General features: G+C 47.0%; 5 protein-coding genes across 8 annotated transcripts; 2 read left to right on the plus strand and 3 right to left on the minus strand.

Annotated features, from left to right (window-relative positions):
* Window positions 1-5,185: 5,185 nt before the first annotated feature.
* SRM (spermidine synthase) lies at window positions 5,186-10,815 on the minus strand. Its single transcript, XM_027882530.1, has 8 exons — window positions 10,552-10,815; window positions 10,252-10,372; window positions 9,941-10,033; window positions 8,595-8,748; window positions 7,810-7,893; window positions 7,357-7,502; window positions 6,401-6,523; window positions 5,186-5,853 (listed from the first exon to the last, which is right to left on the minus strand). The coding sequence occupies exons 1-8, from the start codon at window positions 10,695-10,697 to the stop codon at window positions 5,836-5,838; spliced, it is 885 nt and encodes a 294-aa protein (XP_027738331.1). The 5' UTR covers window positions 10,698-10,815; the 3' UTR covers window positions 5,186-5,835.
* A 1,506-nt stretch (window positions 10,816-12,321) lies between these two features.
* On the minus strand, window positions 12,322-27,481 carry EXOSC10 (exosome component 10). Of its 2 annotated transcripts, none has more exons than XM_027882528.1 (25): window positions 27,353-27,481; window positions 26,298-26,434; window positions 25,786-25,909; window positions 25,193-25,297; window positions 24,623-24,788; window positions 23,960-24,071; window positions 23,594-23,669; window positions 23,347-23,457; window positions 22,740-22,883; window positions 22,232-22,422; window positions 21,387-21,543; window positions 20,602-20,750; window positions 20,235-20,285; window positions 19,366-19,477; window positions 18,658-18,708; window positions 18,036-18,114; window positions 17,751-17,872; window positions 17,348-17,443; window positions 16,625-16,699; window positions 16,121-16,208; window positions 15,832-15,905; window positions 15,123-15,291; window positions 14,590-14,651; window positions 13,418-13,491; window positions 12,322-12,874 (listed from the first exon to the last, which is right to left on the minus strand). In XM_027882528.1, exons 1-25 carry the CDS (start codon window positions 27,479-27,481, stop codon window positions 12,844-12,846), a joined length of 2,685 nt encoding a protein of 894 aa, XP_027738329.1. In that variant the 3' UTR covers window positions 12,322-12,843. The 2 variants fall into 2 exon arrangements, with proteins under 2 accessions (XP_027738329.1, XP_027738330.1); XM_027882529.1 differs by having other exon boundaries at window positions 15,123-15,288; window positions 27,353-27,472.
* A 611-nt stretch (window positions 27,482-28,092) lies between these two features.
* MTOR (mechanistic target of rapamycin kinase) lies at window positions 28,093-88,436 on the minus strand. 2 transcript variants are annotated; one of them, XM_027882532.1, is made up of 59 exons: window positions 88,391-88,436; window positions 87,186-87,348; window positions 86,698-86,806; window positions 85,174-85,406; window positions 84,633-84,833; window positions 83,789-83,923; window positions 83,069-83,344; window positions 82,644-82,752; window positions 81,782-81,968; window positions 81,459-81,587; window positions 80,607-80,851; window positions 80,232-80,447; window positions 79,410-79,615; window positions 78,794-78,916; window positions 78,375-78,464; window positions 78,197-78,289; window positions 77,806-77,940; window positions 77,432-77,561; window positions 77,016-77,266; window positions 76,116-76,157; window positions 74,916-75,002; window positions 74,193-74,360; window positions 73,277-73,389; window positions 72,545-72,707; window positions 72,203-72,295; window positions 71,393-71,539; window positions 70,435-70,577; window positions 69,656-69,818; window positions 69,416-69,561; window positions 54,066-54,141; window positions 52,085-52,224; window positions 49,602-49,702; window positions 48,629-48,744; window positions 47,209-47,286; window positions 46,752-46,859; window positions 44,760-44,885; window positions 43,990-44,121; window positions 41,172-41,287; window positions 40,260-40,377; window positions 39,285-39,491; window positions 38,624-38,724; window positions 38,260-38,356; window positions 37,533-37,631; window positions 37,212-37,334; window positions 36,447-36,629; window positions 35,732-35,866; window positions 35,269-35,443; window positions 34,912-35,047; window positions 34,191-34,338; window positions 33,361-33,483; window positions 33,079-33,161; window positions 32,038-32,110; window positions 31,453-31,527; window positions 31,065-31,200; window positions 30,683-30,748; window positions 30,467-30,547; window positions 30,116-30,196; window positions 29,589-29,694; window positions 28,093-29,093 (listed from the first exon to the last, which is right to left on the minus strand). In XM_027882532.1, exons 2-59 carry the CDS (start codon window positions 87,303-87,305, stop codon window positions 29,078-29,080), a joined length of 7,608 nt encoding a protein of 2,535 aa, XP_027738333.1. In that variant the 5' UTR covers window positions 87,306-87,348; window positions 88,391-88,436; the 3' UTR covers window positions 28,093-29,077. The 2 variants fall into 2 exon arrangements, with proteins under 2 accessions (XP_027738333.1, XP_027738334.1); XM_027882533.1 differs by lacking the exons at window positions 76,116-76,157; window positions 88,391-88,436 and having other exon boundaries at window positions 87,186-87,305.
* ANGPTL7 (angiopoietin like 7) lies at window positions 62,631-68,475 on the plus strand. Of its 2 annotated transcripts, none has more exons than XM_027882534.1 (5): window positions 62,631-63,083; window positions 64,698-64,801; window positions 65,154-65,348; window positions 66,141-66,339; window positions 67,026-68,475. In XM_027882534.1, exons 1-5 carry the CDS (start codon window positions 62,705-62,707, stop codon window positions 67,193-67,195), a joined length of 1,047 nt encoding a protein of 348 aa, XP_027738335.1. In that variant the 5' UTR covers window positions 62,631-62,704; the 3' UTR covers window positions 67,196-68,475. The 2 variants fall into 2 exon arrangements, with proteins under 2 accessions (XP_027738335.1, XP_027738336.1); XM_027882535.1 differs by having other exon boundaries at window positions 64,701-64,801.
* A 1,168-nt stretch (window positions 88,437-89,604) lies between the features above and the next one.
* Window positions 89,605-94,663, plus strand: UBIAD1 (UbiA prenyltransferase domain containing 1). The gene is made up of 2 exons (XM_027882569.1): window positions 89,605-90,263; window positions 90,988-94,663. Exons 1-2 carry the CDS (start codon window positions 89,741-89,743, stop codon window positions 91,473-91,475), a joined length of 1,011 nt encoding a protein of 336 aa, XP_027738370.1. The 5' UTR covers window positions 89,605-89,740; the 3' UTR covers window positions 91,476-94,663.
* The last annotated feature ends 46,025 nt before the right edge of the window (window positions 94,664-140,688 follow it).

A 140,688-nucleotide genomic window follows, 5' to 3' on the forward strand; every position in this document is an offset into this window, starting at 1 on the left:
GAGACAGCTCCTGCCCAGATACACCAGCACCAAACCTGAGGTCCTGCTGACAAGCACAGCCCAGCCAAACCTGTGTCTAGCCTGGGCAAGGCTGGGTGTCTGTTCCCAGCTGGCAGGGAGGGAACAGGGACACATCAAAGCACTTACACTCCAGTGCCCACAGTAGGACTGGATCTCTGAATCCAAGCTAGCTTCCTCTGGGCTCTGCTACAGCATCTCTCAGTAGCAGACACCTCTTTTCCAGGTTCCTCCATCTTCCCTAGTGCCCTTCCCTTTCCCCACATTCCCTCTGCTGCTTCCCCTAGTTAGTCTGTCCTCTGGCCCCTTTGCAGACCCTGCTGACCACCTCCTCCCCACAGGCTATAGCACCATCTCCTTCTCCTAAGGAAGCAAAATAACTCTTTGGTGGTAAAATTTGTTCTTTTTAGTAATTGGATAGAGTTCAACATACAGCACCAGGATTGTTTGTACTTCCTACTGTTCCTATCCCATGTGCATGGCTGTCTGACCTTTAAGAAGGCCCCAATTATTATTTTTTTTTTTTGCCAACCCTTAAATGCTTATCACCCTGTAGAGGAAAGGGTAAAGGACTTCCCTTGGAACAATAAACATTTCTGACAATTTTTTCCTCTCACCACTTTCTCCCTGTTATCTGACTCACCCCTTTGGAAGTCGTGTTCCTTGATGCTCGAGTGGGTCTGTGCCACTTCACAGTGAGAGGAGATCTGCCTGAAATCAGAATGCCTTTGAACACATCCCTGGGAGCCTGGTGGGGTGGGGATGCTCCAGAAGGAATTCCTGCATACAGTAACTTGAAAAGGCCTGGCTCTCCCAGGATTTTGTGCCACAGTTCGCGTGGCTCCAGCAGGGATGAACAGTGGGTCCAGGAGCACAGCAGAATATGTTTCCACAAGCACACGAGACAACCTCCATCTGCTTGTGATTAAGGCTGCACAAACAAAATGCACTGGGAGAGGTTTTATCATCCAAGAAAGAGGTCCCTGCCCTCTCCTCAGCGAGTCTGTGCAGCAGCAGGGACTGGGCACTGCTGGAACGCAGAATCTACGACTGTGTCTGGCCCCAAATGCCACACTAAGGAATGAGATTATTTCTCAGTTGCTCTCCTATATGGCCTGGGTATTTGCTGCCTTCTGCCCCTTTGCTGCCTGCTCTGGGCTCAGGTCACCATGCCTTGAAGCACGTAGCAGAACCACGTCAGGCTTCCTGAAAGGTTCCCAAAGGTGAGGCCCTCAGCTGCAGCTGAAGGAAGGGTTCCAGTACCTTCCTGTCATTGCAATCCTTGCTCTCTGCCCTCGAGAGTCTCTCCTTGCAAAGGCCAGTGCAATAAATAAAGCAATAGTCAGCTGACAGTCGTGAGCCTTCCTGGAAGGGGAAACCAATTTGCTCATGGGCCTGAAATCACAGCTCATTTCTCAGGCAGCATTCCCTGGCACTGTGCTCCCCAGGGCCCTGGAGGAGCGTGCAGGTGGCTGTTCCAGCCTCGGCTTTCCATTGGCACTCATCTACCAAACCCAGGGAAGAGGCTGTGGGAGTGTGGGCTGGAGCCTCGTCCCTGCTCAGAGCTCAGAGCAGGTGCAGGAGGAGGAGGGGAGGGCCCCAGGGATGCTGCTCTCACAGCACACACGACTGCAGGGCTGCTCCAGCTCTCTGGGGAGGGGGAGCTGTGCTGCATCCTCTGTCTGCCGACCCCAGAGGGACCCAGGAGGGTGAGGGGAGGGCGAGCAAAATGTCTCAGTGGTGCTCAAAGCCTTTTGTAGAAACTGAAAGAAGAGAAATTTAGGTTAGATATTTATTAGGAAGAAATTTTTTACTGTGAGGGTGGTGAGACACTGGAGCAGGCTGCCCAGGGAGGCTGTGGATGCCACAACCCTGGCAGTGTTCAAAGCCATGTTGGATAAGGCCTTGAGCAATCTGGTCTAGTGTGAGGTGCCCCTGCCCATGGCAGGGGGGATTGGGACTGGTTCATCCTTCAGATCCATTCCAACCCCTTAATATTCTATGGTTCCATGATTTAACTGCATGTGAAGTTAAGCATTCCAGTTATTCCACCAAAGTCTTCCTTAGAAAATAACTGATCTCTGTAAAACTCTATTTCAAAGTACCTGTTTCCCAGTGTAAATATGTTGTCTAGCTCCAGCCTGGAGTCATTTCAGGCTGGGGTTACTGCTACTGCCACGGACTGATCTCTGTTACACCAGCTGTGCCTCTGCTGGCAGGATTGAGAGCCCACCAGGGATGCTGACCCCCAGACCTGTGACACTGTCAGCACCACAGAAGGGACCACTGGGCTGGGAGAGCCTTGAGCAGGAATTGCAGACAGGCTGGGGTTCTGTTAACTGCTCTCCCACAGCTGAAGGGGGTGAAACACCCACAGGGTCATCACATCCCCCATCCTGCCTTAGCCCTGGCACACAGAAGTAGCTTTGTTAAGTAAATCCTTGCTGGACATGCCCAGCCCTTCAGTACCAAGGAGAGGGCAGCCCCTGCTGCAGGGCACCTGTGGGGTCCCTGTCCCAGCACCCTCAGCTCTTCAAGCCCCATTAGCCAGGAGCTGGTGCCCTTGAAAGGCCTGCACTGAGATGCCCAACATTTGCAATAACCCACCCATCTTTATTGCCTCACACCTCGCTGTGCTGCAGCTGTGACTCCCTGGCTGCAGTTCCCCAGCTTTTGCACATTTGAAAAGCACTTAACTCCATCCTAACATGACTAGGAAACAGCATCCCCTCAGACTTCTCAGTATTTAACTTGGTTAAATGCCTCACCTTATTTTTTAACAGCCTTTTGTCTGACTCTTTTGCTAGGCCCGAGCTGCTGCTTCATGTTGTCCACACTTTTCCCTCTTCTTGCCCCACTGTGTTATCAAGGGAACTTTCCTCTCCCCAAACTTGCTGGCACTTGTTAATACTTTTTTGACTGCCTGCTTACTGAGGCTGCTGTTCTGATGAAAGATGAATGTCATTCCTCTCTCAGCAGTCTCTTGCTCCAGCTCTCAGCCCCATCAATAATTCAGCCAGGCCTCGATAACATTAGCTCTGGGTGAACACCACACTCATGCCAATTAACTGACTGAAGCTCTTTCCTGAACTTCCAAAAATTGAGTTAGTTCAATGAGCAAAAGCAGAGCAGAGAGTCTGACACAGTTCAAGAGGTGCCAAGAGGCTCCAACAATGGATGTGCTGAAGCCCATCAGGCTCTGCTCCCTCGCTTGTCTCCACCTGCTCTCACTGACACAACACTGCACGTTCCTGGGACAGAGCCTATCCCTGTCCATGTGCTCCTGGCTCAGTGAGATGCTGGAACACGACTGCAGCATGTCTAGACAAACATCATCCCTGTGGCTCTTTGCTCATGAACAGCCTTGCCTGTGGAGAGCAGTGCCTTGGAATGGCTCGGAAACTGCGTACGGGACCCTGAGGATGGAGTGTGTGTGACTTGGATGGGAAACAGCCTTGTCTTCCTGCTCTCACCACTGGCTACTTGCTGAACCTACACATTTGGAGAGAGCTCAAAGAACCAGAAGGAATAATTAGCTGTGTGGAGGCCAGGTTTTGAGGAAGCTCTTTCCCTCCTGGGCATTGTTGTACTCACCAGGGGTGGGTGAAAGGCTTGAACTTGTTACTAGTTGGCTGCTGCTCTAAGGCCTTCCTGGACTACAGTCCTGGTCTTGATTCCTGTTCCAGGGGAAAGTGCCAGAGCTAGTTTTCCATCAGGGATGAGGGGCTGAAGGGGGTAAGGCCCACAGGGATTTAAACAGGAGGAGTTACAACCATTGCTGATCTGATCTTTATAAAAATACTAGCGCTGAGCAATGAAAATGCCTCGTTAGCCCAAAGGACTCGGTGGCTGTGAGAGAAAGGAGACAGTTACACAGACAATGGGAGAGACAAAACGGTGTAAAATTCCCAGCACAAGAACACAGAGGAGATCCAGACTCAGCTCTGCACTCAGCAGTGCTTTGCAAACCCTTAGGAGCTCCAAGATGCTGTACTGATACTGGGGGTAGAAGGGGGCCCTGGGAAAGAATTGACAAGTCTCATCAAAAAGGGGAGACAGCAGCAGGGCTGGTACTGACCCCACAAGTCCCTTGCTGTGGGCACACAGTGGCTGCACCACCAATGCTGTTTGTAGGGTCACAATTATGGTAAAGCTCAACCCCAACCTTTGCTGAAATCTGCTCCTTCCTTTTCTCTCTCAACAAGCCCCAAAGGCCTCTCTCAGAAGCAGCTTTTTGCCTTCTCCTGATGCCACCTAGTGCCTGTCCCCAGCCTGCTCAGCCAGAGCTCAGCCTTGGTTCGGCCGTCAGAGCCACGGCAGTTCCTGCAGAGGGAAGGAGGGAGCGGGGCCAGGGCTGACAGGAACTGCCTGATGGCAGCAGGGAGAGGGACAGCTGGAAAACAGCTTGGAAAACTGTACACAGGCTGCATTTGGACTGGAGCATAGCTCGGGTAACAGGTACTGACACTGCAGCTGGAGCTATTGGGCTACGACACAAAACAAGCAATGGGACCGCTCCTCAGAGCTTGCTTTGGGTGATCACTTGTCATCCCTAGAGATGAGGGAGAGGGGAAGGCAGAGCAACTGCAGAGAGCCCCTGGAAGCACAGCAGGCCCTCAGCATCTCTGTTTCTCTTTCCACTCTCCCCAGAGAACACCGACCCACACCGATATCACCTTGACCAGAGCCGAGTGTTTGAAGGAGTGCCAGGGGCACAGTGAGTGGGTTGGCAGGGGGTCCCACTGCACCGGGCACGGAGCCTTCAGAGCAGAAGTGAAGGAGTGGAGGCAGATCCACCTCACAGAGAACAACAGAAAACAACTTGTGCATCTGGGGGCAGCATCAGAAATAATGGTGCCTCCTAAGGACTTGCAAATATCCAGGCCTGAGGCATCTCAGCACGACTGAGATGAGAGATTTGTCAGCACAACTGATATTCCCCCACATCAGCACTGAACAGCAGGCAATGGAGCTAAGGTTTGTTTTTTTTATATATATATATTTATATTTATATATATAAAGCGCCTATCACCATATTGATAAACATTCTTTGGAACCACTCTGAGGGCAGACGTAAGAACAGGGGTTAGCCTGTGGGTACCTCAGCACTTCTGTTTCCAAACAATTTAAAAACCAAAAATTTAAAAAAAAAAAAAAAAAGCCACAAGACTTTGCTGCCAGCCTGCCTGGCTGGTGTTTAATACTGCTACTCCATCAGGGTTGGAGGGAGACCTATTGTGAATGGCAACAGTTTGCACTGTGACTTCTCCAGCCGTGCTGCAGAGCAGTGCGGGTGTCACAGGAGGGCAGTGGGACACGGAGGCTCAGACCCGTCACCAGTCAAATGTCTCAGCAGCAGGAGCTCCCACGAGGAGAGCGAGCTCACTGTGCACAGAGCTCTCACCCTCTGTGCTTAAGGCCGAGTCAGGGACCCTTTGGACTCTTCCCAGATCACCAGACAGAAATGTGTGTCAGTTATAAATACATCATGTCAGTTGGGGGTGGAGGTGGGACGGGGGGTGCAGGGATGGGGGGATATAGGGTGGGTGCAGGGAGGAGAGAGAGGATGAAGACACCTTACGTTTCCAGCACTGGAAAGAACAGTTCTGACCTCACGCAATAAGTCACTGGACCTTTTCAATAGTCTTATCTGGCTCATGCCCCATCATCTGTTACACATCAAAGGGAATGTTGGCTGGCAAAGGGTTAAACGATCCCACACAGTGGAGAGCAAATCTGCAGTCTGCTGGGAAGGTCCCAACCACATCACTGACGATCTCAGGGTCCACCTTGAAGGAAGGAAGCAGCTTCTCAGTCTCACACATCGCTCAGCGCCTGCAGAGATACAGAGTGTCAGGAGGGACCTGCCACAGCTCTACCAGTCCTCAGCAGAAACACAAATCACCATCTCTGAAACACAACTGTGGCATTTGCCTTCATCCCTAGGACGCTCTCAGGAGGTTTTTTTCCCGAACCTGCACTTTCAACCCAGTTAGGAGATGATGGAATAATGCAGAAATCCTTCAAAAAGGCAGACTGAACTCTGCTGGAGCATCCTTTCTTTACCCTCTGGTTTCTGCTAGAAACAATTACCACATTTATCTAAGACTTTTGGAGCTTTTCAATGGGAAACACCAGTTCTGCAGGCTCTGGGGCTCGGTTTTGGTTGGTGAAATAGGAGTGATCTGCCATCAAGGCACGGTACGTGAACCCAAGGAGGTTTCAAACTGAACTCCAGCCTTCCCTGACTGACTCATGCTCTGCTCTGTCACACCAAACGCCGTCCTGCTCCGACTTGCCCAGAGCAGCCTTTGAGGCTGCAGGAAATCCTCAGTCCTGCCCAATCCCACTCCCACCAGGTGCTGGACGGAGCCCGGCTCACCTTCCGTGCAAACTCGGGCAGGATGAAGGCTGCCCGGTGGATGTCAGAGTTGTAGTACTTCAGACTCCTCTCCTCCACTTGCTGCTGCGAGAGCCGCTGCACGGGCTCCCGGAAATTCGTGTTCTGCAAGAACAAAGCCAGGTGGCTCTGAGTGCTCGGGTGAGGAGCCAGGGGCTGGGTGACAGGCACCCTGACTTGTGGCAGAGAACCCAGAGGACTCGCAGGAAAACAGATGAGTTTCTGTTCTAGCACGAAGTCAAGGGTTCTGCACAGCTCCAGCCCCAAGGGCTGGGGTTCATGCTCTGTAACTCGTGTGAGCAGCCCTGATGCACAGATGTCAGTGCATGAGGTCAGACTGGGCGAGCCCTGTGCCAGATGAAGCTGTCAGAGTGCCTGAGCATCCAAGAAAGCCAGGCTTTGCTGGTCAGAGCAGAATCCATGCCTGTGTTAAGCTGGGCACAGTGCCTGCTGCCAGCACCCCAGATAAATCACGTACAGCAGCAGCACTGCTGGCCCCAAAAACCCACCCGACAGCTGCATTGCAGCAGACAGAGAGGAGAACTCAGTGGTCTCACAGAGCAACCAGCCCACATCCCAACACCAACTCTCCCTTGGAGGCCTCTGTGCAAGCAGATCACAGGCTGATTCTCATCAAGCACGTGCCCACCTTGTAACAGCCAACATCAATAAGACAAAGCCTTAATGGGCTCTGGGAATTGGTAGCAACTTCCTCCCTCCCAAGGTTGTTGCACTAGACAGAAACCCACGTCCTTTTCTAAGTCAGCCAGTCAGTTCTGCAGTTCATTCTGCAGCTCTAGCACCCTGGGCTGGGTCTGGAGGCCCCAGAGCTGGGAGAGCTCAGTGCCACAGCTCCAGCTCTGGGGGCACAGCCTGAGGCAGACCCTGCAGGCGCTTCCAAGGAGCGGCAAAGGGCACTGGAGGTGCCGCAGACTCACCGGGTTCTTGCTGCAGAGCATGAAGCCAATCTGCCCGCTGGGATACGTGGGGATGGTGCAATAGGCGTATTCCACCACCGGGAACAGAGACTTGCAGAACTGACGCATCTCCTTAATGAGATCCAGGTGCAGCCACTGGCACTCACCTGCAGGGAGAGGGGAAGGCGGGATGCAAGGTGAGAGCTGCCCCTCTTCCCTGTGCCAGGTTAGCAGTGGTTCCAAGTCCCAACCTGCTCTGCTCTGCGCAGCTCATGCGGTTTCAAAGGCAAGACCAGACCCTTAGGCCAGCTTGGCTAAGCTCAGTCCAGCAGTTAACGAGCAGATGGAGACAGACCAAAACCACTGCTGTACCTGGGAGCCAAAATGTCTCCCCCAGAAGAGTCCCCCTCCCTGTGCCTCACCCTTGGCATGCAATGCTCTGGCGTGAGCTGTGCCCAGGGACAGCACCCTCACCTTGGCAGCAGAGAATCCCATCCTCTCGCAGGGCTGTCTTCATCAGCTGGTAGTAAGATTCTTTGAATAAGCTTTCTGCAGGACCTGGGAGAAAAGAGAGTGAAGGAAAGTTTTGACCTGGGGTGAACCTCAGCCTGCACCCAGCACAGCAAAACCATCAGGATTTCAGCTTTGCTCAATTGCAAGCCCAGGACCTTTACCAAAGGAAGTCACAGCAGCTGCCTTTTGCTCCAGGGAGCATTTTTTAAACAGAACTCCTGCTCCAAAACTGCATTTTAGAGATGCCTCTCCTGTGTTGACTTCAACAAGAGTGAAGGGGCTCAAGCAGTCATCGTCAGGTCCCTAAAATGAGGTCCCACATCTACATTTGGTCCCTCTTTGCCTCAGTTTTTCTCTTCAGAAATACAGCAGCCCCATCACAGCCATCTCTAGGGTGGGTGCTACACCAACAGTGTGTGAGCCACTGCTTCGCTGGCAGGCACATGGGCAAAGCTGTCCTTCCAGCATGGAGCTGTATCCATGGGATTGCTGGACTCGGGGATCGACTCTGCCAGAAGCAATAGCTGCTGGAGTTGAATTTTGAGGAGAGAAAGGCGCCAGCTCGCCTGAAGCCTTGCTAATACAATTTTCTGGTTCTCATCCTTCCCTTTCCCTACCAAAAGAAGCAAGTCAGCAACAGTCTTTCACTTGAAAGGAGCCTGGGCAGGCTGGCATAACTTCCAAGAGGTAAGCAGAGAAGGAGGGGGAGTGTGGAAAGCAGCGCCCTTTTATGGCAGAATTCTTACCCATGGGGTCAGACGAGTCTGTGATAATCACATCAAAGGCTTCTTGATTTTGTTTCATGAACTCGAAACCATCTCCCACATGCAGGGTCAGCTTAGCGCTGGAATATCCCACTGCCATCCCTGGGAGGTATTTTTTGGATACCTGGATCACATCCTGCAGCAACACAGAGAGCACAAGTGGGTCAGCAGGGGCTACAAGGAGCTGCTTCTCAGGCTGCCGTGCAGTTGCAGCTGAAAGAACAGCACAGTGAGTCATTTCCTTCCATGCCTTCAGCACAAATCCGACTCAGCCAGCGAGATCCTCAAGAGCTGTCAGCATCTTCAGCCAACAAGCTACACTCAGCCCTTTCCTACGGCCTCAGGGTTCAGTGACACTGTCGGTCTGTCCTTGCCAAACTCAACAAGAAGCTGGAGCTTCAAAAGCTCCCTGAGGAACTGAGTGAACAGGATCACAGATCAGACTGCTCTGAGCCCTTTTTCCCTCTGGACTCCACCTGCAGAGGGGATCTCCCTTTCTTCCCTCCTAAATGAAACCATGCCAGCAGGTTTCTAGATACAAGATGAGAAAGTTCTGCATCTCTGCTCCACAGCTATTAAATCAGTCCCCCAATAAGATACAGTTTTCTCTCTAAAATGGTTACACAGGCACTGCCCTGGGCCCAGCAACTGCACTGAACACTACCAGCTTCTCACAGCTGGCAGAGATGAAAAAAATATGCTGGTGTCAGGCAGTGCTTGTTCAAAACCAGGCACGTTTGCCTACTTAGCTTGGCAGACAGAGCACACATCTCACACAGCAGTGTTTCCCATTCCTAATACAGCCCTGCTCTGAGTAAAACTTCCTAAGAAAGTAAAATATCAGAACAAACTGGCTGAGAAGGGGAGGACTGGCCCATTTATCTGGAAACAAATCCCCCCTTCTTATTTCCTGCTTTCAGTGGCAGGGGGCTGCTCAACACAGCGACCATCCTCCTCGGGCAGGAGCAGCAGCCAGTTCAGCAGCGAGGCAGAGGGAAAAGCAGCACCTCCACAAAGCCAGGGCGCTCCTCCAGATCCCGTGCTTGGCCCACGCCGGCCTGGAAGGGCCTCAACCGCATGTGTGTGAAAGAAATCACATGGAAGAGGCAGCCAGCTGCCACGTAGATGACTTGTAAGGCAAAGAGGTGGCGCTGTCAGTGTCACGCCAGCAGAACCGGCAGCAAAGGCGCCCGGTGCTGACAAGGGGCAGCAGGTGAAGCCGCAGCTCCCGTGGATGCTGTGAGGCCGGGCTGTTTCTGCCGGGCAGCTCGCCCGCCTGCCCGCCCGCAGCCCCGGGGCTCCCGCACGCAGCCGGCAGCCCAACGCACCTCATCGATCTCGCACTGCACCACGGACTCCACGGTGGGGTGTTTGACCACCTCTCGCAGCACTCCCCCGTCGCCGCCGCCGATGATCAGCACCTGGCAGGGGAGGGCAGAGCACCGGCCGTCAGCGGGGCGGCTCGGGGGGATTTGGGGCTGCACGGCCTAACGGGAGCGGTGAGAATCCCCGCGGGCCCGTCCTGCCCGGCATGGGCTGCGGGGCCCACGCGGCTGCGGCCACGCTCGCCCGCAGGGCCCGGGGCGGGTCTGCGAGCCCCGGCCGGGGGCACCCCAAGGAGGGGCCGGGGACGGCTCACCTTGCGGGGGTCGGGGTGGCTGCAGAGGGGCAGGTTGGCGATCATTTCCTGGTAGGAGAACTCGTCCCGCTCCGTGCACTGGATCACCCCGTCCAGGACCAGGACGTTGCCGTAGGTGGTGCTGGGCAGAGCGGGGGGGAAGGGGTGTTGGAGCCGGGCCCGGGGCCGCGCTCCCCCGCGCCCTCCCCGCGCCAAACAGGCCCCACCGCGTGGCGCCGGCCGCCCCCCCCCCCCCCCCCCCCCCCCCCCCCCCCCCCCCCCCCCCCCCCCCCCCCCCCGCCCGCCGCCCTCCCCCCGCACCTGCGGAACACGAGGATCTCCTGGTAGCGGGAGCGCTGGTGGTGCAGCAGCTCCTCCACCTGCAGCGACATGGCCTGGCCGGGCCAGAGCCGGCAGGTCTCTCGGAACCAGCCCTCGCGGATCAGCGCGGCCGCGCCGCGCTCCATCGCGGCCGGGGCGCGGGGCGGAGCCGCTGCGGGGGCAGCGCTGCGGGGACACCGCGCTCGGTCCCGCCGCCACCGCTGCCGCCGCCTGACCCCGCGGGCGCGGGAGCCGCGCGCAGGGCCCCGCGCCGCCCGGCCCCGCCCCGCCCGCCGCCATTGGCCCCGCGCGGCCGTGACGGGCGGGAACGGGGGGCCGGCGCGGGGGAAAGGGCGCGCCCGCCCCGCACACGGCCCCGCCCCGCACACGGCCCCGCCCCGCACACGGCCCCGCCCGCGACACCGCCGGGAGAGCAGGGTCCGGCTGAGGGGATGCAAGGGCTGCGTGGAACGGGGAGGGGCGATGCGGGATTTAACGAGGGTGACTGGGGGGCTGGAGCGTCTCTCAAGAGGAGAGGCTGAGGGAGCTGGGCCTGTTCAGCCTCCAGAGGAGACGCTGAGGAGGGACCCTCGCAGTGTCTGTCAGTGGCTGCAGGGAGGGGGCAGAGCAAGGACCAGGCTCTGCTTGGGACGAGGGGGGCCAGAAATAGCACAAGAGGATAGGGCAGAAACTGGTGCCCAGGAAGTTCCACCTGAACATGAGGAAGAACTTCTTCCCTGTGCAGTGACCCAACACTGAACAGGGAGGGTGTGGAGTCCCCCTCACCGGGGATATTCCTGACCCCTTTGGACACAGTCCTGTGCCATGTGCTCTGGGATGACCCTGCTGGAGCAGGGAGGTGGGACCAGATGACCCACTGTGGTCCCTTCCAGCCTGACCCATCCTGGGATTGTGTGGATGTCACAAAAGCAGATTTGGTTCTGGAAAACCTGAAAAATCCTGAAATTAAGATTACCCTTGAAATGTCATCTCGCATAGAACTTAGAGGACTTTTAAACTAGAGATTTTAATATCCCTGGGGGCAATGTGGTTTTTAGTAAGACTTCTTGTTCTTCAAGTTACAGAAATAACCAGATCTGGTAAAGCTGGGAAGGGAATTGGCAGCCCCTGCAAATGCACTTAGAGACAATTGCTATTTAACTGCCTCTTTACAAAAACATTCTCCAATATTCAGCCATGCAAGCAGACTTTATGAGCAGAAAGAGACTCTGTTCCACCATTACAGTGCTGCTCAGTTGGCACTGTTCACACTAAGATACCTAAGAAGGAAAACCCCTCCTCTGTTCCTTCCACTCCCTACTCCCCCAAAACAGTGGAAGAGATTGAAAAAAAACTCAACCCCAAACCTCCTCACAGTCTTTGTAAAATAAAGCCCTGTTAAAATGTCATGTTCCTTACCTCTGCACAGCAGCAGTATCAGACAGCAGTGGTCAGCACTAGAATAAGCTCAGTCATCCATCCACCAAACACTGATACTGTTTCTGATACTCTCTCTAGTAAGACTTCAGGGTAACTCACTGTGGGTATTTAAAACTTGGAGATGTTAGTTTAGCTGTAAAGATTCAGCTGCAGCACAGAACCCGCTGCCTTTCCCCAACCCAACACTGCAGTCTGGTTTTACCTCCTAGCTAATGCTATTGCTTTCATTCTATAACTTTATGGTAAAACCACTGACCTCTGATCCCAAAAGTATCCTAACTCTTTTTTTTTCCCCTTAGGATCAAGTCTTTGTTTAAAAATACACAAACATTGCCAGGTAAACACTCTCATTTTTCATATTACCTTGTCCTGTAAGAGTTGAGCTGTGCGGTTCAATTTGTAAGTGAGGTCTGACACAAAAGACAGTCTGGCTTCATTTCCTCCTCTGCACTGGTGGGGTTTGAGTCATATCTACTCAATCTATTATTTTTGTGCTGCCTTTGGAGGTGTCAAGAGGTTCCTCTCTTACTCCACTGATATGCTGGTTCTGGACTTCAGGCAACTCCAACAAGTGAAAAGTTCAGCCTAATTGTGTTTGAGGACACAGGACAAACTTTCAAAATTATAAACAAAGCAACATTATGAGTATAATTAGAAAAAAACCAATGTGAATGTAATAAAAGTGGCATCAATTAAAACGTTTTTCCTTTTGGAAAAAAAAAGATTTTAATGGTTTTAAAAATGTTTTCTGTACAAAAACTGCTCAACGACCGGCCTTTGCCTCCTCGTGGTGACAACACTTCTAACTATTGTTTCCTTCAGCAGCAACTCCCACAGGTGCTGTAACAAGGATTATCTCTTTGGCCAGTGGTGTGTCGAACCCCTGCAAAAGAGTTACACAAACACTTTAACTCCTGCTCTAAATTCACTCAAGACCCAAAGCTGACGATGTTACAATGATTCTATCAAGGGTCCTGATGCAGAACCCTTACCTAGTGTTGCTTTTTTATGACTAAGTAACACACAAGGATCAACTCTTGTAAGCTAAACATTAAGTATCCATTCAGAACAAGAATGTTCATGCCTGGCAGTACTGTTATTTGTCTTCCCCCCAAGCCAGGCAGATGTTCTCCCCACCTCCACCTACCTCTGTGGTCAAAGAAAGCAACTCCCACAGCCATTAACGCAAACTTTTTACCTCAGCGTTTCAAACCTTCCACCCAGACTTGTCTTTGATTGCATTAATCCTGACTAAGTTTCTTTTTTTTTTCCTTTAAACTGACGTCAAGCTGTGACGCAACCTCTTCCCATTAAACGTGTGCCTGAGCTCCCCCAGCAGCAGAGCACAATAGCTGTGCTCTGCCCATGGCTCCAGGGCACGGGTGTGCAAACACCCCAGCTGGATCAGGGCGGGCTGACAACTCACCTTTCAGCTTTCCCTGCCAGGTAGGACATGCTCCGGTTTCCAGACTGTTGAAGTTTGTTCGCTCCAGCAAATTTCTGCACAGAGAGGAGACAAAACACCAGCACGGTGAGGTTACTGCCAATTCCAGTGTATGCCACGAGGTTCATGTGCTGCCAGGTCCCTCCAACCACGGCCCACACCATGAGCCTTTGTGTCTTAGGGTTGCACTGAGTGCACCAGAGGAAACGCTGTTCTACTGCTCTGACCTGGACTGTGAGGCACAATACCCCACTGACAACAAACCTTACCCATCTAGGCAGAAAGAGCTGTACAGGTTGTCCCAAATTCACCACGTGGTTTCATTTTTTCTCCCGAAACAAGTTTCAACTGACAGGGCAAAGGGACTGCACAGGAAACTGTTTCCTACTCTATCAGGCATAAACTGGTTCAGCTTCTAAAATATGATTTTTTGGAATGTCTCAGATGCTCCCTGGTAACATTTTCCCTCCAGTTAAAGATGTAGGAAGGCAACATGCACAGGGGAGGCTAAATGCTAGAAATGAGCTTCAGAACTTAAAATTACTGCTCCATCACCCAATGAGTTCACACATGGGCTTCCTATTACTTCATGCCTGAAAGCCCATGGGATGCGACCCATCAGCACCCAAACTCCACATGTGAGCACTATGCAGGTATAGATGGGGGGTTTAGGTACCCAGGTATGCAGGAGTGACAGCACAGGAACTGCCTTAAGTTTGTGTTTGATTGTTCTTATTTTCTTTCTTCTCTTCAATCTCAATTAGCAGTAAGTGAAAAATCTCTAAGCTCAGACTGTTCTGGGGAGAACATGAGCAACTTGAAATGACCTGGAACCACTGGAATGACTGAGATTCTTGGGAGTGCCTTGAATTTGGGAATTTGTAGCGGTGTGCTGTGCTGCAAATGTCATGCCTGTGATGGGTGGAGGTGCAGGTGTGAACAGTGTATGAAGAAGTGGGAAACAACAAAGAGTCTGAGGGGCCCCAAGGAAGCTCCTCCTAAATGGGAAGAATGAACTCGTGGTTGGAAGCTCCACTCAGTACCAAGTGCTGTTAGAGAATGTTCTGCACATCCAGAAAAAGTCATCTGCCCCCCCTGGTTGGGTACATTCTGTCACCCACGTTTCTGTTCCTCTATTCATGACAAGCCCATACCTTGCCTGAGTAAGCTTGCTTGGCAGGATCAAATTGTGGCGACTGCTTCGATTTGCTGCTTCCTAAAGGAGAGAGGAGAAGCTGTCACTAAAATTTTCCATAAAGAACAATGCATTCCACAGAGTTCCTCTGATGATACGGAGGTTTTGTTGCAGTCTCCCACGCAGTACAACCCAGAATAGTCTCCTAAGGACAGGAGATGCTTTTGAATAGGTGCTTCTTACAAAGGAGTCCAATCTCCTTTGCCTCCTCGTTCCCGAGTCCAATTAAACAGATGACTTTCTCTATAGGGAAAAGAAACAAAATCCAAACCCACAACCCACTTGGCCAATAGTTTCAGCATTTGTTTCCAAACCAGAAGGGATGCTGAAGTGTGTACTTGAGCCAACTTCTTTAAGTGTTTCCCCACTGTACATAAGCGCATTGTAACAGTCTGTACTGCCTTGCCACCCACATTCCCACAAACCTTCCCCAGGCTCAGCTGGCAATGTTTTCCACAGCCTGCAGCGCCCTAGCAGGGGATCAGATCTTACCTGCAAACACTTTGAAGTTGGACTTGCTGTAATCAAAGGGGGTAAATTGCTTCGGTGCTTCCAGCTCCTCTGGTTGCTGGGGGGGTTTTGGCCGTTTCTTCTCCTGCGTTGGCAACTCCTCTCCCGTTTCACTCGTGTCTCTTTCCCTCTTCCTATTAGCTTGTTCCTGCTGGGAAAGCAACCCACAGAAGGGAAAGAAGGACAAGTTGAGGAGAGAAGAATGAAACACCTCTGCACAAGCACCAGCAGGCAGATGATCTGCCCAGCAGAGCCAGGTTCCAGGGACAGCTCCTGCCTGTGGCAGTAACAGTGTGGGGAGAAAGCTCCTCCTGGGGCCTAAACTGCTTTGGTTTTTTGCCTCCTCACAATGCAGGGACTTCTGAGATAAAAAGCCAAGCTGTCAATTCACAGGATATCAGAGGCTGAGACCTGCTGTGGCCACACTGGCAGATTTGGGGGAGCCTATGGGGAACGTTAGTGAGGAGCAGAGGTGCAGCAGTGGAAAGAATTCCCTACTGAGCCCATGGGGGGATGTGACAATGTGCACAGCACGGTTAGCAGGGCCTGTTGTTACACCCGGGGCAGCACCACTGCCAAAACACTGTCATTCAGGTGTTCCAGAGTGACAGGGCTCAGGGTTTCATTCACTCTGAACTGCTGTAACAGTCAGGATGGGCAAAGGCTGGAAGGAGGGAATTCCATGACATACCATGGCTTGCTGACGAACAGACACAACGTTCTGTGCTGCGTTTTTGTGCAACTTCTGTGCCTGGGCACGGGCAGCTATGGAGACAAACAAGCATTACTGTCAAAAGCAGCAGTAAGTTAGCCAGGAGCTTGGAAAAAGCAAGCAAAGCAGCAAGTCTCAAACTAAACACAGTATAAACATTACCAAAGTACAGCATTTATCAGGAAATCCATCACCTACAGGAAACAACCTATGTGCACTGGGAAAAGCATGCTGGCACACACCCTGAGGAAGGGAGGAATGGCTGTACCTGACTCCTGGGCTGCTTTCTTACTGATTTCATTCTTGGGCTTCTTCTGTACCGATGCCTGACTCATCAGCTTCCATCGACTGCTGATCTGCAATGAGAAAATGTTACCTGGAACCACTTCCTTTGAAGTTTTAGCGAATTGCTTCCACATGCTGGTCTTCATTCAGAGTACAAAAGATCAAACTGGATGGTAAAAGAGAACAAGATCTGCTGCACCAGGTGAAGTAAAACCAAGTGCTTTAAAAGTTCTCAGCTACAAACAGGCCATGAGAACAAAGGTAGATACTTCAGGAGTTGTATCTTTGACAGACAGGGACTATATAGAGGAATATCTCCAATCCTGGTTCTCCAAAGAATACAAATGCCTCAGAAACACGTCAAGTTTCTCAATAAGTATCCAAGAAGAAAAAGAAAATATTATTTTGCTGAGGTTCCCAATGCAAACCAAACTACTTATTTGTTTCTTTTGTACCACTTTGCAGGAATTTTTAGCACGAGCCTTACCTCATAAATTTTTGATGATGGGTCAAACTTTGCAGACTGTGAGACATAGGCAGAGTTCTCCTCTGGAGGTAGGTACTGCAGAGAGGAAAAAAACCATTTTGCTTTAAACACAGCACATGACATTTATCTCACTGCTAAAACGCTGCTTGTTGTAGATCACTGAGTTCATATTTAAGAAGCATTCTGCACATGGAACACCTTGTGGAAGAACAGAAGTTACAGCAGCTACGCCCAAGACAAATAATTAAGAAAAACCAACTGAAAAAAGCCCCACAAAACCAAAAAAACCCCAACAAACCAACCCTCAACCGCACCCCAGAAAATGTTGATTTGATATTATTTCCTAGTAATTTGCCACTACAAATCTGTAGCAGTACTCTATTGTTCATCTGATTCATTACAGGAGCAAAATCGGCTCATTAACTCCAGCCATAAAGCAGAGATGAAAATGTGATGCAAATTTCAAAAACCTCTAACTTGATTAAAAAAACCAGAGAAAGGTCTGTTTACTATGTAGACTTATATCCAAGAGGCATTTAAATGTGTTTTGAAAACAAGTCCACACGTGCCTTTGCACGAAAGACAACCCCTTGATTCCAGTAAGAGAGCAGCAGCTGATGCTCGATCAAGCTCTTTAAGATACACCTGAAAAACCATCTCAGGGCATTGTCTGCACTGGGTATTTTGTGAGTCCCACTACAAATATGTACTGAGAGCTTTTACCATTTTAAATGGATTTTCGAAGGACTCCATTATTAGCTGAGCTTTCCGCTGGGCAGTGGTTAAAGGCCTCTTATTTCCTTCATCTCCATCACTTTCCTTAAAAGAAGAAAAAAAAAAAAAGAAATATTAACACCAATATTCTCTTGGTTTGGCTACTGCTGTTTCCAGCAGGGCTGTTTGTCACTCTGAACCCCCACTGAGAGCAGTGACCCTCCAGAGACATTTAACTTGCTGACCTTCTAACACAGCTGTCTGGCTTGTGCCACACACCTGACAGGAGTCAGTGCCATTGCCAGGCACGTCCCTCCTTACTGTTCCTTTCAACACTTCCCCACAGTTTTATCGGATTATGAAGTCTATTTTCTACTACTTGAATACTGCCACTCACAAACATGCTGCTTACACTGAATATGCTGACAGTGGCAGTAGCAACAAGACATGCTGGCTCTGGCTGACTGTCTTGAATATTCGTTGTCCTCTCACTGTCTGAGAAGAGACAAGAACCTTCCAAAACTGGTGCAGGCTCTGCATGAAAAGGAGATAAAAATTTTATTAGATACTTGTGTATTTTACTGCTCTTCTGTGTAATGAGATTCCTCTGGAAGTTTTTTCAGGGACATTTATTTCCTCCATGTCAAAGCCCCACCACTGCATTATTAGCACAGCTTTCAGGTTAACTCTAAATTACCCAAGGCAGAGTTGTTCTGGAAATCTTCCATAGGAATCCGTGAACTGTCGTGTGGTCCAAAGAGGGCATTCTCCAGCTTCTGCAGGGAGATTCAAATTACAAACACCATTAATACACTATGAATCCACGGTTTCACACACTGCAGACACTTAGACAGAAATTCAAATGACAGGGTGAGATTCAGAGGTGGAATATTCTTACTGTAGCTCACCAGCCAGAGCACATTGCACCTGGCATCAAAAGGCTCCCTATGCAAACTCCATTAATACTGGTTAATGGAGACACTTTACTTCATACACCAGGAGAAGGAACGAGTCAGCCCCATAAACTCATCTGAAACCTCTCTTCTTACAGCTCAGTCAATATATTTTAACACATATGAAACTGTCCAGCAGCCAGAGTGTTTGCTGATACAGCCCTAAGTGCTGCTTTATAGTGGTTTGTAAAACACCAATTTACAGCTGGTGATGTTATGAGTCTAGCACAGGAAACAAACATTAAGCTAAAGCAGAGACCTGTAAAAGGGATGAGATAAGCAACTTACTAGAGAGTAGAATTCTGCTAAATTAGTTTTCAAGTTTAAGGCTGAAGACATTAGGTAAAAATATCACGTAAATAATACCTCAGGGGTGGGTAGAGATGCTCTCTTCTTGACAGTCGAAGTAATCTCTGACTAGAAAGGGAGAGAAAAGTAAATTACTTAAATGTACCTGCCCTGTTTCTTCTAGGCTGGCCTCCTTATCAACGTTTCCAACACATTTATTACAAGCTAGCAGGTTAATAAAATCACTTTCTTCTCCTGCAGTGTTTGCACTCGGCTATATATTTAAACACCTTGCACGGAAAGAACATGCTCTTGCTCACAAGTGTTTTTGTTTCACTACAGGAGGAAAGCTGTATTAGTATCACCATGCTGATGTTGCATTTGGACTAATGAATCTCTTGCAGCCAGGGCTGTTTTTGCTTGCCTCACCACAGCCGTAAAAGATTTACAAGTCTGTTTACACGGCCACCAAATTCCACAAGGTGCAGTTCCTCCTCATGCAGGCAAACGTGATGTGCAGTGTAGGACAGACAACTGCCCCCTGTTCAAGCAGTGTCTGCTCGTTTGCTGCTCCAGTTCTGCAGGGAACCACACTGCCTGGAAGCCACCAAACAGCAGACAGGCAAGGAGCTGCAGCGGATCTTTCTGCTCTACTGCAGAGCATCACATTCAGCGTCCAAACAGCAAACTTCAGCACACACATCATCTCAGGTCAGCACTCAGCCCCAGTCCCTGGCTGAGGGAAAGCCAGTGATGAGTCTCCTGTGTGGTACCAGCTACTCCTACCTTGACAAGAGGCATCTCCCGGGCCTGCTGAATGAGCAGATGCAATTCATTAATCTGCTGGCGAACGAGGGGTGGGACGGGATTACAGCAGGCAATGATGCCCTGGGGTTCTCTAAAGAGAGAGGAGGAAAACTCAGTGTGCTGTATTTACGGCCAATATGTCAGGTATTTGCATTCCAAGGATGTGCAATGGGATATAACCACGGTCCTGATGGTGACAGAGCAAGACAAGTCAGATTTATCTGTCAAAGTTTATTCTCTGTGATAAAATTCTTCTGTATCAGTTTGTGCAGACAAGGAGAAGCCATTAAGTCAGCTCTCCTCTCATTTAACTTTTCTGTGGCCTGACTCTCCTCACCATCATTTCATTCAGTATTCACCTATGAAAGCTGAGCCCAGCAGTGGGTCTGCCTTTAGAGATGCATTTTTATTAGTCTAAAGTATGGCTGTTAGATGATGAGTGCCAAGTGGCTGAGGAAAATGTTGTGTAAATTGGGTATTTTAAGGGATCTGCCCCTTGCTCTTCCAACCCTCTAGGAAATGCAAAAAACCCCCAAATAAATGCTATGAGGGAACTCATCCCTCTCATGCTCTGTAATAGTATGGGAATCTCAGGGGGAATTTGTGACACAGAGCAATGCAAAGAAATGTGGTTTATTAGTGGAATAAAATCAGAGATGTATCCCAGAAGTCTGGAGCCTTCCAAAGGAGTATTGCTATTTATTCCTCTTCCAAACCAAACAACTATAGAGAAAAGCAGTACTGACATCTGGAAGGAAGGGACCAACTGAAGAAGTCATTACACATTAGGAAGCAACTTGCTGGATATTAAAATCAAGTAAGACTCCTTCAGGGTGAACAGAACTTACTTGGGCAGCTCCTCTGAGATCTTCAGCAGCATATGATTTGGGAGCACATACCTACAACACAAAGAGGCGGTGTGAACGTAACAGAATGTTAAAAACACTCAAAAATACCTCCAGAGTGCACAACTCTGCCCCAATTACAAGGTCTGAGAAGATGAAATGAGTTAAAAAGAAAAGAAATTAAGTAGGACTGATCTAGATATCTGTAAGAATTTAACAGGCTGCTAATGTAACAGGACTTCTGAGTAACAAGCAGCCTGAGGCAGTACAGCGATTTCTATGAAGTGGTTCCACCTCAGGGGTGGAAGGGGCACAATCCAAGAGATTTACTGAAGTATTAAGTCAGTGTCCATAACAACAGACTTCCTACCCCGTGCTCTCGTCCTCCTGACGTGCTATCTTGTCCCTCCATGCAAACAGCAACCTAAAAGCTGCCAGCTGCTGGGTGTCTAGGTGTTTCTTCTGCCTCCTGTAGAGCTCAAGGTAGGATTCATCAGTGAAGAGGGGCTTGATGTATTTCTGAACAGGAAAAAGAGAAACACTCATGGTAAGTATTGGATTTGGGCTTTCCAGTTTGCCTTGCTCCACTGAGACAGAGAATCTCATGTGGGTATCAGGGGACTGAATGAACTCTGGTATAATGTGCCTTGAGCTTTTATCCTAAATGATTGCTACAAGCCTATTCCTGAAAAACATATATCTCATCCATTTTTAGGGGAAAATCACCCTCATGAACTCCAGGAGGAGCTTCAGTATCTTTAAGCTTCACTATATTACAAAAGGCCTATTTTCACAGACAGTATTTTCCAGGCACAATGTAATTGTCTCATAAGGCAAATCCAGCGAGGCTTTGAACTTCTAGGAACACCCAGCAGAAGTGGAAATGTAACATCTATCTTGGAAAAGACACACCTGAATGCATCGTGAGGCCAAGGAGTACTAACACTCAAAAAACAGCAGGAAGGCACCTGAATCCAAGGCTTTTAGCTAGTGAAACAAGTGACTGGGTACGACTGAGAAGAGTTTATACAGCTGATTTCAGACACACAAAGAGGAAAAACAACCTGTGTTTATGTAACAGAGCAGAGTAGGCAAAGGACTTTCTGTCCTAAGCCCATGCTCTGATGCAGGTAATCCAGCCAGGTGAAGCTTTACCTTCAGGCAGATGTTCCTGCTGCGCTGCCACACAACCTGCAGCTGCGTGGGCTGCTCGTTCCCTCTCTCCCACAGCGACTCCCTCATTTTATCATAGATGTAGAGCAGGTAGTGAGTGTCATCCCGGGCATACTGCATCATTTCTTCTGGCAAAGGGCTAGAAAAAGAGCCACAATTGCATCAACACGTTTCAGCTGTCCCACCAAAGTGTCACTTTCCTCTTGCAAGGCATATTAGTGCAAAGTGGACACGAGACATGCCAAGAACTAACACGGAAATTCTTCTGTTTCCTTGCTGAGGGATGTGTTGGGCCACAGCAATAACGTGCTGTGCCCTCTCCAAGTCATCTTGTTCACAGTCCTGCCAGAGAGCAGGAGTGCCCTGCAGCCCAGTCAGATGGCAGAAGTGCTTGCTGTGGCATTTGAAATAACTCTGCTCTCTCTGCAGAGCCTCCATAAAGTAGATTTTAGGATCTCTGTGGTGTGCAGGGTGCACCTGCACAGCCCAAGCTCCCTGCTCCAACAGCACCTTGTACAGGTGACAGCGTTTTTGTGGGGGCTCTGGGGGAAGCAAATACAGACTTGTCTCCATCACACTGCAGCAGTTAAGCACTGGTCCTAAGAAGTGAGCTCTCAGAAGATTTTCTTCCCAAAATAACTCATTTTCCAAAAATCATGGGAAAATGTTAATACCCAGAAACTTAAGGCACAGCCAAGGTAAATGCTGTGCTCACTCACTTTGAGACTAACCTATAACTACGGGTCTTGCAACTAGAAGCTCTAGCAATGCAAACAAGGAGAAAGAGCTACCTGGCAGCTCCAGCCCATTTAGGGGTCAGTTTTTACCGTATCCTCCAGTCAGCCAGCTGGTACTTCTTGTCAGCATCTACACTGCAATACAGCTTTAGCAGGTGTTCCAAAGAATGCCTGCCAAGATTGAGGAGGCGAGCAGCTTGGTGAGTGTCAAACACATTCACCAAGTACAGACCAAAGTCTCTTTGCAGCCATTCCACGTCTGAATCAGCACCGTGAAGGACCTTGAAAAGAAAAGCAAGTTGGGAGTGATACAAAGCACATTTCTGCGCCAGGCTGGTGGTGCTGTGTTTTCACACTCATGTGTCTAGGACCAGATTTCTTTTCTCTGTCCTTTACTGTTAAATATAGAACTACTAAATGAGTGCAACTGGCAAGCAATTCACCGCTTACACCAAGGAAAGAGGTCCATGAACAAATTACAGCGAGCGCAGAGCCCAGTGACCAGGACAGCACACAGTGTGATTTTAAGTATAATAAAGCTTAAACTGAACCCATAACAATAATAAAAAAAAGAATTGTGGTGAGTTTGGCAGCTGACCTTCACAATGGCAGGGTCTGTGAAGGTCTCATTGAGGATGTTCAGGTCACTGCGCAGCTCCAGGGCATCGATAATGAAATCTTCTGTTCGGGTGGAAATCTGCATCAGGCATGTCAAGCCCAGGAAGCTCCTGTAGGAATGGTGCTGAAAACGGGGACGAGAGGTGTAAACTAGGATTCGTTACAGAAGTAATGCTATAAAACAAACAGCAACCCCAAATGAAGGAAAAGGACTGCTTTAAGAAAAAAGACAATTGCATAACCAAACGTTCTCTTTGCAGTCATTAAGATGACATAAAAAAACCATGGGATGGATTGAAAGAAGATCAAATTCAGCTAGAACTGGGCAGCCAGTCCTACCATTGGAAAACTTGTAATATTGACACAGTTTAATTCAGCTTTATAGATTATGTCTGATAGATCAGGGTCATGAACTGTTTTTTCATGTCAGAAACTACAAAAAAAAAAAAAAAAAAAAAAAAAAAAAAAAAAAAAAAAAAAAAAAAAAAAAAAAGAGAAAACCACAAAACAGACTAGAAGAATATAATGGTCTCTTAGGTCCTCAAAGTACATGTGTAACTTTTAAGCAGAAAAGGCAATTTGATTACCTCTAAGTCCAGAGCAAATTCTTTACAGTTCATAAGCTTTTCATTTAGTTCTACCAGCTCATCCAGTGTGGTGATAAAATGACAGGGTGTTTCCTCCATGGGCCTGTACATCTGGCAGAGCACATGGATTAGGCATGGTATGTTCTCTGTTAACTCCCACCCCGACCTCCACCCTCAGATCTGAAATTTGTCAAGTATGGCTGTGAATGCACTGCATCTGCAGCTGAAAATTAACGTGGGCACCAACCTGGAGTTCTGGTTTCTTGAGAACTCCATCTGGTGGAGAGAAATGCTCCAGTTCATACTGGTAAGGGTGGGCAAACCTGTGGAAATCAGGAAGATAAGCACAGGCTAACTCCCAGCCACCTTTCTGAGGCCAGAGCACAGAGACTTTGACACCTATGGCAGTTTCCCTATCCAGCAGAAACGCTGCCTCTTATTAAGCACAGGTTTAACGTGACTGCAGAGGCCTAAAGCAAATCACACACAAGGTAGTGTGGGCACAAACACATGCAGAGCTGCCACACGTGACGAGCACCAGCGCAGTGGGAGCACACGGGTGCAGGCCCACCCGTGGGGCTCCCAGCACCTCGCTGCCAGGTTCATTTCTTACATGTCTTGCTCAGTTTGCTGCGTCCTCTGCTGATGGATGAAGTCTGCCAAGGCAGCTGGCACATCCAAGTCCTCGGGGCGCTCCTTTCGCTGCCGTCCACTTTTTGTGAGGGCTGAACAACCAATATGGAATAACTGGACTGGGTCCCCCACATCACACTTTCTCAGCCTGCTACTCTCTCCCCTCCGCCCACCACAACATCCTATTACAACCACGAAGTATCAGAAACCTTAACAATTTAAATTCACCTTGAATGACAACTCAGTTACCAGGCTGCTGTTAAGCAAGACAACAAAGCGGTTCTGCTCAAAAGCTCTGAAGGAGATTGAAAAATCTTCAGTTACTAAAAGCACAATGGCATCAGTGGAGATTATGGATGAACCATCAGCAGCAGAATGGTACCAGAACAGGGTGTTACACAGTGGCTCTGGTAAATCACCCAAAGCTAAGGTAGGTCTCCCTACACACTTCACTCATCTGAAAGAACATCTGTGAAGCCAACAAGACTGGTCAAGACTTCTGAGGCAAAAGCGACTCTCATGTATGTTCAATGGTGGTAAAGACCTACTTGTTTTTAGAGTCAATGATTTCTCCTCTAAACTGTGAGGACAGGTTTGTGTCACATACTCTCAACAGGTCACCCAAGCAAAATAAACTCCTTACCTTCAGGCAGAGGTTTCAAAGCATTTGGCTTGATAAAAAGTTTAGGGACAAAGGGAGTGTTGGAGTTGTCAATCTTTTCCCGAAACTTAAGCTGTGGTCGAGTGATGTTCTTGGCGTGAAGCAGCCGGAAAGTTTCAGACTGAGTTCTCTTGTGGAATTCTCCTGCCTTTTTAAAAAACCACAGGTAAAACTCATATGACTTAACAGACACTCAGCATTTTTCCTACTCAGCCTGACCCAACATTCAGAGAAATAAAGTTATACCCCACACTCAAAACTGAGTTACTTTTTCTCAGCAAGTCCAGAGTTCTCTGAATCAGGATCCTGAATCCATAGGAATAAACACAAGAAAGGCTGTTGTGTACACGACACTGAAATGGCAATTGAAAGCACAGAGAATCCAGAATCAAGTCTGAATGAACAGGAAAAGGGAAAAAAAGAGGGAGGGACTTAGAATGTGTGAAAAAACATGAGAGAATATTTAACTACTACACTCCACTGGAGAATCAGCAGTGCCAAGGCTGGGAGAACAGCTGAGCTAACACAGCAAACTGAGCAGAGGGGCCTCACCTTACGGTTCCAGCTGGAAACGATCATCTGTGGGGGCTGTAACCCAGCTGGCAGCACTGGCTGCTGGTTTCTGTTCACTCCAGATGCTTCATCCAATAAAATACTCTAAAACCCAGAAAAGCAATGTGAAACACCAGTTAAATTACCACATTCAACCACTTAACTCACTGAGCAAAGACATTCACACAGGTAGGTACCTCCACAGCCATTTCCCCCAAATTTTGTGTAACACAAGACAGACAAATGTGGGAGGAGCATGCTGGACATCAAGGGTGGGAAGAGTTTCCTCACAGAAGCAGCTCTAAAATGTACAGACCTGTTCTCAGGTTGTGAGGGTTTCATGCCAAACTGTATTTAGTTTCCTCACAAGTCACACATTGCAGTCCCCCCCTCTGGCCCATAACCCACCTGCCCCAGCTGCTGGGAGCTCTGGCCCAGCACATGGAGGGGGCTTTAAAATGAAGGAAAACACCAGACTGAGGAAACACCAACTGCAACTGTGAAAGCACCACCACTGAAATTCTTGCAATGAAAAAAGAAGTTATGGGAACCGAACAGTTTATAAGAACCACATGCAGAAATGATTTGCTTACCACTCTTTCAAGAATGACATCGTTGGAGTCAACCAGCAGATCAAATTTGTCTTCCAGCCCTGTCACTTTGCTGGAATCTTTCAGGAGGCTCCGGCAGCCGTGGTACTGCATCACCTGGCTCATGCTTGCAAGAGAACAGCACAACTGTCAGCAATCTGTGAGCAGGCAATCCCAACCCTAGAAAATCCAGCTTTCTTCAACTTCCTACACTTGAAAGCTTGATAATAAATCAAATGGTAGACACCATCGCGTGAGCAGTGAATAGGAGAAGCACCTATACAGTATGAAGTGCCACAATTAATTTCTCACAAACCACATGACGACTTTTTAAAAAGGACAGACTCGTGTGTTTGGTGTCAGCTGCTCCTTCTTGCCCCAGCTCTCCATGAGCTTTTAGAAAAGCAGCTAAAATCAGGTGTGAAATAAACCACTGTTTAACCTACAGCCAAGCATGGAGGTCCCAGAGGAGGGGGCTGCCTGCTGTGGGGTGGGGAGGGGCATCAGGCCCTTACCAGCGGAGCAGGCGGTCTCCCTGCGTGTCGCAGTAGGCGCGGAAGCCGGGGAAGCTGCGGTAGAAATCGTACTCGTCGCCAGGCTGGGGGAGCCCGTTGGACGCCTTTGTTGCAGCCACCACCGTGCCCAGGGCGTACTGTGCAAGAACACCACGTTATCAGCACTTTGTTCCCGTCTGCCCAGCACACCCCGTGAGAGAAGTGCATTCTGCCTGGCTGGTTTGAGCTGTGTGGTTCTGTTGGGTGGTATTGCGGGGCTTTTCACCAAGAGTAAGTTCACGTGGTCTGTTTAGAAAACTTAAAATGATTAAAGTCTATGAACAGGATCTGTAACTCAGTCTAGTATTACAGATCTGGCCTGAAGTTGTGTCAGGGCAGGGTCAGGTTGGATCTCAGGAAAAGGTTCTTTCCCCAGAGGGTGGCTGGCACTGAACAGGCTCCCCAGGGCAGTGGGTTAGGGCACAGCACCAAGGCTGACAGAGCTCCAGGAGGGTTTGAACAACTCTGTGAGGGACAGGGTGGGATTGTTGGGGTGTCTGTGGAGGGCCAGGAGTCGGACTGGATGATCCTTGTGGGTTCCTTCCAGCTCAGGATATTCTGTGATTCTAAATCAGCAGGAACGTCGATAATGACTTTATTATTTTAACAAAAAACCCCTAAACGCTGCAACGCTTCCTTCTAGGGAACTGGTGGCCGTCCCCTCTCTGGAAGCAGCACACGTGAAACACACCAGCACTGACGCTGCCATCTGGAACGCCAGGGGAAGCAATGCCCGTGGCCACAGGCCCTCCCGAGGGTCCCCAGGAACTCCGGGTGGGTGACAGGACCAGGGCCCTGTAACAGGGCGGTAACAGGCCCCGACACATCGCTCGGCCCCTGCACCCGCCGGCCCGGCCCGCAGCCCCCCTCTCCCGCGCAGGGGGACTCCCCGCAGGTGTCCCCGCTCGGGTGGGGGTCCCCCCGCAGCCCCTGCGGGGCCGGACTACAGCTCCCGGCATGGCCCGAGCGCACGCGCACGCCCCGCTCCCCTCCCCCCCCGGGCTCTCCCAGCGCACCTTGACGAAGGCGTCGGGGCTGTCGAAGCCGGGCAGGGCCGGCATGGCGCTGGCTGCCCCGCTGTCCGCGGCCGTCCCGGCGCCGCCAGCCGGCCCCGCCGGGCTCCCCTCACGCACGGCGGCCGCCATGCTGATGCGCGAAGCTGTCGCGAGATCCGGGCGCTCTCGCGAGAGCGCGGCTTCGGGAAGGGGCGGGGGGAGAGCGGCGGGGAGGGGCCGGTGGCGCCCCCCAGCGGCGGGAGGGGACACGGAGGGGGGGGGACACGGAGAGGGGGACACGGACGGGGGGGACAGGGAGAGGCGCCCCCAGGGCTACAATGGGGGAGTCACCACCCCTGCCTCCCCTCCAAAGCACTACCAGGGGCCCACAGAATCACAGGTTACTGAGTTGGGAGGGATTGATTCCAACTCTTGGCCCCACACAGACACCCCAGTAATCCCACCCTGCCCCTCAAAAGTGTTGTCCAAATGCTCCTGGAGCTCTGGCAGCCTTGGGGCTGTACCAAATTTAGGGGTCTTACGGTCAAGTTTCTGGTACACAGGTGACAGATTTCATTTCAGTCTTGGTAATTTTGCCTCCAGATGCCATCAGAAGTGAAATAAAGCCTGAACCGATGCACAAAAAGACAAGTCAATGGCAATAGGAACCTTAAAAGAAAAAAAAAAAGAATCTTAATCTGCTTCCCTGTCTCTGCCTAAGAAATACTTAAGAATAAAGAGGAACACAGCCAACCAAGGTCTTTACATTTCGGTGTAATTTATTGGCACAAAAATATTCAAATACAACATGGCATCTAAACGTGGCTACTCTGTTGTATTTTGTGCATTGTTTTTAATATGTTTAATTCATAAATCATACCTTTATCTTCACCCTCACATTTAATAACCATTATTTTCTGTTTCAAGTTATGACCAGTTCTCCCCCTCCCCCTTCTGCCTCCTATGCCAAGCCCTAACTTTCCCTAGTTATTTCCCAACACTGCTTTTTAACCCAGACACTGCAGGAAGCTCCCAAGTGGTATTTCTTTGTACCCTGCACTCAGTTTGCCACGGCTCACTCTGCACAGAGGCACCGACTTCGCCCAGCTCAAGGTCTTCAAACCTTGACACCCTGCTCTAATCTGAAACACGACTCCTGCACGAATGTGATGAGCAGATCGACAACTTCCAATTTTGGGGCAAGAATCAAGTTTGGAAACAAGGTACAGGATGAAACAATGATAAAATTCTGGTTCTCCTTCCAGTTATCCGGCTCACCCCCAAACGTAAATGAAACCTCCTGCACAAGCGCATTGAGCTCATTGCAGCCACATCAACAGGAATGACCAGGGCAATAATTCATCTGCAAGTGACTTAGTTACATTGCAAAGTAAGACAAAACCCGTATATAGTTATTTTCAATGGATCACCAGTTCCCCAAAGACCAAGTGGAACCATAGACACCTGTGGTACAATCAGTCTTCACTGTCCTGGAAACCCAAATCAAGTGTTGTGTTTCAGACAGCTTGTTTGTTTTTTTTTTGTTTTGTTTTGTTTTTTTCCAACAGCAGCTATACATTGGCTTAAACCAACTTTTAATATACAATAACTCTTTTTCATTTACATTTAAAAATATTTGACAAAGGCTGTATTTCAGTCCAAGGTTCAGTTTGTGTTTGTAGAAGAGCAAGTTTGGAGCGCAAAAGCCTCCAGAATAAAAGGCTGTGGATACTTTGGAATCCTCCGTTACCAGAAAGGACACCTAAAGAAAATAAAGATATTGTAATAATACTGACTTGCATGGAGTTTCACAAAGGCAACACTGAGAAGGACTGAGATTCTATACTAACTAGGCACTAATTCAGCTTAGGGAAAGTTGCCAGGTGATCCCCCCCCCCAATGCTTCTTTCCTGATGAAGTTTAAAAACAACAGAGATCTATTTTTTCCACCATAGTTCAAAGTTAGCTAACCCTCAACATGACAGTAAAAATAAGCAGTATAAATAACACTTGACTTCTTCACTGTAACTGAAAACAGCGATCAGCACATTTCTTATTTCAAACACTTAAAATTATCTAAAATCCCTGTTACTACTTATAAAAGAGCTTTCCTAGAGGACTGTCTGTGGTATCGCTGTCAGGACTGCAAAATCTACCAGAGCAGATGCAGGATGTGCTAAGGCTCCTACAGATAACTAACCACACAATTAGATCATTCCAGAAGAGTTTTGCCAGCTCAGCTGAGTGACAAACTCACCATCCAATGTAGCACTGGCACAGGTTCTCGTGAGAAGTCGCTTGTTTAATGAGCAATTCCACTTGTGTGGGGACATCCAGAGTTTCGTCATGAGAGAAGTCCCGACCTGCGAAATTAAAGGGTGAAAAAAACACATCAGTGTAATCACAAATCCTGGTTCTAATCCCTTCAGATAGATTATATGGCAGGTGAGGGGTAGTTTCTTATTAAGTATAAGAATGTAAAATTTTGCAACTAAATGCAGCAAAATCTAAAGCCAGGACAGTGGAAATTCAACTTCCACTAAACGCTAAGACATGCAAGTCTGTGCAGTTACAAACTAATCTCTACTTTTCAAATCAGGCTCATTTCAATCTCAATGCAGGCACCAGTCCTTGGGTGTTAGACAAGAACAGGAAAATGGCCTCATCCATCTAATCAGAATATGTTAAATTCAAGGATTAACACAAAATATAAACACTAAGGGTAGTGCTGATCCCTCTCATCAGGTTTTATGTTTATTTTATATAACATAAAAACATGCTCACCAGTGAGCTTATCTCGAACCCTGTTGATGATCTGAATAGCCTTCTTATTTAGAGCTTCTGGTTTCACCAGACCATCTCCTACTGAAAGACAGAAACAGGAAAGGGAATCAGGACTTCACCTGAGCAATAAAAGCATTTGTACTACTGTTAGATGTGCCCTGCCCAAATGCCACTTTGACAGCAAACCTAGATACATTTTCTATCACCTTTTTGTTGGGAGTTGAGAACCCAGGTAATTATAATCCTCATTTATGCTGACAAGGAACTGCATCTGCCCCAACTCACGTAATGGCATTTGGATCGTGATGAAATTTTCTGTCTCATAACAATTTATGAAACAATGAAACTTACTGAAGGAATGGATGGATTCAGGCACTGTGGTCCCAGTTTTTTTATGGGATGTCTCACCCAGTTCCACGCTGTCCAACATTTCTACGGAAAAAAAACCACAAAAACATAAACGCGACGTTGAAAAGCAGCTAAAATGCTCCTCCAGAAACATTAACAAAACTGTTAATCAGCTCATTTAAAAGCATAATTGTGACATCCACCATCTTTCCTACTCACCCACTGACTGACTGGCTGAGTAGGAGTCTGTCCTTGTTCGTGAGCGCTTATTGCCCTTTGTGTTTGCTGCAAGAAAATAAGGAGTTGGAAGGCATGAATTGGAGTTTCAGTGTTTCAGAGCAAATCTGTCAACACACAATACAGATTTGGCTGCCTTTCTCCTTCTCCAGATCTGATGCCACATGAAAATAATTTCAATTTCCCGATCTCTGTTGCAATTTCATATTAAAATCCTTAAAGCTGCACCGAGAAACAACACATGGAAATGAACCATTTCATCAGAATTTTTTTCAGACAGACATTGAATTTCAAGCTTCTGGATTTCTTGTATGAATCAGATGGATCCCTCTCTCGCAGCCAGTGTTTTCTCAGAGCCACTTACTGTCCATCAGCCTCCAGTTCAATAAGGGATCATACACAAAGGCTTCCAGCACGGCCATGACACTGTCCTTGTGTTCCCGCAGCACTTCCATCACCGTGTGACACGTGATCCTGTAGTTGCCATCGAGGCCTGTCACCTTGGGAAGAGAAAGAAGTGAATCCCCCACTGCTTCGTTCACTGTGCAACTCCAACCCCCACATTCAGGGAGCAGGAAGTGGCTTTGAGCTGGAATTCACTGTGCTTACAGAAAATGCAGCTGAAATATCAACACCTCTGGTTCTTAAGGTGAGGAGAAGTTTAGCCCCAACAGAAAATAGAGGGAAAACTGAGATTTGGGTGCCATTTTCCCCAGGAACAATCCCCTCCATGTTAAAGGGGAGATGCTTACCTCCATAGCATTTGTCAGCATCCTTGTTAACCTAAATGGAATCTTCTCAGGGAACTTTTCTCTTGTCATTGCAACCTAAACAGATGATGATGGAGAATCAGTCAATTAATAGCTAATTCAGTCTTTAAAAGTTATTAAGCATAGGGATCTTTCTGGCAAAATCTTGAAGATTTTATTCCAAATAGGAAAAAAAGTCACAGCTTTATGTTCCTCGGTTTCCACAAATTTCTGGGAGAAGCTAGATAAGTAACTTGATAGGGAAAACTCAGCACATGCCCAGCTGCTCCTGTCAGGTAACACAGACTGCCTGTCAGCAGCTTAAATTGCTCCAAGAAATTTCATGGAAGTAGATGCCAGCACTTCTTTGCCTGTTCCAGTGGTCAGCTGGTCCCCAAGACCCTCCTCTGACATAAAATACTGATTATTTTCATCTTGCCTGTAGGTAAAGCAAAGCTCAAAAGAGCCAAAGGGCTTGCCCAGGATCAGACTCCAAGGTCAGTTTGTCCTGGCTTATAGATTAATTTCTGTTCTATCAGAAAATGTGAAATGTTATAGAAAATTTAATGTCCAGCTACAAAGATTTACCTCAAAGCAGTCCCCGAAGTCGATATGCAGGATCTTTCCACTCAGTCTGTCTAACATCAGATTGGAGGGGTGTCTTTGATGAAGGAGTGGGAGAGAAAAACAGGGTGACAGACCATTCTAAAAACCCAAAGTAAATCACAGCAGTTCCAGACTGAAATTATATTTATCTTGATGAGCAAGAACAGCCAGTGACAGCTTTCTTGTCTGAGATCTTCAATCTCAGGATGAACAGAAAAGCTTCCTGACAGTGCATCTATCACATTATTTTTGTAATTACCTCTCAGGAGTTACAGATCTTCTCACCTTGGAAGATAAACAATCTCTTGGACCAAAACAATCAGTACACTTCTTGGACAGGAACATTTATTTTTCAGTTAGGATAAATTTCTCCACTTGTTTTATACTTTTTCACTTTTTTCAGTACAGAAAAACGAAATGCACTATGCTACAGGTGAAGTAACACAAATTGGTTTACAATCAGAAGAGAGAAAAATCAATCTAGACTAGGAAAACCACAGGGCCTGTATTCATGCTGTCTTCTTCCAATTTGGTTTTAATTCAAATTTCAAAGGTTTATAATTTCATTTTAAAGACCTCTAAGTTGCAGGAGTAAGAGCTTTTGTTATGAAAACATGTGAGAGTTTAGCTGTTTTTGCATTACAGCCTTTAAATCTAAAACACACTGTCTTCTAAACTATTTTTTAAGCCATAGAATGGATGGAGAAAGACTTCCCATTCTGTGAGTGAAAGGATTTACTGGGACTTTCAATATTAGGACTTGTGGTCCTTGATGTATTTCTGTGGCCATTCATCTCCAAAAGGAAGAAAATCTTATTAGAACTCAAGATACACAAGCCCTGCCTCTCACGTCTGCAGTGCTGGAAATAACAGCAGCAAAATCAGGACCTGAAAGATGGTATCACTGCAACTCAGCAGTAGCCACAATGGAAGATGTTATCACAAGAACAGATCCCAGGAATGAATTGATAAGCCTTCACAGCCTGTGCTTTTAAATAAAAGAAACCTTCACACTTCACTTACCTGTCCCCAAGGCCCAAAATGTACCCAACCATTGACATCACAGCAAGTGAGCGAGTGTAATTTGTCCTTCTGTCAAACCACACCTACACGTGGACACAAAACAGAAGCCAGGCTGGCATGTTACGTGTTTCAGGTTATGTTTTAAATTATATACAATTTAAATTAACGACTTGCATTTTGCACAAAACAGAGCTGTGACATGCTTATGTTCAGTACACCCCATAAGCCTGAGGGGTTCAAACACCCTGTGCCCTTGAATTAAGTGTCATGTGCTGAACTCACCTCTGAGCTTGGACTTTTCAACCACAGCAGTTTGGCAAGGTCATCCCCGGCTGTGTTGTTGACAGCGTGTTCAAATACTTCTACTTTCTGCATCAGAGTCAGGTGGTCATAATCTGGAGCCATCTATAATTGAGGAGTGACATTCAACAACTTAAAAAACCCACCTCCAGTAGCCTCTGGTTGTACTATAAGAAACACAGTGATCACAAGTAATTTCATATTAAGTTTAAATTATTTGTAGACTGATCAGTAAGTTCTCAGACACAGTGAGATGGTCACCCAGCAGTGAAGAATTCATTTTAAATGGGATAGCAAATGATTTAATATCCACAAAGTAAGTACTCCACAGTCTTATTTAACTGAAGTACTGCCAAGGTAAGTATGTTTCAAAAACCATTATCCAAATAAGTCTTCTGGGCTGGCACACACTTTCCTTTTTGGCAGGGAATTCCACATTTTCTAGCTCCTAGTGTTCAGTTTCTCTTATCTAATTTTGGCCCTGCTGCCTAGACACAATGTTTGCAATGCCAGCACCAGGCAGCTTGTGTGAGGCACATCCTACTCATGCAAAACCCCAAACACATTTCAAGTCACCAGATGGCAACAACTTGTGGTCACTGCTAAAACTGGAAAGGAGAAGCAAACACACACATGGCAAACTTTACCTCTCAGAGGTGTTTTATATCTCCTACCTGATATTTATGTATTTATTATTGATATTGATAACAATCAGGGAGGAGGCAGAGGAAGGAGCTGTGAATCATTTCCCTTCACTAAGACACTGGAGTACTAAAAGCACGTGCCAGGAGCTGTGGCAGCTCTGCCCTCACCCTCAGCATGATGCGATGCTCGATGTTGAGCAGGATCTTCTTCTTCTCCCGGTAGTCTCGGATCAGGGCGTGCAGAGTGTCACAGTGGGGCACCCAGCCAATCAAGCCTGAATTTGTAGACAGTGGAATAACAGCATATCTCTGGATGCTACAGGAAAAAAAACGGAGAATCAGGGCTCAGATTGTTGTATGTTGTCCATTGTTACATTTTGAGATGCTTAAAACAACTACTACTAAATCCGATTCTGATCCAAATTGTCTCTTCTTTAGTTGCTCTGTTTGTCTTCTTTTCAGACAGACCTCAAACATCCATTTGCACAGACTGCTGCCAGGTGATCTACATCTGAGTACTCATTGAGTACTCATCAAGCTATTTAGCAACTACAACAAAAAATCCTTGACAAAAACTCATTCCCAGTCTCCTAAAGCAGCGCTCAAGGTGCCTTGAAACAGAGGTTACCTCAAAGACCATAACAATCTACAATTACAATTTTCAATTACTCCAATTAAATAAAACAAATTACCCCCTTGGATACATTTCCTCTGTGTTTGAATCCTATGAATGCTGTTTTTCTTTCTCCCTTTTTTTTTTTTAAACTACCTTAGTTCCAAGATTTGCCATTTCCTCACAAACCCGCTCCTTGTGCCAAGGTTTGCTTGGGAACTGCACCCACGTAGGGTGTCACTTGTGCACAATTCAGTGATCACCCCCAGCCCATACCTGAGGTTTTTACGAAGAGAAGTTGGGTCATTTGCTAGCAGGGTGTTGACCAACCCAAAAAGCTGCATCACTCTTTCATCTTGGCGCAGGTCTTCGTGACCCTTCAGAAGGAACACGAACTCGTGCCCGTTGCTTCCTGCAAAAAGAATTAATGCAGAGAAGTTTGCTCTTGTTGAACAAACAGCCAAGAGTCAAAACACCCAAGAACTGGAGAGTGTGGCAGCCAGACTGACCAGCCCACCAAGAAAGGCCTCAGCTGAAAGGAAACGCTGGAGAGGTTTTATGAAGTAAATATGCAGCTTGAGCTAAGAGCTGTTTAAACACTGGAATAACTAAGTGAAAAGTGCTCTCTCTCACCCATTAATGTCAACTTCCTGGGCCGCTGCTTGGAGGTGATGACCTGCAGGGAGGGTGCGATGGACTGGATCCGGATGATGGGCTGGTTGGGATCGTACGTTCCTGGCACTGCCAATTCCAGGTCCCGGCACATGAGGAGTTTTGGTGACACGTACTGGAGTTCCAAAGAAGTGAGCTACCAAAGAAAGCCAAAAGAAAGGCAACCCCTTGGAATTTCAGTTGAATCTCCCACATCTGAGGAGCTCGTGTTGTGGAGTGACCTAAAACAGCTCAGTCAGTGACCGACACTTCAGGTGCTTGCAGGAAGTGCTGCATAAACACCAAATTTGCAGCAAAATCCTGTGCAGGTATTTCCACAGTACTGAACTTGAATGGTTTGAATAACCAGAAGAACATGAAACAAAGACTGCTATTGACAACTTGCACTGACAGACCCACCACAGAAGTGAATCTGTCCCCTCACCTGAGGCAGCTGCTTTGAGATACGCCGGAACACGTGGTAATAGAGATCCCAAGCCTGAGTTAGGTCTTTGACATTTCCTGACTTCATGTACTTCCTGCACCACTCCTGAGCTTCCATGAGGTCTCTGCCATAGGCCTGGGGAGGAAGTGAAAAGCAACAGAAGAAAAACATTTCAACAGACTGTAGTGGAACAGGTGGAGACCACTTAACATCTACAAAGAGCATTACAGTCTCTTTTCAAATTGCATTAAAAATACTTGACCTCTAATTTTTTACAGAATATCAGAATTAAAGATGCAGAAATTCCTGGATCCAAGATCTGCTTTGAGTTTATTTGCTTACAAACAGCCTCCATTATAGGAGGTAACAGAAAGAATAGAGTCACCCTTTAACAGTGGGCTCACAAGTTCAAATCAATTCCTTTTGCTGGCTTGGGAGAGATCATCTCTGCTACCTGTGCTTGTGCCTACTGTGAAGCAAAACAGAATAATTAACTGTAGAGCAGTTGTGTGTTTTCCAGACTCTATCAGACATCCAGCTGATACAAGACTCCACAGCAATCAGTACTACCATGACCCCTGTCATCACCAAAAGCGACAGAGATCTGAAGATAAACATCAATAATTAAATCTGTAACTAATGCAACTGTTCCTGTGACACCTCTGGGCAGGTGCCTGTCCTGCAGAACATCATGCTCTTGGCCATCTGCTGATACCTGATTGAAGGATGTCTCCTTCAGAGTCTGAGGCCCACGTTCCATCATGGCGTGGAGCGGTTCCAGCACCTCAAACATCCCCTTCACGTTCCTTTCTCCGAAATACAGACGAGACGCCTCTTCCAGCCCCTCGTGCCACATCTCGTGCCACAGGATAGCCACACGGATGAGCTCCTCACTCACCTGTTTTGGGAGAGGAAAAAGGATTAAACACCTGAAAACCCTCTGTGACAGTTCTGACTTACAAATGCAGAACTCCTTTCTTCTCTCATGTTATGAAGTACTCGTTGCTGGCAGCCAGAGGGAGCCACAAGAGCTCCCACAGTGATGTTACTTTTGTTCCTGCAGGAAGCTGACCAGGCTTTTCTCACCTTATTTGTTACCACTGAAATCTTCTATGTATTTGTGTAGCTTGGCCTGAAAGCATTACTTCTCATTTATTCATAAAAGTCTTTAGCAAATCAATTAAATTACTCTTTCAACGCTATGCTTGGTAAGTTTCGTTTCCGCTTTTCATTAAGCAGAAATATCTCTTTATTTCTAATAATCTAATACGATGATTTCTCATTTATTTCTTCTCTAAATTTATTTATAAGGAGACACAAAAACTCAGCGTGCAAAATATTTTTAAATTAAAGTATTCCCTTGCAATTACACTAATGCTGTAACTTCTACCAGTTGCAAATACCCAAATTAATTGACAGTGAATACAATTTGTGTTATTATACCTGTAGTAAATCCATTCCTGGTACAATGAGCACTCACCATCATTGCCTGCTGCACCAGAGTGTTGCTGTGCTCACACATGTTTTTCAAGATCTTATTGGCAGCGTTGTGCCGAGCAGTGGTTGTAGATTTAGAGGCCACAGTCAAAGGGTAGATCAAAGCCTGCAAGGGACAGCAACCAGTAATGCTTCAGCACCACACAGAACTGCTACAGAGATTGGATCAGAAATAGTCCCCACCCTCACTGTCATCACTTGCTGCCACTTCCAGCGCAGGCACTTGCACCAGGTGAAGTGGAACACAGGAAATGCCTGAATTGGCACCAGTCTGTGGAAATTCCTCCTCTCAGCCAGGGCTCACCTGGGGGTGGTACCGGCCGATGTCCGTGAGGAGCTGATGGATGAGGCGTCCCACCAGCGGTCGAGGGGTGTCAATTCTTGCAATGAGCTGAGGGATAACCTGCAATAAAACACCCCTGTCATCTCGTGTGCTCAGTGCACAAGCTGTTCTGCCCTCTGCTAGAGGCCTCACAGCAACTGGAGGGGACAGAGGCCCAGCACTCATTTTTCAGATGGTCAGAGGATAACAAGGTTCCAAGCAGTGTCAGAAATGTACAGCAGCTCAGTGAGATCACAAGTGTTCTGTGCAAAACTGTTACAGGATCCTCTATGGAAAGAATAAAATGTGCCTTGAAGCATAATGCTTAAATAAAAAATACCATATTTTTTTATTTAACTACAAGAGTCATTTTACAAGGCAGTCCTGAGACAGACTGTGAACCCCATCAGAGCAGCACAATGTTGTTTTCTACTTGATTACCACTGAATCCATGTCATCTTCAATTTAAAAACGTTCATTCTTTCTCATTCATATGCACTAATCTGCATATAAATACAGAAATATATGCAAGAATGTTTCTCATGCCTCTGTGCAAGATGCTTGTTAAATCAGTTACAAACTGTACTGCACACTGCTCTCAGAACTCACCTACAGATTGTTTAGCAAAGGATCTCCATGGATATCATGCAGCAAAGCCCCAAGTTTCCCCCCAGAACTGGGATTTGTCTCAGCCCTTTGTGTTCCTTACCTGTAGCCAAGTGTCAATCTGGATTGCCTTGACTCCTTCTACCAAAGCCTCGTTCACGTCGGGCCAGTGCCCGTAGTCAAACCACAGAGTAAGGACTCTGAGAAAGAGAAATACTTTTGTTAGGAGTGAAACAATAAAACCAAAGCATTTCCAGTCAAATGCCTCCAGACTCATTTAAAAATGATTTTTCTTCCCAGTGCCCACAGATGGCAGGGATAATCCACCTGACAAAAATTAGCTTGGACTGAAGCATTCACTTAATTCAACCATAACAGAAAAGAGCAGAAAAAAGCATGTTCTCCCTCATCTGAGACCATGTGCCCTGATAATTTGGACTGCATTTACTGTGTGCTTCATGGTGTACCTCAGAGTGTCCTGCAGGTTGTTTCCTCGAGACAGAGAGATGGATCGGAAGAAACCCTGGACAGCAGGGACTGTGTACATCAAGAGGGTCTTGGATAAATCCTTTTGGAATGAAAATTACTGCGTTAGTTCTAACCAAGCACATCAGCCCACATGAGTCCTAACCTCAGGAAGGGGAAAAAGGAAGAAAGATGTGGAAATACAGACCTAATCCACATAGTAGTTGACTCTTGCCTGGCAGGGAACATGCTGTGAAGTGGTTTTACACTTCAGTTTGTTGGCAAAACTATGGGCAGCAAAGCAGCCTAAAAACTACAACCCTACTATAACTGGTAAGTAAAAGAGATTCCTCCCAGTCTTCAACGAAGGACTTAAGCAGCAGAACTTGTTAATGCACTGTGTCACCTATGACAGCCACCCAGGCCTCTGCTTTAGGTCACAGCTAACTTATGACTGTTTGCATTAATTTATTCCTCTTCCCATAAGACTGAGTTAACCTGAACTGCCTCACTTTTGCTGTAAGCTCTGAGTGTGTGTATGTGTGTTACATCTATATTTATACACACACAGGTAGACAGCACATCCACAGCAGCACATTCCCCACCATAACACTGCCCCGGCTCTAAGCACTAAGTAACACTCTCTCCACACCCACAGGGTACCTCAGTGACTTTCTTCTGCACTGGGGAAGGGATGGGGCTGTTCTCTGTGCTCTCTGCATCACTCTCACTGTTGCTGCCCTCGGTGTTGGCACTGGTGACGCTGGCCCCGCTGGCGTGACGCAGCTTCTTCTTCTCATCCCTGGCCTGGTTCTGATGCTTGTAGTGAAGCACTGCTTCAAAGTTCATCACTGCCCAGGCATGCCAGGCCTGCCAAGAGGAGAAAACAGAAGTCAGAAGGAAAAGTAATCCTTTCTGCAACCTGCACTTTCTAATTATTAGAGATAATCCAACCTTTCTGTGTCTGCAGACAACTGCAGCATGCAATACCCTGCAGACAACACAATGCTTTGCTTTCTCTAATTGCTTGTAATTTTAACTGTCTTATTATCTTAAATAACATCACAGTGAGCTCTTGGCCAGGAGCTCCCTGTTGAATATTAAGGCAAAGGAGCTCTGCTGCAAAAATTAAGTCATATTCACGTACACCTTAATTTTTCAAAGGCTAAAATGAAGATCAGTGTGTTAGGGCTCTGGGAGCTGTAATGGGAAGAAATACAGGAGATGGCTGCCTCAGAGAAGATCTGGCACCAAATACTAATTGAAATTTCACAACCCTGAAATCAAAGGCTCTTTGGAGAATTAACAGCTACTTTCCTAGTTCAAGTATACTGAGTGAGAACAAGTGAATTTTTTCTATTTATATTATCCTTTCTCCTTCACCGTTACCTGCCAGGGGGAAAAACTCCCAAAAGCAAGAACAGAAATTGAATTGTGGCCTAGTTCTACCAACCAGATATAAATCCAAACAAGAATCTTATGGTTTCCTTGGGCCGCTTTCAGTGGGTTTTTTCAATCCCATTGGCAGTACCAAGGCAGACAGTTACAGGAGATCTTCCTACGAACACCTTCCCTTCCTTGGTGTGGGATGTGGTCAGATGAGTGACGTGTCTGCAGTGGAAGCTTTCCCTCACTGACCTTGTACCAGTTGCGGTCGTGCTCGGTGGCAGCACTGTAGTACTGCAGGACTTTGGGGATGGTGCTCTCATTGATGCCTTGCAGGTTCAGCTGCCACTCCCCCAGCTTCAGGAAACACCTGGTGAAGCAAAGGGATCATTGATTCAGAACCCAGAATGAAAACAAAGCCTCTGGATTAAGAGGCACAATTCTGATCGACATTCCACATGGTGAACCTGCTGGGGAAGCCTCTCCTGCAGGCTGGGAGTCTGTGTGTTAACATGGAAGGCTCAAAACACCTCCATCCTGCCTCTAGAGTGGAACCAACCAGTTAAGGGTTTAATTCAGGGGGAAAGCTGAGGGTCAAAATTTGCTCCTCATTTCTATGGGTTATAAAACCAACGTAAGAAGCAAACAGCAACACTGAAAGACTTCATCACACAGCACACGTGAATCACCACATGAGAGAGCCTTCTGGAGAGAACACTGTGACAGACTGGAGACACAGAGGAGCTGTTCTTCCCCCCAGCCAGCACCTCCTTAGGTCATTCCCTCCCAGAGGAAACGAAAAACAACGTATTTTTACTGCAGCAGGGTGGGGTTGGGAAGGTCTGTGCAAAACTTAATACTTTGCTCCCTCAGCAGGCTTTAAATGCCACAGTTACACAGCTCTCCTTTCTGAATTTTGGGAGCTCTGCCTTCTGCCAGTGAGCCACAATGCTGGAAAAAATACAGCCAGCCACCAGCAACAAACACATTTACTGAAAATAATATGATAGATAAGAATGTAATACCAAAGCAGCTAAATGAGAAATGCCCCGGTCTTTTCATCAAAGTGTGTCTGAAATGTGTCATCTGCAGGGACCCTGCAGCTCAGGAGAGCCCTGAGTTGCAGGAAGGAGCTAAAGGGAGTCCCCAGGACTTGGTGCTGACCTTGCCATGAGCTTGTGGAGCTCCTGCTTGTGCTGCTGGTCCTCGGTGGCGATGGCGTGCTGGGCCTGCTGCTGCATGGTCTGCACAAAGTGCTGCATGTGCTGGAAGGCGTCGATCTGCAAAGGGAGGAGGGTCCCAGTGAGGGCCACAGGGCTTACAGTGTGGAAGCAAATTCTGACTGAAATGAAAACAGGGTTTTGTTTTCGTTCAAAGCTTTTCAGCTGTTTGCACCCCCCTAAAATCAGTTTGTAAAGGAACAGGTTAGAGATTCTTGATGTCTCTGAAATTGCTACACTGAGGAACAAATCACTGCACTCTTCCAGTGCCAGGCACACCTCCACTGTCAGACAGACAGCCAAAGGTATCCCTGACCATAACACAAGTTAACACTGTGCTCTGACTGCAAGAACTCAGCTCTCAAAGCAACAATGTCACCTGAACAGGGAGAAAACTTTCCCAGCAGAGAATGTCCTGTCCCTGCCCAGGCACAGCCAGACTCCAGTGCTGATACAGAGATGCCTCACTTGCAGCTGAGCACAGCAAAGACAGCCTGGCAATTCCAACAGTCAAATGTCCAGAGCTTACAAACTGAGCAGGACAATGTTGAACACCTCACGCTGTCACAGATCCAGAAGAGCCTGCCTATAATATGGCACAGCCTGAAAAAGATGATTTGAGAAAATAATGCCTGAAGGAAAACTTGCAGCTTCCTGATCTTCCCCTCTAACCCCTCAGCTTTGGCTAGGCTTGAAGTACACACCATGGAACATTAACTTTTGAGTTATTTCAACAAATTAAAGCCTAGATTTCTCCTAAGGTTATTTAAGAAGTACAAATGTGCATTGCTCCTTTGCCAGGAGATTACATAAGGCAGCAGCACTAAAGAACTTGCACTACCAAATTCCGAGGGAAAAATCTTCATAAAACTCCTTGGAAGGAACTCTGGGGTAAGAAAACCCAAAATTAAAGATTTAAGAAGAAGGTATGCTCGCTTCACTGGAAAGAATTAGAGTAAAGCTCCTGCAATCCGCAAGGTCATTTCAGGTCAGAAGCTGCAGAATGTGCTGTCAGAAGGCCAATTTACTTCTGTTCATCTACAGGAATGAGCTACCTCAGAGTGAGACAAGAATCTCCTCAGCTGAAATGCCTCATCCACCCCATTCAAATGTCAGCCTGCACAAGGTGGTGGTGAGGAAAAAAGGGTATTGGCCCAGGGTGAAATAAAAGAAGGTATCACAATCTAACATGGGGCATTCCACAGCTGGGAACGCAGAGAGAAGGGGATGGGGGGTAAATAACAATCTTATCAAGAGTTATGCTAGATATAAAAAGATATTGCCTGTTATGTGCCCCTCTCATATCTAGGCACAGCCAACAATCTGCTCTTCAGTTTCCATTGCTATTGAAAACTGATCACCATAAACTGACAGACAAAGCACTTGAGGCTGAAAGCTGTTTTCTGTAACACTGAATTCCTAAGTTTGTGTTGCAGCCTTTTTATGGGATATGGCTTTAGAATGCAGCTGCTGGCAAAGGTCCTTGTTAGAAAAAATGTAATAGGGTTTACTTATTCATTTTTCTATGTTATTTAAGAAAAGAAAGTTGTGCAGCTCCGTGGCTGGTTTCTATTGAGAGGCCAGGTTTTTTTCCTGCTGGATTTGGCAAGTGCCAAAATGGCAGTAGGGAAAACATTTCAGGTCAACCTTGCAGTGCTCAGCTAGAAAAAATGGTCATTTCCTTCCATACCAGCCCACCTCAGCAGCTGTTTACTCAGGATATCAACACACAGTTATATAAAGCTACACACAGTACTAGGTGTAACTACATATTATTTATCCTTTTTTTGGTATAATTTTTCCCTCCATCTTCCTGGGCTCCATGTATTCTTGCATCAGTTAATTTTAGATACATTCTCTTCTCTCACCCCCTTAATCTTTGTTCCTTCTCTCATTCTGTTTTCCACCACTGCACCAGTTTCCTGTATCTTGTCCACCTTTTATCACAGTTCAAACACAGAAAGCTCCTTTTCCCCCATGGAAGGAGGCAGAGACCCCTCACAGTCCTGGGGTCATTTACTGAAGAAAGAGAGAGACCATTACATTGTTTTACAGAGCCAACAGGACAGGGTCTCAGCAGCAGCTCCTTCTGCTTCTTAAATTCAAATAAAGAATAGTTAGGTCATGGAAATGTTCCCACAGCAGTGGCTCTGTTCCAGTGCTGGCAATCCCAAAGGCAGGAAAAATAAAAAAGATGTGGCAGAATATGAGGATAAATAGAGGTTTTAATGTATATTAAAAAAAAGATAACTTATCCAGTCTGGAGCTTATTGGATTTGATTATGTAAATTCTCCCTGTGTTGCAATGTCAAAAACATTCACCCTGGGCTCTCTGGAGCCAAATTACTCCCATGACAAAACCCTATGTACTTTTCAGCTGCCTTTCAGTTAGAATTTTTCAATAATGTCCTTAATAAAAGTCAGCTCTGCTCAGCAATTAAGTACAAACTGTTCAGGATACTTTCCTAAAACTGGTAATAAAACCCCTCACTCCTCTCTTTGAGCATGCAGCCCTGACCACAGGTACGATGTGGAGACCTGGCAACCTGAAGAGTGGATGAAAAGTCAAGTACCAAGAACAGAAGAGCTACTATTGACCATCAATCCCGGCTGCAACCCTTGGGCACCAGGCACTAGTTTAGCAAAAATGATCTTTCCATGTATGGAATAAAATAAGGGCCAGGCTTTCTCTGTCACTAAAGAGTTTTAGAGGAGAAAATAAGAAGTGAGCAATGAGCAGAGGGCAGTGTGTTCTCCTGTACCTTCCGGGCACTCTTCCACATGTGCTTCATGTACGCGTAGGTCACCTGGGGATGGACTGTGGGCAGGGGGTGATCCAGCTGTCGGGAGGGATCCACCCCCAAGAGAAGCACAAGGGTCTTATGGGCCAAAGCCTGGGGAAAATGGCAGAGAGAAAAGGCAGGTTAAAAACAAGCTCGTTCTTGCCTCCATCTCCCAGTGCTTCGGAATCACCCCCCGCTAGAAAATACACCTGAGCCTCCAGAGCAAACACAGGCACAGCAGCCTCAGGACCCCTCCCTGCACTCCCCAGAACGCCACATGGCAAACCACATGTCTTCATTTGGATCAAATTCTCATTTCAGAAGCCAGTAGAGAGTGTGAAGTCTCTGTTTCAAGCGTTCTTGGTGGTAAATCTTGTGGTGAATGTTAAAATGGGACCGAAATGTTCAACAGTAACATCACACTCTAGGTCTGACTCTCTGCTTTAGCAGAGAGCCATTATTAACAATTACCAGTGCTGCATAAGAACTTTCAGTTATAGCATGCCATAAAAAGTTGGCTCTGGGGCTCTCAGGTATAATACCAGTCCCTCAAAAATAACCTTGGCTACAAGAATGAACTCTCTGCTGGTTATACAATTCTAACATTTCAACAATTTCTGACTAGTTTCTCCCTCAGAGGAGGGCCCACCCCACTTGGGCAATGAAAGCATTTGGAGATGCTAAAAGTTGAAGCTGAATGGCAAAGCCAGTGGCCTAAAAAAAAGAGGACAGAGCCTGACAATGCTCACCAGCCTCCCACTCTTGCCACACAAGCTGGCATACTTGAGCCAGGTCCTCATGTCCTCATGAGGATTCACCACAAGAGACCGGACCATCAGGATCCTCTGCCAGTCCTCCACGATCCGCTGACAGCCCTGAGGGGAAAAGCAAGGGAGAGCTTGTTAGGGTTTGGTCTCCAATGCACTCCAGAGAGCCTTAAATCAGAACTGAAGGGACTTCTAGCAAGATGGAGACTTCTGTACCCCTAATTCACAGCAGACTGACATTAGGAACTAGTGGTTATTTCTTTAACACTGCAGTGTGTGAGGAAGGTTCAGTCCTTGACTCTTCCTGTCTGCACCAGCTCAGGGTTTGCAGCCTAACAACATCTTCTAATAGAAAAAGGAGAAAAGTTCCTAAAGCAGAAACACACCCAAAAAATCAGGAAAGCTCTTTGTACAATTCCAAAGTGAGTCAGGAGTTTTATAACCCTTCTCAACCCAGTTTTAAAGCCTATTTTTGGTTTAAATGGTGACAAATCTCAACATGGAGATGATAGAAAACCAAATGGTTGCAAAGATATTTTTGTTATTGCCCTTTTTTCTTCTCCTTCCATGTGTTGCTTTTGGGGAGGCTGGCACCACCGAGCTGAGATCATGCCAGGAACTGCAGCTCCAATTGCTGTGCTGCTTGTGCAAGCATTGTCTGGTTCTTGTCTGTCTGATGGGAGAGGCACAACAACATTGTCAGAGTGGGGTGAGCCTGTATTTCAAACATCCAAGGATGCTACAGAGAAGCAGGAGTGTGGAAGGGACAGCAACAACCAAAGCATCTGTTCTTTCCCTTTCTCCTTTGCCCCCAAATCGAGGGCTGGGAAGTTGGGCAAAGCTTGTTCCCTAACACCCAAATAAACCTCTTCCAAGAGGCATTCAAGAATTTTTAAAAAGCAGCTATAAAATGTGCAAGAACTGTATGTACTGCTTTCAGGACTATAAAAAGCTGTATTCAGACATTACACTTCCTCTCACTCTCAGTTTCTCCACCCCAGTGGAATGGACCTGAGCTTTTCCAGACAGGAATGTAGATGGGAGACTAAAAGCTCTGTCACAGTTTCCCAAACAGCTAAAAAATATGCAGCAGCAACAGCCTTTCATAAGGTAGCAGATTACAGCAGTCCCAGGGAAGAACTCTGCACAGGGAAAAATTCTTCCTCCAGGCAGCATTTTACCCTAATTATGCCTTGTCTCTCCTCGTTCTCGTGCAGGAATCACCTCTGTAAACAGTAATGCTGTATGTACTACCACACCTGAGGATAATCACCTTCATTGCAGGGATGCCTCTTGTAAGGAAACAGTGTCAAAATATTTGTCTAATTTAAACCTTCAGGTTTTTTCTGTTTAGAGTAAGAAATGCACAATCTAAAGGTCTCTTCTAAAAGGTCAAGGCCAAGCATAGAATCATTTAGATTGGAAAAGACCTTTAAGGTCATCAAGTCCAACCATAAACCTAACACTGCCAATTCCACCACTGGGCCATGTGTGCCACCAATCAACTGGAAATGTTCTTGTAAGAGATCCAAAAGAAACAGGACAATCTTTTATTTTACAAGCATGGGAGTTTTCTGACCAGTTTTCCAGCATTTGGAGAGAATTCACTTTTTAAAATGCAGCCAGCCAGGTGAAAAGTTCAAACTAGCCTGATCCAAACCAGTATTTCCAGATGTAATCCAATACTGAGATAAGCAGCCTTGGGGATGTTACTGGTGTCTGTCCTCTTTACACATCTCTTTCAAGGCTTAAATAACCCTTTTAAAGTGTCATATCAGCAGAGATCTCAGGAACATTAACCAAAAGAACGACCCAAAAAAACAAGGAACCAGGACAGACACAAAGGAGACGGAGAGCACACAGCCCTGTGAGCATGGATTGGGATAGAGAGGGACAGGGAAGGGTTTGCTGAGCCACCACACTGACTCAAAAGGCAGCTAAGCATCTCCATCCCTGGTCTCTCCACAGACGTACCTGCAGCCTTTCCCACCAGATCTGGCGGATGATCTCCCGGCGCTCCGGTACAAGTTTATACTGGATCACCTCTTCCAGCTCTGACAGCATCTGGCAGGATACCATAGCCTGGAGGAAACAATCACATTCCATCCCAATCACTACACAACCAATCTGTCATTAAGGAGCAGTATTTTGGCATCGCGTTAGTAAGCACATCTCAAGCCCAGCAGGCAAAGGACCGACTGCCATATATTGGTGTCTGGGATTCAACCTTCCCAAACGCCAGTTCTCAGTTCTTTGGAGGGGTTGGAGAGCTCACCTCACTGTTTGGACTGCCCCAAAGCTTCCCCTGCAAAGTTTTATTTCTTATCTGACAACAGCCATTTGGCTTGTGGGCGTGCACAGCTCTCATGTTTGGTACAGAGGTTTATCCAGCGTGAGGCAGCGAGGGGAAGGCGGGCTGGGTCACACTCACCCCGTAGGCTCGGCTGTAGCTCTCTCCTGCCATGGCAGTCAGCTCAGCATCCAGCAGGTCTCTGGCTTTGTCAATGCACTGAAACACAACAAGAGATTGGGGCAAAGGTGGTGTGTTTTACCCAGAGCCAGCTGTTGAAACTGCTGTTTATCTGTTCTGTCTCGTGCACAGAGCTGGCATTGTTCCCACCCTCCAAAAAGAACCAGGAAAGGGTCCTATCAACAGAAAGAACTGACAGGAAAACAGTGTCCAGGGAGAGGTACAAGGGAGGTCAAGGGGGCTTCATTCACCACCTGCACAGTTTGAAGTCTGTCTTCCCACAAAACCAAAGTTTGCAGTATTTCTAATCCTACTGTGATTGTAGAAATCATCATTAAGGACATTTACAGAGGAAAAGAGAAGTTCACAGTGTAGAGGCAAGAGTTGGTTACAAAAAAGCCTCAAGAAATGTCTTTTGACACCATACAATGGCAGAAAATAGCTTTCACTGTTTTACGTAACCCAGCAGGATTTTATGAATTTTACAGGACAGCAAATTCCATTTCTCATCCTCCAACTAAGACAGGCTCTTCAAGCATGAAATAAATCCTGCTCTGGTTCTAGTCATTATATAATCTCTCACCTATAGCTTTTCCTGTTCAAAATGGTAAAGGTTAATCACAAGCTCTACCCTTTTGAATGCCTGGTTAATTTTACTGTGCACATCACCCAAAAATCTATGGGTTTTGACAGCACAGACTGAATTATCTCTTTATCTAAGGTGGCAAGCCAGCACAGAATCCTGAGAAATGGGACCTGAGCTTCCTTGGAAAGTAAACAACATGCTTCACATCTAGAGAGAGGAGAAAGTCACTCTACAGATCTCCTGTGTGACAGATAAGCATTACCACTACAGCTGTTTAACAGGCTCACTCCCTGCCTTGATAGCTCAGTCTAAGATTTGGGATTTATCAACGCCACCAGAAAAATTTAACTTCTTGTACATAGGAGCACTTCACTGGAAAAGCTGCAAGAGACAGAAATGCACAGAACATCCATGAAGAACCTTCTCAGGCATCCATTCTCAGGCATTTTACAATCAGTGTCTTGCATGATGGAACCTCTGCTGAGATAATCCCTGTGCCCTGTCTGTCTGGAAAACAGGCATAAAAGTGAAAAAAAAAAAGAGCCAAAAAATGACTAAGGCATTCTTGTGCTCCACAGCACTGGACCACTGCTCTGTGTACACACATTCACTGCTGTGTTTCTGGGAATACAAGGCAGGATCAGTCACACAGGTCTAATACATCCATGGAAAGGTTATTGGGCAATTCTCACAGGTCATAGCCAACTGCTTTAAAACATCATGTCTTTCCATGCAGCTTTGCAGACTAGTTCATCTGATACTAGGTTTTGGGAAGCCAACAAGGAGGGTAATTACTTGCTGAGCCAGTGAGAAGAGGTCCTGATGAAGTGCCAGCACAGCCCTGTAGAAAGCCCCATCGTGGGTGTCCCTGGGGATCATGCAGGTGTATTCCTCCATGCTGTCCCACTGACCTGCAGAGACACAGAGATCCTCAGCAACACAACAGCCTTCTCTGCAAGGGGAGAGCAGGACACAACTGTGCTTAAGTGCTCAGGCAGCCACCAGGCCTGAGTGCTGTGAGGTACTCCTGCATTTCAGGCCGCTCTCCAACAGCTTGTCTTTGGCAGGGACACTCTGTTGTATGCATAAACCATATATAAACACACACAGGGCTACAGACAAGGGAAAACATGGGCATTTTTCTTCTAGGCAAATTGTTATCCTTGTGGGAAAGGTTCTTTCATTCCTTGTGATGAAAAAGTTGAAATTCTGACACTTGCAGAACATTTGAATGAATTAGTGCCCCACAGAGGAAAAGATGAATTTTTCTCAGGGAAGGTTGGCAGACAGCAAGTGATTTATAGGCCTCTCTAGGAAATATCTGGTTATCAGCATAATGGACATTTGGACCATTATAGATTTATTTCACTTAAGATTGTCTACTCAGCAGACGTGGTCCATCAAAACGCTCAGCACATATTGTTCTGTGTGTAAATAGCAGTCTGCCACCACTCTGAGAAAGTCTATTAATCTCATTTCAAGCCTGAGCTCTGTTCAGTGCAAAGCCAAGCAAAAGGGAGCAGTTAAGCAACTGATCATCTGCACAGACCAGCAAGGCACTCTGTTACTGGAGACCACACTGGGAGACTTGACGTCAATGCAGGTTTTCCAGGGGGATTCAGGATGGAATGGCACTTACTATGTCTCCCAGTGTAAATAATCTGGCTCTTTGATATTGCTGTTCCTTATATTCCGCAGTTCTGGAGCCAGTTAAAAGTATCTGTGCCTCTGTGGGCTGTCACACCCTCCCCACAGGAGGATACCTTACCTAGACCCCAGGCAGCAGCTGCAGCCATCCTGGCCATCTTAGCTTGAGTTTCATCATTCACCTGTGTCCACTTCTCACAGCACTGCTGGTGGAGCTGCCCCCTAAGAAGAATCACAGTTTCTGATCAGCAAAAAGCCTGTTCTAAGAATTCTGCCTTGTTAAACAACCACTTTCCACTGCTAAGACAACTATCACACTATCCTTCCTTTTATACTGAGTGGAGAACAGGATTTGACTCCTCTGGAAAACTCAGTCACACTTGTCTGATGACAAATATCCTATCAGGAGAAAACTCAAGGCACACTGGCTTGAAAACACAGACCCAAACCGAAGTTTGCATCTGTTAATGCCTATGTTACAAACTGGACTGTCAACACCAGCCTACAAATGCAGACAATCATTCCCAAGAAAACAAACAAACCTCCACCAAACAAAGGAGGCTGAAAGTTTTTTTGCAAGTGTCAGTACGAGAAACATATGATGTGAATAGCTTGGGCATGGCTCCTGCTATCCAGCATTTTGAATTAACACATCACCAAGTCTGAAGACAGAGACTGGAGGATCAGTGTTGCTGTAGCCTCACATGAAGACTTGTCATGGCAAGACCCCAGAGGGACATGAATCTTTCATCTCCAGCAGAGAGGAAGCATCAGGATTTTTATATAATTTCTTTTAAATCAACTGTGAATGCTCCACTAATCAAACCAATTACTGTGGGTGTTGCAGTTCCAGGATTTCTCAGGCTGGATACTCTGTAGCAGTGGAACAGCTGCCAACTGTGAAGGGGAACAACTTGCCTTCCCTACTGTCACCCCCTCCCAAAAAGGAAGCTGAGTTAGTCACACAGAACCGATGGGCTGCCACAGGCAAGACAGTCATTCTGACAGCTTAATAGCCCAGGAGAAAAGAAACAACAAAGCCAGTGGAAAACCAAGCCAAACCTTGCAGTAAATCAGGACCTCACAGATGCTGATAAAGCACTGTGGGTCCTGCAGGAACAACTACGTCAGGAGACAAATGGCTGAGAATGCTCTGGGTGTGCTCTCAAAACATCCCTGCCCTGCAATAATGACGCTGCACAACACAGTTCTGCATTAACTGCCTTGTCCTGCCAAGCAGATTCCAGCAGCACAAACAGTCAAGTTGAGCAGCACTGAAGAGGATCAGCAGCCAAACCATGGAATCCTCAGCCCCAGGATGATGCCTCTAGAGTCAGGTAGCAGACAGCACTTTGCAAAGGTAGTTGTGAATTGTAAAAAACATCTGCATAGAGCTGGAGGGCAGCTCCACCATAGGGCTTGGAGACTCTGATCACTCTCATCACTACAGACCGTCAATAGGTCCGTATCTCGCTCCAACCGAAGAAAATTGTCCTTCTGTAATATATTTGCCACTGATACATGAATAAGCAGGAGGTTCAGAAAGGACACCTTACACAAGCACATGTCCTGCAGGAGGGAAAAATTCTTTAAAACCCTGGTGAGAGCTGCCTACTCCTGGAGAAGCTGACTGAGGCACACTGAGTAAGAGGATCTGTTTTCCCTACTGCAAAACCTACACCCCACGTGTCTCACCTCCATCCAGAAACAAAAAAAAAAGCAGAAAACCACTGTCAGAATTAGCTTTCTCAAGCAGCTCTGTTTCTCTAACAGTAAAATGACTTGAGTGCAGAGGAATCTCCTCCCCGTGTGCCATCCCATGGGTTCACGTCAGGACCCATCAGGAGGGAGCTCGTGACACGCCAAGTTCAGCAGAAAGGCGGAACCTGAACCCAACCTCACATGCCCCTGGGTAGGACTGCACGCTCCAGCGCACCCCGTGCCTGCTCCAATTATCCTCCTGGAGCTGAAGAGGGAGAAAAAAAAACCAGAAGCCCCCAGTTAAGCAGCAAGCTGGAAGTCACTGCCAGCTCAGCCCCTCACAAACACCCGACTCCAATCGGTTCGCGTGTTGACGACAGGCATTTAACACATGGCTTGAAATACCACATGTCCACAAGGAAAAGGCTTAATGAGGGCTAAAAAAGAGTAATAATGAAAAAATTCATCCATCCACAAGATGGGCAAAAGGATAGGCACAGGTCTGACCCTGAAGAAACACAGAAATCTCTTATGGTTCAATCAGAGTTTTGAAAGAAAGGCCCCAACGAGCTTCTTTTATAACTGTTTCCAACAAGTCTTGCTCAGGTAATGTTCCCTCTATTTACAATTTCTTTCTCTGTTACAGATGGGCTCGACCTGATTATAAGACTGCAGATTCTCTTCCAGAGACCTTAACTCATCAGATGGCCACTCCCAGAAGGCTCAGAGATGTTGTTCCCAATTCTGACTTCAAGGAACAAAGTGAGAAGCCACCAGAAATACTCAAACCATTAAGTAAGGAGAAGTAAATAGGAATTCAGGCAAAACAATTTCACCTGAATGGCAGCATCCACAGACCAGAGAGACACCATTTTCCCAAGTCTTCAGGCATTCCCCTCTTACCATTCACCAAGTGCTTCCAAGCAGCGCATCCGTCCCAGCATCAGCTCAGGATCATCTTTGTTTGTGTCCATTTTCTTGTCATAGGCCACCAGAGCATCTTCCCACTCATGAAGTTTTTCATACCAGGTAGCTTGAATTTCCTAAGGGAGTGGAAAAAAAAATCATCAGGTTCTGTATTAATTTCCACAGCTTTGCCTGAAAAATCTGTGTCTGTGGTGGTCACTTCACCCTTTTTTTATCCTACATATCCTCATGGACTTCTGTGAGACAGACAAAACACTGGAGATAGTCTGAAAACAGGAATCCTGGCATTGCTCCACCTGTACAAAATGAGTTGAGGCTTTCCAGAGGGATCAGTCCAACATCATCCACCTACTCAGTGCCACTGAAATACCAGCTCAGTAGCTGGTGCTTTTGTTCTTGGAGAAGTGGAGTGAGTGGAATAGGGAAAAGGGTAAATCCATAACATATTCCACTTCCCATTGTTGCACATGCTTGCATTTAAACAAGAAAACCAGTCCTGTGTTCAGGAATGGAGTGACCAACTGGAAAAAACCTCCAAACTGTGCATCTGGCTCCTGCTGGGCAGTTATTTGACGGAGCAGGTAGTGTGAAGTTGGGGTCTAATACACCCCTCACAAGGGAAGGCTGTGGCTTGTAACAAAGCCTTTAAAAGAAAGCCAGGCAGTGATCCTCATCAGCTGCACAAACTTTTTCTTCAGCCTTTGTTTCTAGATTTTCTTTCCAATCTTCAAGAAAATAAAATGCCTTGATATATTTTTCCATACTTTTGCTCTGCCAGTGTTTTTCCTGCTCAGTCTTTGGCAGCTCCTGTCTCGACACAGGCTGCAGGACAGATCCTTTTCCCAGCCTCGTGGGCAGGGTCACCATAAACCATGCCCTGCATGCCAGGCCTTCCTCTCAGCCCTTTAACTTCTCAGCTAAGTCATATTTCAATTAAGTTCCTGAAAGCAGAGCTCAAAGCTCCTCTTAATTTCTTTTCACTGCCTGTTCTGGCAAACTCTGTGCTTTGAACTACATTTATTGCTAGAACTATATTACTGCTGAAGAGTGAAGTCAGAATTGGGTAATACAGAACTTTGCTCAATCCACCCAAGGAATTATAAGAAGCTGCAAAGATGTTCTGAAGCCTGTACTTCTCCCAGAAAGGACTTATTTTCCAGTCTAGGTCAAAACCACACGAAATTCTACACCAGGTGAATTCCACCATTTTGTGCTGAACGTGTTCCCAGTTTCTAGTGGTTCCTACTGAAAGGGGCTGCTCTGCTGTGCCTCCAGGGCTGCCTCCTTTTCCCCAGTAACCCTAAGACACTGCAACAATTATCACTGCAAAATCATCTTTCTACCAGCAGAACTGGCAGGAGAGCATAAACGGTTTAGTCCCTGAACACTAAGTTAAATGACTTACTAAAAAATAAAAAGGAAGAAAGAAAAAAGGTAAATCATGCAGAGAAAGACACAGAACAAACACAGAATGGGGTGATTTGATTCCTGTGAGCAGTCTGAATTTTAAGGGACTGACTAAGCTGCTATTCTAAATAATATCTGAGAACACTCATATGCCTCCTGGATGGGATGCCAGAGGCATGACTCCCATTACATCCTTACAGGGAAGGTGTTGATGCAGTTCCTCAAAACCTTCAACCTTTGAACAGGAACTTTCTGCCCCTCCTCCCAGCTAATCCTAAATAAAATGACTTATGCTGTCAAGCTGCTGGTTGCTCACAGCTGTCAATGATAGCTGCTAAATCCTCCTCCAAATCAGGTTGCTGCAGCTCTCCCTGTCCCCAGCATTTGTCCATCCACACGTCCCTTCACTGGGAATGGTGCAACATCATAACCAAGGACAGAACCCCAGCGTGACTGATGGAATGAACTCACCACCATCCACAAAAAAAACAAACTGCAGAAACCAGGCAAACCCAGGACACGAGGAGAAGAGCTCTCCAGCAGGACTCACCAGCTCCCCAAAGTGCTTCATGGCATATTCCAGCACCCCAGCAGCTGCCTCTGGCTGTTGGAGTTTATTGTTAATGCTGCAAAGGTAGGAAAAGGAAGATCATTTAACACAGTTGGCAATTATTAGGGGCTGGTATGAGCTTCTACTTGATAATACCAAGCTCTATCATTTAGAAATACCAATGGAACACCCTCCTTTTTGTTTAAAGCTTCCAAGTGAACAATTAAACTACATGAGGCATGGAATGATTATATATTTGCAAAACAATAGGTGCACACATATTCTCTGCACATATTCTCAAGACTTGTTACACAAAACAGTGATGGTATATGATTATCAGTTCTAAATAACAGCTTGCATGGGGAGAAGAATAGTTGCCAACAGTTTGAAAGGCATAATTTCTCAAACAGCTGCATTTAAGAGCTTTACAGTGCTGATTTTTTCCCACTCCTTTCTCTTAAACAGGCCATCAACTCCTTTAAAAATCAGAATAAAGACCAGCAAACAGCCTACATCATTAAAACAGATGACAAACGTCACCAGGAAAACACACAGAAAGCATGCAACCCTGATTTCAGCCTCACATTTCACACAGAGCCCCTGCACTGGTATTTAACCAGCACTGGTGCTTTTCCTCTGCTGGTTTTCAGGAACAGGCCAGAAACTGCTGCCATCCCAACCAGGCTCCCCCAGTGAGGCAGCTTGCCTTGCAAGGGCAGCTGAATTTTAGGAAGCACAGCAAACAGGCCACTCTTGAGCCTGGTTCTCCAGTGCAGCACCATGGGCTATTCCCAACATAAGCTATTCCCTTAAATCATTCCTGTTTCCCATTGGTTTTCAGATCTTACTATCAGAAATGGGGTGCTTGGTGAGCAGCCCTCCTGCTAAACCCCGATTTAATGAGGAAATTAACTTTTTATTAAGCTTCTGCTGTTTTGTAAAGCTTATTTATGAACAGCCTCTGGCTCGTTGCTCTCCTCTTTCCCCAGTGACACCGGAGAACAAGAAGTGCAAGTTGTTCAAAGCAAGGTGACAGCACCTGAGCACCTACAACAACACAGCCCAACATCAACACTGTTTAATGCTGGGAGTGGAAGCAGCATCATCAACAAAACTAAACACAGCAACAGAGAACACTGCAAAGAGATTTTCAGTGGTCTTTGAACATGACTGCAGCTTTCAGAATTGCCCTTTCTTGCCTGCCATGATCAAGAGATCTGTAAGATTTCCCCCCCATGAGAGGGCTGTTGATCAGTAAGAGACAAGCAAACCTAAAGCATTAAAGGGGGTGATAAACAGATTTTAAAAAAGGAAAAAAATTCCAAATGAGTGCTGCATTTCTTCTGCCTGTGGGAGCTTCCTTTCATGACAACTAAAGGATCAGGCTCCAAGATTCCTGGGAATGTCAAGTAAAACACTCCTGGAAACGGGACCAGAGCGGTTGAGCTGAAACCACGTTTAACCAGACTAAGAACACACCATAACCAGGGCTGGAGATGACAGGCACCCAACAATGGGAAGCACTTGGAATACACCCAGGGCTATTTTTCAGCCAGCCAGTCGGAGATCACGCTCCCTCCACGCTTCCCAAGGGACAGCCAGGCAGCAGCGCCTCATAAAAGTGATAAGTGGCTGTCACCTTTCATCCCCCGGTGATTTAAAGAGCCACTGGCAGACACATCACTTCCAGCATGTCAGACAGTCAATTACTTCCAAGTTATCTTTCTTGTCAACACTTCCTGACCAAATTGGCCGTTATCTTTCATTCTTTGACAATTAGCACTGCTCTTCTGCTGCTACTCCTCCTCGGTGCACTCAATTACTCCTTTTGTTTCTTACTTTCTTGGCTGCCCAGAGTAGAATTAGGTGTTTCAAATCTATTTATGGTTAGGTTTAAGCAAAGATGGGGAGGACAAGGAGAAAGACTTTGATTCAGAAGAAGACACAACGTTGCTGTTAATAATCATCAATTACTCTCCTGTAACAAATGATCCAGGAACACAGTGAGCAATGAGAGCTGATTTTGTGACTGGGACATCTCCTGGTAGCTGCTTTTCCCTGTGTTTAGGATCATTTCTGCCAAAGCACTGAATGCTGTGGCTCCCCCTCTTCCAGCCCATTTTGGATATACAGTACCTTAACCTGGTACACTCAAAATACACATTTAGAAATGATGACATTCTGTGCTTCCCCTTCCTTCCATGCCCTTCTCCTGTAGCCCTGCTGAGCTCTGTGCTCAGCCACAATCTTCCTACATTTCATAACGCTCCTAAAAGCACCACAGAGCTGTTTTCTAGTTACCATGCTGGAGACTGAACAGCACAAAAAACACTGCAGAGGTCCCCAGGGTTGATATTCCAGCCAGGCAGAGTTGCCAGGGGGTTTTAGTCACAGGGTTGCTGCTGGAAATCGGGGCAGTTTACCGGATTAGAATCAAGGGGATGGATTTCTCCTTGTATCTGCAAAAAGATAACTACAAAAATCTTTCTGGATTAAAGGAGAAGGTGGGAAAACATCTCTCAAGATAGAAACAATGCCGTTGGCTGACTTGCCAGACAGTGACTTAAGTCTGTTTACTGGGAGATGTCCTTGCATTTTTCCCTAGTTTAGGATAAAATTAAGTTTATTATTAAAGGAGAAGATCAAGAGTTCTCCATATCCACTGAGGGCAAAACATATTCAGCTGTTCATAGGCTAAAAAACCCTTCCACTATCCCCTGCTTTACTCAAAGGCTCAGCAGCAGAGAATAAAAGAACAGCACTGGACCTCCTCTCTGGGAGGTTTTTGGGGACAGGTTTGGTAGGACAGAAGTTACACATCACCTTCCAGGAAAGGCCTTAGTATTCAACCTGGGCTGGGCTGGGCTGGCAGAGCCTTCCAGCACTGATGCTCCAGGGAAATATTGCAAAATTATAGATTTTAAATGCCAATGTGCATTCCTAAAATATTCTGTAACTATTTCGAGACGCAGCTGTCCCACGTTTGCAGGCCAGACTGTGGAAATGGGAGACCACAGGAAAAACAAGATTTCAACCAGACTTTGATATACTTTGAACTAATGCACCCATTTCACTGTGTAATACCCACCACTTCACATTTTATTCAATAAACAAAGGGATTATAAAAAGCAACAGAAGATCCTTATACTTTCCTTCAAAAATGTCACACTGTCACTAAGGTTTGGTCTGAGTCTGGCCCACCTGGACTCCCTGCATCGTTCCATAATGCAGAATTCAATCTGCTGTCAACCACAATGACAAAAGCATTAATTCCTATATTCCGAGTGCACAATGTTGCAGCTGGATAAGGAAATGAGACTGGCACAGAAAGTTTTTAAGAAGACAGTTAACGCCAAGATTACAAATATTTCCCCCCTTTTTATTAAGCAATATCTTCACTTTTGCCAGAATAATGTTCAACCCCCACCTACTTGTAACACTTGATCCTGATGAGGAGGATATTAAAAAGTGACAAGCCTACTGAAGAAAAACATTTTCCATTTACTCTGTCATTCTATCCCTACAAAAGGGGACTAACCTTGGCAAACTCCCTAATTTAAAAACTTTGCTCAAAAATTTTAAATCCTCAAATTTTAATAGCAGTGAAAGGCTATACCTACTGTCTGATTATTAAGGTATCAAAATATCCTACGTGTACAAACAACCAAAATGCAGCACACTGAGCACGAGTCACAAAAGAGAAGAATATTTAAGATAAATATGCTCCTATTGCTTGTATATTTTAAAGGCTATTTAAACAGAAATCAGGCATGAACTGGGAATGAAAACCAACTGTATTGTCTTCAATGTGAAGAGAGCCCAAATGAAGGACTTTCCTCCTCCACAAACCCCAGCCATAAATGTGCAATGTTTACTAAAAATATTCTCTTTTATAGACCCCTGGGAGCTTTACAGTTTTCCATTATCTTTGATATTGATAATATTCTCTGTCACTCAAAATATATTAAATTTTCAAGAATTCAGACAGAAGAGACTCTCCCCATCTTCTCATAAAAATTAAAACCCCCTTTTTTTTAAACAGAGCCTTTTCAGGAGGCAACGCACACATTTCCTATTGCCAAAATGCATCTCAGAACTTGATAGAGAAACCTTATTTTTGCTATAAAGCAGCTTGTGCACAGAGTCTGAAAAAAGGGAAGAGTTTGCCCTCTTGTTTAGTCTCCCCGAGTTTGTTTAAAAAGATACTCCATGTGACAGATTTTACCAACCTAAGTCAAGCTTGTTTTCCTTTCTGAAGTGCTGGAGCTGCTTCTGGGACTGGAGGTGGAAGGCACTGTTGCTTTGTGGTGACTTGGGGGAACAGATAATCCTCTGGCAAAAGGAATTGGCTTTGTTGGCCAGATTCCCCAGTTCCACAGTTTATTTGTGTTCAGGCATCCCCAAGCCCTTGATTCAGCAAACCTCAGAAACCAACCCCAAAACAGCCCAAAAAAACCCCATGCATGTCCACCATGCCACTAAAAACTATCCCCAAGCTGGGAACAAACACATTTGAGAAACCAAGAGAAGGAAAAGAGCTGTTTTCAATCAAGGGTTGTGATGATTGAGGGTTTCCAGGCCAGAGCAGCCCTTCAGCTCCCAGCAAGGACACACCACATTGCTAAGAGGCATTAAAACCTGCCAGACTCCCAATCTCGATGTAAAAGCTTGCAAATCACATAAAAACATTCATCAGCTTTGAAAGAAATTGCAGTGAAAACCATGACAGTAAAATTCCTAGACAGCCTTGCTACTCAGGCTGCAGAAGGTTTTGTATCACCTATTTTTTATTAATTAGAGGGGAAAACAATTGCCAAGGAAGATACTTAGCAGGAAAAGGTGAAACACAGAGCCAGTCTTTGTGTATTGATCATGCAAAGAGTGGATAAGGTAAATAAAAAAGAAATCACAGGTGACTGCAGGAAGCGTGTTTTGTTTCTCATCAGATCCTCTCCCTTATTCCACCTGTTCCCACATAACTTCAGAGATTCCCAATCCAGTCCTGACTGTAAAGCTGCAAATGTTGGAGCATTTATGAGCATCTCCAAAGGCAGAGGTGAACGGTTTCCCACTTCCTGGGAGGGAAAAAGTGATATTTCAGAGCTCTGACCAAGTGTGGACTCCAGTGAGAGAGCTGATGGCAGCCTTTGCCATCTCAGCAAGCACCAGGAATTCCAGATTCGAAGCATTTGCCGGATGCATATTAAGGGTTTTGCAATGACTGGCTACCAAATAAATAGCCACAGGGCACTGAGCTTTTCTTCTTGTCTCAGCTTTGCATGCACCTGCCAGAACAGCTTCCCAGAGCAGGCACTCATTCAAACCCACTTCTGATTTAATCTGCCCCTCCAGGGACAGGAGAGAACTGCTTCTGATCAAGTAATACTAATATACTGAATTCAGTAACATCAACCAACGCTATAAACATATGGCACATGCAGACTGAAACCATGTTTAGCCTCAGTTCTTCCCAACCCCTTCAAACCTACATCATAAATGGAGTCAAAAAGGGGTTGCATCATTTCCTTGACTTCAGGATCTCATCTTTTTAGCTACCATGGAGCAGACTATTCCCACATACAAAATATAACAGGGCAAAACCAGGGAGTTGAGATTTCAGACCAAATGATGCTTCATTTCTCCATCACTACTGGGGGGAAAGGAAAAAAAACAGGACCAGGACCCACTCGGTAATCATGGAACTAGTTTCTCCCTAGTTGTGCTCCAAACTACACCTCTGTCCAAAATATGACAGGATCCTGAATTCAGGCTGAAAAAAGACCAGTACAGAACAGGGGAACAGCTTTTGTCAGCTTCTGCAGCTGATCTAACATAGCAGGGACCACCATCAGTAGCTACTGCTGCCTAAGTGACCATGGAACTGGGAGAGGCTCATCATAAAGAAGTCAAATTCCACTAAGGCTGAGGCTTCTGCCAGGAGATGTCTCTGCCCAAATCTCTCTTAATGCTTCCTCAAAAGGAAGGACAGCTGGGAAGAGTTGTGCTCTTTTCCATTCCTGCATTATGTGTCTGAACAAAGTATTGCCCCTTTTGAAACAGGTAAATCAAAGTACCCAGAGGAAGGATGGCTTGCATTGGGATATGCAGATTAGAGGCTGAATCCCAAATAAAACCCTGGCTGTCTCATTTCCAATTAAATACTCCCGTTTAGAGAAGGGATTTGGAGGCCTTCCTGCACTGTTTTGTAACATTTGTGTATAACTGAGAGTTCAACTGGATCTTGGATCCTTCCAAAATTTGTAAAAAGAGGGAATGCACAGACCTATAAGTGGCTCCCCTCTTCCACATCTGCCCAAGACAGAGGAGTTATGGTGAGTGGGAGCAGCAGCAGAATGGACTGGAGTCCTGTGTAACACAATGGGGGTGTTAGCAGGGTGGCTTTTTGGGGCAGGGAAGCCAGAGTCTGGCCTGTCCTATTCTTTGTTCCAACTTTGACAAAAACACATTTCTCATCACAGGAAGCCGGGGAAGAATTTGCCCCTGGGAATGACAGAAGCTCCAGCTGGAAGAGGGCTCAGACAGGATTAGAGGCAGAACAAAAAGGTCAGGCTTTCATCCATGTGCAGTGGCACTTTCTGGTCTGAAGTATAAAAAGCAGTTTTGCTATGGAAGGTTTCTGGAATGTCCAGGGCAAAAACCAACTGCAGGCTGTGCTGTGTGTGGAGGTGCCCTCGGTGCTTTAACCAAACTGCCCTTGATACCTCTGGCACTGTCTCAGGTCCCCAGTCCCACTCAGCAGCCTCAGCAGCTGACAGGACAGATCCAGTGGTTTTGCCTGGAGCACAGCATGCAGGAGTCACCCACCACACAACTCAAGACACCCACGTTGCCTGTGTGGACATCACTGACTGTGGCCTCCTCCAAAAGATCCCCTCTCCCTTCTCTGTGAAAAGTCAGGTTTATGAAACTATGAAATCTGTACTGACATTCCACCCCTGCAGCGCTTTGATGTCTTCATCTCCCTAAATCCTTGCACCCTTGTGGGTCTGTTCTGCAGAAAAACTATTACCAGCTGTGGTGCAAATCAGAGGCAGCAAGAAAACATCAATCAACAAGTGTATCAAAGCTGGGGAGGAGAGAAAGAAGAACAACAAGAAACTGTGCTTGCTATTTCTCTAAAAGCAGATGTCAGGTCAGTAAGGCTTTTCCAGTGGTTCCTAATCAAGCAGAAATCCTGCAGCCACTTTGGATCAGCAAAAACCACCTAGATGGGACAGTGTGTGTCAGTTGGGTTTGTCCTGATGCCCTTTGTTAAAAGGAGCAAGATTAGCTTTCTTTTGTTTTCTTGGACACCAAGAAGCTTTCACAGCATTTACCCTGGGGAGCACGAGCCATTCCCACCTTTTATCTTATTTCTGCCAGTTTTAATCAGAAACTTTGCAGGGAGACACAAGAACCCACATGTTGGGCAAGGACAGAGCAGTGGCCAGGGGTGAAAGACCTTCTCCCTCAGGATCTAAAACAAAGCCTGCAGACCTTTTGCAAAAGGCTGTCCCACTGCTGAAACGGTTCTGCTTGGGTATCAGACTGCTATAATTAACTTTTCAACTGTTAACAGATACAAAAGTGGAAAGGAAATTGCTATCTCAGCCAGCTGATACTTGATCAATACTCAGTGTCTAAAGATTTACCCTTAAATCTACTCTTTTTGTAACTGTGGACATTTTAACCATAGATTTTACTCTCAAAATCCTGTTAATAAACTGGCCTCCATAACACTGGAGTTGGATCACATTGCCTGTAAAAAACCCACCTCTTGTCCTTTTTTAGTAGACTTCCACTATTGCTTAATGCCCTTCCACTTGCCCACTATGAATAAACAGAGGAATGAGTTTTAATTTATATATTTTGCATAATTCTTTCCATCCTACCCTCTGATATCCCATCTCTAAAAAGAACAGCACTGAATTCTACCAAATTAATAGTGCAGAGACACCAGTGTACAGGGAGGGGGATTAGATGCTTAACTTGCTAAAATACTGTCTAAATTAAGAAATACTGCAAGCATAGAATTACCCCTCCACACGATTGCTGGGGAATGCATTAGTAGGGCTGGCAGCAGCCAGGGCAACCTCCTATGGAGTCACCTTCCCTGAATTTGTACAAACTCACCCTGTTTGAACAGCTTTTCCCATTCTGGACCTCCACTGTTACTGAAGTGCCAGAACTAGTCACCAAGAGGGCTTCAATCCAGCAGGCAATAATTGCTGGAAATTCTCATCATTTCCTAGCCCTCTCCCACACCCCTTCAAGACACAACTGAGGGAATTCTCTCCTGCTCTCCCCAACTTCTCTTCGCTGAAACCTGCTCCAGTTTCACCCTGTAAACACCTGATGTGAAGAGATGAACTGGGAGGGGCCAGCAAGCCCTCCACAGCTTCAGGGGGGTGGAGGTAAACAGAAAAATAGTATATAAGATGCTTTGAGACAGACTTCCAAAGTGCACATCCGACAGGAGGGGTCTGGAAAAAAAAGCCACTTCTTCAGGCTCCACCTTCGGAGACTTCCCTTTCCCTGGGAGCAAGGAAGGTGCCAGGCTGCTGCAGGGGATTTCATCCCTACCCCAGCTGCACTCAGCCCGCAGTCAGCTGGGAGGTTTCTGGTGCCTGTCAGCAAAAATGCCAGCGAGATCCACGGCTCAGCTGGCGTGGCTCTGCATTGTCACCGTGGCCGTGGCAACCTACCCAGCCCTGCTGCAGAGACCTCCCAAGAGGAGAACCCTCAGCAACAACGCTCAGCCCAAGGCGCCAGGGTGCTGCGAGGAGATCAGGGAGCTCAAGCTGCAGGTGGCCAACCTGAGCAGGATGCTGCAGGAGCTGAGCAAGAAGCAGGAGGGGGACTGGGTGAACGTGGTGATGCAGGTGATGGAGCTGGAAGGCAGCACCAAGCAGATGGAGTCGCGGCTCATCGACGCCGAGAGCAAATACTCGGAGATGAACAACCAGATCGATATCATGCAGCTGCAGGCAGCCCAGACGGTCACACAGACGTCAGCTGGTAAGGAGGGAGTCACCAGGCTCCCTCATACACCTCCTAATGCACAGCTAATGACCAGGTTCCACTGCCACTAATGTGATTAGCGAGGGTGCATGCTGAGCGCGGCCGCTGAAGGTGCTCCTGGAGGCAGGGGGGTCCTGAGAGAACCAGTATTTTTATATCCATGTTTGTTCTCAGAGAGTTGAGAAACAGTGCATTTGTGCAGCAGAGAATTCAGTCTGATATTCCTAAGCACTACAGTAAAAGAATGGGAGCTGGCTCTGTCAGGGAATGGCTCTGGCAGGAATATCCTCCGCGTTCACAGCGCTGACAGGGGACCAGAAGTTGTTAAAACAATTAGAAATGCTTTCCAAGAACTACTAAGGATTTGTAATTTTATCTTCACAACTGTCTCTGAACCAGAACAAAAAAAAGAGTGACCCATTATTTGAATGATAATTCTCAAAAGTTCAAGGCTGTAGATGATGCAAGACACAAACTGTGATATAAGCCTAGCCAGAACACAGTTAAATTCTTCAGAATTCTCTTCCCTGAGGGGAAATTTCACTGCACACAGCAATTGCACAGGCCTGTACTAAATGGGGAATGCAGGTGCACTTTCAGGTCAGCTACCTGTAAAGCCACTTCAGGAAGAAAGAGTCCCCTCTGCTGACTTTTCTTTTAAAATTAAATTCACCACAAAGAGCTTAAAACTTCTTTAGAGAGACATTGTTGTTCTCTGGGGCAACTGGGCTTGCCAAAGGACTTCATTCGGATTTTTTTTTCTTTTTTTAACTTTAAGGAAAAACTTCTAAATCCACTGACTTAATTCTTCTTCCAAAAAAAGCTCCAGTTGGTCAGTTTTGACACATCGCTGTTTACAGGAGGTCTTAGAAAAAAAAAGTTACAGCACAACAAATCCATTTGGAGCTGTAATAAAAGTTTAGAAAAAAAAATCCAGGAGCGCACAGCAGCAGCTGGCCCAGCAGGTATTTCAAACAGCTGTGTCTCCCCTCACCAGGTAAGAGACATCCAGTCTGTACTGAAGTGAAAACTGTCAGACAGGATAAAGCTTTGCTTCAGCTCATTTACCCTCAGAATAGCTGTGCATTTTACCATCTTCAAGTCAGCTCCTGCACCAGGAGGAAAGGAACTTTGCACAGCTGGACTGACTGCAGCTAAAAGGCATCTTGTCTGTGCCAGGTTCTGGTGGAGAACAAACCCCCCTGATCCACGAGCTTGGCCGAGCACACAGAGCAGGCAGCGGGCTGGCCATGACACTGGGCAAGCCTTTATTACCTGGGGGAGGGCTGGCAAACCTTCCTACCTCCCAGCACAGACACACAGCAGAAATGTGAAGAGAAAGTAGAGATGGTTCTTGGTACAGCAGAGGTTAAAAAATATAAAAGAAAATAATAATAATAAAAAAAAAAAATCACAACATCCCGGTGCTCAACATCTATTTCCAGCGCATTCACTGCTCTAAACTAGACCATTCCAGGAAAACATTACACCTGTGGGAAGTCTCCCTCACTTAATTGCTCCTTGCATTACAAACTAAGCTTTACAGAAACCACCCTTACTAGGAGAGGAGTTCTTGCTGTTCAGATTCTCACTTTCTGGTTCTGATTCAAGTAGATGCTGTCTATGACTGCTCATCGCTCTACCAGAGGAACTACCGCATTTCTGGTGTTTACAAACTACCCCCCGATGAATTTTTGGGGATTCCAGACCTGGAGGTAAGGATGATAACTACACCATGTATATTATGTATCTTTCCAAATATAATCTAGAAATACTCATAAATATAATCTAGAAATACTTCATACAGAGATGAAAAGAGGGAGGTCACCCTGCACTTGCAATCAGCATCTTTATATGCAGGCAAACCTCAAGGAAGGAAAGAGCAAAAACTCAAGAGGGAAAATAGAAATAGGGAAAACTCATTTAATAATTTTTGGCCGTGAGTTTTAAGCAGAAGAGAAATTTCTTCAAGTTGTGAAATCTGGAACAGTGTCTTGTGTTAAGAGAATTGGACCTTCCCTAAGTTTACTGGCAAGTAACCACTGTCTTTTTTTCCCCCCATTCCAGGTGTTCTGTGACATGGAAACAGATGGAGGTGGCTGGACTATCATCCAAAGACGCAAAGTTGGTCTGACATCGTTCAACAGGGACTGGAAACAATACAAGGAAGGATTTGGAAATATCCGGGGAGATTTTTGGCTGGGAAATGAAAACATCTACCGGCTTTCAAGACGTCCCACTGTCCTGCGAGTGGAGCTGGAGGTAATTAACGAGGTCTTCATTTCAGCAGCAGCAGCAGGTCTTTTGCACAGAGCGAGGCCCCAGCAGCAGATCCCACCTCCTGTCTCTGTAGGAGGCCCAAAGGATTTGCATGCTTTTAATTACAGGAGGAGGAGGTAGAACCAACCCAGGGACACATTCAAGGACAAGACAGATGTTCTCCACTGGGCAAAGTCAGTGGGACAACCTTCTGTCAGCACATGGATTGTGTCTTCGGGAACACGTGGGGACCTAGGAAATCCTGCAGGCAGAGATCAAACAGCTGACCACCTCAGACTTAAAAATCCAAAAAGAGATGCCCCCATCAAGTTTTCAAGCCTTTGAGTCTTTTCCTTTTGCAGCACTTCCACCCAGCCTGGGTGCAAAAGAGTTTGCCTTTTATTACCCTCAAACAATTTCTTCGGTCTGCTAAAGGCTTGGGTTTGACTTAGACCAGTTTATAGCTGGTACAACAGCTTAGAGGGATGGGATGTGCACAAGCTGAAAGGTTTTTAGATATAAAGTCCCTGTTTCAGAGAGGGAAAAAAAATTACTTGAGGCAGCGCTGAGACAAGGACGTTGAATGCAAGAGCTGCACATCGGGTTTCCTGGACGTTGTTCAATACCAGGTGCAGATAAGATTTGGAAGGATCGTGCTCTGGAAAGTTCTTTTGCCTTAACAGAGCAGTTCCTGCAGCCTGAGGCAGGAACAGTGTACGTATATAACCATGGATGGTGGAGTCTTCTCACAACTGCTCTAACAGCACCAATTCCTTCTCCCTTGTTGTGTGGCAGGACTGGGAGGGCAACACACGTTACGCCCAGTACCAGCAGTTCACCCTGAGCAATGAGATCAACAGCTACCGCCTGTTCGTGGGGAACTACAGCGGCAACACCGGCAGGGACTCCCTGCGGTACCACAACAACACGGCCTTCAGCACGAAGGACAAGGACAACGACAAGTGCGTGGATGACTGTGCCCAGTTCCGCAAAGGTACAGCACACACACCCCTCCCTGTCCCAGAGAACAGCCCGGGGCAGGGCTAGAGAGCCCCCCAACCGCTATCTGGGTGGCAAACCGAGGGAGAGGTGGCTGATTCTGGGACACTCACTGACACAGGAGATCAAGGCTGAGTCAGACTGTGTGACAGACATCAGCACCTTCAAATTACTTGGTGTGTGCTCTCACCTGCACACAGTTACCCAGCCACACTGTCTCACATGCTGATGCCATTCAGTGATGCAGGAAGTTATTCCTGAAGATTTATCTGGTTCTTATTTTTTCTTATATTTTCTTTGAGTTTTCGAGTTCTAGTATTAGGGACCTGTAATTATTCTTTTATATTGCTATCCTACACCCACCTCCAGGTTCAACCTGACTCGTGAGCTTCATTCCTACCCTATTACAAGCCTCTGATGAGGTTACTCTCTTCATTCAATTCACTATCTTCATTTGAGTTCTGTCAAAGATAATTATCTTCACTGCACCTTGCCCTTTAATTTCCCCATTGTGTCCCACACAACACGCAAAGGAAACTTTTAAAAGCATTTAACCACTGGCCACAGGGATTAAATGCTGCATTCTGCTCTCTCTCCTCTAGAAAGAGCAGTAATTCTTCTTATTAATACAGAACACCTTAAGTAAATGGCTCACCAGGAATGTATTCCTTTGTTCCCAAGGAGGCTACTGGTACAACTGCTGCACAGATTCCAACCTGAACGGGGTTTACTACCGGAAGGGAGAGCACACCAAGAACATGGATGGCATCACCTGGTACGGGTGGCACGGATCCACCTACTCCCTGAAGAGAGTCGAGATGAAGATCCGGCCGGAGGATTTCAGACCATAGAGAGAGGGAATCAGAGCTGGATTACACAGCTCCACGATGCCACTGCACAGAAGGTGGGCAATGGGCAGCCAAGTAATTGTTCCTTTCATCTAATCCGTGCAACAGCTACGCCCTGGCCACGCACACACACCGACACCGCGGCACAGCGAGCACCAGCCACAGCCACCAGCGTCAGCAGGGCTCAGACATATTTCCTCCTCTTCAGGCTCTTTCCAAAGGGAACAAATATTGTGTCAGAATAGGTTAGAACTGAATGCACTCAGAGCACCTCCAGAAAACCTCTGGGTGTGTTTTCTCTAGCAGTGTGACTAGTGGGTTGCTTTAGTGTTATTACCCAGGTGGGCAGGGACTGAAAAGCAAAAGCCTCCTTTGCTTCAGTGTCCGGAGCCAGCACTGCTGAGTAACCCCTTCCAGGAGGGACCCAGACCACAACAATTGCACACTCATTTCAAGCCAGAGGAATCAATGAGGGGTGTCCCTGATGCACCTTTCTTTAGTGTACAGTAAGTGGCTTGCTCTCCCACAGAGGAAAAACACAACGCTCCAAAATGTTGGATTGATCAGCACTGTCCAGGTTCTCTCCTGAAGTTTTACTGCCACCTCCTGCTGCTGCCTCAAATAAGCCCCCCAGAGGCTGCCCCCAGCAGACAGTAACCCTGAGAAGGGTTTGTCCCTGCTGCTCTCTGATGTTTATTCCTATCCACACAGACCACCCAAAATGCTGATAAACTGGAAAGCAACTTTCTGGGCTGCCACCAAATTACGTTCAGGTTAGAACCCAAACGTGCTGCATGTCTGTAAGGCTAAGACTGAACAGCAGGTGAGCCAAAAATGTCCAGACCCGGCCAAAAAGCTCAACTCCAACACTTAAAACCACTGTATCCACGAGCAAAACACCAGTACACAGCAGAGAATCCCTAAGTGCCAAAGGTTATTCAAACATAAGGGAATGTTTGCCAGCACACCACACTGAGGAATATCAAAATCTACTCTGAAAACTACCCCAGCTGCAAATTACCTAGAGATGCTATGCCAAAAATCAATATGTTTCTCCCTTACATAACACAGTGTTAAAAATAACAGCTGAAAAAGAATGAGACTCCTCCTGTAGCCCTACCATTGTTTGAATATGTTGGAAAAGATAGTTATCATTAATATATCTATTTTTATTCACCTTAAAGAGAGTTTGAATCTAATTTAAATTGTTCAGTCTTGTGTGAAATGGGAGATTAAGGTGTCTTGGGAATTGCCTTACATATGTTCAACTCTTCATACTGCAAATTTCAACTGTGTGAGGAACTATGGTTGGAACTATTTTAACTGCGGTCTTTAAAATGGATTTTTAAAGGTTTCTAAAACGTTTTAATTTCCAATAAATTGTCTTTCATTTTTAATCCCGCTTTTTACGTCAATTCTTTTTGCTCCTTAACCTGCTTTTTGGTACACAAAGAAACAGCTGCACGAGCAACTGAGACCAAGAAAGGGAATACACTGAATTCTGTATTTTCCTCAACAAAAGGAGACAGGACAAAGGATGAAAGAATAAAAGAGGAGGAAAAAAAAAAGGGGGAAACAATTCCAAGGAAATAGGAGAGCTGAAAAATTCACTATATAAAGACAAAGCTAAGTTTTCGCTCAACCAAAATCAGTTTGTCTCAAATAGCAGAGTTAACATCTCTGTGATATGGAACAGTTTCCCATTTTAAAACTTGCAGTTTAGTACCAAATCCTCTGCAGGTATTTCAGGCCAACATCTTTGTTGTTGACAAAGCTCAAGAAACAATACACTCTACCAAAACCAATACACAATATCTTCTATTTGACATATGAACAATAAGACCTATCTAAGCTACATAAGCAGAATTTGATGAGAAATTTTAAGTAAGAACTTCAACTTTTCTGACTTATTTACATGTAGGTGTAAAAATCTGTCTCCTTTGACTTGCAGTCACTTCATTACATCCCATACTGAGTTTGAAGGGTGGTGGTGGGGGAATCAGAACCTTTTCCCTGCAAAACTTCCCAGTGCTTCTATCACAATTTTAACCACACTGCAGGAGAGCAGAACTCAGCAGAGTTACAAGTGCACATCTGCAAGCTAGTAAGTCCACAAAGAAGTCTTGTGCCAGTGAAATCCCAGGAACTGCCTAAATTAATCCTAATAGTGTCCTAAACTGTGTGCTACTGCAAGAGCAGAAGTCTCATGAGTTGTGGTCCTACCTGATGAGAGACTCCAGAATGGCCGGGGTGGGGCCCTTTTGAAATTCCAGCTCCTTGTAGTGCAGGGCCTTGGCATATGCTCTGCATTTGGCAGCTCTCTCCCCCAGCAGGACAATGCCATTGTCATCTCTCAAAGGCAGTGGGCCCTGGAAAGTGTAACAACAGTCAGCTCTTCACACCCCTTCCCCAGACCAGCCACCAGCCCAGCACTGGAAAAGAGCTGCCCAGCAGCATCTCTACCTTGTCACTGTGCTCCATGAACTCTGCCAGGTTCAGCAGTGTCTGAGTGACTTCTGCAATGTCCTGAGAGGTCAGGGCCAGCTCGATGCTTCGGATCAGCTCATCCTGCTGGTCCTCGTTCAGTTCAGACCAGCAGGAAACAAAAGCAGCATTGAAGAGGTCTCTGAGGAGGGACACAAAAGAGAGGGAGAGGTGGGGAGTCACTATTCATGAGAAAAAGTCTGTTTGACACTGGACTTGCCTTCTTTTTCAGAGAAAGAGAGCTACCAAATGCATTTATATGTCTACCTGTGATAAACAGTGATTAGTTTTTATAAAGCTGACTTCTGTGAAACCTTCATTTAAAAGAACAGAGTGGGTTGGTATACTACAATAAGAGAAATATTGTACTCTCGTGCTATCAGACTCAAAGTTTCTCCAGACATACAGGTAGCAGAAAAGCACTGCAGCTCATTCCACTCAGAGGCATTTTTATTACCCCACAGTAGGTCCTCAAAACTATTTCATACTCTGCTGTTTTTCCAGCTACACTCATGTGCCTCATGCTATTTCTAGACTAATATGCAGAATCCCAGTGAAAGATTCTGTGCACGCTGTGGAGCAGCCAACTGGGAAGGGTGGAAATGAAATCAAGTTGCCAGCTCTTTGATTTGTCCCAAAGCAGGAACTATCTCTTATTTATGAAACCTAAGAGCTTCTAAATAACCTTCTTTTTATCTTAAAATATCTGGCTTGCATTTGCCATTTCAAGTGAGATGGAAAAAGCAGAAATACCGTACCGAGCCATGGGATTATAGGCCTGAGCCAGGGCCCAACACGAGCGCAGGGACGGTGAGGAGGAATCTTTCAGCAGCTCCAAACTCAACCTCCTCAACCATTCCAACCAGTCATCTTTGGAAACTCTTCTTGCTGCTCCCCAGGCCTGCAGGACAAAGGAAGACAATTGATCTCCCAAACAAAAGCACTACCCAGGAGCAGAAGAAATCCATCAGCAGGCAGCATTTGTGCTTTACAGCTCCAAACCACACGCTGAGAATCCCTTTTTAGTTCCCTGAAATCCATTACCTTCACACCAGATAATCTGCAGTTCTTTGGTCTCTTTTCTGTGAAATCTTTCCTAATGTATTCCTGCCATGACATGGCAAGTATTTAACATGAATAATCTTTTCTCTACAAAAATACATGAAGAGCTGAAGCCACTGTTGAAGCATCAGCTTAAAAATACTTAATGCATTTAGAATTACATTTTTAAGTCCAGCATTTCCAAGTCAATCCATCTCACTACTGAACAGAGTGCTACATGTATTTATTGTTCAGACTAGTCAGTGTTTACCTATTACGCTCTGAGTTCAAGATAATATAGGAATAAGACATAAAAGAAGCAAAAGAAAAACTAAGAAGAAAGGCAGAGGCTCCAAAATAGATGTCTCCAGTAACTTGAGAGTATTCACTGTGATCTAGAAAGTCTTGTTCATATTTCACATAACAAGTGTCAAGATTAATTCACAGCCATTAATAGTCTGATAGTTCAGGTGCTCCTATCTTTGAAGCTGCTCAGCACCTTCTAATTCTAAAGAGCCTCAGGCACTACTTTGACCTCAGTTTTGCACAGAACTGGTGACAGAAAATCAACGTAAATAAAGGTGGGTCAGATGCCCTGAACAAACCCCCCTCACTGTGACCCTTCAGCTCCTCCCCTCAGCAGCAAACTCACCCTTGTGAGGGTTCCAGTCTCACCTTCTGCAGGTTGATGGTGCTCACGTGTAATTTCTTCATGGGACCCGTTTCCACAGGACCACTGGCCAAAGTTTCTCCCTGGTTGCTTCTCAGCATCCGATGCTGATAAATCAGGGGATCCTCCTCTTCATCAGCAAGGGTGTAGCCCTGCAACAAATGGCTTACAGTGAAGATACACCCACATACAGAAACAGATGATAAATTCAGAGCATCTACAGCAAAACTTGTGGAGCAAACAACTGAGTTTCTTTATAATGATTACACCTCATAAACCAGAGAACTCCAATGACATCCCCCTTTGCTGTTCAAGGCAACTGTTGAGAACTCTTAGTCCCCAGGTTAAAAAGCCAAAATAATACACCTTAAAACAAGCACTCCTGCCTGTTTGAGTAAGCAGAGAACAGCAATGTGCTGCTTGTTGCACACTAATTGAATTGCACACCAGTTACTGAGTTTATGAAATGTGGGACAGCCAGAAAAAACTGTGATATCAAGGTCTCCTTAAGCCCTATGACTGTGGGAAAATTGGTTAAATCCACATGTATGAACTAACAAGATAAAAAATAGCAATGACACTGGCTACAAGTCTAAGTTCTTACCTAGACCTTGCTGTGATTTTTATTTAATACCAGTTGACAATAGTTTTCCCAATGCAATCTCAAAGTCTCCTGAAAAAGCTGTACTTAGCACACAATTCCAGCAACAACCATCCCTCACTGAACGAGTGACTCAGAGTGAGGGTTCCAGCTACATCTGTTTCAACATGACAACACCTCCAAAGATCCCTTAAGCAAACACTTGACAGCTCACCTTCACAATCCTGCAGATGAGAACATCATAGCGCTGATGGTTAATCCTGTGTCGCACCAGGACTTTGTTCACCATTGGGATAAAAATCTGGTACTGTACAAGGGAATGTACACCATAAGCTTGTTACTCAGTGTCACCAAGAGCAGCATAATTCCACCTCTGTTTCATTGATAAGAAACCAATTCTGACAGTTTGGTTTCAGTAACTCTCGATTCCAGAAACAACTAAGAGAAGAAAAATCAGCTTTCTTTAAAATCCGTTACAAAAAAATTCAACTCTAAAGCCTCGATCTTCAGGACAGTCCCTCCTTCTGAGAGCTTTCCAACCAAAGAACAACCTTACCTTCTTCCCCAGCTGGAACACCAGGGAGGAGAGGGTGTCCATGGCAGTTGTTCGTAGCTCAGGGCTCTGGTCCAGCGTTCGTACGATGGGATGAATAATCCGTGAGGCGTAGTCAGTGAAATCCAGGGACTCTGTCAAGCGATCCACTGTCTCCAGAGCAGCTCTGAGGTCAGAGGAAAAAGAGGGAAGAACTTATCTCTTCAGGGTGTAAGAAAGAAGAAACCAAAAAGATGTAAAAACACCCAAGTGCTCAGTCTTCCCAGGACTAATAGCAATAGGAAAAATAGGCCACCAGAAGTCTGCTAATGCAGCTCGTGCTTGCAGGACAGCTTGCAAGTGGCAGTGAATAAAATACTGGTAGGTTAGAACCAGAAAATAAAGTCATAATAATATAAAAAAATAATAATTAAAAAAAGCCAACAAAAAAACACACTCCAAAAAACCCCCCCAAAACCAACCAACCAAAACCACCACAAAAAAAAATCCACAAAACAGAAAAAACAAACAAAACCCAAAACAAACCAAACCAACCAACCAACCAACCAAAACCCCAAGCAAACTAAAAAGCTAGCAGCAGTGCTATGATGTCCAACCAAAACTAACCTTCCATAAGGATTTAACACAGAGGGAAAAGCTGTGGAAGGAACTCAGTGGTGTTTCATTCCACACGTGGCTGTGGCAGCCACTGCAGAACTTGGAGACCACAGAGACTGCAAAGCCACCAGCACTTACTTGCGAGCCACCACGGGCACATCTGGGGCATCAAACAGCTTTACAATGGGAGGTAGCAGCAAGTGAAGGTAGTCATCCAGGTTGGCTCCAAAGAGCTGGATGGCATTCAATAGCTGGAGGGAAAAATCGTAGAATGTCAAGGGGTTGGAATGGACCTGAGAGATCATTCAGTCTCAAGCCCCCCGTGCTATGGGCAGGGACACCTCCCACTAGACCAGGCTGCTCAAGGCCTTATCCAAACTGAGCACTGCCAGGGCAGGGGCATCCTCAGCCTCCCTTGGCAACCTCTTCCAGTGCCTAATCAGCCTCAGAGTAAAAAAATGTTTCCTAAATATCTAATCTAAATTTCCCCTCTTTCAATTTGCACCCATTGGCCCTTGTCATATCACACCTCCTGATGAAAAGCCCCTCTCTCTGGCTTCCTCATAGACCCCTTAAGTTACTGGGAAGTGCTCTGAGGTCTCCATGCAGCCCTCTCTTCTCCAGGATGAACAGTCCCAACTTTCTCAGCCTGTGTCCAGAGGGGAGGTGCTCCAGTCCCCTTGTCAACTTTGTGGCCTCCTCTGCACTTGCTCCAACTATTTCACGTCCTTTTTATGTTGGGGACACCAGGACTTTGCACAGTACTCCAGGTTGGGGTCCCACAAGGGCAGAGTAGAGAAAGAGAATCACCTCCTTTGAGCCAAACGACCCAAAATCGAGTGACTCACAATCACAGACAAGACCCATTTTAAACAAGTCAGTAACCAGTGAAAAACTGCTTCAACCCTGCACTTTCAAGCACCGTCTGCATCATTTCCCACCAAGCCACTGCTGAAGCCCCCTGTGCCCTGCCTTTTGCTTGCAGCACACAAGCAAGGAGCTCTGCTGGGCGTGGCATTTCGGGCATGGACCTGGCTGGGCAGCACCCACTGACCTTGACAGAGACAATGCGGCCCTGGCTGTTGTCGTGCATGAAGACCCGTAACATGTGAGGGATGAGCTGGGGCAGGTAGAGTTTGAATTCACCTCCCAGAGCTACCACGATCTGCTCAATCAGCAGGATAATCGTGCTCTGGATGGAGTTGTTCATGACCCAGAAGTCCTACAGAAGGAAGGAAAAAAAAATAAAAAAATTCAACAGTTCTTCAACTGAACTGTGGCAATTATAAGAAAAGCAAACTGTAGGAGAGAATCTCTAGATCAGTTCAAGATTGCAGGGAAGGGCCATACTGTCTGTTTTTTAAACACTCTGCACCTTCACTATATTTACAGCTGTTAAAAACAACCTCTGGGCAACCGATCTTCTCCTAATCCTCCTAAGCTTCTGCAAACAGTAAGTGAAAATTAAGTGAAATGACACCTATTTACAAACTCCAGGCATCTCTTGCTAAAACTATGTTTCTGAAAGTAGTAAATGCACAAAATCCAAGCACTGAAAAGAATTCATTCACCAGCAGAACCCAGAGCCGGCTCTTATTGCAGGTACTGGTAATAATGTATATTATTATTTCAAATAACATGTTATTTCAAAATACAATTATTACCTCAAATACATGCAATTCTGCACTTCGAGTGAGGTAATTGATACATTTGATAATGACAAAAACACAGTCCACTTTCTCTGACAGTTAAATGGTGGCTTAAAGATTGTACTCACCCTCATCAGGGTGACAATTTCATCCATATAGGGCCGAATATGACTTCTCACAAAGGACACCAACATTCCCAGCTGCTGGAACAGGAACTGGAAGGAGGAAACGTGTCACGATCAATGTAGCTTATTCAAATATCAAAGACACACTGGGTAAACGGTGTTTCACAGGCAATTGCAAGCTCATTTACCAAACAAACAGCATGCACAAGCTCCTGTGTGCTCAAAATCTGGGGCTAAATTCTTGGCAGCTTCAGCTCAGCAGTTTGCTTTTGGCAGCTTTTTGTGGGTTTGGTTTTTTTGGTGTTTATTTTTTGTTGTTTTTTTTTTTTTTTTCTTTGGAGTGAGGTGGGGAAGAAAAGTGGGTTTGGGTTTAGTGGTTGGGTTTCCCCCTCAACTTGCATAAAAATTCTGTGAGCTCAAGGCCTCAGACAGTCAAGCACACAAACAAGGGTTTATAACGTGCCAGCAAACTGACAGTGTCAGAACAGACTTGCAAGCACAACCAACCACAGAGCTTTGTAATTGAGGTTTGGAGGATGCTTTCAAAAATTTAGCCCATAGTCTTTTCCCCCTGCCTGCAAACCAAACTGGCACACGTTTTAAGATATTCTTTCTGTACTCTTTCCCATCCCCACCAAGATATGTTGGTGAAAAGTTACTGGGGAACACAGTTAGGTCCTTGCCAGAAATAGCACTCTTTTTTCAAGATGGTTGGTTGCACCATCCATTCATCACCACCAAGAAGAATTTTGACTGAGACAGTTTTATTCAGATATACTATGGCAGTTTGGCCATTTCTTTTGCCACAGCACAATCTTAAACTCTTGATTGTGACAGTGAATTTACTCTTAAAACTGGCATGAAACCACGTAGGCTCAATGGCTTTGATGTATAGATAGCCTTTTTTTCCTCTAGGAAATAGGAAAATGTAAGTTATCATACGTTAAATTTCACTTCTTCATGCAGCTTTTGAAGACTCTACAGTGACAAAATACGAAGCAGAGCTCAGAAAAACAGAGAACATTTCTGTGAGGACTGAGTAAGAAACCACCTCAGCTTCTTCAGTGAGAGCAGCACACCTGCATTTACCAAAAATGAACCCCGAGCTCCTGTTCTGTGCCTGTTCTTTGGTGTAGTGAGAGGATGTTCAACATACAGGACAAGGACCTGCCTCTTTCAGGCTTTAGTGTCACGCGTACCCACCTCAGCTCTTCTCCCCAGTACACTTTCACCATCTTCTTTTACCTGAAAATTTTTAAACAGAGTGTGCACAACTGCATAGCTTTCAAGCAAGTTAGATCAGTCAGGTCTAGGAGCTCGGCCAACCCAGGCGTATGAGGCGCTTTCCTTCCAATCTGAGTAGTTCAGTCTGGGAGAAAACACCAGTTCTAGAGCAGGGCTGGGATTCTAAGGGAGCACCCATCCCACAGGAAACACAGCAGCAGTGAGTACAAGCTGCCCTTCCCACCCCAGAGATTCCAGCTGCCTGAGGAAAAGCCTTGGCAAACAGCAGCCATCTCTGGTTAGGCGAACCTTAAGTCCCGTTATTATCTTCACACAATTCTCATTTCCTTCTAAAACTGTAACTTAAGTGGGAAGGAAGAGAAAGCACTGCTGTGGAATCACCACCCACGCTGCTCTGAATGTTAGCAGACTGTATCAAATTGAATCTTCCTTCTCAGGGACGAGCCAAAGTACATGGCTGCACCAGAAATTTGAAGCATCTACCTCTATTATTTAATAATGCTGTTTGCAACAGCACATTAACGCAGAGATCACTGAAAGCTCTGGAAGATGCACAGGCTGTTTTCCTGAACAAGACCAGCTTGATGAAAACACACCATCAAACACTGGCCTTCTAAGGACTATGCTCAGAAGCAGCTGTGCCAATAAGGAGCAGGAAAATTGTTTCCACTGGATATTCTGCTAAACGCTGACAGGAGGGAAAAAGCAAAGCTGAACCTCACTTCTGCAGCATGCTTGGCAGCAACACACAGCACAGCAAGGCCCAAAGCCAGGCACATTCTCTTCAAAATCCACAGGAATGGGTTCTCAGTTTCGGGCAGTGGAACGGGAAGAAGGAGCGGCCCCGGGAACACTCACCTCTCGGATGGCACCATCACAAACCCGTATTACGTTAAGGAATGTTGGCATGACCTGGGGCAGGAACTGCACACACTTCAGCCCAAGGGATTTGAAGATAAAGGTGATGGCCTGAACCACCATGGTGTGGTGCTGGGACAAGGACTGGTCTCGGAAAATTCTCATCAGTGCCACCATAGACACAGCTGGATAGAACTCATCCAGGGGGAGGTTCCCCATGTTCACCAACATCTCACTGGTGCTGTAGTCCGCTAGGAGAAAGAAGGCAGTGTCACAGCTCTGCATTAAATGGTCTTGAATATGGGTTCAGAGGCAATAATTTGTTAAAAAAAAAACAAAACAAAGCAACAACAAAACAGTCAAGATGTGTTTGGAGATCATCAGGTTATTTATCTGAAAGGAATTCAGGTGCTTACAAGAATCCTGGCTGGATTTGGACTCCGAGAGGCTGACAGCTGAAGCATCCCGTGACTGGTCGATCATGCCAATGTTCACTTTGTGTTTGTAAGGGTCCAAAGCACCCAGCAGCCCCAATACACGGATAGCCTGGCAAGACAGAAACCAAAATGATTAAAAAAAAAAAATAAAATCAATGCTTTCCATTCAGCTGCTGGAGGTCATTTCACTGACTCGACACTTTCACCCTCTTAATTCTGCTCATTGTATTATGATCAGCCACAACAATGACCTCTCCCTCCCCGCCCCAAATCTATGCAGACACATTTATGTGACAGCTCTCTCTCTCCAAAAAGCTTTTCCAAGTGGTTGTGTGGCAGTTTCATGCTCATACCTCTCTACGGGTGCCCTGGTTCTGCTCAGTCTTCAGGAAGTTCAGAAGCACCTCCAGCAAAGTCGGGTACTTCCTGTATGGTTCCACCACGTAACCAGTGCTGGCCACAAGCTGTCCCAGCGTCCAGAGAGCCACCTGCAAAGATCAAGCCCAGAGCAGATTAGTTTTGATCAGGGAATTTACTACATCGTTTGATCCACCAGTCATTCAACTTCTGTAAAGTTTCTTGGAGCATCTCAACACACAGGCACCTGCGTGCCATCATTGTGACTCCAGCAGAGACTTGAGTGATTTAATGGTTCATTTTAGCAGCTATGATGGGACACAGGGATATTTTGTTACAGCTCTGGTCACAGCAGCTCGCAAGTTCAGTGCAGTTGTAAACACTCACTTGTCTTTTAGCCAGCAGGGAGGAATCCTGTAGCATGTCCATAATTATAATGAAGAGCTCATCCACCCACTTCCTCATCTCCAGCCCACTGACCTATTGAGAGACAAAAACCAGTCCTTCATCCAGCATTGCCAAAGCCTTTACAAGCATGGCAAAGAGGTACCTGCAGTATTCCCACCTGTGCAAGCTCCCCTATGGTAGCCAGGACATTGTTAATCACCCCTGGATTTGGGTCTGGATCAGGGTCTTTCAGTTTCACAATCAGTGCCTGTGGGTGACAAAGGAACAGATCAGAATTTGCTTAAAAGAGTACTCAAAATTACTTCTGTTTACACCTGAAATGGACCCCACAGGGGCTCAACTTGCATCATGGTGAGCACTTCAACAGTAAAGGAAGCTTTTATGTCACAAACTTTATGCAAAACCAGAATCAAGTTGGGCTACACTGTCCCCTACATGCACGACTGTGGGTAACATCCACACCAATGCAGTTTCTTCCTGCTGTGATGAAGCAAAAGAACTGCAGCTCCTGAGGGTCCTGTAACCACCTGCTATATCACCTCATTCCCAAGTCTCCAGGAAATACACAAAGTTTACCTTGAGGATGGGCTCCATGTAGGGACGAATGAGGCGTGGGGCGTTAGAAACCAGGTGACCCAACATCCTGGCACTTTGCTCTTTAATCCTGCCAACACCACTGTGTTCCAGTTCTGTCAGGATCTGCACAAGAAACGATGGAAGCATGAAAACCAGGAAGGAAAAAATTCTTTGGTTTTCCTTCTCTTCCCTTATAAACTCAGCACTTGTAGAGGGTGTTCTGCATTTCGCTCCATCACGTAATTTATGTCTAAATGAAGACAAAATTAATTAGCATAAAACTGAATAGATGGCTCCAAAACCATTGACATTTATGAAGTGGTACCATCCATTCACCTAAAAGCACCACAGAACATTCTTCTTCAACACAGATGGAAAGCACTCCTGCATGAAATAACAACTGCTATCCTTTCCTAATACATCCACAGAGCTTCACTCCAAACATCCATCACTCAAGACTTGCTCAAACCTGCTAAGCTTGGCAACAACTGTTTTCCAAAAGGGAGATGTTCCCCCACTCTCCACACTTTTACATCCAGATAGCCCAGTTCTTTAACACCACCTCAGTTTCAATACCAAATACCCTATTTTCCCTGCAGACATCCCTGTTCCTTACCTGGATCAGCATCTTCCTCAGGAAAGGCATGACAAAGGCAGGGTTCATGCTGCTCAGGCGCCCCACGGTGCAGATGGCCAGCTCTCGGATTTCAAACACTTGGTCATTCAGGGCCACAAAGAGAGCTTGCAAGTTCTCTGCCTGGGCAAGGTGAGCATCGAACCGCTCATCCAGGGAAGCCAACACACAGAAACGGATGTCAGGGTCTGCAAGAACACATTTGTGTCTCTTTTAATGCAAGGAAACTCCTGTTCATCTTATTGCCTTTGTTCACAAACCACCCTCAAATAAAACCTTCACAATCTCAGGGAAATGCCAAGAGAGTGAGACGCTACTTCAGTGTGTGAGAAACGGGATAGGTCAGGTCAAACTCTGCTGCTCAGTACTGCTCCAGTAACCAGGCCTGTGAAGTGCCAATCTCTTGCATCTGCAAGTGGCACTTCCAGATGCAACATGGCAACCTGAGTTCAACTGACAGAATAAAAAAAATCACGTAGAAAGATTCAACAGAAGGGGCCAATCCCTCCCAAAATGATAAAGTTGGAGGTCATGACTCAGAACAACAGCAAAAGAAGTCTCAGGGATCTGCCTAGTTCAGAGGACTACCAAGGGCACAGCTGGAGCATTTTGCACTATTGTTCTATTCATACTTCAAAAATCAAGATGTGGGAAGAGAAATCAGGAGACTTCTTTTTAATTTATAAAGAATGACAGCTTAACTTAGCGGCAAATATGTTCAAATTCCATAACAGCCTTAATATCATTATGGTAATAAAATTATCCTGTGGTAGGAGAACCCTTCTCTCCGAACCCCACACCAACCTGGGTCAGTTATTCCAACCACGAGCAGTTTGCTGAGGACATCGGCCACGACCTGCACTGCTGTCTGACTGACCACATGGGCGTGGCCACTGATGAGGTGGATGGAGGGGGTGAGCAGGCGCGAGCACGTGCGGGCAGCTTCCATGCGGATCTCCTTGTGCTCGCTGTTCAGGAAGTGGTCTGCGCAGTGCCGCACAAACTGGGTCAGAGAGTGGCCTGCACAGGGAAAGATGGGGGGTTAAACACGGGTTTACACCTCCATCACCGGTTTTACCACAGAACAGGAGTTTAAAGAACGTGCTCTCAGAGCCTTCCTGCTGCTTGTGCTCTCCCCCACTGCTCTAGTGTTACACCCCACTCCCTTATTTCATTTACCTTCAAACTCGAAGCTGCCAAGCGTGCGAAGGGCGAGGGTGATGCTCCCCACATCACTGGCCTCTGGGATGTTGGTGAGGCTGGGGGAGGCGAGCTGGTGGGCAAGGCCCTTTGGCATGCCTGGATGTCGCAGGGGCTTGTGCATCAGAACAAGAGAGAGCATTTTCAGCAGCCCATCCTGGATATCCTTCTTCAGCTGGGGGATCTGACGGCTCAAGTCGTACAGCACAGCTGTCAGAGCAGGGCTGAGGGCAGGAATCAGACAGAGTCATCAGAACAGGAGCAATGAGGGGCATATTTCCCCTTTTTGTTTAGTTATGCCTTTGCACACCAGAAGATAACAGTGGACGTTCACATATGACAGCAACACCTGCCAGCAGAGCACAGACAGGGGCCTTGTGTGAACTCAGGCACATCAGGACCTTCCTCTATGAACTTGGTGAGTAAACTGCCAGGACCTCAGTACACACTGCTACAACAGTTACAAAGCTAAAGAATTCGTTACACTTGCCCTTTTTAATTAAAAGGTAACTCAATTCGCTTCTAGGTGATAACATGGTTGTAATTTAAACAGCCCAGCGCTACCTGGATATTTTCTCCACAGCCTCCAATACTAAAATCTTCATTAATTCTTCCAGTAGGAACTGTCAGCTCCAAAGGTGAAAGATACCAATGCTCTTAAGTAATCCAACAGATGCATTAACACTTCAAACTGAAACAGCTACTCTGATCTTCTGAAAGATCACTTAAAAGCAATAATCTTCCTTCTCAACCTGAAGACTCTCATTCTGTAGGGCCAACAATGCCATCCTGTGGCTAGCAGGAAAATATGTTCCTGTGCCTTGTACTTACCTCAGGCCCACAGCCAGCATAGGTTCCAACAGCTCTTTGATGTCCTGCTGGATACTGGGTCCCATGGCTCGTGCCAGCATACTGATGCAGGTGAAGACAGTGGCATCAACCTGCACAGACTTCTGCCTCCTGGAAAGGGATCACATTAGGAGGAGTTCATTAGGAGGAGCTAATATTTGCCAAACATCTTTCCTCATCCTGTTCTGCGTTATCAGCCTTAAAGAAATAACTCCTGATTTTAATACAATAATTCAATCCCACATCACAAAAACAATTCAAAGAGCAGGTGTTTCAATTCCTTCCTCCAACTTTCACACACTTACTTGTGGGCAAAGTCCTTCAGGGGAAGAGCTGCTTTTATGATTTCAAGGACTTTTGGCAGGTAAGCTTGAAACTCGGATCTCACAGCTACAGAGAGCAAACCCAAGGCCTGGAAGGCTGCTGTTCTCTCCTTCTCCTTCTTCACACAGCTGAGAACATGATTCATGGTGTCTGGAAGATACTGATCAGCTGCCCACAAGAGAAAACAACACAGATATTAGATTCATTTAGGTTTATACAGTTGCATCAGACTTGCAACAAAACTGTTACAAGTGTAAAACTTAAGGAACAGACACAGTTGTATTAAATCTGCTGGCATGATCAGTGGCAGCCTGTGCATGACACAAAAGTTGTTCCAACCCACTAAGGGCAGCTTAGTGACTTGTCTCCCGCTCTGATACTCTCCTAAACTTGCTTGATAAATCAACTGAACTGCTTTAAAGGTGGCAGGTATTTCCCATTTTTACTTGATATTTCCTAGCACTTGTAACAGAGAAAAAGGAAGAGAACTCGGATGATATTTGGGATACACTGAGGGGGAGCAAGAGAGCAGAATTCTACTCTTAAGTCTGACATGCTGAGGGAAAAAAAAAGGAGGTTCTACGTGTTATGGTATTGATCACAGCATCCAGTCAATAGGTTTCAACCTCTTTTCTCCATCAGAGCAACATTTTGGTATCAGCTATCAAGTCACACTTATTCAGAAAAAAAGACTGTCCTCCCCCAGAGGAATGTGCTCATCTCACAGGCACCACATTTCGTCTGCTGCATTGCCTGCACAAGCTCATCTGGATCAAAGAGAGCTGGACACCTTCCAGCCCAGTCTCAGCAACATTTCTAACATCCAACCATCTGTCTTGTCACCTGTGAACGCAGAAGGACGGAAAGCCGCCAGCCGCGGGAGGAGATTAAGAACCGTCATCTGGATCAAAGAATTTTTGCTGGTTCTGCACTTGAGAACCCACTGGCAGACCTGAAAGGAGATAGATTGGGCTTAGAGGGATGGCCATTGGTACAAATGTTTATTACCTGGGTGCTTTTAGGCATTCTACAGACATTTGGCTCCAGAGCCCATCGGAAAGATGGATAATTAAGATAACTGTTTCCAGAGGAAGTAAATCACTTGCTCCAAGACAATGACAAAGCCAGGATACACATAATTACTGAGTTTTGAAGGCTCAATTCAGTACTAGGCAGAACTGCCTGCTAAGTAAGGACACAGAGGACAACTGCTCTGCCAGAGGAGATGTTGTGAACATTGCTAGACAAGCTGAAGAACGAACACTTACTTGATCAAACTTCTCTTCCATCAGATCCCTGCAGCATCGACTTTCTACCAAAGTAGACTTTGCTGGGACAGGAGAGGTTGCAAAGCCCATGATTCCTTGGTGAGCACTGTACCCCAGCAGACCAGCCAAAGCGTTGGACTGGGAGGGCTGCAGAGACTGGAAGCTCGTGAAGGGAGTGATGTGCCGAGGTTTGGTGCTGAAGCCCATCAGGTCTTTGCAGTACTTGTCATGCACAAGCTGCTGCTGAGTGATCTCTTCCATCTCCTCTCTAAGGCGCTGGACAAAGCAGGAGAGCATTAAAAAAAATCAAAAGTAGGTGAATAAGATACTCCCAGCAGAGTGCTACCCAAATCTCCTGAGCAGCATCCTGTGGAATTGATATCCAAATGGCTGTAAAACATCAACCGAGCAAAACCCACCAAAAATATTTGGGCATCTAACATGCAACAGAGTCCTCATTCCATAAAAAATTCTTTTTCATTGTAATTAATCCAATTAATAGCCCTTCCATCAGAGCTGAGTACCTCCTCAGCCCAAACCTGTCCCTGCCATTTCTCTGACACACTTCAGTTTGTAATAATCAATGCTCTGACTCCATATTCAGGTGACTTTTCTGCCCAGTAACCCCGTTGCAAACACAATGGGATATCTCCACAGCCTGCAGAGTTGCTACACACTGTCAATCAATCCCTATGATCCCCAGCTTGTTCCTTTGCTCACCTCTCCCTCCATACTGCTGATTCTCACTAGCTCGTTGAGGATCAATAAGGCACCGTGGATTCGGTCATCACGATTCATTCCTTTCTCTTTGGCCAAAGTCTCATCAAAGCCCTTCTCAGCCTCCTCATATGTATGCTTGGGGGGAAAAGAAAACAAATCTCAGTGATAATGAAGAAACAGAGCCTGTGGAAATGAAGTAGCACTACCAGTCAGGAGTTACTGATGCCCTGAATTTTCCAAGAGTAGCCACAAACCTCAACTGAGTAATAACAGAACTACAACACAACAAAATTCAGATTCACCCAGAGGTTGTGGACTCTGCTGTAAAGCATTTTCAACAGCACTAATCAAACAGCATGGTATAAGCTCCATCAATATCTGCAGCACTTATTTGATGATAAAGAATCCAAGTTCACAACATTTGCACTGCCCAAGGCTTATTTGATATGATGAAGCTTGAATTCCTGTGACAATGGCAGCAAGGCGAAGGTTCAGACTAAAGAATTCTCAGTTTTCTCATTTAGGTTTTATTTGCACTAATAAAACCATCTGCTAGTAAAAGTGACAGTAGATAGATGACTGTATGGCTGTAAAACTAGGTCAGGTTTAACAGCTGAAAATGAGCCACAGATGGAGTTGTGGATTCTTGAAGGAGTTAAGTCTCCTTCTTACTTTTAGAGTGCATTAAAGCAACTACTCATTTTGGAACCCATTATGTTTCCAGCCCTTTCGTGGGGAGGCAGTTTTTTCCTGACACAGCCGACACAGGTTCTTCTGAAAACTGTCCCTTGACCATCTGCATTGTGTTATGAGGGGCTGCTTCAAAACAAACTCATCCTCTTACCCTGTACCACTGGGGCTTCTGCATCTCCTTGGGCTCGCGCTGCGTGGTGAGGATAAGGCAGGCTCTTAAGGCAGACACAGCTCCCTCCCGGATGGCCTGTTTGGGATCCCACACAGCCACAAATATATTGTCAAAGAAGGGCTGCACTTGCTGGAAGAAGAAGGTGGGCACGCTGATTGCCAGCTCCCGCAGGACAAGAACCTGGAGGTGGGGAGGGAAACAGGAACAATCTGGAGGATGAGCACCCAGAGACAAACCCTGTAACTCGTGGAGCGTAGTATCATTTATTTAGGCTGTCGATAGCTGCGAGTCTGTTTCCAGCTCCACATTTTACAGTTCCTACACGACGGTGTCTCAGCCTTCTTCAGTCACTGGGCTGAGGTAAAAGCAATGAGGCAGCACTGAGTGGCATGAGAGCATCACAGCTCCTCACACACAGACTGGCAGCCACTCCCAAAGCTTTTCCACAGCTCCCACCACTGTTCTCTGATCCCAACCATCCCGTTCCAGAACAGGTGAGGACAATAGAAAGGTCACTTACAGCTGCATGCCTTCGCCCTTCATTCCTGTCAGCTCCCAGCCACTCCAGAGCCCGTTTCACCTCAAACTCCACGTACTCAGCTGTGAAGGTGTCTCCAGCCATCGCCAGCCGCCCGATGGCCTTGGAGGCCATTTCCATCACCACGGGGTCGTTGGATGGCAACAGGTTCCTCAGGTAGTTGGCAAACCTGCCAATTCGGGTGGCATTACCTCCTTCCACACCAATGAGGCTCGCTGCAGAGATAGGGAGCAATGCTGTAGGCTCTCCTTAAGAGTCAATGAGGCAGACAGCAGGTAATTCCCTGGGTGAGAGTTAGTGTTCCCTATCCATTCCTTAAAGATTCCCATTAATTCCTCTCAGAGAAAAAAAAACCAAACATCAAGCAATAGGAAAGGGCCACCATTCTTTTGAGCCTGAGCTTGTTGAGTGAGCAGGAAAAGACATTCAGTAGCTTCATGGATTTTCCACATTTTTAGTTTTAAAAGAGAAAAAAAATATCCACCCTGAGAGCACAGACTCATTCTCAATAGAAAGGCATCCATCCACATGCAACTATTATGGCTGATCTGCCTCAAGAGAGAAGTCAAAGACTGAATGGACCAAGGAAATGCTCTCCCCTTCAGCCCTAGAGATGGTCTGTCCTGGCCAGGATGGAAGCACTTCACAGGCAGCAGCGTGACAGAAGCTTTCAGTGCCAGTGCCTGGGTTGTACCAGCTCTGTAGATAAAGAGGCCATCAGTGTCCAGGGGTGACAAGCCAGTACCTTTCTACAGCACTAAATTCACAGACACTATTTTGAAATGATACCATCAGCTCAAGATCAAGTAATGTCAACAAATATATCTCTACTTAAGGGACTTTCACTGTCTTCAAACACGTTGGGATTGGATGATTAGCTCTGTGAGCCTAAACCATAAACACCTCCTTCGGTTATTAAAGAAGTAACTGCTACAGCACAGGCCACCTGCTTGGAAGGCAAAGTATTTATGCAAGCTGACTTCCCCAGGAGATGCAGCTCTGCCACCTCACAGCAAACACGCAGCCAGAGCCACTGATGGAGCAGCTGATCTGAACCAGAGCAGCCTCATAAGCACTTCCCAGGGATGGAAGCTGCTGTTATGGAGACAGATAAGTTTAAATAACAAGAATCAGCCTCCCGAGACAGAAGAGAGTGGAGAAAGTCAGCCCACCCTGACACACATAAATGGGTAGAACAAAGTGTTTGCAGCTGAGCTCCAGAACAGGATTTTCACGTGCTCAGCACTCAACACATTTGATGCTCCCCTCCCATGAGGAGCTCAGGGCCCATTAAGCACCAGGTTCTCAGCCACTCTGAGCACTCAGCAGCTCCCATGCTGACACTTCAGACAGATTCTCAGAGCCCAGCACCGAGCACAGACCCAGCCTACTGAGCAGTCAGACATCAGGCCCTGAGTATAAAAGCTCATTCCTTTTGAAAATCTGTCCCTAAAGACAGATGCATGAAGAGAAATCTCACCAGAGGCATTAAGCCCTTTCACTCACCTATAGCCAGAATGCCACCCTTCCTTTCATTTGCATCAGAGCTAGAGACCAGCTCAAATATGTGATGGTTCAGCTGATCGTAAAACCTGGTAGATTCTTCCTGACTCATCTGCAAAAGCAAAAAGTTCAAATCAGCTTTCAGCATTCTCTCCCTCCTTCCTGCCCCCAAAACCTCCACAAAGACAGCACTTCTTAAATCACTTAAACAGAAAGAAATTGAGTCAACCACCCATTACAAACACAAAACAGCATCTCTTTCATGTGCTGTGGATGCAGTAAGTTTATTTATTCTGGATATCCCGTGGTGCCTGACCACCCACTTGTGTCACCAGCTCACCTCTCCTCCACGCTGGGGCAAAGACAAGCTCCCTGCTATGCCCCATCTCCTCTCTCGAGGCCAAGCCTCCCTATTCCAAAAACCTCCCTTGCCGAAGCAGCCAGCCCTCGGAGGACACAGAGGGAGGAACGACCCCACTTGCAGCACTCACCTCCCTCAGCTCCATGGTGACATAGTGCTGCAGGTCCTTGGCAGCCTTGGCCCTCGTCTCCTCGCTGCGGCTCTTCAGGCCGTTGGCGAACTGCTGGAGGATGGACACGGTGCCCGACATGGTGGTGGCACGTGGGGCCCGGGGGCATCAAGTCCTGCAAGTTCTTCAGAGAGACATGTTTGGTTTTTTACTGTTTGAATAGAAAAACCTGAGCTACTTCCTTGAGGCTGCTCCTGCTGGCTGTTTGCTAAGCACACATCCTGTGGTGTGCACAGGGGTGCTGTGCCAGCAGAGCATAAAATTACAAGAAATGGGTGAATTCCTTAGGCCTGTGATAAAACTGTATCAATCACCACATATCCTGACCCCCAGCCTATTTGCTCTCCAGTTCCTCAAACACCAACACACGCTGCAGCAGGTCAGGTGCCCCGTGGTGATCTAATTCTAAATCAAGGGTCATGCAACAGCTGAAAAAGAGCAGAGTCAGGCTGGGCTTTGCAATTAGCCCACAGTAAGTAGGCACAATCATTCCCAGGATTAGACTACTACCCTATCTGACTCCTCCTTGAGCACTTCCACCCAAGTTTCTCCACGGAAATCCCAGTGTTATGCCAACACAAGGCAGACTCAGCACTCAGGGCCTGGCAAGCATTACATCCTCCAGCAGATATTTACAGACGGCAAGTCCACTTATAGCAACACCAACCACTGCAACCGGGGCTCTCCTACCACGACACACAACCAAACTTTCTCAAGGGCCTTCCTTTACACCAAGAGCGTTTCAGAGGCTTGACACCACCACCCCCCCTGCCCCGCTATTTTCATATTACATAAGCCCAAACCGAGCACTGACACCAAAACTTCCACTGCTTCTCCCCAGACATTCCCCAGAGGTCCACAGGGTGGGGGGGCAGCCGGGAGAGGATCCCGCGGACGAGGGAGAAGCCGGGGGGGTGCTCCCCGTCGCCGCTGCCCGGTGCCCCTGCCCGGGGCTCCCTCACGGCCGCGCTGGCAGCAGGTCCCGCCAGGCCTGCACCCGGGGGGCTCTGCAGGCCGGGGCTGCGGGAGGGCTGAGCCTGGGCCCCGCCGCGGCGCCGGGGGCTCGGGCGGGGCGCTGCGGGAGGGCAGTGGGGGCTCGGGGAAAGGGAGGCGATGCCGAGGGGAGGGAGGCACCGCCGCTCTCCCGGTCTCTCTCTCTCACTCACCCGCCGCCGCCCCGGCCCCGCCGGCTCCCCCGCTCCGGGCCCCGCGCCCGCCCCGCCGCGCCCGCCGGCCCCCGCTGGCCCCCGCTGGCCAATGGGCGCCCGGGAACGCCGTGACGGGCACGGCCTCTGGCCAATAGAAAAAGGGCAAAAGGGAAGGGGCGCCCGCAACCCCGCCCCTTCGCCAGAGGAACCGCAAGGGCAGCCTCGCGCCGACCAATCACCGAGCCGGGCGGAGTGAGTGGCAGTAGGTGTGACCAATAAAAAGGCAGTGCTGGCTCGCTAGGCCCGCCCCCCAGACGCCGGCTTCCGCCCTTCCTTGCGGTGCCCGCCATGGCGGGGCCTCAGCGCGGGGGGTGTGCCGGGCTGGTGCGGGGCGATCGGTGCTGTCCGCACAGCCCGCACACCGCCGTCCGGGCTCCACGCTGCACAGAAAGGGGTTTGATGGATGGATAAAGAACTGGCTGCTCGGCCGCACTGCGGCCAGCGCCTCATTGTCCACGTGGAGATCAGTGATGACAGATCCCTTGGGGATCGTGTGGGGCTGACGCTGCTCAGCAGCTTTGTCGGCGACGTGGATGGTCTGACCGAGGCACTGTCAGCAAGTGACGGCGAGCTGTGTGGTGCCGTCAGACGCTGGAGAGAAGGGATGGGGACTGGAGCACCTCCCCTATGGAAGAACAGAGGGTTGCGTGGAGACCACAGGGCAGCCTTACAGAACCTGAAAGGGGCTACAAGGAGGCCAGAGAGGGACCCTTCGTCAGGAACTGTAGTGACAGGACAAGGGGGAACGGGCTCAGAGTGAAAGAGGGGAAAATTTAGATATCAGGAAAACATTCTTCGCCAGGTGAGGCCCTGGCGCAGCTGGAAGTGCCCAAGGCCAGGCTCGGAGCCCGCTGGTCGCTGAAGGTGTCCGTGCCCACAGCAGGGGTGGGGATGTCGATGATCTTTGCGGTTCCTCTGCGCCGGCGCTGTGCGCATGTGCGCGGGCGGCGGTTCGCCGCCGAAATGAGTCCGGCCGCCCGCGATGGCCCCGGGAGCGGCCGCGGCGGCCGCCGGAGCTCCATGATAGCGATGGCACCTCCAATCCCGGTTATCGGCGTGTGTCGCGGGGTGACCCCTTCGCCGCCGCGGGACGGTTAATTTTTCCCGGGAGGTGCCGGCCGGTGCGGAACCCTTGGCGCGGGGACGGCGGGGCGGGCCGGGGCGGGCCGGCGGTAGGGCTGGTAATGGCGGCGCTCCCGCCTCCCCCCTCAGGCCACCATGGCCGGCCGCGGGCTGCGCCGCCCCGATAACGCACGGCCCTTCCCTTTCTAGGTGCTGCTGCTGCTGCTGCGAACCGGCGGGGCGAGCATGGGGCCGGCGGAGCCGGTGCAGAAGATCAGCATCAGCGCCGAGAGCCCCCGCGGGAGCGAGAGGAACGGCGGCGGCTCGGCACTGGCGGGCGCTGAGGGGGCCGCTGCCGGCGGCTGGAGGCACAAGTGCGCTGCTTATGTGCTGGCGCTGCGGCCGTGGAGCTTCAGCGCCTCGCTGACCCCCGTGGCGCTGGGCAGCGCGCTCGCCTACCGCGCCCAGGGAGCTCTGGACCCGGGGCTGCTCCTGGGCAGCGCTGTCACCGTCCTGGCCGTGCACGGCGCCGGCAACCTGGTGAACACCTACTACGACTTCTCCAAGGGCATCGATCACAAGAAGAGCGACGACAGGACGTTGGTGGACCAGATTTTGGAGCCGCAGGACGTGGTGCGGTTTGGGGTGTTCCTGTACACCGTGGGCTGTATCTGCGCCGCCGGGCTCTACGCGGTGTCCACACTCAAGCTGGAGCACCTGGCGCTGATTTACTTCGGAGGACTTTCCAGCTCCTTCCTTTACACCGGGGGTAAGTGCTGCGTCCCGTGTGCTGTGAATCTGAATATAAATGTGACAGAATCATCGAGTCCAACCTTTGACCCAACATCCCCTTGTCACCCAAACCATGGCACTGATGCCACATCCAGTCTCCTCTTAAACACCTCCAGGGATGGTGACTCCATCTGGGTAACCCATTCCAATGGCTGATCATCACTCTCTCTTTAAAGAATTTCTTCCTAATGTCCAACCTAAAGCTCGCCTGGCATAGTTTAGGACTGTGCCCTCTTGTCCTACTGCTGATTGTCTGGGAGCAGAGCCTGACCTCCTGTCAGGGAGTTACAGAGAGTGATGGGGTCTCCCCTGAGCCTCCTCTTCTCCAGACTGAGTCCCCTCAGCTGCTCCTCACAGGACTTGTGTTCCAGTCCCCTCACCAGCCTCATAGCCCTTCTTTGGACCTGCTCCAGCACCTCAGCGTCCTTCCTAAACTGAGGAGCCCAGAACTGGACACAGCAATCAAGGTGTGGCCTAACTAGTGCTGAATACAGGAGAAGAATCACTTCCCTGCTCCTGCTTCCCTTCCCTGTTCCTGATACAGGAAGAAAAGGGTTAACGTGCTTCTTATCCATAGTTGCTTGTGCCTTGGTTGTTTTGCAATAATCTCGTGGGAAGGGGCTGATCTGTTGTGTTGTTCACTCTTTTCTGTCAGACTTGAGTTGTTTGGTGATGCTTCCTTCTCTTTTGTCTTGCCGCAGGGATTGGCTTTAAGTACGTGGCCCTCGGTGACGTGGTGATCCTGATCACCTTCGGGCCGCTGGCCGTCATGTTCGCCCACGCGGTGCAGGTGGGGTACCTGTCGGTGTCCCCCCTGCTCTACGCCGTCCCCCTGGCCCTCAGCACCGAGGCCATCCTGCACAGCAACAACACGCGGGACATGGAGTCGGACCGGCAGGCGGGCATCGTCACCCTGGCCATCCTCATCGGCCCCACCTTCTCCTACATCCTCTACGCCGCGCTGCTCTTCCTGCCCTACCTGATCTTCTGTGTGCTGGCCACACGCTACACCATCAGCATGGCCCTGCCGCTGCTCACCATCCCCATGGCCTTCTCGCTGGAGAGGCAGTTCCGCAGCCGGAGCTTCAACAAAATCCCCCAGCGGACAGCCAAGCTCAACCTCCTCCTGGGGCTGTTCTATGTGTTTGGCATCACACTGGCACCAGCCGGGGCTCTGCCCAAGCTGTGACACTGCCTGCTGAGAGCTGGGCCTCACAAGCCAGTATTCCTGCCAGTTAATGTGGGATTTGGGGGGTAAATGACCCCTTTGTGGACAGTGGGGGGAATGGAAAGACTGTCTCGCAGTGTTTATTGTGAATTTTATCATTTCTGGTCTTGGTCAGCTTGTACAACAGACTGTAAAAAAGTGATTTGGTTGGTTGTTCAAAAGGGATGAACTGGGTGGCTTTGCCTCAGGGGGAGCAAGGTGACATGAGGTGAAGGAATGTTTAAAAAACCTCATCCTTCTGCCACTGAATTTTTTCACTGTCAACTCAGTGAAAGCTGAAGCCTCAAGTCAAACTCTCTGTTCACTTCACAAGCACAATGATTGCTCTTATCACTTCTTTTCTTACCATGGTCAGGGAGTCCAGTGGCTCCTGTGTGGTCAACAGAAAACACTGCCAAATGTTTAGCATCACAACAGCATAGGTGCTATTATTTCATTCTCTTGTCACTTCATCTGTTGTGTGCTTTGATTTTTGTTTGTTTTTTCCCAGCCAGATTTTGAGCTTTTATTTCCAAGCCCCACGAAATGCACTAGAGTCATTAACTGTTGCTTCTGCTTCTTCCTTACAGTCTAGAAATTTCAAAGTTATAAATCTCTGTGGAATGTGGTGCTAAAATGGAGCACGATTAGCCCACTGCACAAATTTTAAGCCAAAACCAGTGAATCTGTATTCTGCCACAAAAGCTGAAGCTGTAAATGCAAACCATGCAACTGGAAAGCCCTCGATGTGTAGAAAAACAAATGATTTCTATTTTTGCATTTGCTTAGAAATGACAGTTTTGGAGTTAAAGGGGAGCTGACAGTGCCAGATTTCTCTGAATGCCTGTGGATTAATGGACACTTGGGTGGAAGAACAAATTCTTGGTTTAGGAAAATGTGTGGTTTTTTTTTTTTTCATTTGTTTTTCTCTGTTTGTTTGGAGGCCCAGAGTATGTCTTATTATAAGGAGCCCAGTTTGGCAAAAGAGAATTATACAGGGTTAGAAAATCCAAATCTGGATTATTGCATTGGCTCTGCATAAAAATTAGGAGTGGAGAGGAAGAAACCAATTTCCTTAGCAAGATTGTTCCTAACAGAGTCCAGAGTCTGCGTCACTGAATCACAATTAAGTGAGCTCTGAAAGGATGTTCTCCACCCCTTTCCCCCACTCTGCTGCTTACAGCATTGCTTTGTTTTCTCCTGCAGCTCTTGCCACTTGCTGTCCACGTGGCCCTTTGGAGAGCTGAACGTTTCAGCAGTTATGTAGCTCTGTGAAAAACACGGCAAACACAACGAGGACAAAGTGTGCCTTCCAGTGCGGAGGTGGATTTGATCCATACTGTGTAACTCAGTGGAAACTGGAATTCTCTTCTGTGGTGAAGCAAAACCACTTATTTCCTGTGTGCAGGGTTTGGGTGAGAACTCTGTGTGCAGGAACTGTGGAAGGCCCAGAAGAGCTGAGCAGGTGTTGAACTCGAGCTGCTGGTGCCTGGAGCACGGCCTGGCTTTGGAGGGAGTGCTGACCACTGCAGGGCATTTACACACGAGCAATAAAGTAGCAATAAACTCACTGGGTGGTACCCTGCGTGTGTCCTCGGGAAGTTGTACCCTGGTGGTGTTGATCTGGAAGAGCCAGGTGTCCTGTTCAGTGGGTTGTACTTCAGTAGAAAGCTGAGTGGGTGGTACCAGGTTGCACAGTCCAGCTGTTCAGTGACTGGGTTTATGTTATTCAGTGGTACCCAGCTGTTACAGCTGAGCTGAAGTCAATGGGAAGGGTTCTTTGCAGGCCTGTTTGATGAGCCATGGTTTTATCTTTTATTAAAATTGAGCAGATGATCTCTCTAATCTGTCTGGGCACAAGGTGAGAGGAGATGGACTTCAGCAACTGCTTTAGATTAGAAACATGGGAAGAAAATGTAGAAGTGGGATGGAGGGACATATCCAGGAGGTTTTGGAAACTGTTTTCAATACAGACATGCATAACAGAGTCTCTACTATTACTTCTTTGTGGATCTACAGAATGAAGAAGGCCCTGGCTCCAATACTCACTTGACTGTTCTGCAAACCAAAAGCTTTTCTCGGGATAAGGGCTGAGCTGATCAGTCTGTTAACCTTGCAATGGGGATATTTAGGCTTATTAAGTTAATCCTACCTTTTGTAGTAGCTGTGTGCTTTCTTTTGTGATAGCTTGGTTTTGAATAGCTATCACTTCAAAAGTTGGTTTTTTTAGTTATCTTTTTTTCTTACTCCTTTTACAGAAACTAGAGTGCTTAAGCTGAATTCCTTAAAGTAACTAACACTTGGCTGATATTTTTGATATCCATAATTGTAGTGGTTGTAAGATCTGGGATGTGATCATAGAGTATGTAACTCTAGTGGTATCTTGGCTACCCTTTCCTGGGTGGTTTGTCTGCTTGCTGCTGGAAAGGACCAGTGCTTTTTGTTCCTCACATGAAACAGCTCCTTAGTCCATATACGTGTCTGTGGAACACTTTTCAAGGTGGGCAGGGGGGGTTTAAAGTATTTTAATAATAAAAAATGAGATGGAAATTTGGTAGTTCCTTCCTACAGCAGATGCTGGCTGCCTCCAGTTCTCTGTCTGTGACAAACAGTATCATTCCAGGTTCTTAAGGATATTGTAATAACTAGCACATTCTTCACTGTGGCTTTGAGGAAGTCATTTAACTTCTCTGTGTCTCAGAAAACAGCTGATTTTTGCCTACCTCACAGGGATGCTGAGCTGACATCACTGTCATAGAGAGCTTTGAAAGTAAGAAGTGCTTTATCTCTGTGTGCTTTCCAAAAAGCTTGTTAGTACTAGAAAACATTTTAGACATGAACTAACCTAAAGGGTAACTTAACCAATGTAATTAGACCAAAATAATCCTCACATGTAATCATTGAGTAGTGAGAGAGGTCAATTTACTGGTTTGCTTTGTGACAAGGATGCTGGGTCTCTTGCCCTACTCCTCTTCTCCCTGTCCTCCCATGTACTTTCCCTGAATATAAACTTTAAAAACTTCTTTCAGGTCTCTCTTGAAGAGCTGTATTGCAGTGTGATGAGTGTGCACTGGTAGATGAACAGGTCTGTAGCCATCTGTGAATGTGTCCTTAAGCACCTCCCGGCCTTCCCTCTGACCCAATAAAATGTCTGAGTGTCATTCTGTTAATTATGCTGTGTTTGATTCTTTTATATTACTCAAGCTGTGTTTTTGCACGTGGATTAAAACATCTTCACGAAAGGAAGAGGGGTCTTCATCCACCATGTTTATAGTGTAAGTGCATGAAAAATCATACCCTTTCCTTGTCTAAGAGTCCTTTTATGAGTCCCATAGTCCTGTCCTTCCCTATCACCAGGCAAGCAGTTCAGCAGCAGTGATCAGCTCCTACCAATGGCAGACTTGAGAGTAGTTCATCAGTGTGCCTTTTGCGTTTGGAGATAATTGCAGGGTACACGGGCTGTGCTCCAGGATCCTCCCGAGGCGGGAGGCTGCAGTTCCGAGTGCCCACAGAGGGCAGCATTGCTCTTCCATCCCTCCTGCAGCTCCTCATCCCTGCAGGAAGCAACGCATCAGCTGTGTTTGCAGGATTTCTGAGGGTTTGGTTGTACCTCATCGGGTCTCCTCTGTCGTAAGGAATCTTGGAAGATAAATGGCTGCAGATGAATTTCTGATGTGCAGATTATGGCTGGGCAGATGTTCCTGGCCCAGGCAGGTACAGGCAGAAAGGGGCATTTGAAGAAACCCAGTCAGCTCTTACATTTTGAAGCCTTTGCTGATGGCTTATTAAGCTCATTCTGGTCAGATGCTGAGGGCTGAGCTTTCAAATGAGTGGGGGCAAGCTGTGCATGAGGGGCAGTACACTCATACGGGGAAGGGAGCAGTGTCTGCACGCTCTGTGAGATGTGCTTTTAACACATCTTGGATCCCCAGTGGAAAACCTTAATACTTTGATAGTGTTTTTAGGAGCTTGGACTATATTCCCCCCATTACTTGGGTGAGTGGGCTTTGTCACTGCTGCTTAATCAAGGTCATGCTCCTTGGAGGAGAGTACAGTCTTGTACTTTAATAACTAGGCCTTTTCCCTCACATCTTGGTTTGTCTTTTAGGCCACTGGTAGATTATTTTAATTTGAATCGCCTTCAGTCTCTTTATACCTGGAGTTTGAGCCTGCTGAGTTAGGTGTTTAAGGAATGAAATGCTGCTCTGGCTTCTTAAAGCTATTTTTCATTTTAAGGGGGAGTTAAATATCTAGCCCAGATAAAATCTATAGCTCCCAGCACTGCCTAAAATGTGTAACATTCAATAAAGCTCAGCAGGGCTGGCTTATTGCAGCTGTATGTCTACAGGAAGAGGCCCAGGGCTGGACAGGATAATTCCTGGATTTTACTGTCTGAAATAAGGTCTTCGTGTTTCTGTGGAGCTCAGAGTAGGACCCAAAATGAACACATTTATCAAGGGGTTTTTTCACATATGATGATGATGATAAATAAGAAGTCAATGCTCAGTATTGCCAGTGCTTACCCTTGGTGCATAATTAGATCACAGGGCAGCCCATGGTCTGATCCAGCTGTTTCAGTGGCCACATGGATTTGTCTGAAGGACAAAGGTGAACATTGCCCTGGGGTCAGCTGGGAGAGAGAGAGACTTGCTCCAACATTCATCTCACTGATCTGCAGGCACAGGGGGTTATCAGCCAAGTGTATCCATTGCCTTGGAAAGAAACCTGTGTTTGGGCATCTGTCCCAGGTTTCCTTCATGCACCATCCTGAGAGAGCTCACACACCACAATTCACAACCCCTGCACATGAAGACCCAGATGTATTTTAAAAACCAAAACGAATCCAAACAAAACTATAACCCCTGACTGTCCTCTGCTGACTTCCTATCAGCCTGCCAGGGCCTGAGTGATTTGAAGAATTAAAAATCCATGGTGCTGCTTTCTCATGAAACAACAAGGAGGAGAATCTGCTCATTCATCAGATGGCTCTGTCAATAATGGCTCAAGATGAACGTGCTGGCTGAGAGAGGTGTCACAGGCAGTTTGTCAGGGAAAGCAGGGAGAACCTCACTGGAACACAGGATCTGATGCTGCTCCAAGAGCTTGAAAGTGCTGAGAGCTCAGCAACAGATGCTGGGGTCTGCCCTGTCCAGTCTGACTCTTGGGTGGCCCCTCTCAGATGTCTTGTCCAAGATCCTGGCACCTGCTCTTTGTTCTACTGCTCCATCCATGGGCAGTTTGTTAACTGGGGAATGCAGAACAGCCCAGCAATTTTAATAAAGCCTGGTCTTCTTCAGAGTGGATGGAACACGAAGTTCTTTTAGGGAGGGGTTTGGTTCGTGTGCCTTGTCACTGATTTAGCACAAAGAATAAAGATGCATGTTTTTAGGTGTCCCAGTAAGCCAAAAAACAAAGCCTGGGCCCCAAATCATCTGACTTACAGTGGTAAGGGAATAAACAAAATGCCTGCTTGATATAAAGGCCAAATTCAGGCAATTTACATCCCATGCAGCGTTTGCAAATACATCTGCAGATGCAATCTGCACAAATCACCCTGCCCTGGGAAATAAGCAGTTTCTCAGACTTTGACCTAATGGGAAGAGGGTCTAATAAACCATCTTCCTGGTCTCGTTAGCCATTGTCCCAAGGGTTGATGAAATGACTTCAGATAGAGCATAAATTACTTTCTGTATGGCATAAGGCCACTGTTATGCCCCAGCTGAGTCATATTTTAACCTGGAGGGGGATAGCTCTACTGCTGGATAAACCTGAGCTCCAGTCAATATAAATAAAGGAGAGGTTGGGAATAACACACTGGATATTCCTGTGCTGCCTTGTGTGTGTGTTCTAGAGCCCAGTAACGCCTTAAGAGTACATTTGATGCTGTGCCACACCATTCTTCATCTGGTCTTTCTTCCTTAAATTAGTTCTTAAGCAGGATTTAATTAGCCACCCAGAAACACAAGGCTCCCTCCCCAGTGATGTGCTGCAGGCTTTTCTGTAAAGCTCCTTTCTCAGCGAATCCCCTGTTTCTCCAAACCTTTGTAGCTGAGGTTTCCAGAGAAAGTGGAACAACATTTGCACATGTATGGGGAGAGAAGAATTAAGGGCAAAGATCAAGAAGGGAGCTGGAGAGGACAGATGTGTATTAAAGAAATTCTGAAGCTGAAATCCTGGTTGCTTTATGTCAGAAGATTTTTCTTTTTTTCCCCAGTAACTTGCAAGGCAGGAATCACCTGCTGTTCTGGGAGCAAGAGTGGGTCACTGTGGCACACAGAGCTTCCCCATCTCTGTCCTGGGTTCTAAAATCCATATCCCAATTTACCTAGTTTTTGAGGATCTCAGGATTTTAACTTGTTCAAATGCAGGAGAAAGGATGAGCTGGGGAAGCTGAACCTAAACCACTCCAGTTTAGCAGTGGCTCAGTATTCCTGCATAAGATACACAGAAATTCAGGTGTTCTAGAGAAAAAATAATCTCCTATATTAGGGTTTTTAGCATTGTTTAAAGTGCTGCTTCACCCAGAGATATTCAGCCTTTTCACAAAGCTGATGGTGTGCTCCTTGTCTTCTGATGTCCTGGGAAACCCTTGAGCAGGACATTGCTCTGTGTGTAGCAATCTCCAGTTTTGAACAAAATGTTCATGGCCAGAAACAGCCAAATCCTAAATTCCTCTGTCCCTTTCTGCAGCCTCTGCAGGTCCCAGATGGGGGGTAACCCACGGACAGAGGAGTGCTGGGCCAGGAAGGGTTGAGTGCAGGGACACACCTGAGAGTGCTGATCATTCCCACGGAGAGTTAACTCATCTCCAGATGGTGAGGAAACAAATCTCAGTCATTTAGGAGCCCTAAATGTCTCCTGAGGATTGAGACATAAAAAGAATATCAATCTCTCTAACCCACAGGAGGGAAAAATGGTTGTTTTCTAGAGATCCATATGTTTTTTGTGTGTGGGAGAGAATGTGTGTTGCATTCTGACTTGTATAAAAAGGCATCTTTGTGAGGAAAAGTTAAAGGCAAGAAGTGTTTTCAGCATTTACTGAAGTAAGGCATTGCACTTTCTAGGAAAAATGGAATTTAATGGGGATTCTTTCTCTTACATTCAAAACCTGGCCATCCCAGTCACCATTCTCCTGCTGACAGTTTTGGGGGGGGAAATGAGGTTCTGTGAATCCCTGTCTGTCTATAGGGAAGAGACAGGGAATGGTTTGAGTCCCAGGGAGGCAGGGAATGGTTTGAGTCCCAGGGAGGCAGTGCTGTAGGAACGTCTGTGCTAGGATGGGAACAGTGGAAACAGATTGTTCAGTTTTCCTGTACAGAACAAGAGCTTTAACAGTAAAGTTGTCCCAGATTGTCAGGGTGTGGGGGTTGCTTACAGAGATGTTGCCTGTGGAGCTTGTGTAGCTTTAAGGAGTCTGTCATAAATAGTGTCATAAAGCACCTTGGGAGTGGGGCTGGCGTTGATGGAAAGGGCCACTGTCAAATGGTGCCAATCCAGGTGGGAATGTCAGAAACCGGCCCCTGTGACAGGGGAACTGCTCACAAAACCAGCACAGGCATTTGGAAAACGTCAGTAGCCAAAAAAGCCCGTGCTCCAGTTTTGTTTGTCCTTGATGGGAGACAGAATATGGTGTCCCAAGGTTCCAGCAGGCACTGCCTCCCCTTTCCTGGGGTGACAGCAAAGGACAAGGGAGGGCTGGGAGCTCTGAGCTGTGCAGGGGATACCTGTCTGTGAAGGATGCAAACAGCTGTGTCACCGTGTCCTTGTGGCAATGAATCAGGAGTCGTTTACAATGACAAAGCCGATGGGGGTGGGCACAGAAGTAAAGCCATAAAGGTGAAGGCAGTGCCTGGGGAAAGGCTGATGGTCTCCCAGCGTATTTCCAGAGCCCACTCCTGGCTGCAATTTTACAGGTGGCAGCTGAATCAGAGGTGGAAATTAAATACTTTCATTATCAAGTCCTTACCCTTCAATTCGCTATAAATTGTTCCAGTCACTGCCAAGTGAGTGACAGTGAAGAGAGTCCTCTGGCTTGATGCCTGGCCCATGAATATAATTTCAGTCAGTGCTCAGCATGCACGTCCTCGCTGGGCAGAACAGCATTTATAGGTGGTTACAAGACAGGACCAAAGGGAGCTGTACATGGGGAGCCAAGGCTGGAACTGCAGCAGGGCTGAGAGGATCTGCCAGAGGTGCTGGGCACTGGCTGGGATGTGTCAGGAGCTCTGATTAAAGGGAGTTGGCAGCAATGCACTGAGCTCAGCCCTGATCCCTGTCACCTCACTGCATCACCAGTGTCCCCGTGCTTTGTCCTGGATCAGGGCTTTGGGGGCTGATGCTGCACTTTTTCTTATTGCCTCACAAATTGGGATTCTGTGCTTGTTTGAGTTCAAGGCTGGGCTATAAAAATCTGTTCAAGCCTGAATTCTGCCATAAAACTTGTTACACACGAATGGATGTATTTACCAGGCTGCAGGGGGAAATGAGCTCAGCCACTGATGAAGGAGAAAGCCTTGGTTTCTGACAGAGTTTTTTGTTTTGTTCCAGTATAACCTTAAGAAGTCTCCATAATTTTCTCATGAAAGCTGTTAGCACACTTAATAGAAATTCTTTTCACCTAATGGAGTGCACACCTTTGTGATCTGCAGTGTAGGGAAAAAACCCAGCAAAATGTCATCCCTGAGACAGCACTGGTATGTGAGAGGATTCAGATAAGAAGAAGTTAACTTGCAAAATCACCTGGATACAGTAGCCCTTTTCCACACTAACAAACCAATGGGTGTGGTCTGTCTCCAGAAATCATAAGAGTTGGATTTTCTTTTTGCAGTGCTCCACGTGCTGCCACAACCACCACAGCTGCCTGGAAGGTGACATCATTTTGTCTGGTTGTCCGTGATCTTTATTCCTCTCTTGGCACCAGTGTCTGTCCAGTGTCTCACTCCTCATCCATTGGTAGAGTCCTTGCATGGGACATTCAGTGGTTGCTGAAAACACAACTACTACAAAGAACACACCGGGTATAATCCGGACTATGAACATCATGGACTTCTGTGAGGTGATGCTTACACACCCTTGATGATTTTAGTTCCTAGTTTTTTTAAATTATTATTTAGGACTAGATTTAAGCCCATTGATGGTTCCTGTAATTTCCTGCAGATTTGGCAGTGTTTGACTTGCTCTCTGTTCTGCATTTGTGAAGATGCTTTACAAGAGCTTGGTTCCACCGTATTTACAAGCTCCTCTGTGCTGCAGCCAAATTCTTCACAGCTCTTGAGAGATTATTTTGTGATTTAATATGGGCTCTCTGTAAAGAATAGGGCACCTCCCCTTCCCCCGTGCTTTCCTGCTAATGCTACTGCCTTTCTCTGCCATAACCTTGGAAAAGAGCTGACACCACAGAGCAACAGAGCCCAGGCCAGGTGGGCTGCCAGAGGTTTGTGCCTGGCTCTGTTTACACTGGAGCAGCTCTTGCATACAAGCTGCCCACCAGCACCCTCTGGAGAAAGGTTTTCTTGTGTTTGTGCACGTTGAGAGCTGTTTCTTTACACCTGCTGGGAGAAGGGTGTACCCCACTCTCTGTTCCAGTGGGCAGAAGATGAGCTATCAAAGCCTGACTTCCTTCTATCTGCAACATCTCTATTTTTTCCCCTGCTGTGATGATTTGCAAACTGCCTCTTGCAGGCAATGCCAAAGCCTGTGCTGGATCATGTGGTAAAAGAATAATTGGGCACCTTCTGTCCCAGCAGAGTAAACTGAGATCATGACCTTTCAGGGCTTGGGAATCCAATTACCTGGAGAAACAGCTCCCACACTGAACCACTCTTCTAACCTCTTATTGCTTAGTATTCCAAACCTCTACCACCTCCCTGTACTGGAAGTTTCAAAAGTCACCTAATAAAAAAAGATTGGAATTGCCTTAAATAGCTTCCATAAAGGTTATTATTATCCAGTGATAATTTCATTTCTGAGCCTGTCTTGAGTACTTTTTGGATCCAGTTAAGCCAAAGAGTGCTGATGATTTTAAAAGACTACAGGCCCTTTATTTATAGGCCCTCTAGGATAGGGCAGAACGTGGGACCAACACATTCAGGTGCCTGAATTTGCTTCCTCCAGGAATTGTTGTTTTCTTGAAGTTTTTAGAGAACAAGTCAGAGAAGTGCTTTTATTTTGTTTGCAAGACAGAAAATATTAGCACAACAGGCTACAGTGTACAGTGAATTTGTTCCTTAACCTGGCCACTGCTGGTTCTCTGTAGGACACTGGTACCTGGTGGGAAGTTTACCACCAAAGGAGTGAGGAAAATACACAGTTTGTTCTTGTCTGGGTTTTGAGTACAGAGGTTGTGATGATGGTTGTTTTTTATTAGTTTAATATATGTTGAAGTCTACAGATATATGCTGGGACCCAGGTGGGACAGATGAAATGTGACTAAGTTCTTGGATGATTGATAATGAGCAGGGACTGGAAAATCAATTGTGTTAATTCCTGGCTTGTCACCGGGACGGAGAATTAATGAGAAAATCCGTCTAACTTAATGGTATTTACACATTATACAGACTGTGATAAAATGGTCTTCAGCCACTGCTTGGCATCACAATTATGGGATTATTGTAGATCCAGAGGCAGGAACGGAAATCCACAAGCACAAAAACTCCCTGCACAAACAGCCAGCAGGTGATGACACGGACCAGCTACGAGGCCTGAAGAGAAAACAAAGAGGCATCATCTTTTATTTTTGCAATGTTGAACTTATTGTAGGGGTTGTGGCACTGGGGCATGAGGATTCATGTCGTGTGTGGTGCTGTGATCCAGATAAACGCACTTCCCTCCGGGAGTCTTCCACACTGTGCAGGGGCAGAGGGGCTGCTCATCTCACAGTGGTTTCTAGGAAAAAGGGTTGAAAACACTTGAGAGACTTTAGTCCCCATCTTCCTCTGAGCTCAGGAGTGGTCTGTAATCATGCCCACTGAGCATGAAGAGTGTGTGAGAGCAGCAGCAGCAGGATTATGGCACTGAGGGTGCAGCAGTGGTGCTGCCTTCCCTGCCAGGTCAGCAGGGAAAGCTCCTGCAGGAATGTGTGATGCTGCCAGTGACTCCTCAGAGTGCACAGCAGAGCACTCATGTGCCTGCCTGGGCGAGTGGGCTCCTGATCATGACTGACAGAAAAGCAGATCCATCTCCCCAGCTGCCTCCTGTCTGCCAGGAGCTTGTCCAGCTGAGGCAGCAGCAGCAGCGTCGGTGATGGGGCATTACTGAGTGAGTCATCTGTAAACCTCGTGTGCTCAGAACACCTGCATCCCTCTTGCTTTCCTCCTCAACCTCCCTGTCCCCCCTGTCGTGCTTCAAGTGCCCTCCCCTCCTCCCACCTGCACTGAAGGATGCTGAGTGCTGCAAATCCCAGCAGCTCCCAGGAAAGGGTAATAAAAAGAGATGCTGTATAGACAGTGACAATAAATTTGCTTTGTGTTTTCTCTCTAAAGATTTGGTGCAAGTTCTTCTCTTTCCATCTCAGTGTGTCAAGGTTTTAGTTGTGATGGAAAGTTTTGGTAGTGAATGATTTAAAGTTCCCCCTTCTGACAGGCAGACTTTACAGGGATGGGAGTCAGAGGAACAGGCCAGACTTCAAATGCCCCCAGAGCTGAACTCCACAGGTTCTGGAGCTGCCTAGGTTGCCTCTATAAAGTGACCTCTATAGGCTAGAGCTCCCAGTTTGCAAATCTACCTTATATAGGAGAATTCCCTACAGGACAAATCCTGGTTATATCCTCTAGGTTGTGTTATCCCCAGGTTTTCTTAAAGAATCCCTAAACTTCCAGTGCCTTTTTTTTTGTTTGTTTGGTTTGTTTGTTTGTTTGTTTGTTTTGGTATTAGCCAGATCCTTTTGCTACCAAGAGATGTCTTTCTGCTACAGTCTACTCAGCAAGAAAGGTTCCAGTTTTTCCACAGTCCCCAGACTGCTCTAGCAAAAATTCCCAGGTTGTCTTCTCTCTTTGCAGGTTTTGAAGTTACAGCTGGGTTGGCTGCACTGTGAGAGCTGTGTGATAATGGTTATTTCAGGGCTCACATGTGGACATCCCCAACGTCCTGGTGAGCAATGAACAGGGACAGGCTTCACAGAGCTCTGCTCTGCATGATCTCCTATGAAAGAAGAGAATAACATCCAGAGTGAAACAGTGTGGGACATGCCTTTTGGAGATACAAAGGGGTGATCTTTGTCAACATTCAGAGTTAATGGAATTTTCTCACAGGTGCTCAGTAAAACCCTGGCAGAGACAACCTGTGCTCTGACTATGCTTAAATGCTGCAAAGGAAGGACCATGGTGCCGTGGAGAAAAGCAGCTGAGAGCTCCCAAATTTGATTTCTGTCTCATGCACAGTTGGATTTCTTTTTCTGTGTGTTGCCTACCTGGGAGGAATAGATAAAACTGTAAAGCAGTATTTCGGGGGTGTTACGCCTGGCAAGAGATGTAAAATTCATTTCTTGCAGCTCTTAAAACATCTAGGAGAATCTCTCTTAAATGCCACTATAAATGCACTTGTAATACACGGCTTGACTTGTTCTGATTCCCTCCAGTGGAGGATAAGGGCTTGTCTGCAGCCTCTCAGCTTCACTGCACATTCCACAGAGCCAGCAGGGAAATTCGGGAGCAGCGGGCTGGAGCAGAGGGTTTGGAGTGTCACAGATAAAAGAACCAGAAAGTGAAGCTGTTTGATGGTCCTTCACTTTTTTTTGGCTGCTTTGAGATGGGTTTAGAGGTAAGGAGAGCAATATAAGATCATTCTTTGCCAAAACACACTGAGAAATCTCCAAGCCCAAAGGTGTTTGCTGCTACACTGCTCCTATTCCTTGGAATTCCTCACAAAAGAAGCAGCTGCCCAGAGTTGCTCCGGACCTGTGTCCAAGGTGATTTGATTTAAGGAAGATGTGTTGTTTCCCTTCTGAATGTCATGGAATTCAACCCTGACAAAGCCAAACGAGGTGGCCGCTGTGGCTGCCAACTGTAATTCAGAACAGAATGCTCTCTGAGTAAAAAGAAAGTGAAACCCCGAGCATTGCTAATTCTCATGATTTCTGACAAGTTTGTGGAAAGCTGGCTCCTTAATCCCCAGGATGAGTTCTGCTTGGAGTGCCCCTGCTTTCATGAGCCCCTGATCCGCCTGGGTCACACAAACAGCAGGCAGGGGGATGAGTGAGCAGATTGTGCTGTGCCTTCATGCTCTGACATCCAAGTGAGCTCCCTCACAGTGCTTAAACACACCTTTGGATGGCCCCAGGCTGGATCACTTGGGTGCAGAGAAGACAGGGATTATGAGGCTGTGAGATCAGTCTGTGATGATTCGTGTTCTGCTTGGCTGATGCTCTGAATGATGCCACCACCTACAAAAATGACACTGATATGCTGTGGGAGAGGATTCTCAGCGCTAAGAGCCTCAAACAGCAAAAGTGAGTGCAAATCTGCAGTGATCTGTCCTGGGAAGGGGAGCAGAGTGTTACTGAGGGAGAAGATTTGCTGCATGCTGAGGTTCAGGATGTAAATTGTAGGAGGAAGCAGTGGTTCAGGCATTAGTCTGCAGCTTGCAAGTCATGCTAAATTCTTTGCTCAGGAACAGGTTTTGTGTCTATTAGTGGCTCAGATGTTTCCCTTTCCTGATCTCATCTGTAAAATGGGAATAATCATCCTCCTCTTGCCAGAGCCCTGTCATGACAGGTCTGTTAAGACTGAGGTACAGAGACACTGTTGTGATGAAAGCTTCTGTCAGTAATTAAGGTGACAGTTTAGATGTTTTCCTCGGTGATCTCCCCAGGCCTGGTTCTAGGAAGGACTTGCTGACAAGAGGCTGAATCAGAACTTCCTCTCTTTTGTTCTGCTCTTGTCTGCAGGGGAATTTTACCTCCTTCTGTTTTGGGCCTTATCACTGGAAATGCTGCAGTGCATGATAAGACTGTGAAGAAAAGGAGATTTAAAAGCAAAAGGATTAAAATCTAAAGGGCTCATCCACTGTGTGCTCTGCAGAATCTGCTCCAACTGAAGCCTCTTGGAGAAGCTGTACATATCTCTATGTTAGTTCTGACAGGGAGAATGTCTCTGGATCTCTATTATAAGGCTGAGCAGCCGTGTCCTGGACCCTGGACAGCTCTTCAGACCATGCCTGGAGGGAACCCCGAAGATTTGGCATGGAAAGTTGGAAGCTTAAACTGGAGAGTTGAGATTGTGGGTGATAAACCGTATTTGATAGGGTTAACTTCCTTTTGTATTTTCCTGGGAAACCACGGCAAGAACTCCTCTGATTTGTTGTTTGTTTTCTTTTGGAAATATCTTTAACACCGTGAACTGATGATAAGCCTGTCTTGTGGCTGAGGGAAGGCAGCTCCATCCTCTGGGAAATGAGGAGGACTTAGAGCAAGCACTGCATCTCAGCTCCGAGAGTCTGGAGGAAAGAGAAGCCTCTGGTCTGCCAAGGGTAGAGTTTGTGGCTTATCCACAATCCTTGAGAGGTTTCCTTGACATTCACAGGATGAATTGCCAAGGAATTGAGAACGAGTGGTGTTGGGGGGGAAGGAGGGAGTGGAAATAGGTCCAGGAAGAGAACCTTGTCTTTGAGAACAGTCAAATCCCAGCATTCTTTTTTGCTGCACAAGACTTACACTTGGATGGGCCCTCAAAAGCCTGTGAAGACTTTTATTTGGCAGAACTGAATGCTGGCAGTGCATCAGTAAGTAATTTGTGGTGATAATAGTCCTGAATTTACTCTCAGGAAAAGCTACCTTCGCTGAATTCTTTAAGGGCTGCAGCACTTGTAGAGATTCATTGTCTGGTTTCAGAGGTTCCCTTCATCCAACTCCACTCCTGTCTTAAGAAGGGATTAATGTGCCTGGCTCCTAAGTTATGATGGGAAAGTGGAAAATGATGAATATGATGGAATAGAAAAACTTGATGTTCATCTTTGCGAAGCAGATATTAAAATACTTCGACAAAAAAGAATCTCTCTGTGCTTCAAAAACCTGAAATGGCTGAAATGGCTGATGAGATGTAACAATAGGAATAAGGGGGAAGTTTATTAACAATATCCCAGGAACTCAGAGCAGCTGAATAACTCATGAATCTTTCATGCATTTTACAAAAATGAGGGATGAAATCCTAAACACTGTGATAGATATAGAGAGAGAGATATTTCTTTTGCCTGAGAATATCTTGGTAAATTATTTTCTCTGGAAATTAAAGAACTATCTGGTTTAGGCTTATATTATTCTTCTGCAGTCTGAGAATCTATTGAACACTTTGTCTCAGAGTACTGTGATCCCCTTCAATAGAAGGAATGGGGAGGCAGAACATTTTAAATACAAAACAACAGATTTGACTGTGAAATTGTTACTCCAAAGTGGGAATGGGCTAAAGCAGGTAAATGACGTTGCACTCCAATGTATTGTGGAACTTCTGTGATTTCAGCTTGCAATAAATAATCTCATTTACACCTCTTATTCCCTGGTGATGGCCCATTACTATGTCTTCAGGAAGCCAAATTTGCCAGTTTGCCAAAGAGGGAGGGACTGGGGGAGAGCAGCTGGAGGACACCTAATGTGCATTTCTCTTTGTCTCTGCATTCTTATGGTACAGTTGTCATTGTAAAGCTGTCTGAGCCAGATCTCACTGAAGTCTGTGCTCAGAACTGAGTCCTCTGATGGACTGGGACCTGGCCAAAAAGAGTGGAGAGGCAATCAGGCAGGACAGATAAGTCCATGGAAACCACGGGCTGAGGGTGCAGTGGAGGAGGGTCATTAAGGAAAGGAAGCGATCTGGAGGTTTGAAGGCCTACAGGAGCTGTATTTCATCCCCTCCTGGGAATCTGATCCTCCTTGATCTTCAGAGCTTTGCCTGTGTCTCCAAAAAGTGTGTCAGCCAAAAGTGTGTAGTGGTCAGAAGTCAGAATGAGATATGGCACAGCAGCCCCGTGGCACCCACAGCAATCTGAGAGCTTCCACCAAATCCTGGTCCCACTGGAACTGTCCTCTCAGGGCTGTGCTTTGCACACCACTGTTACATGCAGTTATGAAGGCAGCCAGATCTGCAGGGAGAAAACTGCTTTATTCTTCTCTGACATCTTTTTATTGGCCTCTGATGCTCAGTTTTAACAAGTGCTGATGGCAAGCTTTGCTCTGGCAGGAGAGGAAGCCCAGGAGCTGCTGCAGGAGGTGATTAGAAACAGCAGTCCCCCTCAGGCTGTGCAGCCACTGGGGTTCAACCAAATCCACAACTCGTTCTGCAGCACCAGGATCCAGCCCATCCTGTGTGGGGCTGCTGAAAAGGTGCTGCTCCAAAAGGATCAGCTCCTGACAGATGCAGCAGGGTGGGAGATGCCTCATTGCAGACAATTGCCAGGATCTGTCCGTGCTGGATACGAAGGCAGTCCTTGTTTTCCTCTCGATTTCTGCCTGGCTCCTTGCCTGTGCCACACAGCAGCTCTTGGAGCGATCTGTGCAGGGAAATTCCAGCAGGCAGAAAGGCTTTTTATCCCAGTGCTGCTCAATCCCGGGTCCCTCGTGCCCAGCACACCGAACCCCGCCTGCAGTGTCAGGATGGGCTGCAGATGAGGCTGCGGGTACAGCACTAGATGGAGCTCACAACACAAGAAATACCGGACTTAGAGAGCCAAATGCTGTTGTTGACTAATCTGGCTGGTTTAGAAGGAGCTGGTGTGGGAGGGTGGCAAATTTACGTGTGGGGGAAAGATGGGATGTGAGGAGAATGGATGGAACACGTGTTGGAGGAAAGGGGGTACTGAAGATTGGGGGATGAGGAAGCACGAAGGTGAGAGCTGTTGCTTTGGGGTGAAGATTTAAAGTGCAGGTCAGTGAAACACACTGTTCTCTGAGGGTCTGCTGTATCCCATATGGGTGGGCTCTCCTGAGAGCATGTTGTGGGAGTGTGACAGGTAAGGACAGCTGCTACAGGACAATGGCATCTTCTCAAGCACAGGTGTATGTGAGCACGTTGTCTCTTCAGGCACATGCCCATCAGAGAATAAAAGGACAAAGAGTCATCTCTTTGCATCTGCTTTGGCCCTTCTCACACCCCAGGCAAGTTGTCTCACTGACATCACTGGGAGCAACATACTCCCTTTATGAGGGAAGTGTCCAGACTGATTCCTTTGTGTTCACTTTCTATAACATTCATACCATCCAATCACGCTAGGCAAGAGGAAATGAAATTTTATATTCAATTTCTGTCAGCATCAACATCAGAATCAATCAAGGAGCTCATCTTTTGTGGAGTCATGGAGCAAAAATAATTCCAAATGACAATTGTAACTAAGCAACCCAGCGTGACTGGTGAGTGGGAATGAAAATGAAATTAGTGAAACATTTTACTAACTGATTTCAAGTAACAAGTCTGTTTGGTAAAAAAAAAAAAAAAAAAAAAAGAAGAAGAAAATCTCCCATCTCTCCAGAGACATCTTGCAAAAGAAGGAGAAGAAAGTTATTTGCTGTGAAGTTACTTGCTGTGATTTAAATGGTGAGTAGGGTCTTTGGGGCAGGGACCACCAGGGGCCTCTTTTTCCCTGGTTGGATTGCACTGAGCACATGGGCTGCCTCTGCCGCTGGGAATATGCCTTTAACTACACCCAAATAAATAAAAGTGGACTAGAGCCAGATTAAGGTGCTGCATCAACAGATTGTAAAGGCTCAGCTGTGACCCCTGTGACGTGTCTGAGTGTTACACCTTCAGGGCTGGTATAAGGCACTTGCATCGTGAGAGAAGTTTATCAAAATCTGCCACTCGTTTGTTAATAGGTAGATCTTGATAATCACATTATGAATGCAGCTGCAATATAAACTCCACAGGCAGCCCAGGAGATGTGACTGGAGTTCTCTTCACACTCGAACGATGCCGCCTTTCCCAGGTATAAATCAACATGGAAACCTCGTGGGCCAAAACAATTCCTGCCGTGCTTTGAACTGAATCATAGCAAGGAGGAATTTGTTCTTTTCTGCTATTTCTCAGCGTCCCAGGGGCTTTAAAGCCAGCATGGTATCTCTTGCTGCCCTCACATCTCTTTGAAGCTGGTGTCTTTCTTAAGCCTTGGGCATTAACATCCTCCTCCACAGCCAGGCAGTGACAGCAGCACCGTGGAGTGGCTGTAGTATCATTCTTTAGCTTCTTTATAGCACAGTATAATGACTAGCTCTGTTACCATATCACTGACACAGAGCGTTACTAATTATGATGATTAATGGCTTTAATTTACTCAGAAAGAATAATGTGCAATAATTCCATTGTCAAAGCTGAAAATCTGGAGTTCCAGCTTCAGATCCTGTCAGCAGTGTTGTTACAAACCCTTTTGTGCTGGGGAAAAGTCATTGAGAGATGTTATTTCCCACATGTTTTGGAATACAAGCTGCCTTGGGAATTTTCCTCTCCACTGATAAGCCTGCTTTGCCATGAAAAAGGCTTTTAGGAGAAATCCTGCCTTGCCTTTTCTTTACTGCACTTAAAATTTTCTCTAATGATGCTTTTATAAACACTAAGAAATATTTATTACCTGTTGTGTGGAGGTAAAGGAGTCTGTGGGGGTTTTTTTTTGTAGTGGTAGGTGAGAGACAGCTCTTGGTGGTGAAGAATATGAGTGGCATTGTTCCATTTGAGCTGGACAGGCCCTGTAGTGCTGCTTTTTCTGGCTCCCAGGCTGACTGGAGAAGCAGTACTGGGAGGGATTCCTCGCACCAGGAGAGTTTCATGCTATTCCTGCCCTTACACAGTTTGAAAAAAATCATTATAATTTTTTTGCAGTGTGGGAGCCTCCACAGATGATCTGGGCTCCAGCTGAGCTGTCTTGAAGGTGGTGTAGCCCCTGCATACCTCACACCTCTCCAGGACAGCCTGGCTGCTTTTCCAGCTTCTTCCCACCACCCAGGTTTGGCTGGCCGTGGTTTCCATTCACCAGTTAAGCCTTTTAGATCAGCAAGATCAGCCCTGCACTCCCCAAGCAAGGCAGGAGAGGTTGGGTACAGTGCAGCACTGTCTGTGATTCAGAAGTCTTTATGGCTTTAATTGTTGATTTAATTATCTCTCCCTGTGAGCAAGAAGCATTCCCCAGAGGTAGAATAATAAAAAATCCACATTTCCTCTCCCAGCTGTCATCCTGAGATCCAGGGACTCCGTGCTCACAAGCAGCTATAAATAAACTGTGCTTTAAGCCCTGGTGACTATAATGATCTAGTGAGTCACCCAATCGACACAGCTTTAATCTGTGCCTCTCTGCCTGTTCCCATTACCCACCCAGTATCACATCTTGTTGTGATCTATGCTCATGTCAGTGTTTTGCATCAGGAAATAGCCACAGAAATGGCTCACGTGCCCAGAGCATTGCCTGTTAAACCTCAGTGCTGTGGGAGCATTAACAAATTCATCGCCCTGTGATTGAGGGGAAACTGAGGCAGGGAAAGGTCACCCAAGGCTTCCCACCTGACTGTTGGCAGGAGCAGCAGCAGGGCCCCCTTAGTCATTGGATGCTGTTTTCTGACTTAATTCCTGTCTCACCTGTGCTGCATGTGACACAGGTGTTCAACCTTCCTTCCAAAATCTCCTCTTCAGCTGCTGTCCAGGGCAGCTGCCCTTTAATATTGATGCCCGTGAAGGTCACAGTTGCTTGATCACGATCCTTGAGAGGAGAATGATATTTTTCTGGTACAGCAGAGGGAGGAAATCTGAGTTATTTACAATCTTTATCACGGAGCTGTCAAAAATCTGCGATTTTTCCTGCCAAGCCTGAGTCTCACTGAAGCCTTTACTTCCATTTTTCTGGCTTCAGCAAGAGCTGTGTGAAGCTGTTATGATGCCAGCCGTGGTATGGTGGGGTGCTTAATGCATTTACACAGGTTATGGTGCTCCCTGTTCCTGCCCCTCACTGGACCACTATCAGAGGCTTGTTGAGGTGGAGGCTGCTCATCAGAGATGAGCAAAAAGGTGCCTGATGTCCTTTGCAAGGCACCTCCCCGTTTTTTTCTTCACTTTTTAGAGAAGTCTCTGAGGTGTTGATACAGAATAGTGCAGAGGGGCCCTGATTTCATCTGAGCTCTTCAAGGATGCTGTAATATCCAAGGGGATATTTCGTGGCAGAAAAAGAGGATGATGTCGAACTCCACGTGATTTCTTACTGGCTCAGCTCTCATTTCAGTATCCATTAAATCTGTCTCCCGTCAAATGAAACAGGATCTTCAGCATCCTCTCCCTCACGCTCCACTGAAACAGTTAATAGATGATGTTCCTGTTTGTAGTCCTGCCAGGATATTTTTAATTACCTGCATGGTTTTATTTCATAACGGTGATGTTTGCTCCGCTGGGCTATTGGCATCTTCGCAGGAAGCAAACAAACCTACTGGCATCCATCATGTTGACTAATTACAGGGAGTTTGTTTATTTTTTCCAGCTTTCCTGATCAATACTGGCACTGGCTGTGCAGCCTGGGCTCCGAGCCTGGCTGCTCACACAGCCAGCTTATCCTGCCGCCTTCCCAGCCGCCTGGCTGGGAGATGGAGGGGGTTTGATCATCCTGGAAGAGCAGCAGCGGGACTGACAAAGGATATCGGGCACAGGAAATGCCCTGATCTCTTCCTGTAGGATTTTCCAGCTGGAAAGTAGACTTTTGTGCCACAGTGAGCTGGGAAGTGCCTTTGGCTGGTTGTGTTTAGTGGTGTCTGTGGGTGTTCAGTTGGTGAAGCCTTCTGGCTTCAGCATCTGTTTCACGCACAGTCCCCGCTGCAGGAGGCTGGGTCCACTCAGACCTGTGCTTAGAAGAAAAAAAAAACTAAAAAATGAGAGTCCAAATGTGTTCCCCTTCCTCTCCTGCCCCTCTCGTGCCCAATTACACTCATCCAGATGAGGTGTGAAATGCTGCCTGGAAGAAGGGAAGCTTTTTTCTCTGCAGTAGCAATAAGGTTCAAAATGGGAAGAGCCCAACCCAAGGCAGGGACACAATGTCACTCTGTTTTTCCTTGCAGTGAAATTTGTGCCAGTCTGTCACCTTTAACGGTGAAACAATTCAGTGACAGAGCAAGTGCGTCGGTAGTAGTGAAAGCATAGACATCACTGTGGGAGAAGTGGCATCTCATGCACAAATTCCCCTTTCATGGCTTGTTCATACCTCAGAGTGGGTCACTGGTGGGATGTGGAGACCAGGAAAGGCAGAAGACACCTCTTCAGCAGGAGATGGAAGAAGTGAGGGAGAGCAGAAGGTTCTGACTCCTCTTCTAGTGAGTGCAGAAGGGAAAAGAAAGGACCAGACACTGAACTAAGTGGTTTCCACTGTAGAGAGAAACAGCTCCTGTGTGCAGAGGCAGAACCTCTTCCATCTCTGTTAGGATTTAAGTGGCAGGGCTGGGTAATGTGAAAGGATTGTGTGGCCTGACCCTCATCAAGTGGAATGTGTTTGTTACTGAGAGAGTGCAGTGTCATCACTGTCTGAGCAGAGATGTGGTCTGGACTAATAGCAGTGATTTCCTCAAGAGAAAGGAAGGTGCAGAGAGCTCTGAGAGGAGCTGGGGAGACTGAGCAAGGATGGCAAAGGAGCAGAATAATCCATAAAAATGGCAGTGCTTTAACCCTCCTCTCCAAGGTGCGATGAGGCCAGCGTCCCAATACAGGAACAGGTCTGGGGAGATAGCTACAAAAAGTCAAATATTCCCCCTCTCAGTGCCTGTTACATTTCCTCCCCACAAGGAGAGCCTATGGGAAGTGGAGCAGGGCCTCATGTGCTGCCTTGCTGTTGACCTGAAAAGTGCTGTGTCGTGGAAAGTCAGAGCAAAGGTTCATAATTGAATCCAGCAGGCTCAGGAACCCAACTTGAAGGCTGATTGGTATTCAGCTCGGGTGCAAAGTGCTTAAGAAAAAACTTATTAATTTCTCCTTCCACAAAGAGCAGGAGTGCGACAGTAATCACAGTATCAAGTCATAATAATAAAAAAAACTCCATTGAAAATAGCTGTTAAGACTCTGGAGGGTTCAGCAGGGGAAGATTGTATTAAGATAAAGTAGATTATAACACCGGTGGACATTAAAGGTTGTCATTGTATGGTAAATCACATCAGGAAGTCACAAAAGCTGCTCTTTACACAGTCAGGGATAGAACACTCTGATATAGCACCTGATTTATTCTCTGACCCTGTTACACCACCCCCAGCAAACACACAGGTAGAGAGAGGAGAGGAGGAAGGCAGAGACCTGCCAGCTGGGCTGGATTTCTGAGCTCTGGGTTTGGGGGAGATGGGTGTGACTGGGGCCAGACACACCCATCCCTTCCCGTTGTGCCAGGTGCTGGGGCTCTGCACGGGTTCTGCTTTGCAGAGGCACGGATTGAAGCTTCCCCCAAACCCCTTCTCTCCTGTGGAGTAGCAGCAGTGATGTGAGCAGGATCCACACTGCTCTGAGCTGGATGGTGGAGGTCCCTCGCTGTTCACACTGTCTCATTGCCACCACAGGGGTAGCAGCCCACCAGCAATCCCCAGTCCCAAATGTGTGCATATCCAGCACAACCCAACCCACAGCATCCCTGACGTGCCCCAAGCACACCTACCTGCCTTTCAGCTCTCCAAACCCTCTTGAAACCTGCCCTCTCCCTTCTCTGCCCAAAATAAATTACCAGAATCTCTTTACTCGTTGCAGTTACAACCCAGGAACAATGCAAGAGCACACTGAAACCTGCCAGACACCTCCTGATGGGACTTCACACTTTACATGGCTCTAGCAAAGCCTTTTCACTGTTGGAAGTGTGCTGGTAAACAAGACAAAGGCCCCTGTCTGCCTCCTCCCTGGCCAGTGCTTTGTGAGCATCTTCCCAGGAGTGCGACCCAATTCTGTCTCGGATATGGATTAAACTAATGCCTAAAATCACCCCGTTCCCATTTTGCAGCTGAGTGCTTTCAAACTCCTGCCTGTCACCGCTCTGTGTCCTTGACAGATATGCAGCTGAAAGTCACTTTGTATTCTGCCCCAGATCTAGAGTGTTTACCAGGCAGCCTTACCAGGAAGGGATGTGAAAAATCACGGACAGATCCCGTGGTTTTCTTCTGTAGGGACACTACTGACACCTGCAAGAGGGTCTTCTGCTGGTGCAGCTTGTGTTGCTTTTGCAGGTGGTTTAACTGTAGCAGGACTGAGTTCCTTCCAGTGGTCAGAGCGTTGTGCCCTGCAGGAGCCTTGGCAAAGGTTGGAGTGCTGTTGTCTTCCTTGCACACCTGCTCTGCCACTGGACACCCAAGCTGTTGTCCTGTTAAACTCAGTGACTGACAGCAAGGTCTGTTGGAATCTCCAGGCTGGCCCTCAGGTGAGGCAGGGCAGGACAGACCTGGCTTTTTTGGGGTGCAGTTACATTAAAAACTTTCCCCAAACCACCAGTTTTTTTTTCCAGCTTGCTCTAGTTCCAGGTAAAGAGTTAAGTTTGATGGTTTCATTAGTGCTTCTGAGTGTTATGATCCTGAGCAATGAAGGAGAAGGCATATTAAATATAATAGGCTTTTGCTGAGATGAATGTTAGCTTGTGTAGATTAACAGAGTAAGTTGTTTCACCACCTAATATGCACATTTAGAAACAATTTTAGAGTGTGAAAACATTTAAAAGGGATGCTAATTTCAAGCTGAGGGAAGTATGTTTGTTTAGAGAATAGGAAAGCCAAGAATGGCCAGGCAAGAATGGAACTGAGTTAATTCTGATTTTTCTGGTTCAGCTGCCTTGCTCTATTTGTTAAAGTACTTCAGATCTTTTGCCTGTCGTGCTGCTTTATGAGCTCTCATGTGATAGAGGGGAAAGGGAAATAAGTCTCCACTTTGCTGAAGGATGTCAAGGGAAAACATGTGAAGAATAAAATGACAACAGCCAAAGAGCTGGAATGAGGATGGAGTGCAGGCTGCAGATTGCAAACAAGCACTGTTATTAAACTGCATGATTTCAGGGAACCTGCTAGGGCAGGGGTTCCCAAGGAGCAGCCTGGATTCACCCAGGTGCTGAGCTCTGTCGAAAAGCTGAAGCCTGTTGTGGGTGTGCATGTTCTGCCAAAATCATATTGCCCCTCCTTCTGGGAGCAGAAGGATCTCAGGGAAAAACCTGACTCTGATTTTGCCCCAATACTTCTTTTCCCAAATATTCAAGCAGGTGCATTTTGCGGGTACAGAGGTTTTCTGAAGTAATTTGAAGGTTCATGCACAAGCTCTCAGAGGATCCACATGAACATTTACACACTTCTGTGCCTTTCAATTGAAACTGTTCTGTCTGACTTGTGTGGCCAACAGCAGAGGAATAACTGCTCAAGACAGTGAATTTTTATCAAAATTTTATGTCCAGTACAGATAAATTCAGTCAACAGCTCTGAATAATGACTTGTACTTGTGGAAATTCTCTTCCATCATGCGAGGATCACAACTTGTGTGTATTTATCCTCATACATCTCTGTGATAGGTGACAGTGCCAAGAAGTTGCATCTGGTTTATACAAAGGAAGCTAAAGAGGTGACTTGATCATGGTCTGTAAGTACAAGGAAGAGATTTCTGATAAGAGAAAGCTCATTAATCTGGCAGACAGTGGCCACAGGGAGATCCAGTGCCTGGAATCCGAATAGCTGGAATTGTGTCTAGTCTGACTTCCTTAGGCTGGGAATAAAATGTAAACAGTGTGATAATTAGGTATTGGAGCAACTTGCCCAGGATTGGCATCCCACACGGTGTGCAGAGGGGCTGTAGATAATGTCCCACAACTCCTTAAAATCAGTGGTGGGTTTGTCACCAACTTCAAAGGGATCAGGATTTCAGTCCTTGTCGTTCTATGGGTGGATTTGGTCTATGGCATAATGGTCCTGACAGGACAGCTGTGCCCTCTGCCCTTGTTCTCTAGTGCTGCTTGGTGCAGGGACCTGCTCTTTCCTCATGTGAAAACCACTTCTAAGCCTGCAGCTAAGGAGACGCTTCAGATGCAACTGCAGCGTGTCCCTAACTGCACTCTGGCTGTCCACTCTGTTCTCCAGGAGTGTTTGTAGTTGAAACAACGGAGAAGCCTCAGGTCCAGACTCTGGGATAAGGAGAGAGAAGTTATAATGTAGGATAGAACATCCAGAAGTGGATGTTTTGGAGTTTCCCTGACAGAACCGAGCTCCATCTGCTGTCCTGACACTGGGAAGCCAAAGACACTGTCTGATCTAGGTCACCCCTGCCTGCTTCATGGAAACTATTTTCCAAACAGTTTTCTCAGCGTTCTGCCTTGCTCCCTCAGGGGAATTCCTACACAGTTTTCCCAGGAAATTGCCCTCTGAATCTTGTGCCAGACACGCATTCCTCACGTTTTGGGAAGTACAGCACACCCAGCCTAAAACTGCACATAGAGATGGACTCATGAGGGTGTATGTTTGAGGCCTTAGTTCCATCATCCCCTGTTGTCAGAAGCCTAATGAGCTGTGTTATTAAATGGCTCTGCACTGTTACCTTGTGCTGGTGACGAACATGGCCAGCAGGCAGTGGTATTGATGGCCAGCTTCCCAGGGGTATTGATTTCTCCAGTGCTCACAAACCTGGATTGCAGCACTGGCAGGGATTGGTTTAGCACTGCAGGGACTGTCCAGAGCCTCATCCCACCCAGCCATGGCAAACGTGACCTGCACAAGTTGCTACAAATTAGGCCGAGGAAGGAGCTCAGCACATCTACCTCAGGAGAAAATGTAACTGCTGTGTTTTGGTCCAGCCTCAGAACCCCCTAAGGGGCAAATTCCTCCAAAGATGCTCCCCTTGCTCTTGTTTTGACAGGATTTGAGGCTGGGTTATTGCTGTGATTTCTACTGTGACTCCCAAAGGGCAGATTCCTGTTGTGTTGGACACTGGGAGACATCGTCGCTTCCCCAGAGAGTGAGGGGTTGAGGTAAGGGAGGAGAGGCAGTGAAACAGAGCTGTGCCCTGGCTTGCTTGTCCATTTTATCTGCCCTTGGTTGGCTGGAGGGTGATTGTTCCAGCTCAGCCGTTGCATGTTGTATTATTAAGCCCCAGTTCATAACTCACTCACGGGTCTGAATTCCAGGGAGTTCTGGGGGGGACTGACTGTTAACCCGAGGCTGGTGAGGTGGTCACAGTAACACCCAGGCATGTACCTGCTTATTACAGCCCTCCTGAGAAACAGCCAGAGCCCCATGAAAGGTTGTGTAAGATCCTGCTCAGAAAGTATGGCAGCACCTGGACACCGAAAAACAAACCAGGAGAGAGTTTGCCTCATTACTGAGCAGTAAGTTGTTGATAGTTCCCATTCCTGCTGCTCCAAGGGAAGGAGACAGTGTCCAAGTATTTCTCTCACCTAAGGGCAGTTTTGATTTAGGAGGAAGGAGCAGGAAATAGCAGTGGTATGAGACACAGGTAATGCCATTATGATGATATAAAACTAACACCAGGCACATCCTGAGTGACAGAATGAGGTTGAACTGCGTCTAGAGTGTGGCAGAATGGTGCCTAACTTTCCATCTGCCTCCCCTGCCTCATAGTGGGATGTGCTGAAGGGAGCTGGAGCACCAGCAAGGGGGTGACAGGGCTGTGAAGGAAATAAATGTACCTGTACAGAGTGCTGCCCCCGGGAATGGCTGGCTATTAATAACAGTAATAACATATGCCAGGATGTGGAAGAAGCATCTTTTGTAAAGTGCTGATCACTGCCACATTCTGGGGTAGAAACAAATTGAAAAAAAAAAACCACCCCGGTTTCATTATTTTATAATGCACAGTAATGCCCCTTTTTGTATTTTTTATTGTTTCCTTGTGTTTAAATTTTGTCTGTGGGAGAGCTGTTTGTTTTCAGTAGGCCGTGCTGCAGACTGGTAGGTAAATGGAGGTGCTGTGTGAGGGGGGTTCTCAGCGGCCCCACTGGAGTGGTCAGGGCAGAAAGGTGCCAGAAACGTGCTGCTCTGGAGCCTCATCCACCGAGACACGGCATGGTCAGCCTGTCCTCCCTCTGCCCCAGCTCCAGTGGAGCAGTTTGGAACGCAGCCCAAATCCCACCGGAACAATCGGGATGCAGATGGCGAGGAAAGCTGAAGGTGATTTCCTCCTCCCTTTCTGCCCTACTAAATAGAGAAGGTGCAAAGAGAAAAACCTTCCCCATGCAAGGGAAGGAGGGGCAGGGGAAGAGATTCACAGAACTAGGACAGTTCTAGGACCGAGGTCTGTGCTGGAAGTGAGCTGCCTGAGAGATCAAGGGATGTCCATCCATGGGATTAAAGCACATGTGGATGCAGTGAATTGCCTAATAACCCCAAGCACGTCACAGTGCCCTCAGCTACGGCACTTTGGCTCTAGCACAGCTGAGCAGTGCCCTGAGAGCACATCACAGCTATGGGATGTCAAAGCAAGGAAATGCCAAGCAACTTAGTGAGGTTTCCTGTCTCTGCTCTTCTCCCAGGCAGCAGCTGAATTAGCTCTGCTTTTTCCTACTGTGCTGCACCCACCAGGACCAAAAGGGTCCCCTTACCTGTGTCATCCATGTGGACATACAGAAGTAGCAGCAAGAGACAAACAAGAGGAAGTTTCTCTGTTTTCCTGGGGCTGACACACAAGGCTCTGTGTGTGCTTTTCTCTTTTCTCTCCCTTCTCTTTTTTTTTTTTTTTTTTTTTTTAAAACTCTTTTATTTTAAATGATATGCACAATGAAAGGAGAAAAGGCAAATTTAATTATAAAGCCATGTCTTCCTCCCCTCTCTGTCTTTCCGGCCTGGGAAGTGCAGTCATCTCCCCTTTGACGCAAGAATGAATTCAGCAGCGTGCATTGTTAAATTATTATTTATTTAAAATGAAAGGAAATTACTTTCGGTTCAGTGCCAGTTTCTAGCTCAGTGAGAACAGCAAGGGAAGGAAATAAAACAGCAGCACTTTCAGAGGCAATACCACATACATGTGCATGTACAGCTGGTAAAGGGATTGGGGCAACTGCACTGAGGGGTCACAAACTCCCCCAGACATGGATTCCCTCTTGCTAACACACAGCTGTTAAAAAAGCAGAGAAAGGAGTGTCTTTTTTAACCCTCTAGAGCCCCCTTTACATGCTGAGTTGTAACATTCTGGCACTTAGACCCTTTAAAAGAATCCACTCTAATTGTAAGACTCCATTTTGCAGAGGAGGAAAGAAATGCAAAGACAAGTGAAGAAATATGAATAAATAGGAAATGTGAATAAATAGGCTGTGGATCAGTGCAAGAGCCAGGAGCAGAATTCAGTAGCCACAGCCTGCCATCCTTACAGCCTGCAAGTGCCTCACATCTTTACAACACTGAGAACCTTGGATGTGTTCTCTGCGATGGGAATCCTCTTGGTGTGTCTTTGCACCTTGAGCACCACTGAGGAGTTCTTGGCTCACCAGTTAATGCTGCTGCTGCTCCCACAGTAGGAACAGCAGTGTTTCCCCAAACCAGAACCATTCTTGCTTGTCAGAGCATCACATTTCAGAGCAAGCATGGGTCTGAGGGCAGGGTAACTGTCAATGCTGAATTTCTCTTGAGCCATCATTTAATTTTCCTGGTTGTGAGCCAGACATCCCCTTGTCCTTGCTGTGCACTGTTAAGAGGGGGGACAAGGCCATCCAGCCTTCAGTGCCTCTGTCTCACTCTATTTCTCTAAGCTGTGAGCAGCCTGGGACTTTGTGCAAGGTCCTAATGAGGCCCAAGCAAAGGTTGACTTAAAAAATAAAAAATTCCTTTATGATCTGTGCTGCAGATGGAGCAACAAATGGACAATAAAAGGGCTGGAGACTGAAGGCAAATCCTCCCCTTAGATTAAGAGAAATTAAGTCCCTTGGGGGACGTGTAATGTATGAGGCTTCATTATTCTTCTTGGGACAAGCAGTGTATGATCCCTTGGTCAGAGAGATAAAAGGATCATAAACTCAAATGGCTCCACGCAGTCCGTGTGACTCAGACAGCACCAGGGAATCCTGGAGGAAACTGGCTGCAGCTCAGCCTGCCTTGTGCTGGAACAGCAGCTCCCCTGGCCCTGGAAGTCGTGCTGTCCCCACACTCCCCCGTGTTCTCAGTCACACACTGCGTGGATGGCTCAGCTGGGGACAGGGGATTCTGGAGGAAGTAAATGACCCCAGAAGAGACACAGATCAGAACCAAACTGGGCTCAGGGGGTCTGTAACCCCTCCTTCACAGGCCCAGGTAGCTGCTCTTCTCCTGACCAGTCATTCAGCTGCTCCAGCTCATCCCATTGCTGCTTCTTTCCCACCTCTCCCTGACTCCCCCTGCCCCATCTCTCTTGCACCTACTGAATGTTACCCACTTTGTGACATCCAGATACACTTCTTGTCCCTAATTCCAGCTCCTGAAGCCTTTTGTTACTTTAATATTATTTTTTTTGTCAAATTTTCAGCTGATTTATGCTGTTCTGAGAGGTCCCAATACACCCTCCACATTCTCCTGGGCTTTGGGAGCACATGCTTAACCTGTAATCAGCATGACTCAGAATAACAGTGGTGTCTGTCCCTGGAGCAAAAAGAAATAATGTGCTTTGTTCTGCTGCTCCCTATTCAAAGGTAAATTGCTTTTCTCTCCTCCAAGAGCAGATGCTCACTTCTTTTCTTCACCTCTCTCCCCGGTGCCTAACACAGATTTAGGAGAATTCATGTTCTCTGGGTTTTTTTTTTATGGAGTTTAGGGATGGAGAGGAGTTGGCGTCTCTCTTATTATTGAGCTGTAGATCAAGGACAGGACATTGTGCTCATCATGGCACAGAACAGGGGGGTGTTCTGTGCATCCTCTGCGTTCCTGCCATACCTGTAGATTCCAGACACCTACATGTCCGTGTCTGCCCCTTTCCTTGGTGTGAGCTGACCTGTTGTACATAAATTTTTCTGAACTTTGGTGTCTACATGGGCTTTTTATAAATATCCTGTGTGTTTTTGTGATCTGGTGCCTGCCTGTGGCCCTGTTGGTGTGTATATCTGTGTGCCTGCTTCCTTTTGGAGGAGCAGGCTGGCTCCTGCTGAGGAGGCAGCATTAGGTTCAAATACAAACTCCAGTGCCACACAGCAAACTGCTGCAACTTGCTTTGTACTTCTTGAAGTACAGGCATCATCTTTCTCCCCTGTAGTGAATCTGGGGTTGATTCCTGAACAATAAAATGTCCTTACCTTCAAAACCATCCACTTATCATCATACCTGGGAATGAGTAATACCTACCAGCAAATGGGAAAGCAATTCCTGATTGCTGCTGACACCAGAAAGCCCTGCTCAGCTGTGTGAGGCCTTGTAATTTGTGGCTTTAAAGCAGGAGCACCTCAATTCCTACAAGCACAAAAAATGTGTTTCAGGTTGCTTTACTTCTGTGGCTCTGAAGTTCTGAGAAATCCTGGGTGAATTTTCCACCCTAGGCTCGCTCTGTCTCCGTCTTTTCCCTTTGCTTCTCCTTCTGCCTCTGTGGAGATGTCACCATGATGAAGCTGCTGATGGATCCCTGGGTGACTGTGGCCCGGTGCTGATGGATGGCTGCTCTTTGCTGCACGCTCCAGCTGTCTGTGCAGCTCAGTCTGCTGGACTGACAGGGCCCATAAATCACTCCTGGAAGGCAAAGTGCTCCCAGAGCTCTGGCCCCGTTTGGGATGTGCTGGTGTGACACAGCCTCACGTCCCCCAGTTGCACGTGGGCAGCAGCAGGTTGAGGGGGATGTGGATCTCAGGTCTGGCTGCCAGGCTCTCATGTGCCCCAGTCTGGGTTTGAGGAGGCTGTGTTGGAAGGGTTGGGACCCCAAAGTTTGTCCTGCTGTTGTTTCCCTTCTGTGCTTCCCAGAACCGGAAAAGGAGCTGTGATCTGAAGAAATCGTAGAGGAGAACTGGGACAGTGGCTTTGCACCATGCAGGCACGTGGGGAGCCTCCTCACAAAGATGTGGATGGCAAGAAGGGAAAGGGAAGAGTTTGGGTAGTGCTGCTGCCTTTTGCTTAGTCCTCAGGTTGCTTTTTTTTTTGGTGTGGAATAGAAGGAGCTGAAAGTCACAGTGAAGAAAGAGCCTTGGGGGGAAAAGGGGGAATCCCAAGGCAAGCAGGTGAAGCTGCAGTTGTGACTGCCCTGGGATTTAAGACACACTTGATCACTGACTGTGTGAGGAACTTGCCAAAGTTGTCCTTGGGAGCCTCTGCAGCAGCAACAGCAGCAGCACTTCATCCTCCTGCTGCACCGTGGGGATGGCACAGACACCACCAGTGGCTACTGCAAAGCATCCAAACAGCTTCCTTGCAAATCCTGAAGTCATTTAATGGAAACTCCCTGGTTTCTTTACCTCTGGTCTCAGCAGCACAGTGGCAGCCTTTCCTACCTCTCTGACCACCACGCCAGCTGTGGCCTCGGGAACATCTGGAGTGGTCCCCAGCAGTTGGGGGCCACCGTTTTCCACAGGGTGGCAGCAGATTGCTTCCATTTTCCATGAGAGTGATCCCACTTGGGCGCTTCTCCGGCAAGGTTATGGCTGGGCTTAAACCTGAAAAGAGAAATGCTTCTAGGATGGAGAGAAGGAATTTGCATGAACTCGGTGCAGGCAGCGCACATCCCCAGATGAAGCATCCTGACAACGTTAAAAGACAGAGCCACAATGCAGGATGTTCCCAATGCTGCACGAACTTCCCTTCCAGATTAACCCTACCAGTTTGTGTCCCCCCTGCACAGAAAGCCCTCAGGGTGGGACAGAGATTGAGCTTCCCAGAGGTTGAAGCTGTGAAGTGACAGATGAAATTTTTATTATGATGGTTTTTATTTTTGTGTCTGGGCTTGAAATGATGGTGAAAATTCTCCACAAAAATACCTCATGAATATTCAATTACAGTGCCAGCAACACTTTGCAGTCATGGATTATTTATATACGAAATAACCAAAGCTTCATAAATAATGAAATAGCAGCAATCTCCGCTGTGTTTTATGTTCCCCGTAGCCAGCACGGGGGCGGGGAGGATGTGTCTGTAGCACATTTACATGCTGTCTCAGCCCCTCACAGGCTGGGAGGGGTGGGGAGGGCAGAGCCAGCAGAACAAAGTGTGCAGGTGAAGGCAGTGGAGGTGTGGGTGTGCACAGGGAAACGTTTCCTACGCTCCAGCCCTCGTGGGTGCAGCCGACGCAGAGGATTTGTGGTGTGGCTTGAAGCTCGTCTGGGTTTGAGGACAGAGGAGACAACACGTGCAGAGGGGTTGTGGCAAGGGGAGAAAACTTTCAGCCAGGACATGTTGCTTGTGGGCAAGAAGATGGAACACTTTGGCTTGGTGGAGCTTGACAGCAGCTGTCCACGTGTCCATATGGGATATGTCCATAATGGACAGCTATTACTATCAAGGCATCAAGTTTTTTTGAGGAAAGGAAGCCCTCACTTCTCAGACTTTGCCTTCGTTGATCCATGCTTGGAGGTTTCAGATCATCCCAAAAGCCCTGTGTTGGCAGAGCTGGTGGTCCCCTCTTGGCAAAGGCTTGGGTTGGCCTGAGCGGGCACATCTAAAGGACAGGGCAGTGGACCCTCCCTCCAGCCAGAGCAGCAGCCACTTGCAGGCTCCTCTCCTCTAAGCAAAGCTGTGCTTTAATTCCTGGGACAAATCTCTCACTCCCATTTCCCAGCTGAACAACAGGCATGTTACACAGCTGGTTATACCAGAAAGAAGCATGATTTTGGGGAATGTGTAACAGGGCTCCTCTGCTCCAGCCTAACCCCACTGTTCAGTCAATAATAAAGCAGAATAACAGTCATTTGCTTATCACCAGACAGCAACATGAGCACCTGATCTTTGCAGACTGCACTGCTCTCAGGAGAAAGGTTCTTCTGCCCGGGGGGCTTTGCTGGGTACTTCCCAATCCTGTGGGGATGAACAGGGAGAACTGAGCCCTCCACTGCCCAGGGTCTTCCCTCCTTCCCTGGAGACTCATGCTGATGTCCCTGTCCCTACCACTTCCACTGGGAAGGACTACATGCCAAATCAGTAAAAGTGTCATCTGAGGGATGATCCATCACTCCGGTTTGGTGGCAGCATATTTATCCCCCCCCCCCCAGCCCACCCGGCAAGAGAAGAGAGATAAATTGCTGTCATCTCTTTTTATGGAACATATAATCAGGTGGTAGCATGGAGCGTTGCCTCTGCTCAAAGTCATTCAGGATGAATTATTCATTGGCCTGAAGTGTCTCACAGAGGAAGGGGAACTGTCTCCCTGACACAGCATCTCTTCCTGGCACTGCTGCAGGTGGGCTTTGCTGGAGGAGCCCCCGTGGGATGAGATGAGGTGTGGAGAGTTCCCCCAGCAGGTCTCAGGCCCTTCTGCAGCTCTCTGAAGGCTGGCACAGCACTTCTGCACTGCTCCCAGGGATGAAGACAAGTCTCCCTGCTCAAGGTTTGGGCAAAGGCTCAGATGTTTCTCAGCATCCTCCTGAGGGCTTGTCAAGGGGCTTGGAGTGCCCCTGGGCCTTCCTGGGCTGGATCTTTGCACATGGGAGAATTTTAACTCCTCTCCAGGGTCCTCACTGAAGAATTTTATCTTTTATCCCCCTGGGAAGATCTGTCCCACGAAAGCTGTCCCTCCTCACAGTGAGTTCAAGAAGGCCAAGGTTCTCTGAGAGAAAAGACTGATAAAAGCTCTTCTGGAAGAGCTTCAGAAGAAATTGTCCAACCATGAGTGTACCTCTGTCCTGCAGGAGCAGGGAACCAGCTTTTTAGGAATTGCCTTCTTGCTGCCTCCTGCTCTGTGTATGAGGACAATCTCTGTTAAATTCCAGTGTCCTTGTTCTGGATTCCTCAGTTGGATCTGACTACTTTTCTCCCCCTAAAGCACCTTCCACAGTGAAAGGTTTCTTGGAGAGGGAAAGGTTTATGTAACAGTGCTGGGAGAACAAGCAGCAGCTTGGAAGCGTGTCTGGGGCTGCTGAGTCACTGGAGTGGAATTGGACATCTCCCATGGAACAGGTTTTCTCTGCTGAGGTTTACTTGTCTTGCCAAAATTTTTACCCAAGACTCTTTCTCAGTATTTTTAGCATTGTGCTGGGAAGTGTGGGGTTTGTACCCACTGGAAAATGGGTTTTAATAATGAAAAATGTCCTGGAAAATGTTAGTAACTGACAAATATGGACCTTTTTGTGATTCTCCATCTGGTTATTTGGGATAATAACCAGATTTCTATGTTTACCAAAACAGAACTTTTCAGGGTAAAACATGGGTTTGTTTGTCTGTGTATTGAAAAATACTGATTGTGGTTCTGTGAAAAGAACTGTAAACCAGCTCTTTCGTTTCCCAACTCAGCTGACAAGGAAGAGGAAAAATGCTCTTGATACAGAGAAAATTCCTCTGTATCCACTTTGCCCGTGTAACCAATTTGATGGTCAACTTTTTTTTCCAGAGGAAAAAGTATTGGGAAACAGAAGTTGCTGTGAAGGAGAAAGATTCTATATCCTTATTACTGGAGAAGGAAGAGAAAAAGATTCTCTATGTATTCCAGTGGCTGTATATTCAGGTAGGAGGCACATCACATAGTACAGGTGGTTTTGGGTGGTTTGGTTCACTCTTTTAGGGCAGGGGAGTCTTTTTTATTTGCTTTCCACTAATTTATCTTCACTTTAAATCCAATAAGAGGAAAAAAAAATTCTCTCTGCTAAGAGCAAGGCCACGTGTCTGAGCTCCACTCAGGAGCCTGGAGAACCAGGGCAGTACCCCTTTGCCACACAGGTAATTCAATTTACAAGGAATTTGGAAGGAAATGGGGAGTGAAGCATGAACTTGTTACGTCCGTGGAGAAATTAGTTCTCGAAAAAACACTGCTGAGAGAAATAGGGAAGGAAAAATGAGCAAAACAAAATGAGAAAAGTTATAAACACATTAAAGTGGGCTTCCCTAACTCAGTGTTTGGAGCTGCCTCTGTTCTAAATTGTATTGATTAAGAAACTTATTGGAGCTCCCTGCTGCTATCAATTACTTTCCACTTACTGCTTTCTTTACCTGCTGGGCAGCTGATGGTCTGACAGAACTGAAGCCCCAAATCTTCTTAACCCAGAGCTCACGAGAGCAGGAAAACAGAAGGAACTAATTTCCCCTGCTGCTGTTTCCTACTGGAAAGACAAACAACCCACCTGGCTCATATGGCTGGGCTTTTTCTGGTCTCTGGATGGGAGGAGTCTGTAGCCTGAAATTCTTGACCCTTCCTTCAGGCTCTCTGATGCTGAAGGAAATGATTGGTTGCTTCTTCTGATTCTTTATATAGATCTCTCTCTGTCTCTCTCTAAAAGATAAAACACAAAGCAAAGTCTAGCTTCTCTTTTCTGAATTCAGACCTCCAGAATCAGAGCAGCCCACAGGATTTTCTTGGCTACAATCCAATAAAATGGAAATGAACAGTCAAGTTGTTGAAAAGGCTTTGAAAACCTCAGTCTAAGCCTTTAGAAGTCCATTTACTTTCTCACTGACGTGACTTCAGGTCAGCTTGGGCTCTTGACTTCACTGACTGCCTTAAAACTACCTTGAAATTCTCATCTCTTTTTATCCTATGGGATTTTTCTTTCTCTGCCTTTTTCCTCTGACCCTTCACAAATCCTTTTTTTTTTTTTCCTTTTTCTTTTTTTTCCCCTTTCTTGCACAAAACCAGGCAGGCAGAGGTGCAGGGCAGGGGCAGGTGAGGGTGTGCCTGGTCCAGGAACATGTCCCTGGCGTGCCCCTCAGTCACATCAGCTCAGGTTGCTGTAGGTTCCTGCCTGCTGAACAGAATTGGGCTGGATGATAGGTGCTGAAAGAAACCTGATTTTATAGGAGACCCTGCTGGGAATCCGTCAGCTTTGTCTGCACAAGGCTCTTGACTGATGTCACACCAATTGGTCCGGTCCCGGTGTTGCCATGTGTTGTGGGGGATCATTTGAAGAACCAGTGATTTGGCTTTTTCCAACCTTCTTTTTCCAACCCTGCAGATCCTGGAGGAACAACATGCCGTGAGCTATTCTGGTGTGTTCAAAAGTCAAGGCAGCCTTTCACAGGTGCAGTGAAGAGCCTGAACATCTGACCCAGGTCAGCTTCTGAAAGTTTCCTGTTTTCTAAGCCAGTTTCACGAGTTATGAAGTGTTTGACTTAGATTTGAATTCAAGGGACTTAAAAAAAATTTTCCTTCAGGGGCACTGCTTTTAATTTCCTGTGTTGTGATCACGGTTCAACGCGGTGCAAAGGCACTGGAAGCTCATCCAAAGTCTTCCCCAGCACTTTTATCTGAATATATGGGTTTTACTTCTTTCCTGGTCTTTTGTACAGTCTCTTGTGCTGTTTTCTGCTGAAGAGACAACTGCTCTCTATTTACATGGAGAAAAAGTAACTTTTAAATGTAAAAAGCTTATCATGACTACATATTGCAAAGAGATTTTATTTAACATGCAAAAAAAAAAAAAAAAGGCAGTCTCATTCTGGGGTGGTGGCAATTTGTTTTCACTTGTTAAAAGTGCAATATGAACTCGTTAATTTGATACTGTATATAAGTGTTATCTTTCTGTTTAAAATTGTGACAAATTCGCACTGTTACTGCTCAGCCTCAAATCTTTGCATCCTGAGAAGCCATTGTGGCAAAGGAGATTGGACTCAGATCTGCTCTGTCCAAAATTAATCACTCTTCATACGTGAGCTAAAGGAATTATGAGCAAGACAGAGGTGGGGATTGAGGCACAGATTAAAATCTCTGAACCTGCCTGTCAGAGAGCAGTAAAACGCTCCTGGGGAATAACACACTGGCACTTACACAGGGCTTCTGCCTGGGGTGTATATCTCTCAACTGCCACATTAAAATTGTAATGCCTGTAACAGGTCCTGAAATTACAGCCACGAGCTGTATCCCTTTGACCTTCTCTGTGTTCTGTTTGGATTCACTCCCTCTGCACAGGCAGCCAGGCAGCCAGAGTGTAAATAGATGCTCCCCACCTGGCAGGTGCAGAAAGGTTAGATTTGCATAAAGTGGACAGTGTAAATTCCTCCTGTTTGTTGTCACCTCTTCTCCCCAGCTGGGGATTCCGAGGCAGAGATAAATGTCAGCTGGAAATAGCACTTTAGTGTCAGCAGTTAATCCCTTCCTGCTATTTCCCCGTAGCCACTTTGTGCTGCTCTTTGCCGCATGGATCAGCCATCTCCTCTTGCCTGAACCCCTCATTACTGGGCTCTTCTGTTTACAGTCTTTTCTTCCCTTCTATGTTTTCTGTTTGTAAATTAAATTCTTCTCAGCTGGTAAATCCCTCTGCTGAAATGGTTGTGTGAAACAGTTTCACTCCCTGAATGGTTCATTGTGTCTCTGCTCTGTGTTCCTGAGCCTGGGTGGGTGAAGAATCACAGAGACTCTCTTTTATGTGTTCATCATGCAGCAATCTTGCTCGGGAACTGTTGGCTCATGGGGATGTTGCTGCTGAAAAGAAGGAGAATGAGAGCCTTGTGAGTGAGGCCAGGTTTTCAGGTCTTTGATTTGGACAGTCGTTCAAGGACCTGCTGCTGGTGCACCCTGTGACACTTTAGGCTGTAATGGTTGGAAACACTTGGTGAGAGCAGGAACTCCCCACTCCTGCTTCCCCACTCCTTCTGCTTTTAACTCTGGCTGTCAGTGCCCCTTAGGAGGCAGAAGTCTCTTTAATGACCCTTTTCTCTGGTACCATCTCTCTGATACTTTTTCAAGTTTCCCTTGCTCCTTCTGACTCTCCTCAGTGATCTGCTCCAGCTCAGGTTATTTTTTTTTTCTCCCTTCATCTTCTTCTCTTCCCTGTTTCCCTTTCACACTCACACAGAGCCATTAGCCTACAGTGAAGCTGTGTCATAGCTCAGCTCAGCTCAACCCTCCTCCTTCTTCCTCCATTGCTTCAGTTTGTACCAAACACAGAGACGCAGAAGTGTTCTTTGATTCGCCTGGCTCAGGGACAGCTGCTCTTCCCACTGCTTCCAAAGGGATTTAACCCAGCCCACAACCACCAGCTCCATCTTGCCACCTCCCCTCTGCTCTGCCCATGTGCCACAGTGATCCCATCTTCCAGCTCCCCACCTGCCCCGTGTTTATTCCTCCCTCTGTTCTCAGTGGAGTCCCCAACTCCTTAAGAGCTGATCTAAACCAGACTCCTCCACGCCCTTGGAGTAAATTGTACGACTGTTCTGGCCCTTCTCCAGGAGCAGCCTGGCCCATTCCCATTGGCCTGTGCTGGGGGGTGGCTTCCTGCTCTCGTCTCCCCTTCTGGAATGTGTTAAAAACACGCTGTTTCAGGAGGCCTCTCCAGGGCTGCTATTGCTGCTCTCAGTGAGAGGGAGGAGATGAAAGGAACAGATCAGTAATTTGGTTCTAAATCACTTCCCCAACAAAGCCGGAGCTGAAGGTCACTCGTAATGAAGCTGTCACACGGGTGAGGCCTCACCAGCAGGGAGAAAAAAAAAAGAGGAAAAAGCAAAATGAGGCTGGAGATGAGTTCGTGGCAATCTTGACTCAATTTCATTGGGATGCAGGTGTTTGGATTGGGGTGATAACAGGAAGGTCAGGAGAGAGAAACTGCCTGTGTGGAGCTTCTCTGCCACGGCAGAAGGACTGCAGGGCCCTTTTGTGGGGCTCAGCCCTGTCTGCGTGGAAACCCACGAGCAGGTCCCATCCCTGAGCTCTCTTAGGGAAGGAAAGGATGAGATGGAACCACTGTGCCCCCGCCTGCATTCCTACAAATTGACCAGGCATCGATTCACCTCCTCTGAAGAGGCTTTGCATGGAGGTTTGAAGCTCCAGTTTGGAGACCCCAAATCCCTTCCCATAGCAGAGTGTGAGTGTGCAGAAAAGGAGCCCTGACTTGCAGGAAAAGGAGCAAATAGGATTTCTTAATGAAAAAACACATCATAAATTGTTAAAAATACATTTTCTTTTACATTTAAAATTTATGCTTTCAAACAAGAAATGTATTTACCAAAAATAGTAAACACATCTTTTAAAGGTCTGACACAAAATGACTCGATGTAAAATTATTGCAAGGAAACCTATTAATTGACTCAACTTGAATCTTTTTTTTTTAGATGGGAAGTTTAGGTTCAGCAACATTTTTATTGTGGTATTTGCTTTTCCATCTGGTTTCAGGATGGAAATTACTGTTTGTCAAGTTTGACATTCTCTGGCTCCCATCTGAGGCTAGCACTGTGTCTGGCTGTGGGCTGCCTACAGCTTTGGTGTCCTGATCAAATTTGTTGCCTCTTTTCCAGAATTATTTCCCCCAGGGTTTCCCAGAAAAGCACTGCAGCAGAGAGGAGTGGGAGTGAGGAAAGGAAGAACAAACAAGGTGTCCCCCCCACCCCGACATGCAGCCTGGAGAGCTACAGAGATGTTCCAGGGAGTGAGATGGGATGGATCTGCCTTCAAGGTGACCCTGCAGGGTGTATCACTGTAACTGTTCACTGGAACCCATGGGAGGAGGTGTGAAATTTACTGTGAAAATATTTCCAGTTGGTGTCCCTGGATCCAACTCCCTCCCTTCTTCTCACCCACCATCATAAGTTCCTTATGACCCCTACAGCACCCAGACCCCCAGCCCAAAGAGAGCATTATTTTAACTTGGCACTGAGCCCCTAACTCAGGGTGATATTTATACTGGCAGTGGTGGGAAGAGGAAGAGAAACGGTGCACATGCTGGGTTTTACAATGCCTGTTTGTCACAACTGAAGTGCTTTAGAAAAAAGCTTCAGGAAAGAGAAGCAGGAAATAAAGGTCTTTCTTCTTGGGGGAGAAGAATTTGGTTTGTATTGCGAGAGATTTCCACGGCAAAGTTCAGGAGGAACTTTCTCAACTGCCAGACAGGGCAGTTTTATAGCATAACCACGGGATTCAGGCAGTTTCCTCAAAAAATGGTGGTGTATCTCTTGGGTGCAGTGCCCTCTGGGGAGGGCGTGGGCCACTGATGATGAAAAGGCATCAGTCACCCTTTCTAGAAGTGTTTGGCAGTTGCTGAACTGTGGTGTGAGAAACTGCATGAGGAGCCAGGCATGAACTAGACTTCTAAGTGTCTTTCAGGGCTTCTGGAATGAAACCTAAAGAGCCCTGAGGGTGTTTTGCCATGGGGGGTGTCCCATGTGCAGATATAGGCCCAGTGGCCCTCATACATGCACATTTGCCTGGAGCACATGGCAGTGATGTGCAGTAAACACGGCTGATGTACGATATCATGCAAGAAACACCATCCTTGGTCATAGTTCTATATTACATGGCCCATGTGTGTGTAAGGGGAGGGGGAACACCCATGACAGAAGTTTGGAAATTATAAAGAAACAGTTAATAACTCCCATGCTTTGCTTGCACTTTCTGCAGTCACAAAGTACGCAGTAGCCAAAAGTCTTGGTTTATTTGCTGGGATTTTCCATCAGCACCCCTTTGTCCTAGTGTTTGTTTTTATTTCACTTCTTTATTTGCCTGTCACACCTATGACAATGCCTTTGTCAGCACCCAGAAAAAAGCCTGTCAGTGTAGTGGACAAATAAATAAGCCTTCAAGATCCAACTTTGCGCGTTCAGATAAGCAATCTCCCCAAAGCCTCCTTCTGAGTGGTGTTGCCTGGTGTTGCCCTGTGGCACAGCAGTGAAAATGGATCTCTTCCAATTTTTTTTTTTTTCCTTAAATCTGAAATCTTCCTGCTGAGTTTTTGTGTTAGAAAGTCGTGTCCTTGGTTGCAGGCTCATCTCTTAGACAACGCACCTTGACGTCATAAACCCTCAGCCAAGCTGGGGTCCCTCTTTTCCTGCTAGAACACATAATTGGGCTGGGGAGCAAAGAGTAATTGTGGGATACAAAACCAGCTCTCCGCGGGACTCCTCACAAAGATTTTTCACAGTGGGAGCTGGCCACGTTCCCCTGAGCTGCACAGACGCTTAAAAGGGAGGCTTGAATTTCCATGGCAACAGGGCTGCGTTCTGCTGACTCCGGGAGTCTGTCACTCTCCGGATCTGTCTGTCACCCCCGGTGCTCTGAGTCTCAAGGCCAACGACGTGCGATGGACAAAGATTGAAGCGGGGCTGTGCGGGGGTCAGACACCCTGGTCGAGGGAATGCACCGCAAACACGCGGCGGGAGAGGCACTGCGGAGTTCAGAGGCACCGGAGCCTCCTCGGCCCGGCTCGCACATCGCTGACATCAGGATCCTGCAAGTTAAGCCATTGTCTGGTTGTCACAGTGTGATTGTGTCCTAGTCTCCCTCCTCTCATCTGAAGAGCTCCGGTTTTCTAAGTCTCACGGTGTCTCTGTGAGGAAGAAAACGGTGGGGAAACTGAGGCAGCCCCGGGCAGTAGCTGCTTATACAGAAAGGGCCACAGCCAGGGGCAGGATCAAGAACTCCTTGTTTCCTTTGTTCCCTTCACTACTCCACCTCACTGTGAAGGGGATCATGGAACTTGTAAAAGATAAGGTTAAAATATAAATTCCTGGTTATTTCATGAATCACTTTGAAGAAGAAAAAGCTTTCAATGTGCACACACTCAAAATAGTAGGCAGAAATGTTACAGTGGGATAGAGGGCAGCAGATGATGGACAAACCCAGGAATTGTGTGCTCAGAGAAAAGGGTGGGGTGGGCTGAGGAATTTTGTGTTTCTGGGTGCAGAGGAGGAGGGGAGGGTGCTCCACCAGCAGTGTGAGGCTGAGCATAAACCCAGGGGGGAGGGAAAGGGTCTGTCCATGGAGTTTATCCCGAGTTCAGTGCAAGCTCAAGGGCTGGCCCAGAGTTTGTTTCCCGTGCCCAGTGTATCTCCCATGAGCTGCAGGAATGCCATGGGGATTATTTCATGGAAGGGCTGTGCCTGGCTGGAACCAGAACTGGGGGAGAGGGCAGAGAGGCTCCTGAAGAGGGTTCTGTGATGATTCTGGAGATCTTTGCCAAGCTGGAAATGTCTTCTTTTGACATGTATATGAGGAGCTTGGTTTTCTGTTGTCACAGAAGCCATTCCAGCATAAAGGCACTACATGTGGCAGGCTGGGCTGGGAGGAGGAGCTGAGGGAAGGGATGGTGTGGTGTCCTATTCCATCCTGTGGGAACATACTGGTGTGGCTGTGCTGCGAAATGGAGGGGGCTGGCAGAGCACCAGCCTCAGCTAAGAAAGAGATAGGCAATGAAGACATCACTTCTGTGTGCAAATGGGAGAAGAGTGGGATGGAGAGAGCTGCACCCCTTGGACAAGTGGGTTATCCTTAGTGCACTGGCAATCAGGGAGGCTGAGCAGCTGCAGGCTGGCAGGCAGCCTTTGCCTCCACTGAGCAAGTGTGTTTATCTCTAGAGCTCTCAGCAATGTTTATGGCTGAGGAAGGGTGTAAATCTCATTGGATGCAAGTCCTTGGTGGATAATCATTCCCTCCTTCCTCTGCCCCCTCTTCCTGTGCCCTCCTGCCCTGCTTTAGAGCCTCTGTTCACAGGCTGTAAGTGGATGCAGTGCTATGCCTAATGTGGAGAGACACCTCATAATCAGGTGAGGCACAGAGTGGGAGGTGAGGCACAGGGTGGGAGGCAACTTGCCAATTCCTGCTCCTTCTCGCTGTAGTCGGTCCCTGAGCCTCCTATCGCGCTCATCTGTGGGAAGCTCATTTCTTCCATTTCCCCTTAAAATGACTTGTAGCCTATAAAGCCTGGAGCAGGGCAGCTGCGTGCTCGGAATCCTAAGGTGCTGTTCCCAACAGGAGAAGGTGGTGGGATGCAGGGAGGGAGCCTGTGCCACTCTAATTCCACATCAGGACTCTGGTTTGGCTCTTGCGGCTTACGAGGCTATCAAAGCTCTCACTTAATTACAGCCCTGGCAATCAATCTTTCTTCCTGTTCATTATGCTCCCAGCCAGGGTTAGCAGTATTTTTATTCTTGAGGCCTCGGGAGAATTTTCAGCTCTTCAGAAATCACAGCCAGCCCACAGTGGGTCGTGTCTGTGGGAACCACCTTCCTGCCCCACGGCGGGAGGAAAAGCGAGGGGCAGTAAAGCTCGAGATGCCTGGCACTGGGAGATCTGGTTCTGTTTTGTTTTGCAGGATGAAGGTCCACTGAATGGCCCCTCTGCCTGGAGAGGCAGAGAGGGCTTTGCGCTGGCTGTCCACAAGCAGCTCAGTTGACAGAGCCCTGCAGTGGCTCTGAGTTGTTCCAAGGCATTACAGCGGGGCTGAGCGTGACGTACCAAGTCATTATGGCATTATCTCTTCATTACCACAGAGTGCTCTGGGAGCCCGGGGAGGAGCACAGGGACAAAGATGGAGAGGAGGGATGTGGCTCATTAACTGCCCAAAGGAGTCAAGATGAACATCTCTTTTTCTCAGGGAGAGGGCTCTGTCGGCACCCAAAAAGGACAAGTCTATTAGGAATTAGGACTTGGGTGGGGACAGCTGTGTGTCAGTGTGAAATCTCCTGTACAAATGCATTCACTTCTTGCCTTTGTCTTTCTTCCAGTTACCCTTTTTCCTGGTTGCAGCACTCCTTATCCCTGCTGCTCTCCCTCTTCGGACAGGGATCAGGAAGCCATTAACTTGTTTACACCAGGCAGGCCCCAGCCTCACAGACTTCTTGCTGGACAATATATCAACAAAAAGCATTTGGCAAGATTTATGGGGCTGCTGCTGCCAACTGTGGACTGTGGAAAGTAAAAAATGTCCTTTCTTAGGTAATAAAATATAAAACGGGACCCAATTTCTCTCCAGGGTAGGAATCATTATGTTTGACAATGCTGTAAAACACATGGTGCTACAGCACAAGGGATGGGGGGGGAGAGAGCCAGAGTAAATGCTGCCTTTGGAAAGCTCATTCATTGCAAAGCTGGGATGTGTGAGTCACTGCACAACAAGACAGGAAGGGTCTGGGGTGGAGACAGTCTCCTCCAGCCTTCCTCTCCTCTGAAAGAACCGGAAATCCCTCCATGAGCTTTGCACGGATTTTCTGAAACTGCTTCTAATTTCATTCAGTTAAATTGGAGCAAGTACTCTGGGTATACACAGCAAGACTGGTTTGCTCTTTTATTAGATCAGTTTAGTTTAATTGGCTCACAGAATTATTAACCTGATGGGGGAGTTTTCACTAGTTAAATGCACCAATTAGAAATCGGGCCTGATAGACCTGAATCCTCTTCGTGCCAGAGACTCCGGGCTTTGTACAAAGACACTGTCTGGGGGAGAAAATAAGCACCAGGTCTCAGATGATGAATTTCCCCTTGTGTGTCTGCCTGTTTATCCTTCATTTTGTCTGCACCAATTACCGTGCTGGCCTGTGTGTGCTGTGCATCTCTGGCAGTGTTACTGTAGTGAAAGCCTGGCTGCAACACTGTGATGATTTAAGTTACACCGCGCTAGGCAAGACCGATATTTCTAAAATCCATCTGAGGCGAGGGAAAAGAGGAGGTGTTGTGTCAGGCAGGAATAGCAAATGAAGGAGAGATGAGAGAGATGTAGCTGTAGGGCTCAGTCGTTCCCCTGGGTGTGGATGGGAAAGAGATGTTCACACCAGCAGCACGGTGCAAAGTGCATTGTCTCCTCCCTTGTGTGCTGTGCTCACAGAGCGTGTATGCTCAGCAAAGCTGTGTCAGCCCACGGGGAGAAGCATCTTCTCCAGGTCCTTTTAGCTTCGTGTCAACATTTGCAATTCTTCATAAAATCAGACTGCCTCAAAACTGGAAACTCTTGATGTTCGGTTCTAGGAGGGCAAAAACGAGAAGAGAGCCCTCTGAGAGGAAGAAAAAAAATTATCCTGGGCAAGTCTGAGGTTTCTGTCCTTTTTTTCTAGGCTGGTTTCTCCTGGAAATACACCCTGTTCTTGTTTTGGGAGCTCTGAGCACTGGCTCTGCAATAGTAGAGGTGCCCCAAGAGCCTTGTGTGTGGCTGAGCTTGATGCTGGATGGCCCTTGGTAGCAGAAGTTGTGCTGTCAAGGGGGCTGGAGAAAACAAGGGGGGGTCTGCCCTTCCCATTCTGTATCTCAGGAAATTCAGTGTAAATGCAAAAGGCAGTGAGATCACCTTAGGCCAAGGCAGGGAGGGCTTTTGGCTTACCTTGACTTACCTTGTACAGGTAGGAGAGAGAGCACTGCAATAAGTGGTTCCTTTGACTGCACTGGCAAGTACAGATGCTTACCCAGTTTGGGGCCCTGTAACCACTGACAGCTCCCAATAGCACAGGAATCAAATTTGGAACAAATGCTATTCTGGATTAATGGCTTTGGGCAGCACCATAGCAAGGCCAAGACTCCTCTGATCCTCAGCACTTTATTGCTAGGTTTTCCTTTCTCCAGTGGCTCCTTCTTTGATAAATAAGTTTCTTTTATGAAACGTTCTTAGACCCTGTTTATCTGGTGTCAAATGCTTTGTATCCAACTAGGGCATAATTTACACCCCTGCTGAACATACCATATAGCCTGTAGCATTTGTCCCATTATATCCTAATAAATCTCTGGAATATGGACTATATGGGCCAAGTTTTCACGAGGTCACAAGCTAAGGCCAGACCATTTGAAAGACAAAAGCACTCCCTTGGTGCCTCAAATGCTGAGCTATTTGGGAATTCTGATCCCTGTGGTGATGAGCTGCATCTGCCTGCTACAGTCTCCCCTTGCTTCTCCCCAGCTCCCTCCCCAGTCTGTGTTTTGCAGGTCACAGACACTTTGGTAAACATGCAACAGGACCAATCCCACTGGCTCTAAAACACTCTGAACACTTTCACACAGCAAGTGCAGCAGAATAGGTAAGTGTGTTACATAAGGCACACTCAGGGGGTGTGAAAGAGAAAGACAAGAACCCTTAAAAACAAAGGAAAAAGAGGTGAAAAGGCCACTCTGAAAAAGCCTCAGCTTCTTGTTTGGACAGAAACTGCTTTCAGTGAAGGACCATTCCTTTTATTTCCCCTGGTTCTCCTTATCACCTCCCAACACAGTATCTCCCTCTTCTATCAGGAACCTGCTCTGGGGTTTATTCTTTACTATGCAAGCTTGTCATGTCTGTGTTTAATGAAGTTTAATTATCTTCTGAGATTCAATGAATAATTATAAATCTCTTCAAGATGCAATCACAAGCACTTCATGGTTCATTAACAGTGGAAAATCAATTGTAATTCACGTAATCCCTCTCTCCTGACCAGCCATATGCTTGTCCCCCTGTGCACCTTGTTGTTCCTCCCTCATTTCAACACCAGGGAATACATTAATCTGTTTTCCTTTGGAACAAGGTAGGGTTTAGGGCAGGGTGAAAGAATTATGGAATGCAGGAAGTGGGAAACGGGAGTCTGGACAGCGAGGTTATACAAGCCTACAGGTGAACTCTGGCTCGTGCTGAGGGTGGTTTGGAGATGTCATGAGCTCCAGATTCCCGGTTTGGAGACTCTCAGTGCAGTGGCCTCCCTTTGGGAATTGCCTGTGACCTGTTACACGTCTTGTCTCCCTCTTGATCCCCTCTTCTGTTTGAACTCAAGGTACAATTTTCCCTGTCGAAAGTCTCCTGAGATCTGTGAGTCTTTGCACTGTTTGAAGAGCGAGGCCTGAAAGTTTATTTTCTTTGGGACTGAAAAAGCTGGAGATGTCAGCCCTGGCACAGGAAGAAGCTCAGTGCTATCTTTAACTTTCCAAATGCAGGCAGCATGTGAATCCAGCTGCACAATCAGCCTGGAGTGACCTTTCTAATTGAAACTCTTTAACCTTTCTGCACTGTTATAGCTGAAAATTTTTACCGAATGCAGAAAAGACGGTTGTTTTTTAATTTTTTTATAAAGGTTAAAAGATTGAAAAATAAAAGAGAAAGTGAGACAGAGAAAGAGGGATGGAAATTAATGCAGTTGAATTGCAGTTTCCAGCAGCCCCAGGAGAGCTCTGCAATGAAGATGACATTTCCATACAATTGACATTTCCCGGCTGGAGCAGCCCTCTGATTTGCAGCTGCCTGTGTGCAGAGCCCATCATGAAGAGGATCATTTAGTTTCTCATATTCATCAGATGGGATTTAATTTTCCCCCATCCCCACACACCCCACATTTCCTTCCCAGAACTGGCACAGGCTCTGAACTTTGCCTTTCCTTCACCTTCTGTAGGGGTGACCTTTGCCAGGCCTCCTGCTTTTTCAGCTCTTTGTGGGGCACAGTGGAAGTGAGAACTCGATTTTTACTGGAAAGACGGAGCGATTTCAGCTTCCAGTTTGGGGAGTGAGTTTTGGTGTGGTTTTCTCCATTTATTTGTATGTTTATTATTTGTGTCTGTGTGTACAGCTCTTCCTGGCAGAAGCTGTTGTACATCACTACAAGGACTCCTGGCAGAGCAAGGCTTTGTGGCTTTCAGGGTCTGCAGGCTCACGCACAGGCTTCCAGCATCCTACACGCAAGTCCTTCATGGGTGACACTTCCTCCTGGGCACAGGATTTTGTGGAACAGAGCAGCTTGCCTTCCAGATTGCAGATATTTTTCCAAAGTGCATGTACCAAACAGGAGATGGATGCTCCACGACACTTCATCGCTTTGAATCTGCCTGATTCAATTTGGATGAGTAGGATATGCATCTTCAGCTGAATTATTCCTCTTCAATAAATATGTTGCTGCGCTAATCAATTGGCACGTAATTAACAAACAATAACTATCTTATTAAATCTAAATGAAATGCAAATGCAACCCGGATTTGTTTAGATCCGCGGTGATGAGTTCTGTGCTTCCCCCCTCAGCCATCGCTCCTGCCGTGGCTGTCACGGGGCACAACAATTTACGGGCTCGCCTGGCAGGGCAGGGCTGAACCCGTGGGTCATGCATGCCCTGAGCCTGCCCAGCAGTCACGGCGGGCAGAGCTGCATCGATTGGGGCAGCAGCTGCCAGCCACAAGGGCACGGAGATTTTATTAACCCTCTAATCCTGGTGTTTTCCTATGGGGGCACTTCAGACAGCACAGAGATCAGGGACAGCCCTCTCTTTTCACTCCTCGCCTCCAGTGCTGTGCCCTCTGTGTTTGCCCCAAATCACAGCCGTGCCCAGACTCGTCCTCAGTCCCTTTCCATGCCCAGCAGGTGCAGCTGCAGCACCTCCCTGGGCTGAGGGCACAGCTGCTCTGTGTGTGCTGATTCCTGTCCTGCCAGCCCCCTGTCCCCTCCTGCAGCTGCTCCCCTCCTGCCTCTCCAAACCGGGATCTCCAAACCCTCCTGCTCGGGACACATCAGTGCAGTTCCTGGCTGGGAGCCCTGAGGGATGGGTGGATGGACGGGAGAGAATTAGAAATCCCTGTGCAACTGGCTTTGCCAGCAATCAAATGATGTTATTGTCCTGATCAGGTGTACTGCAGGGGAGGATGTGGAATTGGATAACAGGAATTAGAGACCACATCTAAGTGCCAGCTGTCCTGAATTGCAGTGTAACATTGACATGCAGGGCTCAGTTTCAGCTGAGAAACGACTGTGTTCAGTGGTGAATGAGCTGATCTTTACCTGGTGTCATCCAGGGCATTGAAGCAACACTTAAGGCACTTGAATTTGCTTCTGGTTTGGCCAGTAATCTGCTCTAATACCTTTAGCAAGTCATTTAATCTCTCTGTGCTTTCATTTTCCTGTTTGTAAGTGGCTATAATGATACACACTTTCTGCATAAAAAGCTTCAATACCTTTTGCTGAAAAGAGCTGTGCAAGACTAGATGTTCTCTTTAATATCCTCTAGTTTGATGTTTTGCTAAAATAAAAGACACTACAGATGAGATGATTAGATACAAGTTTGATAAGTGTTGACAGATTGTTATTAGCAAGAAAGCCACTGGAAAGCATTGCTTGCAGATTTTGACCATCAGGGGTAAATTCTTTCCTGTAAATGTACCACCCAAATCTTACTTGAGCACAGGTTGCCTTTTGACCCTGATTATACAGAGAGATTTGATGACTGACAAAGGACTTAATCATTTAGGAGGGAAGCTGATGATGGAAGTGGTAAGTTGGTAGATAATTGTGCTTCAGTTACACAGAGTAACAAAGACTTTGATGAGTGGTATTCCTGTTGTCTTAACTGTGTCTACAAAAGCAGACTGCTCCTGTAAAACTAAATTGCCTCTGAACTCCTTTCAGAGCAGAGGCAGACATTCACAGAGTGACGGGAACTCTTAAATACCTTTTAGGGATGAAGAGCCAAACAAAATGGAAACTTCTGCCTTAAATTTCCAGACTAGGATCTCCAGGCTGTATTCACAAAGCTTTTAATTAATTGATGGTTCAGTTTTTGGCATCTGCCAGGTGCAAGATAAGATAGTCCAAAAGAACATCTCAGCTATTC

The sequence above is a fragment of the Empidonax traillii genome, unplaced genomic scaffold, assembly GCF_003031625.1.
Source record: "Empidonax traillii isolate 1590-97213 ecotype Southwest subspecies unplaced genomic scaffold, ASM303162v1 scaffold106:size2091409, whole genome shotgun sequence".
Lineage (NCBI taxonomy): Eukaryota > Metazoa > Chordata > Aves > Passeriformes > Tyrannidae > Empidonax > Empidonax traillii.

Coding starts and splice junctions, on each gene's coding strand:
- SRM (XM_027882530.1), bottom strand. CDS start 10,697: ATGGAGCGCGGCGCGGCCGCGCTGATCCGCGAGGGCTGGTTCCGAGAG. Junction 10,373..10,551: donor GAGATCCTCGTGTTCCGCAG/GTGCGGGGGGAG, acceptor CGCTCTGCCCAG/CACCACCTACGGCAACGTCC. Junction 7,894..8,594: donor AGACTCGTCTGACCCCATGG/GTAAGAATTCTG, acceptor CTTTTCTCCCAG/GTCCTGCAGAAAGCTTATTC.
- EXOSC10 (XM_027882528.1), bottom strand. CDS start 27,481: ATGGCGGCCGCCGTGCGTGAGGGGAGCCCGGCGGGGCCGGCTGGCGGC. Junction 21,544..22,231: donor CTGGCTGACTGGAGGATACG/GTAAAAACTGAC, acceptor CTCTTTTTCTAG/CCCTTTGCCAGAAGAAATGA. Junction 15,906..16,120: donor GAAAGCAGCCCAGGAGTCAG/GTACAGCCATTC, acceptor TTGTCTCCATAG/CTGCCCGTGCCCAGGCACAG.
- ANGPTL7 (XM_027882534.1), top strand. CDS start 62,705: ATGCCAGCGAGATCCACGGCTCAGCTGGCGTGGCTCTGCATTGTCACC. Junction 63,084..64,697: donor GGTCACACAGACGTCAGCTG/GTAAGGAGGGAG, acceptor TTCTGATTCAAG/TAGATGCTGTCTATGACTGC. Junction 65,349..66,140: donor TCCTGCGAGTGGAGCTGGAG/GTAATTAACGAG, acceptor GTTGTGTGGCAG/GACTGGGAGGGCAACACACG.
- MTOR (XM_027882532.1), bottom strand. CDS start 87,305: ATGTCGGGCACCGTGTCCATCCTCCAGCAGTTCGCCAACGGCCTGAAG. Junction 83,924..84,632: donor AGAAGCCCCAGTGGTACAGG/GTAAGAGGATGA, acceptor TTTCCCCCCAAG/CATACATATGAGGAGGCTGA. Junction 33,162..33,360: donor TGAAAAGTCCAAGCTCAGAG/GTGAGTTCAGCA, acceptor GTCCACGTGTAG/GTGTGGTTTGACAGAAGGAC.
- UBIAD1 (XM_027882569.1), top strand. CDS start 89,741: ATGGGGCCGGCGGAGCCGGTGCAGAAGATCAGCATCAGCGCCGAGAGC. Junction 90,264..90,987: donor CTCCTTCCTTTACACCGGGG/GTAAGTGCTGCG, acceptor GTCTTGCCGCAG/GGATTGGCTTTAAGTACGTG.